The sequence below is a fragment of the Onychostruthus taczanowskii genome, unplaced genomic scaffold (assembly GCF_017590055.1).
Source record: "Onychostruthus taczanowskii isolate IOZ18803 unplaced genomic scaffold, ASM1759005v1 scaffold6, whole genome shotgun sequence".
In the NCBI taxonomy this organism is placed as follows: domain Eukaryota; kingdom Metazoa; phylum Chordata; class Aves; order Passeriformes; family Passeridae; genus Onychostruthus; species Onychostruthus taczanowskii.
This window is the reverse complement of record NW_024503679.1, coordinates 1735687-1858174: the sequence shown is the minus strand read 5'-3', so window position 1 is coordinate 1858174 and position 122488 is coordinate 1735687. Positions and strand designations below refer to the sequence as shown.

At 50.0% G+C, this 122488-nt stretch overlaps 6 protein-coding genes and 1 long non-coding RNA gene across 13 annotated transcripts in view; 5 read left to right on the top strand and 2 right to left on the bottom strand.

The window, feature by feature from the left end:
• The first annotated feature begins 5285 nt into the window (after positions 1–5285).
• On the top strand, positions 5286–27228 carry LOC121343637 (mucosa-associated lymphoid tissue lymphoma translocation protein 1 homolog). Its single transcript, XM_041418970.1, has 14 exons — positions 5286–5436; positions 5800–5918; positions 6100–6253; positions 6723–6901; positions 7832–7928; positions 9554–9583; positions 10327–10530; positions 14731–14908; positions 17634–17708; positions 18294–18421; positions 18672–18803; positions 18929–19080; positions 22827–22952; positions 24926–27228. Exons 1-14 carry the CDS (start codon positions 5427–5429, stop codon positions 25274–25276), a joined length of 1935 nt encoding a protein of 644 aa, XP_041274904.1. The 5' UTR covers positions 5286–5426; the 3' UTR covers positions 25277–27228.
• Positions 27229–33771: 6543 nt separating this feature from the next.
• LOC121343548 lies at positions 33772–36905 on the bottom strand. Its single transcript, XR_005953720.1, has 3 exons — positions 36751–36905; positions 34513–34635; positions 33772–33929 (listed from the first exon to the last, which is right to left on the bottom strand). It is a non-coding gene; the product is annotated as an uncharacterized LOC121343548 (long non-coding RNA).
• Positions 36906–42780: 5875 nt separating this feature from the next.
• Positions 42781–78036, top strand: ZNF592 (zinc finger protein 592). Of its 2 annotated transcripts, none has more exons than XM_041418306.1 (9): positions 42781–43497; positions 46178–48480; positions 61767–61945; positions 66507–66683; positions 67449–67608; positions 70218–70496; positions 71566–71678; positions 74951–75086; positions 76293–78036. In XM_041418306.1, the coding sequence occupies exons 2-9, from the start codon at positions 46186–46188 to the stop codon at positions 76791–76793; spliced, it is 3840 nt and encodes a 1279-aa protein (XP_041274240.1). In that variant the 5' UTR covers positions 42781–43497; positions 46178–46185; the 3' UTR covers positions 76794–78036. The 2 variants fall into 2 exon arrangements, with proteins under 2 accessions (XP_041274240.1, XP_041274239.1); XM_041418305.1 differs by having other exon boundaries at positions 74951–75119.
• Positions 78037–78588: 552 nt separating this feature from the next.
• SEC11A (SEC11 homolog A, signal peptidase complex subunit) lies at positions 78589–90308 on the top strand. 6 transcript variants are annotated; one of them, XM_041418309.1, is made up of 6 exons: positions 78589–78733; positions 78817–78926; positions 82673–82822; positions 86385–86504; positions 86928–86985; positions 89828–90308. In XM_041418309.1, exons 1-6 carry the CDS (start codon positions 78683–78685, stop codon positions 89921–89923), a joined length of 585 nt encoding a protein of 194 aa, XP_041274243.1. In that variant the 5' UTR covers positions 78589–78682; the 3' UTR covers positions 89924–90308. The 6 variants fall into 6 exon arrangements, with proteins under 6 accessions (XP_041274243.1, XP_041274247.1, XP_041274244.1 ...); XM_041418313.1 differs by lacking the exon at positions 89828–90308 and adding an exon at positions 87130–87600; XM_041418310.1 differs by lacking the exons at positions 78589–78733; positions 78817–78926 and adding exons at positions 80379–80711; positions 80955–81064 and having other exon boundaries at positions 89828–90283.
• Positions 90309–97174: 6866 nt separating this feature from the next.
• On the top strand, positions 97175–101015 carry NMB (neuromedin B). Its single transcript, XM_041418314.1, has 3 exons — positions 97175–97352; positions 97804–98006; positions 100741–101015. Exons 1-3 carry the CDS (start codon positions 97220–97222, stop codon positions 100786–100788), a joined length of 384 nt encoding a protein of 127 aa, XP_041274248.1. The 5' UTR covers positions 97175–97219; the 3' UTR covers positions 100789–101015.
• Positions 101016–112983: 11968 nt separating this feature from the next.
• On the top strand, positions 112984–118594 carry LOC121343544 (dual oxidase maturation factor 1-like). Its single transcript, XM_041418796.1, has 6 exons — positions 112984–113130; positions 114001–114058; positions 114597–114731; positions 114907–115120; positions 117580–117794; positions 118386–118594. The coding sequence occupies exons 1-6, from the start codon at positions 112984–112986 to the stop codon at positions 118592–118594; spliced, it is 978 nt and encodes a 325-aa protein (XP_041274730.1).
• Positions 118595–120818: 2224 nt separating this feature from the next.
• DUOXA2 (dual oxidase maturation factor 2) overlaps positions 120819–122488 on the bottom strand; it is a 4924-nt gene continuing 3254 nt past the window's right edge. Inside the window, exons 5-6 of the mRNA XM_041418798.1 lie at positions 121404–121618; positions 120819–121012 (exon numbers count right to left, since the gene is read on the bottom strand). Coding sequence (XP_041274732.1) covers positions 120819–121012; positions 121404–121618 — 409 coding nt within the window. The remainder of the gene's footprint in view (positions 121013–121403; positions 121619–122488) is intronic.

Genomic DNA, 122488 nt, shown 5'->3' with positions numbered 1-122488 from the left:
TTGTTGGGCTGTCCTGTGCGGGGCCAGAAGTTGGACTCTGTGGTCCTTGTGGGTCCCTTCCAGCTCAGGTTATTCCGTGATCTCTCAGGATCAACTCCAAATCCCCCACTTCCTTGCAGGCACAAGGCTCCCACCATGGCTGGCTGCACCACTCAGCATGGGCATGGCAGTCACATCCTCACATCACAGTCTCATGACTTGGCAGCCTGTTTTTTTACCCCAGAGTGCCCAAGAGAAGGTCTGTGATGGTATTTATTCAGTCTCTGTAAAAAAAGACAGCACAAAAGAGAGAAGTAAAAGGTGGATACATGTCACAAACAGTTACTAGCAGTGATTTAATACCAAATGAAAATATAATGAGTAATAAAATGGACTTATTTTCTTGTTCTACCTTTCTCTTGCCTGTCAAGTTGTTGCATCATGTGCTGCACACATGTCACTGGTGGCACCACATCCCTCCAGCAGTGGAATGATGGATGAAGCAGATTCACTGTGGATTAGCTGCCTGCCCATGGCTGCACAGCAGTGATTGCAGCAGGAGCAGGGAAATTACGGCAAATTGCTCCATTCCAGGAAATACAACATGATTAGAGCTGATCCTCCTGGGGCAGGAGAGGCAGCAGATGTGGCAGCAAGCAGCAGGACAGGTGATGGATCAGGTGGTGCAGGATGTCCCTGATTCCTTTCCCTCAGCAAATACTGTGATTTGGAATGTGACTTTGGATAGGGACTGGCACCAGGGTATGCACAGACACACAGAGTATGTGCACCACCTGTACAGGTGACACAACAGCGGCAGATGATCGCATTATCAGGCATGAAGATTGCAGGTTTTGTAATACCTGAGAGGATATTTGATCTTGGCAAATGCAAAGGAGATGGACCTGCTAAGACATTTGGATGTGGTCCTAGGAAATATGGAGAAGGGTGGTCCCAGAGGGCTGACTGAAGGCCTCACCTTCACCAGGCAGTGAAACAGCAGATGAAATTGCATAAAACAAATGGAACACGATCCATGGGGGAAACCACAATACTCATTTTCAATAGGCAGCAGTGAGCTCTATGTGAGCTAAATGTCACTTAGAAATAATTCATCTCAAACAGAAAATGGCAGACCCCAAAAAAACCCCAACAGAACTCAGAGAAGGGCAGCAAGGATGAGCCAAGGTCCAGGCTGGCTGCTGCATGAAGGGTAACTGTGTGGACTGGGACTCTTCAGCCTGGAAAAAGCTACTGAGGTGCCCATGACTGAAGAATACACAGCTGAGAGGGGCAAGGAGAAAAAGTCAAATTAGCAGGTGGCAAAATAAGTTAAAGGGAGATGCTTCCTCCCTCCCCTTGGCATTAGGCTACTCCCACACATGGCTGTGGCTGTTCAATGTCAACAGGGATTAATAAAATCCACAGGACAAATCTGTGGAAAGAAAATCTCCTGAGGTTTATGCAGTATGAAGATATTACCTTCAGTTCAAGAAATGTTTGAGCTGCATAAGAATATTCAGTGTGTGCATGCCCTGATCTCACACCCTTTGCTCTGCTCTGGCTGCTGCCCAAATGTGGGAGGCAGGATGCTGGGCTGGGAGGACCCAAGCTGGCATTCTCCTGATCCCATGCCTTTCTGTGGAAAGAGAAAGAGGATTTTCAGGTCCCACAACTTTAGGAAACCTGAAGTCCCAACATATGAATTACACATTATTTTAGCATGAGCCCAGTCTCTTGGCATATTGATCTGAGAGAACAGAGCCCAGACCGGCTAAGAAGGGTGTCCAGTACAGGTAGGTTTCTGCTTTGGGCCTGGAACCCTGTCTGGTTTCAGATTCCCAAATACAGGAAAGACACTAATATGATGGATCAAGTCCAGTGAAGGCCACCAAAAAGACTGACGTAGCTCAGACACCTAACATAGGAGAAGAGGATGAGAGAAACTGGGATTTAGGCTTTAGGGAAAGGCTAAATGGAGACCTCCTTGTTTTCTTCACTACCTCACAGGAGGGCACAGACTCAGAGGTGCAGAGTGATGGAATGAGAGGCCAAAATGCAAATGGCAAGGAGGAAAGTTCTGATAAGATATTAGGAAAATTATTTCCCTGTGAAGGGAATCAAGCAGTACCACAGAGACCCAAGAGACACACAATTCCCATTCTGTGAGACAGTTGTCTGTGGATGGGACAGGGTGCTGAGCAGCTGATTGACATCCTGCTCAGAGTGGGGGGCTGGACCAGAGGCCCCCCCAGAGCTCCCTTCCCACCCTGGTCATGTCATGGTTTGGTGCTGCACCCCGTCAGTGGAGAGAAGCCTGGATGGTGAGTGCAGGTTTAGCTCAGATGTGACAAGAAAGAGCCTGCTGTGGTGTTTGATCCTCCCCCCGACGTGCAGGGCTTATATTCCTTTTCTGCCCTTTCAAGCTCTGAATGTTTTTTGTGCCTGTTGCCTGCTGAGACAGCTTCCTCTCACAGCATCTGCTCTCCCGTCAGTCTGCTCAGAGAGTGACAGTGCCCTCTGCTCCTGGCTCCGGGGGAAACGCATTCAGCTGCTGGAGCCTGAGCCAGCCACAAACGAGGCTTCAGACCTCGTTAGCAAAGCTTTCTTCCTCTGCCTGCAAATCCAGCACCGACTCACACAGTCACAGATGTTTTCTCACTCCTCTTGCACAATTTATCCTTCCCTTTCCCATCCTGCACCCTTAAGTTCCTCCCTTTCTAAAATGACAGGCTTCTTCCTGCACTCCAACAATAAGCAATAAGCTCTCACATCTGGTTCTTCCCCAAATATTAACGGGTGGTGCCAGGGCAGGGCTCTGGCAGAGGATGAGCACAATGGGCTTACTGAGGAGGTATTTTGAGGAGGATTCTTTCTCTCAAGCCTGGAGAAACAGTCCACAGGGAACACAGCAACCTCTAGCTGTTTGAAGAGATTCTGCATCAGCCAGAAGTGTCATCTTTAGCTATGGGAGAGTGCTGGGGTTAATTTAATGATCACTTTTATTAGCTATGTGTGTCGCATAGATAATAACTCTGCAGGATAGATGTGCCACAGAGCTGCTGCCACATACTCAGCCAGAACCTTAATTTTCAATCTTTTATAGATATATTTCCAAATGCCTAGCTGGACCCTGGAGAAAATAGGAAAAAGAAGGGTCTGTGTGATCTCAGACAGCTGGGGAGATGAGCACAATTTATTAGCTATGTGTGTCGCATAGATAATAACTCTGCAGGATAGATGTGCCACAGAGCTGCTGCCACATACTCAGCCAGAACCTTAATTTTCAATCTTTTATAGATATATTTCCAAATGCCTAGCTGGACCCTGGAGAAAATAGGAAAAAGAAGGGTCTGTGTGATCTCAGACAGCTGGGGAGATGAGCAGCTGTCAGGAAGGTCCTATGCTATGCATCACCTTTTACTGTATCCATGGAAGGAGAGGACCAGTCCTTGTTGGAGCAGGGATTGCTCTGGGTCAGATTGAGTGGACAGGGTATAGCAGGTTTTCCTGCCTTTGCAGTGTAACTATCCCATTCTGCACAAAGGAAAGGACATGGAGGGAGAAAGTCTTTCCTCCATCCAGCAGTTGTGTTTGGTTTGGCTTTTTCCTACCACCTTCCTCCCCATCTGTTATAAAAAAAAGTAAAAAAAAAAGTATAAAAAAAGTAAAGCAGCAGTTAGAGGTGCATCCTTCAGCCTTGCTTAGTCCCTCTGGCCCAAAGGCACAGCTCAGCCCTGCCTTGGGCTCCATAGGGCATGGATCCATGAGCACTCAGCCACAACTGCCTCTCTCTGCCATCCTGATGCCCCTGTTTGTGCCCTTCCATGCTGCCTCCTGGGAAAGACGTCCCTGATGGCCTCGCTTTTCCTTGGTCAGCCCATAGCTACAGGATAGAGAAATTTCAGCAGCAGAGTGAGAGTCTCTCACAGCCTCTTCTCAACTGGTCCATGGTCCCCCTCATGCTGAGGTTCTGGTCCCCATCTGGCACCATGGGAGCCTGCTTCCTAGGACTATTAACACAGGGAGAAGCTAGACAGATGCAAATTTGTCTGCCCTGAGTTCATTCCTCCAAGCTTTGTGTCACACTCCCTTCCCAGTCACTTTGGAAGTGACTTTGGAAAGTTCTTTGGGAATGACAATCAGTCACTCCCTGGCCACCCTCTGTCCTCTCTAGCCACCACTTCCAGCTCATTTCCTTGTAGTTCTGATGCCTCTGGAAAGGTGATGAGTTTTGGATTAATGAGCCTGACCTTGCCCTAACCTTGCAAGCGCAAGTCTCGGCACAGCGCTGTGGAATCCTCCGTGCGTCCCTTTTTTCCCAGAGGGGCTTGTGCAACCTCCAGAGGGCTGGCCCAGCGCCACTTCCCCTGGGGCGCTGGTGATGCCCGGCCCAGCTGGCGGGGACTTCTCGGAGGAAGGGGGTTCCGCACACCCACCCTGGGAGTGCTGGCTCCACCATGAACCTTTCGGGCCGCGGTCCCCAGGAGAGACGTGAGTGTGGCCGGGGAGCCTGGGGGGTGAGGGCGGTGGGCATGGGGGGTGTGGGCAGGGGGCAAGAGTGGCTGAGGGGATGAGAGCGCGGGGGGATGGACAAGGCCACCTGTGGGGACACGGTGAGGACACCCTTGGGGATATGGGTGAGTATACCCAGCAGGGGGTGGAGGACATCTGAGAGGAGAGGGGCAAGTAGACCTGTATGGAGTGGAGGGGGGACTGTGGGGAGGAGGGAAGGACACTCCTGGTAAGTAGATGATGTCACCAGCCAGAATGGGGACAAGGACCCCTGTGGCGAAGGGGCAAGGACGACTGTGGGGATTGAGTGAGGTCACCAGTGGGAACGGGGGTAAAAACTCCCGTGGGGAAGGGGTGAGGATATTTGTGGGATGTGGACAAGTACGCCTGTAACGGGGGGAGTGGGCTGGTGGGGACGGGGACGGGACGATGACACACTGTAGGGAGGAGGGAAGGACACCCGTGTGAATGAGGGTGAGGTCACAGTGGCGGTGGGGAGACCACCTGTAAGGAGTGTGGGAGGGGGGCGAGGTCACCAGCGGGGGTGGGCGTGAGGACACCCCTGGGGAGGGGGAGAGGTCACTCGTGGGCATGCGGGCAGCCTCGGCATCCTGGTGAGGGGCGCGTCCTGCACCGTTCCCGTCGGAGCGGGCCAGACATGCGGAGCCGGTCCGTGCGGGTCCGGTCCATACGGAGCCGGTCCGGTCCGTGCCGGTCCGGTCCGTGCGGGGCCGGTCCGTGCGGTGTGGCCGCAGCCCCGGCGCGTGGCGGCGCCGCCCCCGGTGGCCGGCTGAGCGGCCCCTCGTCCGGGCCCGACCCGCCCCAGCGCCGCCGTCCCTCGCCGCAGGTGCCGCCGCCGCGTCCCGGGGAGAGGAACCGCCGCGGGGTCGGCCGGCGGCCGCCCAGGCCGGGGAGGAGCCGCCGGAGAAGCGATGCAGGAAGGTGAGTGACCGACCACGGGGCAGAGTGACCGTGCCAGCTCCCGGGCACTTGCGAGAATACCCAAAGAGCCCCATGTCATCCATCCACCCACCCATACTTCCATCCGCCCATCCCCTTGTCTCTCCACCTACACACCATCCATCCATCCATCCATCCATCCATCCATCCATCCATCCATCCATCCATCCATCCATCCATCTCTCCATTTTCTGGCCACAAGAGCATCCCTATTCTTCCAATCTTCCCTGCCTGCTGGGATGGGTGTCCCTCTTGAAGCCCACCATGCCTGGCCACTGGCTGAGAGTGGGATGCTGGGCTGTGACTGCAGTGTTGTTCCCACCTCCACCTGCTGTTTCTCCACAGCCATTACCATAACCGAGCAGCCAGTCTCTGTCTCTGTCCCGGTGGGATATTCCTTCACGCTGCGGTGCCGAGCCCAGGGACGTACCTCGCTGCAGTACCAGTGGTTTTGTCAGTACCAGGTAAGGATGGGGTGGCCCTGGGTATGGCACCCAGCTGGGTCCCTGCACACAGTGAGGGAGCTGAAGGAGGGGAGGAAATCAGGGTTTCCACTTCTGTTGCTCTTACAAGAGGCATCCTAGTGCCTTCTACTGCCAGCAGTGAGGAGGGAATTGCTGCCCACTGCCTATGTTTTCCCTTTAGTCTGACTGCCGCCTGATTCCTGGGGCAACCAACCAAGACCTGCCCATCATTGCAGAGCAGACCCAGCTCTACACCTGCAGAGTCAATGACCTCCACAGAAATGCTGTCTTCTCTGACTGGGTGAAGGTAGAGGTCCATCAGTGCGTTGCCAGAGGTACAAGCTTGTCTTTTACCTTCTTGATGTATTATGGAATCACAGAATGGTTTGGGTTGGAAGGGACCTTCAAGGTCACTGTGTTCTGCCCCTTGCTATGGTCAGAGACACCTCTTATTAGACCAGCTTGCTCCAAGCCCCGTCCAATGCACCTGCACCTCATGCTTGCCATGGGTTTCCCAGAGTTATTCTGGGTATTGGAACTGGAAGAACCCATCTGGCTACTTTAAAGTTGACCAAAAGTGGGGTGTGGTTTTCCTTAGAATGTTGACTTCACCTTTGTCAGGAAAGGGCGAGGATCAGGTTTGGGAAGCCAGAGGCAGGGCTTTGGTGTGGCATTTACTATCACAGGCATCGCTCCCAAGGCTTCCCTGCTCCCCAAGGAGAAAGGTGCAGTAGTGATGGTTGAAGATGGCGTTGTTTGCTGTCCCTGTGGAGGGAGGGCCAATTCTGTCTTGCTGCCTTGCAGGTCTGCCCCCTCGGCTGTGGCAAGGAGAGCCAGTCATTGTCCTCAACCCCCGGGAGCAGCGGGTGGAGGTGGGGCAGCCGCTGCAGCTGCAGTGTGCTGCCATGGGGGTCCCGGCCCCCAGCTACCAGTGGTACCGCAATGGGAACCTGCTGGAGCAGCAGAAGAGAAAAAAGCTCTGGGTAAGGTTTTCTGGGGATAGTACAGGAGCTTTGGGTGCTGGGAGAAGCTGATTGCAGGGTTGTGAGAAAGCCCTCCACGTATCACCCTGCTGCTCTGGCAGCTGGCTGGATGACTCTGTGTGAAGGGGGAATATGTTTTATGGATTTCTTCCAAAGCTGTGGATATTCCTCTCAGAGGTGAACAATCCATAGATGTGTCAAGGGCTCTCAGCACATCTCTTGTGCCCTTTTATGCAGACATGAGAACAGTTACTGTCTGTGTGTGAAGGGGACTGGGGACTGGGAGCTGTGGGAATCCTGTCTGCCTGCTGGAGACCTAGAAACAAATGTGCTTGGTCCTGACAGAAGAGAGTCAGGAAGGCAGTAGAGGGGCTGGCTTTATTCTGTGTCTCTGGCTAAGTGTAAATCAGTGCTGTGTTCTTGAATCAGGAAAGGAGATTTCCTCCCAGAGCATCATGTGAAAGGCACAAGGAGAAGACATCCAGTCTCTCCTCAGTAGTGGTCAATGGTGTTACAGACGGTCTTAGATGGTATTACATGGTGGCCTTACATTGCAATTCTGATGGGAAAGTGCAGTCTGGGCACTAAGAAGAGGTTGTTTTTGGAGGTGGTTGGTGCTGTGCTGGAACCAGAAAGGCAGCAATGTGCTTGGAGGTGTTCAGGGCTTAAATAGACAGAGCTGTGGCCACCCTGACTCAGTGGTGGCTTTAGTCCCTCTCTGAGCAGGATCCTGGGCTGGAGAACTGCAGTCCTCACCAGCTGGTACTGCTCTGGTTCTTGTCCCTGTCCTGATTCTTTGTGAGGTAAAATCTCTACAAACAGCAGGAAAAATACTTTTTATTCCATGAACACGAGTGCCTTCAGCAGGTCCTGGCATGGAGCTTCAGACTTTCACCATAAATAATGTAATTTAACTTTTGATCTGCCTAGATCACCCACACCAAGGTCAGTGACTCTGGCACGTACCTCTGCTGTGCCTCCAACAACCACGGAGAGCACTGGACCAACGCCGTGGACGTTCACGTCGGTGAGCAGAGCCACCCACATCACTTTGCTGCATGTCACCTGGTGTGAGACACAGTTAGAGGGGACAGAGGAATTTGGTGCTCTCTGGAGGTGAACAGGGACCATGATAAACGGGATTCCTTGACAGTGGGGCTCTGAGGGAAAGCCCCTAAATGCGGTGATGCGCTGTCCAGCAGGTGGGATCTCCTGGGCCTGTCGTGGGTCAGGCACCTGCTGTGTAAGGGCAGGCTCAGTGCTCTCAGCTGCTGCCTGCAGACCTGCCAAGACACCGTGCCAAGGTGCTGCTTTCACAGCTCCAGGCCAAATCACAGCAGGCTCCTGTGGCCATACTCATTTCCAGTCTTACTGACACTAAGGGATGTGTTTGGATACAGAGCTGGAGTGGATGGTGTTTATTTGGGAAGGTTCAGGCCCCTTGGGCTGGCAGCTCAGGGCTGGTGCTGTGTGAGTGATGGGTCCCAGGGAGAGGATGTGTTCCCAGAGCCTCAGGCATGCTCCACTTCTGGCTGCTTTGGCCTTCTGACTTACCTTATGTGCATCAGGAATGGCTCAGGCATAGCTTATAGTTCAGGCTGACTTTGCTGGCTCTTTACTCCACCTAGAGATTTTTCTATGCCATAAACTTCTTATCCTGCCTTTTATGCTGGCTTTAAAATTTCTCCAAAGTACAAATTGATCTTGTGTAGCCAAACAGCACTCTGCCTGCCTCCTCACAGCTGGCAAAACACATCCTGGGGGGACAGACAGTGAGAAAAGGACACGAGATTGGGTTGGGTTCAATGTGTTACTGCTGGGGAGCTTTCACATGCAACAGGTGCCTCTGTAGGAGATGGAAAAGAATGAGTGGTTTTTTTCTGCAGCTTTTCAGGCATCTCTTGTGTATCAGCAGCACTGGTTCAGGAACCAGAGGTCTTCAATACCCATGAGATTTATGCAATCTATTCTTAATTTCTTCTTTTAAAGCATTTAGGGTTCTAGAATTTTTTCCTGGGCTGGATTTTTAAATTTATTTCTGATTGAAATAGGAAAAGCTGGAGCTGTGAGGGTAATAATGATTTTAAAAGACTGGAAGTGCTCAGGCAGGAGAGCTTGTGGACCAAAGTGAGTGGCTTTTCTGAGCCAGAACTGCTAAAACAACAGGAAAAGGCAGAGCAGGGAGATGAAAAACTGGGAATATTGTTGCAATCAAAAGCAAACAGGGCAACTTCCTCTGCACTCCACATTTATGGGGAGAAACTCTTGTTTTGGAGCTTGTATTGACCTTGAGTAATTTTGTTTCCTTTGCTTTTGCTGCAGAGGTAGCAGGTGAGTCACATCAGGTATGAGTTCTCCATGTTGACCCTCCTTCCCTGGTGTGCCACTTCTCCAGGCTTTGCTTCCCAGCTGCTCAGGATGTCATAAATCAGTCTGGATTTCATAAATCCTCCTAGCATCAGACCAGTGTCTTTAAGGTTAGCAGTCAGGTCATGAAGGAGTTGTCTGAGGAACGTTGCTTGTGCAGATCCTCTGTGTGTTTGATCCAGCTGTGCAGTGTCAGGGCTATTGGAGCAGAATTCACACCTGGCACTGGGTGCTGGGCCCTGGCTTACTGAACCCAGGCTTATCATTTCCTTCTTTCTTTCCCAGGTACGTGTCCAGGCTCTGGAAAGTTTTTTGGTGAGTACTGTCATCTTTTCTTCCTGAGCAATTATTTCCTTAATTAAAAGCCAGGCTCCAGGGTGGATGGGAGGACAAGGAATGGGAGAGCTTTTCCTGCAAAGACTGCTTCAAGCCTTTATGACCACATTGCCATAGGCTCTGCACTTTTGGATTACAGCTGTACAGCATAAAATGAGTCCCATTCCCTGCCAAGCCCTGGTCTTTTTCAGCAAGTGGAGTAAGATTATTCCTAATGAGTAACTGAGTCTTAAGCTCTGTGCCTGCCAAATGATTTTAAAAAGTGTTGTTCAAATGACAACTTATCCCTACTTGAAATACCTCTTCAGAGCAGGGCAAAGTTCCTTACTCCCACCACCACCGAGCAACATAAATCCCTTTTCTTTACAGTAGGAGGTGTGATTAGAATCAAAGCAGGAGCCATGGGTTTCTCTCCTTCAGCCCTGGGAGGGAAAGGACCCCTCAGCCTGGCTCAGTGCATCCCCCTCCCATGCACACTGATGTGCCAGACCTGTGGTCACAGTAGGGCAGCTAGAGCAGAACCTCTGCATTCCTGGGATTTTGAATGTCAGCTGAAAACTTTTCAAGCCTTTCTGCCAAAATGATTATGTATTTTGTCAAAGTGTTCAGAAAGCCAAGGGCTGTCCTTGCTTAGATTGCCCATATCCTCACTGCAGCAGGAGGAGGTGAGATCTTGCCTCCTGCTGAGCATTTACAGCTTTTTCACTCGGTGTTTCTTTCAGCTACAGGCAAAATAGCACTTTTAGTGGGCAACAACCGTTACCAGCATCACCCCAATCTCATGGCTCCTGTGAGGGATGTGTTTGAGCTGAGACATCTTCTGGAGCATCTGGGCTTCCAGGTTGTCTCCCTGCTGGATCTGAACAAGGCTGAGATGGCGACAGCGGTCGCTCAGTTCCTGCAGCTCCTGGGCAAGGGAGTCTATGGTAAGGCCAAGCCAGCTCAGCCACCTGTGCTGGGTAGGGATTAGGCAATTTTCTGAACAGCTCTTGGATTAAAAGAGAAGAAATTGAATGTTACTGTCTCAAAGGAGACCAGGCTTGGCAGGAGCCTTTGCATAAGCGTGGTTTAGTTTTGGCAGATGTTTCTCCAACATGTAGCTCACCTCCAATCCCAACAGCATGGGCTCACACTGAGTTTTTGGGGAGCCAGTTCTTCCAATAGTGAATGGGAAAGTTTTGATTTTTCCTTGAATAAAAGAATTGAGGAGACTGGCTGATTGTGTCCCCCCCGACTCATGTGTGAGGTGGGGAGCTCCTTTTGGGCCCTGACTGCTGCATCTGGTCTTGATTTCCTTGTTTCTCTTTCCTGAAGGTCTAATTTGGGCCCCTGACAACCCTTTTGCAGAAGAGCATTTCCAGCTGCAGGTGGCTTTGAGGTTGTGCTTTGTGCTTAATTGTGCACTGTGCTCATTTAGGAAGTGTTCCTTAACCACAAACCCAACCAGCAGATCTTGTGGATCTTAAAGCAGGTGTTCAGATTTGGTGGTGAATGTAGCATCTTTGGGGTCCCTGAGATTCTCACAGTGGGACAGATACCCTGAAAACACCTTGCAGGTGTTTTTATTTTGCTTCCAAACCTCATTGTGAGGCTTACGTGGCAGCTGAGTGGCACCCAGGCAGTGAAAATCAGCGTGGGCTGATTCCAGGCTGGCATTCAGCGTGAGGTTTGGAGGTTGTGCAGTGGATGGGGACCTGGCCACGAGGTAAATGCTGCACAACCACCTTGTTCTGGGAAGCACTGACTCATCTGGGGAGCTGAGCTGGTGGGAAGGGCCACGCGCAGTCCTGGCACTCTGAGCAAATCACCTGTGACAGAATATTCCCATGACTTCCCTTGCAGCTTCCTTTTCTTGTTGCTCTCTGAAATCTCCTTGTATCCCAGGCTTTACCTCTTCCAGGCCAGAGTCATCCCAGCTGCCATTCTTACCCTCCATCCATGGCATGTGAGGACCAAAAGGCATTTTATCCATGGCCCTTCCTAAGCTCTAGAGAGAAAAAAAGGCTTGGAAACAGCAAACCTTTCATATTGTCATGCCTTATTTAAACTTCTAGAGCTTCTCTGCATTCGTGCTCTCTGATCCTTCGTGGCAAAATTGATTTTGTGTGCTGTCAGGAAAAACATCAACAGCTGAGTTGAGTGTTTGTGAGGCAATGCCTGCTTAGGTTGAGGTTTTCATAACAACTCTCCAGGCTGAGTATTGTGCTATTCTTTGAAGGCAGTGAACCCCAGTGTGGGCTGGATCCAGCAGTGATTGGGTTCAGGATTTTTGCCACATTTGCTGGAATCCTAACTGAATGGTGGGACACTGGGTCAGGCTGCCTGCTGAGTGCCCCAGCTGTGGTGAGAGAGCAGCTCAGGCAGCCTGGTAAAGACCCCAGAGGTGCCTGTGACAGCCAGTCCTGTACACCCCTGTGCATGTTGGACATGCTCCTGTGGCATCCCAGTGTTCTTGCTTGAGGAATCTGGAGGTGCCACCCCCTGTGTAGCAGCCAACAGAGCTGAAGTCAGGAGAGCACATACAGAGGGAGGAGAAGGCTGACTGGTGAACATGAAGCTCCATGGGTTGGTGCTCATTGCCCCTTGTTGTATGGTCTGTGCTGACGAGGACAGTTGGGCTTTTTGGTGTCTGTAACTGTCCCTCCAGGAACTGTAGGCTTTTGTGAGACTTCCTTCCACATCTCCAGACCATGCCAGCACAGCTCCCAGGCCTGGATCCTGAAGTGTTCAAAAACAAGTGGATGTGGCAGTGCATGATATGGTTTGGTGGGCATGGTGAGGTTCAGTCCAAGGTTGGACTTGATGATCTTGGAGGTCTTTTCCAGCCCTAGTAATCCTATGATCCAAAGGTTTGTCCAATTCATTGTATGGAGCTGGTGGATTATTGGGCTGCTTTTCCTCTAGATCTCATCTTAAAAAAGCTTCACAGGATTTTTGAAAGCTCCTGAAACATCCTGTAAGTGATCTAATTATTGCACCCTCAGGCAAGTGAGGAATCCCCGTGGATGTTATTTTAAGCATTCTAAAAAGTCCCAAATAAAAAAAAATTATGTTGGAAATGCAACGCAAGCAGAAAATCGTGCGTGGAATACTAGAAATATGGAGCCACACCTTTATTCAGCCTCATGCTGACATTTCCTGCATTATAAGCAGTGCTTGGAGCTTCCCCTTTTTAATTTGGTACTCAGAAGTTTTTCTGTGATGAGCAGTTCTGACTCATACAATGTGGGAAGAACTCAGAATGAAACATCCCTTTCTTTCTCTGGGAAAATTGTTGACTTTCCTGTTCAGAAGGAGAGATTCAGTCCAGAAGAGGTTGGAGAAGTTGCTCAGGTGATGTGAAACTCACCTATCTTGATTTGAACACAAGTCTTTGTGGTTTCTATGGCATGGTGAGCACTTGGTGGTACATTCAGGTACTGAACAAGACCTCAAAAGTTAGAAGATTTAAGGAGTGAATCATTCATTGTGGGCTTTCCTGTTACATTTCATTTTTTCCAAGCCTCAGTGATGCTGCCTGGTAACAGATGTCATCACTTCCCTTGCATGTACAGGCAGAAGGACAAAAGCCACCAGTGCTCAATGGCTCAAGGGGCCCAACCTGCATCTGATTTTTCTAGAAGGCTTCCTTTTTTGTACTCTTTTCTAGTCTCAGAGGAGGGTTCTGTGGCTTTGATTTGCAAGCTACGAAAGTTTAAAGCTTCTGCAAATCAGAGCCTGCTGTCTCTGGCTGCTGATCCACCAGAAGAGGAACCCAAATCTCATGGGCACCTGTGAGAATGGCCATTTGAGAAAGTTTCCATTGTCCCCTGAGAACAGAAACCAAAGGTGACTCGAGGTCTTTTTGACTATGAGATCATGTTTTCCATTCTCCACACAATGAGATCATGTTTTCAGCCCTTCAGCTCCTGCCGCTGTTACTGCATCCTTGCAGAATCACACCAAAGTGAGCCAAAGTGCCAAGTGCAGGGGCAGGAGCAGTGGAAGGAAAATAGAAGGGAGTTTACTCACTGAAGTGTGGGTTTTGGCAGTGAATTTGAGTGGAGAATTTCTCCTGCTGTTGCCTCTTAGCTGCTTTTTCCCATTTCTGACCTCTCACTCTTCACTGTCCCCCAGCTGTAGTGACACAACTCTCTGTGTCACCTCGTAGAGCTATTTTTAACCCATTTCAATTCCCCAGGTTTCACCAACCAGCATCCCCCAAGCTGTGGCATTGGTCCTGGGGAGGGGTAGCCAGCCATTCTCCTTTTGAGAAGCTCCAGCCTGTTTGGGGATCCCTGTGGCAGCCCTGCACTGAGCACAGGGTTGGAAAGGAGCCCCAGCTTAGGCCACGCCAAGTTCCCCAGTGCTGGCTTCCCACCTGGATGGCTATGTTGCCATCTCTTGGGAAGGCAGAAACCATTACTAAGTTTCATTGTGCCTAAGAGTAAAATGCAAAATTCTTGTTGGGTTTTGGGCTTCCCACTGGCATCTGTGTGAGTCTGAATCCTCCCCTGCCTAATGGGGCTGGTGCCTGCTTTGAGGTTGTTGAAGCACACAGTCCTGATGTTCTGGACTTCTGAAGAACTCATCTCTCTCTGTGTCTAATTTTTCACCAGTTTATAGGTGTGTGAATACAGGCAGACCTTTGAAATGGAGAATGTTTCCCATCACCTATTCAGTTGTTCGTCTCTTCTCCAAAGCTAGGAAACTGAGGAGCTTCTCATTTAAATGGCTGTTAATGTATTTTCCATCCTGGTAAAATCTTTTTCTGTTGCCTTATTCCTTCAGAGAGCTGAGGACTAACCAAAACGTGGTGCAAGGATGAAATTCAGCCTGGCAGGTGCTGAGCCTGGGTGTTGCAGCACAGAGGGTTTGGAAGTGTGTAAACGCAGGGCCTTCAGGAGACAAACAGTGCAGGAATCCACAAGCACAGGAGAGCCTCTTGGGGCTGCTTCCAACACTGATGAAGGGAATAAATTGGGAAAACGTTGAAATTGTGAGGTCAACGTTCACCAGTTCCATAGGTGCTACTGGTCTAGGTCTGCCCTGCACCTTTCAGGATGGGGTGGGATGTGGCCATGGGGAGCTGGTTACAGACCTGCAGGTTGGCATCCTGATTCATGCTGTCCTCTCCCTGTTCCCAGCTATATTCTACTATGCTGGGCATGGCTACGAACATCTGGGGAGGAACTACATGGTCCCTGTGGATGCTCCACAGCCCTATGCCCCTGAGAACTGCATCAGCGTGCAGAGGATCCTCCAGAAGATGCAGCAGCAGCAGACAGCCCTGAACATCATCCTGCTGGACACCTGCAGGAAATGGTAGAGGCCTCTTCCCCCTTCCTTACCTGGGATGGGCATTCTGAGGGCTGGGGGAGGGGAGCTATCCTCAGCTGTGGGTTTTGACAGCCCCCATGGTGCTGCTGAGCCCCTGCCAGAGGTTATTGATCTATGCCATAAAATCAATCACGCTGTCAGGTCCTGCAGGGTGTCCTGGGGATGGGTCAGTCATGTCTTAGTGCAGACCTTGTCTGAGATCTGCTGGCGAGAAGGAGCTGGAAACCCTCCCTTGGTTTTTTGAGGTGAAGAAGCCTGGCAAATACAGGCAGGTTGCCTCAAGCCTATGGAGGGGTGACTCTGCCTGGCATAAATTGTTGGCTGAAACTCAGCATGGGGTTTGTCTTTTGTGTTTCAAGCCTGACCCACCTGATCTGATCTTGCTGATTGTGTGCTTTCCTGGTCCATATTTCCCACGTGCTCAGGCTGGGAGCGTTCACTTCTCTTCTCCTGGCTCCATTTTTGTTAACGTCTGTGAGAAGAGTGCAACATGACAGGAAAATGTTTTAAGCCCTGCTACTTCATTTTTGCTGGGCTTAAATCCTTCTGAAGTGGTCATGTTGTGAAGCTGCTGCTGCTGAGGTCAGGGATCAGCGTTTTCCCACTTTCTGTGGAAAACCCATCATCCTCCCTTGGCCCGCAGACTTCTATCCTGATGCAGGAAATTACTACTTGTCCAATTTCAGCAGAGGTGGGTGGACTGTTGCAGCAGAAGATGTCATTAGTTCATTTGTTTCAGGCTCCTGAGGCAGATTTACAGGTCGGAGAGGACCTGGAGAGCAAATGTAGGAATATCTCTCTCTCTGTGCTGTGGTTCCTGTGCTAAGAATTGGAAAGAAAACAGAGCTTTTGGTACCCTGAGAGAACTGCCAGCCCCTGGAGAGATGATAAATTTTGGATGCCTTTTAGCTGCAGTGATGGGGCTGCTTGCTTTGTATAGCTTAAAGCTGTCTGTGCTGGGATTTGTCCCACAGCTCTGGAGCAGGAGCTTGATGTCCCCTAATGCTGGCCTAAACTCCCCAGAGTGGAGCATCCCCTTTGTCCCTTCCTGCTGGCTGCTGGGAGCAGTGTGTTGCTTCCCTGGTGCACCTGGCTCCCCTCCCCAGTATGATCAGAGGCAGGGGATGGCCTGCAGCAAAGCAGGAACACCTGGCTCTCATGGATACTCTGCTGGAGCTGGGCTGGTGCAGCTCTGGGCTGCTGGTGTGCCATCTGTGTGATGGGGAGGCAGTGTGGGGGCTGCACAGGCCCCACCAGTGCAAGTGTTAACAATCTGTAAAACAGCTTTTGAGATGCTGTCTGTCTCCCTTTGAGCTGCTGTCTCCTTCCCTGGCATTGCCACTGGTTCCTTTGCTCAATGGAGTCTCAGTGGTGCTCAGAGGATGCAGTGTGAGATCTGCTGTTATATTTAGGCAAACTTGTGCAGCTGGTTTTCTCCCTCCTTCCGTGAAGTTCACACCTCCCCTTTTCCACAGCAAGCACAGCACTTCATGCAGTGGGTGTTATCCCTGATCTTGGGGCAGGAGCTCTCTCTTGAGCTCATTTTTTTCAAGAAGTCACCATTTCAGCTCAGGAAAGCATCTGGATTTCATAGCTGTGTGTGTTTACACTGCTGTGTAAAGCAAGGCTCCCAGGGCCTCCTTTCCCAACACCCTCCTGGTCAGACTCATGCATGAAGCTGTGTCTGTGCTAAGAGGGAGCTCACCCAGAGTTTCTGCTCACCCCATGTGTTGGCATCAGAAATGCCAGGGTGGTGAGAAACACATCTCCCTGTGCCAAGTGGGAGCAGATGCTCAGCCTTAGCAGGGGAGGAATCAGAGCACAGAGCCTGTGTGTAGCCTCATACATTTATATACTGATTTTGGGTGGATGTGATTGCCTTTTCCAGGAATTCCCTGATTTATCCTAGGACCTGGAACCAAAGATTTCTGCATTACTTTAAGAGCAATTGAAGAGCAGATAAATCTCAATATTCAGATTTAGAAACATGTCTCCTTTCTCACGTTTGCTCTTCTGATCATCTTTAGGACAACTTACACAAGCCAGTTGAATTCTGCCATTGAACATCTCCAGACTGTGCCACCAGCAGTAGGTCACACACTGGCTGCTGGAAATACCCCTGTCCTTTCTGCTCTCCTTAGTGTGCCAGCTCCAGCCCCAGGAAACTGTGGTGGAATTGAATTACATGGACTTACACTGCCTCTGTCACTGTGTGACTGGGAACAGCTCCGAGTCACTGGTGTGAACTGGAGGCAGCCTGTCCCCACGCTGTCAGTCTGGCTGCAGTCAGATGGGCAAGGTTTAGCCATTCAGTGCAACTAAGATACCTTTTTTGTTGGAAGTCAGATCCTGTCACCGTGGATCTACCTGATTTTGGGAATAATAGGGGCTGTGCTCATTCAGCTGTGTCTAGACTGAAGTGCCAGGACCAGTTTTGGGCTTTGAGACTTGTGTGTGTGTCCTGATCCTGTCTCTCAGGGAGATCTGGGGGTGTATCACCCATAGCCTGTTTGGTTCCCTAAGGCAAAGGTGTGGGCATGGTCTGGAAGGGCCCGTGGGGTGTTCCAGACCCCCAGCAAAGACAGTTGAGCTGCCACCCCTAAGAGATGGACATGAGGAATGTGTAGGATTTGTCTCCTGACAAATGTCCTTGACATGTGAAGCTGACAGATGTCCTCAACACTGACTTGTGCCTTTGCCTCCTCTCCAGGTACAACCCAGGACGTGCCTTGTCCCAGGTGCAGCCCCTGGAGCCCTGGGGAAACACTGTCTATGGCTATTCCACGTGAGTGACTTCACCATTCCTACAGCCTCCCACAGGACCAGACTCTGGCACAGCCCTGTCTCCTCTCATCCTTTCATGCACAGAGGCTGGAGAGGTTTCATGTTCCCTCTGGTCTCACCCTCCATCTGCTGGGTGTGCTCTTCAGGCACTTCTGTCCTTCCTGCTGCCATCAGCCTGTGCTTCAGTTAAAAGTTGTGTGTGAAGGTCCTGTCACCTTCACACACAAGATCTTCAGCCTGGTTCCCCAGGTGGATGTCCCATGAGTAGCTCACCCAAAGCCTCCTGAGATGCTGGGCATTATTTACTGGTCCAGTGCAGTTCCACTGGCTTTTCATCTTTGTCACCCACCTGGGCTGGCAAAGGAGACTGTGCTGGCCTATCCCATTCCCTTCCCTGCTTTTTCCTGTCCTGTGGCCTGCCCATCCTCTCTGGGGCACAAACAAAGCACTTTGTGTTATTCCTTGAGCAGCTCACTCTGACCCAGCCAGTACAGTCTGGATGGAGTTGGCCACCCCAGACTGACCTTGAACTTCATGTCCAATGCAGAACTGCAGGGACTCTGAAGAAATACCCTTACTCTTGCAGGAGTGAAGATGCAGAAGCCTATGAATTGCAGGATGGGGAGTTCAGCTCTGGGATCTTCATGAAATACCTGAAGAAACACATTCTGCAAGAGAAAAAGGTTACACACATGCTGGAGGATGTGTTAGAAGGTAAGAGAAGCTAGAAAACACTTGTTTCAGTGGCAGGGGTGAGAAGAGACAGCAGTGGCTCCACATTGCCCTATCCCATCCCATCCCATCCCGCCCTCTGTTCTTCCCTAAGCTCCAAATCACAGGCCGTGGCCCATGGGAGCTTTCAGTAGCCTCCGAGCAGCATGGAGACATTCATGTAGGGCCTGAAAGGCAGGGAGATCAGTAAGGAGCCTGGAGTGATCCTTGTGCTCCCCACTCTTTCCCACAGACATTGGCCGTGATCCCCTGGTCACTGGGAAGCAGGTGATGGAGATCAAGCACACCCTGAAGGAAGCCCGGTCCCTGACGGACCCCATCTGTCCCTCGGGAGCAGCCGCCGAGCACTGGGGACACGGCCAAGGTGAGCCATGCAGGGCGTGGGGAGGAGGCAGCTGGGGGTGCCTGTGGCCCTCAGGGACGCTGCTGTGCAGGGAGGTGTTGACAGAAGCCTCAGAGGAGCTGATGGTGCTCGAATTTCCCTTCCAGAGCTGCCGAGCAGAACGGTGACCTTCCCGTGCGGGGCGCGGGTGGAGCTCCGCTTCCTGCGGCTCTTCTCCAACCTGATGTTCGTGTGTGCCAAGCCACAGCCCCCCCTGGCCCACATCACTGAGCCCCAGCTCCTGCTCCGCCAGCTCGCTGTGAGTGCTCTGCCTGTCCCCTTCCTGGGCTGCTTTCCCCGGGTCTGACGTGGGGAGGGTGGCTGGGCTGAGTCCTGAGGAGTGGGAGTGGCTGGTCCCAGGTGAGAAAGGATCCCCTCCTCTGCATGCACCTCTTTGAGGCTCCTTCCACATCTCAGTGGATTCCCTGCCTTGCTCCTCATGCGTCACAAAAAAAGATTTGGCAGCAGTTGGATGCCTTTAACCAGTCCTCAGATTGATTTCTGGCCTGCCTGATTAAATTATTGCATTTAATCTGATTGAGGCCAAGAGCTATTCTGTTTTCTGTGTTAGAAAGTAGGTCTGGCTTTTTAACTTCTTTAGCCTGCTGTGCTAATATATCTTAATGCAATAATATACTCCTCCCCAGCTGAGCTGTACCAGCTTTCTTGAACCCTTTCTCAAGCCTTTCCTCCCAGACCATGTGCCCAGTGTGGGCTTTACTGATGGTCTCCATGCCACTTGTAGAGATTTAATTTGCTGCTCCTTCCTGTAACTATCTCCCTTGTTTTCTGTAGTCCTCCTGAAGCATAGCTCATTTGTGGTGGATTTTTTGGCCCTTGTTTCTCGTGGAGGGACACTGCTCCTCAGCACACTGGGGTCACTGATGCAGCGTGGTGTATCCAGGAGGTTTGGAGCCTGATCCTGCCCATTCCTAAGCTGCAGCATCATTTCCCCTTGTGAGCATCATGCATGAAAATTGTGTCTTGTGTGTGTGAGCATGTATTTTTTGTGCTTTGCCCCACATCAGTGACAGGGGGGAAGAGGACCCAGCTGCCTGCTCCTGCCTCTGGAGCTGTCTCAAGAGGGATCAGGGGGACCAAAAGGGACCCCAGTACAGCCAGACCCCTCTTCTTGTCCTAGTGCATGGTGGAGCTGGCTCCCACTGAGCTCCAGTGCTGCCTGCAGAGGCAGCAGCATGTCCTTCCACGACTGTCACCTGCCCCACCTCCAACATCACAGCAGCCACCACCCCGCTGTGGGATCCCTGAGATGCCCACGGGGGACACTGGGCTCCCTCTAGTGAGGAAAAGCTGGGAGAGCTGGGGCTGTTCATCCTGTGGAAGGACAGGCTCAGGAAGAGCTCATCCAGGTTTGCAAACACCTTCAGGGAGGGTGCAAAGAGGAAGGAGCCAGGTTCTTCCCAGCAGTGCCCAGTGCCAGGACTGGAGGCCATGGGCACACACTGATGCACAGGAAATTCCACTTAAAACTAAGAGAAAACTCTCCTTGCAGGATGATTGAGTATGTTTGGGCTTTGTTGGAAAATCAGGGCTGTGGGATTGGTTTTTATTTTCACTGATGTGCTTATTAAATACGCAGATCCCATAGCACCAAGTGTCTCTGCAAGGTGCTACAAAGCAGATTTTTGAAGCATTTGGATAACTGAAGGTACAATTTGAGCCCAAGGCTGTTATTCAGTGGATGCAAGTTCCTGCATGTGAGCAAGAATAAAAAGTAGCATCAGCATGGGATGGGCAGTGAGTGTAGAACCAGTTCTGGTCAGAGCCCAAAACAGCTGAGGCCACAAAAACAGGGCACAAAACCGTGGCAAGGTTACAAACTAGAGCTCTGAGATTTGTGTGAGATCCTGTCTGGCTCTCCTGGCTGTTGCTGGAGCACTGGGTCCAGTTTTGGGTCTGTGCTTCATGGAAAAAAAGTGTGCCAACTAAAACACAGACAAAGTAATGAAAGGAAGGAGCAAGGCAATTGTAGTTTAGGCAAGAAAAGCAAAAATGTTGATTTGTTCAGGCCTTGAAATTTACAAAAAGTTGTTTCCAACATGGAAGTAAGTCATGGTTTGAATTGCGGGCAGGAAGTTCCACAGTGAAGATGACATTCTCCCTAATCTCTAAGCTACCCCTGCCCCTGCAGTGGGAAGCCATTCCCCTCTTGTCCTGTCACTCCAGGTTCTTATCCAAAGTCTCTTTCCAGCTCTCCTGGAGCCCCTTCAGGCCCTGGCAGGGGCTCTGAGCTCTCCCTGGAGCCTTCTCCTCTCCAGCTGAGCACCCCCAGCTCTCCCAGCCTGGCTCCAGAGCAGAGGGGCTCCACCCTCAGAGCCTCTCCATGGCCTCCTCTGGGCTCTCTCCAGCAGCTCCATGTCCTCCCTGTGCTGGGACCCAGGGCTGGAGCAGCTCTGCAGGTCAGAGCATGTGCTGGAGGATGGAGCTGCTGGACACGGCAGGGCTACACCCTCCTTTGTGCAGCCATGCTGCCAAAGCCCTGTGTCAGCAGCAGGCTGATCTGCTTCCTGCCTCTTGGTCTCCATTCACTGGCCTGATCTTCCCCAAGCTCCCTCCAGTTTGTCTTTCCTGTAATGAGCTGCCAAGTGCGGAGATGGATTTGGCTTTCTCCTGCACAGAGATAAATGGTGTTTCCTCAGCCTCCAGTGACCTCCTGTTCCACCATCCTTGCATGCAGGGGTGATCCTGATGCCTGCAGATTCCAGCCAGCATTTGGAATCCAGTCTTTTTCCTCATACCCTCCTGACCAGAACCAAATGGCTTTGGCTGCTTGCAGGCAGCAGTTCAGGGAGGGCCAGGAAGAGCTCCCAGGGTTTCTCCAACTTCTACCTCCCTAAATATCCCAACAGCCTCCTTCACCAGCATGCCCAGTGCAACTTCTCTTGCTAGGGATCACACTGGGAGGGTTGCCAGAGCTAGCTGGCAAGGGGAAGCCTTTTGGAAGGGGCTGGTAGACTGTGGTCTGTCACCCATTCTGGAGGGCTCAAATCCAAGGCAAGAAGGGCTTGGTCACAGCCAGAGCTGCCAGAGCTCCAGGAGCACTTGGACAATGCTCTCAGGCACAGGGTGGAATTGTTGGGTTGTCTGTGCAGGGCCAGGAGTTGAACTCAATGAGCCTTGTGGGTTTCTTCCAACTCAGGTTATTCCATGATCTGTGATTTCATAAGGCCTTTATTCCCTTGTCTCTTCCTGGGGTATTATTAGTGGCTCAGTTGGTACTGAGGAGGATCTCATAGACACGGTGATGTTTTGGTTAAATTTGAGCAACTCAGCAAGAATTGGCTGTTCTGTAGATGGTGGGGGGCTAAATCAGCACTCAGCACAACTGAGAGCTGCCAGCTGTGCCTTTGTAAAACTTGCTCTTTCCATGACACTGCTGGCCCTATGGTGGTTGTGATACCAGCTGGTGCTGCTTCCTGCTCTGCTGCAAATCCCACTGTACCCCGTTTTTCACAGTAAGATGTACTCAGGTGTAGGCACACAGTTTGTGGTAATTGGGAATGGGCACAGCTGTGAGCAGCAGGTGAGCAGCACTGACAGCAATGAGCCATGGAGTGCCCAGGGGCACTGACCAACCCCCAAAGGGAGCAGAGGCACACAGTTGCAGTGCATCAACATGGTGGGGATAAAAGGTTGGGCTAAAGAACAAAAAGGGCAGATGTTTGCAGCCTCCTGAAGTGCTGTGGTGTTACTCTGTATGGGGTGAAGCTTTCTGATCATGTATGGTGATATCTGTGTATCATTGCTGTCTCACCTGCAATATATGCTGAGACACTTGTGGTCTTCTCATTACATACAAGGCAAGTGTGTAAAAATCTCTGCATTCCTGTGGCTTTCTGTAGTACTTCCATTAGGAAACACAGCATTTCCACCAGGCAATGTATTCATCAAAGCCCTGAGCACATGTTTGATGGCCAGTTGTGCCTCAATGCTTCATGCTGATGCTGAATTTTCCTTGCATTTCCTCTTGTTTTCCTGACCCAGGAGGTGGATGATGTGGCCATCCAGAGGGAGAGCTGTCTGGACCACGTGGAGACTCTGCTGGCCTCTGTGTACAAGAGGGAGGAGCTGGACTGTGTCTTCCAGCTCTGTGCACTGCAGAAAATTCAGGTAGAGAGCAGCCAGGTGTAAATTTCCCCAGCTCTTCACTCTCATGGAACTGGTGTCCCCATCTGCATGGCTGGAGCTGGATCTGCCTCTCTGACCATGTGTCAGTGTCACATCCAGACCGAAGAGGAGCTGTTTATCTTCAAGGCATAAAAGCTACCCTCTTTTAGAGAATCACAGACTGGTTTGGGTTAGGGGAGGACCTTTAAAAGTCATCTTGTTCCATCCCCATCCATAGGCAGGTACACCTTCCACTATCCCAGGTTGCTCCAAGCCCTGTTCAGCCTGGTCTGGGACACTTCCAGGGATGGGGCAGCCACAGCTTCTCTGGGCAAGCTGTGCCAGAGCCTCACGGGGAAGAATTCCTTCCCATTATCCCATCTAACCCTGCCCTCTGGCAGTGGGTAGCCATTCCCCCTTGTCCTCTCCAGCTCTCCTGGAGCCCCTTTAGGCACTGGAAGGGGCTCTAAAGTTATCTTGGATCCTTTTCTTCTCCAGGTTGGACACCCCCAGCTCTCCCAGCTTGTTTCCATAGGAGAGCACTGTCCTTTCACCTCACCTTTTCCATCTCAGCAAAATCTTTCTGATTTATAATCAGGCTGCAGAACCCAGCTGTGGATGCTCTTTGCTTTTGTGTTGTCTCCTCTGCCTGACTTTGCCATCAAAGCTGACCCACAGCAGCCTCTGCTGAGAGCAGAGAGGCATCACTGGTCATGGATTGTTCTGTATTTCTCTGCTGCCTGGCCAGGAAGCTGCTCCCTGCCCCATCAACCACAGGGAGGTCAGAGCTGGCCAGTTATTTCAGGTGGAGGAATGTCTCACTAGGCTGTGTGCTTGCCTGAGAGATGAGTTCATGGGCTGGCCAGGATCTCCAGTCATCAGAGTAACACTGCCAAGCCTGATCCAAGCTGTGCCTCTTTGGCACACTCAAGACATCCTCAAACTATTTAAAGACTGTGAGAGAAGCAGAATTGCTTCCCCCCTGGCTTGTGTCACCTCACACAGCAGTATGTACCTTGTTTATACTTGGATTTTCCTTCCTCCCCTAACACAGCCAGTGGATCTTACACCAGGTGCTGCTCTCAAGCTGCTGCCTGGATCTGCCTGCAGCAAGTTCTGCTTGCTCTGTACGTGATGTGCTCCAGCATATGGCAGTGCTTTCAGTTCTTGCTTGTTCCTGGAGCTCTTTTCTGAACCTTTCCCTGTTTTTCTGCTTTGTTTTTAAGTGCAGACAGGAGACCTGGACCAGGTATTGCCTGCCAGAATTTTCTTGTTCCATTATACCTCTCCCTGCCCTTTACAGGTGTTTCAGGCACAGTGCTGTGCTGGGGGTCTGTTTTCAGGGGTTTGACTGCCACAAATGTGGTTATTCTGTTATTTCTTCATCATTTATAAAATTTTAAAATAGAGCTAGGCTGTGAGTAGGTCCCTGTAGAGCACTGCTGGTTAAAGCTGTTGGCTTTTACAGTGTGAGGTGTGTTTTAGTTCATAGAATCCCAGAATGGTTTGGGCTGGAAGGGATCTTAAACCTCATCAAGCAGGGATACTTTCCACTAGATCAGGGTGCTCTGGCCCCATCCAACCTGGCCTTGAGCACTGTAAGTGGTTCATGCTTTCCTCTCCCTTGTGCATTGCTCTTGGCCATGGTGCAGCTGCTCCTGCTCCCCCGTGCCCCCACCCCAGGGGTGATGCTGGCAGTGGCACTTCCCTGATGGAGCTGATGGGATCCCACATGGCCTGATTTCAGGAGAGGTCCTGAAATCCAAAATCCGTGGCTGAGGCCTGCAGGCATAGTGAGCTGTATGAGTAAGTACAGCTCATTTTCTCTGGCAGTAGTGTTGCTCCATCGTGCCACAGCATGGGGCTGTGAGCCTGCACAGCAGCCAGCCAAGGCTCCTGTGCCAGCAGCACTAGGAGAGCTCTGCTTCCAATCTAATTCCCCCATTCACTCGGTGTTCTTTGTTCTCCCCTTCCAGACAGATGTGGTCCTGCAGTTGGATCTGCAGTACACCCAGCCAAGCACAAACCAGAGGACTTGTGAAAGCCTGCAAACGACCCTGCAGAAATCCCTGCTGAGGCAGCTGTTCAGCCAGGGGAAGGACTCCCAGGCAGCTCCGGCCAGCACAGGCAGCGTGTGCCCACAGGATGCCCTGGGGCAGAGCACTGAGCCCAAGGGCCAGGGGTCCCTGAGCACAGGCTCTGGCCACAGCTTGCCCAGCAGCAACCCCTCCAACTTCAGCAGCGAGCCCGAGGAGAACGATGAGAGCGAGCTGGGCCAGCTCTGCTCGGCGCTGCCTCAGGCTGGCCCGGGGCAGGACAGGCCCTGAGCCTCGGCCTGGGGAGCTGCTCTTTTCACTGAGGCCTCCGTTTGAGTGCTAAATCTGTCGGAGTCCATCAGCTGCTTCCCAGCCTTGGCATAGCCCTGTCTGAATGAGGCCAAGGCTGCTTTTTTGGAAAGGTTTCTCCTATCTGTGCTCTGCGGGGTGCAGGGCCTCAGTTCCCACTGGGAATGTTCCCTGTCCCGTGGGAGCGTTGGGATCAGCAAGGAGTCATTGTGGTGTCTGGCAGGGGACACAGCCACCCACCAGTCATAACACTGCCAGGAAAAAATGGTGTTGCTGCAAGGCAAGGGCTCAGGCTGACGTTTTCTGCCTGGAAACAAAAGTTGCTGCATTGAGAAGCCCGCAAACACTACAGACCCCTCTGGCTCAAATCCCAGCCGTGACTGCTGGATCTCCCCAGCCTGTGCAAGGGACACGGGGCTGCACTGAGGGAACAGGTGAAACAGTGTGGGCTCTCCACGGGGTCCCAGTGTGGCTTCCTTGCCATGCCTGTGTCAAAGCAGGTGTTAAATTATGCATTTATATATTTCTGAAGCATGTATTTATAACGGGGCGGGGGGGAGGCAGTAGCTTGCCAGGAAAAGGAAGGTCAGATGTTCCATCCAGTGTGAGTTTACATTGGAGGCTGGTGTTGCACTGGGCCAGGAATAGTGTCCAGGCAGGTGCACTGACACCTGCCCCTTCCAGAGTGGTACAGGGGCACTGGGGGGTGTTCAGCCCTCTGCACTTCCCAGTTCATCTCAGGTGCAGAATATCCTACAGGACTGAGAAAGGATAACTTCAAAAAAGTTAGTATTAATGCAGATTGTTCTGGCTGTGTGCCTGTCTGTGCTGTGGGCAGCCTCAAGCACTAGATGGAGAACCAGCTGTCCAGGGAGAGCCCCAGGTGAGCAGGGCCCAAAGGACAGCCTGGGTGGGCACAGGCCCCTCCCTGATTGCTTCCCTAATAAATGTTTGATTGCTCAGTGACCCTAGGGAAGTGTGGGGCTCCATCCTTGGAGGAAAGTTCACTTTGGGCTGCAGAAGGTGCCAATGACGTGATCCAAGCTGGCTGAGGGCTGGACCAGAGACCACTGGAGATCCCTTCTGGCTGCTGTGGTCCTGTGGAAGAGAGAGGTTGGAGGGCAGAACTTCTTGAGATGTCAAGGGCAGCGGGGTGGGGAGAATGCCTGAGCTGTCTTGCTTTAAAGCAAGAGGTTGGAGGCAGAACTTTCTCAGTTTTGCTCTCCTTCAGCAGTGAAGATACATCCCTGTCTGTGGTGTCAGTTGCAGCGTAGAAAAATCTGAAATGTTGCTTCCAGATAAACCATTCTACAAGTGCTGGAAACCTGTCCAAAGAGAACAGAGGAGGTGTTTATTCTTCTCACAGTGAGTAGAGCCAAGGGAAAGAAGAGGGGCCCCAGCTGGCTGTGGACTAGAAAGTCTCCTAGCAAAAAAAAACTAAAGCTCAAAAAAAAAAAAAATCAGAGGATGTAGTTTAAATAACGTGGGCTGATAGAGAAGCTAAACCAGAAAAGAATAAATTAATTTCAGGATGGACCAAAGATCAGCTCAACAGCAGCAGCCACTGGGGACAGGTCAGTGGGAATGGCTCAGCAGGCATTTGGGAGGAGCTGGGGCTCTCTTGCCTCTGAGGATTATTCACACCCTCCTGTGCTGTTGAGGCACTGAGGCACAGCTTGTTCCTGGCTCACATTATCATGCCAGGTGTCATCTAACGTGAATGTTTATCTCATTCAAAGCAAGGCTGTTTATTTTTTTCTGAATAAAACACTATTGGTGTTTTTAATGCACAAAGCTTCGCATGGCTCTGAGTTAACTCTGTTTATTTTCCCTCTAATTGCCAGGATGTAACTTAATATTGATCTGCTGGGGTTTCATGCTTCCAGCCTGAGCTTCTAGGCTCTTCTGGGTGAGCATTGTTTCTTTTTTTAGGTAACTAAAAATACTGAAGTTTGGATTTAGAAGGCAGATCAAGTGACTAGATAGGATGATGTGATGTCAGGTGAAATGTGTAGACAAAAAACCGGTCCTCATTCATTGTGATTTGTCCATCTGCTTTGTAAGTGTGCCTCTTGGGTGGCTTAGGTGGTCTCCTGTCTTGGTGCCAACCACAGCACTTGTCCCTGTCATCAGTTCTGCTCCTCCAAGGAGACCCTGCAGCCAAGCCCAGGGGAGCCACCACATTCCCATGGTGGTTCATTCCCTGAGATCATGGTTTGTCATGTCTGGGAACTTGCTGAATTCCAAAGGTGGACTTGTGTCCTGGGCCTCAGGTGGAGTCATTGTAGGAGGGGATGGAGCTGTGGATCCTTCATCCCCCACTTTTACGTGTGAAATCCAAACTCCCTCACGGTGGTTAAACTATTTAGTGCCAGTAAATTTTCCTGGAAATCTCTGTTTCCATCTCCCAGCATCCAGGACAAACAATGCATCCCAAGACTTCCACGTGTCTTTCTGATCTATCTGCACCTTGGGCTCCAGGGCCAGCTGGAAGGTGGGAAGGGAGGAGGGCTCAGGCAGCAGCAAACAAAGCAGGATCAAGACATCAGCTCCAGTTTACCTCCCCTTTCTGCCTCCTTACCTTCCAAGCCCTTACCCTCCACTTCCTCTGTTTCTGGGCCAGTCTGTGCCCAGAGGCTACAAACAGCACCGTTTTTGTAGGTAATACAGGTGCTTTCCTTCCCCCAAGTCTTTAAAAAGCACCAAGTGAACTGAAGCTTTAAAACAATGTATGATGAAAATAGCAGCACCTAAATATTCAATACTTTTATTTTTAGATAGATGCCCTTCTTTTCCTCTCTGCTAATGCAGATGTGTTGAAGGAAAGGACCTTGGACAACAGCCTGATATGTTCTTCTGCTACAGAATTCATTTGGGATGCAGTTCTCTGTTTATTTGCTGAGGTTTGGCAGTTCTGACAAAACAAGGCAAGTGTACCCAAAAGGATTGAGAAAACAAGGCAGTGAAAATCAGAGGAATCAGGGAATCTTGGACATTTTAGTCTGTTACTGGAAAATCCTGGGCCCAAGTGCAGTCAGGAGCTGTGTTACACGTGCATGGCAGATCCACCCCAGCCTGGCACCCTTCTGCTGGCAGCACATTCCTGAAGGTTTCTTTTCAGTTGGCATTTTTTGTGATCAAGGGAAGGTAAAGGTGGATTTGTCTCATGTCAGCCACACTCCAGCCTCAACCAAAGAGAGAAAGAAACACAAGACAGGTCCTTCATTTCAGGAGGTGTTTCTAGGGGGAAAAAAATCAGTATGGGGCAATATTGAGTAATTTCATTTACCAGCTCACTTAACTCTTTCCATCTTTTTGGGACAAATCCTTCTCCCTCACAGATGTAAATCTGAATTTACTCTTCAGAAGCTGGTGGGTTCTCCTTACTTTCTGCAATAAGAGGTGTTTTCCATGGTGTACAGAACCTGCCAGATCATTTCTTACCCCACATTAGGGGCAGAGTGCTGTTGATGGAATGTGCTTGCAGTGTATTAAAACATGTAGAGTGACACACAGGGGAATTCCAAGATTCAACAACATGGTTTTAGTCTTCTTTCCCTGTTTTTTAGAAGTAGTTTCTCATACAGGCAGGAGAGATCCTGAAGGCATTCAGGAGCCATTCACTCCCAGGAAGGAAGGAGCTTCCCAAAGGACAGGTTCTCTAGAAGTTAATGCTGCCTTTCATGTGGACAAGGAGTGAAGAGGATGATCTTGTGAACTGATGGAATATGGCAATCACCTGTTTTCTGAAGTGCTGAGGGTTGCTTCTGGAACACCAGCTACTGGAAGTCAGCTTCCTCTGAGCACAACAGGACCATGCACAAGGCAGAAATGGGAGAGACAGGCTCGGTCTAGTGAGGAGGGAATCTTTAAACCCAGGTGCTGCTCTCACAGCCAGTGTGTCACACAGACTTTATCCATCATGTTTTCCACATGGAGACATCCACAGCTCTGCTCTCCTTTCCCAGTGCTGGCAACTGTCCTGCTTCCAACAGAAATTTGGAGTATTTCCCTCCCAACCAACGCTGTGGTTGTGCTACCAAAATATGCCCAGAAGAATGCATGTGTCCTAAGGGATTCTGAACACCAAACTGAGAGTTTCAAGATTCAGTTTCAGTGAAATATCCCTGCTCCCTGTCCAAAAAGCAAACAAGGACATTGGTTCAGCTTAGCTGGATTCAAAACTTATAAAACAAAACTCATGGCAGGGCAAGAAAATAAGGAAAAAGTGGTAAAAGAGTTCATTTGAAAATGTCACATTGTTCAGATTCAGTTCTTCCAGGCCTCCCCATCAGGTGGATGGTTCAGGAATGAAGCCAGGAGCACAGTTTGAAACAAAAGGGGTGAGTGAGTGAAGCCATCCACTGTCAAGCTGATAAACCTGGGGTGACTCATGAGGAGATTCACACTGCTGACCTTCATTCAGGCACCTCTGCAGAGACCTGGGCTCCTCCTGGGGAAGCAGGAGCAGGTCTGGTGTCACTGTGGAGCTTGCAGACCATGATTTTCTTATTAATGGTGAGAAATTACTGATAGCACAGACTTCTCATGCTGTCCCAGAGTTCTGTCCTCTATCACAGATTATTTCAATGACTGTTTTGCAATTGTTACTAATCTCTTGAAATTAGGTCTGTAACATCATGTGGCAGTGAAGAGAAAAACACATCAAAAAAAGGAGACTCCTTGAAGCACTTGAAATTGCTTCTTATCTTCACAGTTTGGATAACCTTTCACATAACAAGCAACAATTTCAAATATATTGGTCATATCACCCCCTCAAAGAGATAGAAGGCACACTTTGAAATTACAGACCAGACTTCATGTGCAGGAGAAGAGCTGACGTGGTGTCACACAGTAAGGAAGAGCTAATGTCTCTTTGATAAATCTGTCTTCACTGAGTTGAATTTTCTTGCCACAGTGTCAGGAATAGTTGACGAGACAGACGTGTTATTAAGTGGTAAAAATAAACAGATGGAAGAGAAAAGTGAGAGATTTCAGCTCTGACTTTTCCAGAATGTTTCAGCAGAGAATAACCTCCTCATTTCCATTCCCTACCAGAGATGAAAAACAGGCAATACTTACTCAAGGACTGCAGGGCTGAAGAAATGGGGCACTTTCCATTCCCTACCAGAGATGAAAAACAGGCAATACTCAAGGACTGCAGGGCGGGAGAAATGGGGCATCTGCTCCCCACCTGCCCCATGAGAGATGGGGCAGTCCCAGAGAGGGGTGCTGGTCCTGACCTGCTGCTCCCCCAGATTCAAAGTCACCACTGTGGAGAGCATTGGTGCCTGCCTTGGGTCCTCCTGGGAATTGGAACCTGTTTTTGAGACCAAACCCCTACACCTTCCCTCTTCTCTCACTCCTTCCCTCCATGGAGGATGGAGCAGTTTGGTCAAGGCTGTGTTCCTGACAAGGGAAAGGACAGAGGACAGGCAGGCTGGAGATACAGGCACTGCAAGAGAGCCTCACCCCAAGACTGACATGGAGGGGCTGGAGCGTGTCCAGAGCTGGGAAAGGGTCTGGAGCTGCTGGGGGGGCTCAGCCCAGAGAAAGGAGGCTCAGAGGGGGCCTTTTTGTGCTCCATGACTCCCTGACAGGAGGGTGCAGCCAGCTGGGGATTGAGCACTGCTCTCATGGAACAAGGGATAGGATGAGAGGAAACTGACTCAAGTTGTACCAGGGGAAAGTTTAGACTGGATTATGGGGAAAAGTCCTTCACAGAAAAAGTGATCAGGCATTGGCACAGGTTGCCCAGGGCAGTGGTGGCATCACCATCCCTGGAAGTGTTCAAAAAACGTGGATGTGGCACTTGGGGACATGGTCTAGTGGTGAACCTGGCAGCTGGACTCAATGATCTTACAGGGTTTCTCCAACCTTAATAATTCCGTGATCCTATGATTCTATAAAATGTTTCATCCCCTGGAATGTGATGGTAGAGCACCAGCTTCTGCAAATGTGACACTGCAATAGGGTCAAGTGGCAGTGTTGTAGGTGTGGGGGAGCTGACCTTGGCAGCTGGGGTCCTCACCACAGCAGGGCACAGCACAAAATCCACTTTTCTGAAGAGCTGGTGGTCAAGGGATGTTGTTCCCAAACCTGTCTCATGCCCAGGCCAATGGGCATTGCTGGAAGAGCAGAGAGTGGCTTCTGCTGTGTCACTGCAGCCACCTCTTGGCCTGCCTGCATTATTCTTCTGTGTCACTTAACATTAAATTATAAAATATTAAATCAGATAAATACCTTTAACCTTTATGGATGATAAGAAAAGATATTGTTCAGCCTCCTAAAATGCCTTGTATTCACTGGAAAATGCTAATGGGATTATATAAAGGTTATTTCAGCCTCCTTTCAAGTCTGGAGACATGGCAAAACAATCATGATGCCCTTTGTTTATGCCTTTTTAATGACTGCTTTTACCTTCAGGTGTTTGATGCTTCTGCATCTTTTCAGGTGATCCTCTGGGAAGTCCTTGGACTGCTTTTTTTGTGGAAGCTTCCCTAGGAATGTAAATGTGCCTGTGATTTTAGAGGTCTGGAGGAGAGCTGGGGTGTCGGAGTGCTCTGGGAGTCTGGCAAGGTTTGATGTGCATGTTTTATGCCCTTGTGTATTTTGCAGGTCAGGAGCTGCACCCACGGGTCCAACAAGCTCCTGAGCTGTGTGTGCAGCAGTGCTTGCACCCCTGGGGCACTGCTCGTGTCCTTCCCTGGAGGCCCCTGCCTGTGGGCTGTGCCAGGCTGCACAGAGAGGAGCTCAGGGTGTGGCACAGCCCCTTTGCAGCCTCCAGTCCAGAGGGACCTTTGCTGCCCTCTGTGCAGCAGTGAATTTCTGGGTAAGAAACCATTCATGGTGCAGAGAAATACAGAAATAATGTTCCACTCACTCTGTCCTCTGGGAAGGACCTCCCAAGCCCATGATTTCCTCTGCTTTTTTGTTGTTACTGGTCTTTTCTCCAGGTTTTGGGGTTTTTTTTGCTAAATCTTGTGTCCCAAACAGCTCCAATGTTGTGCAGGGAGCTTGTGGTGGCCTGATAACCTCCCTGCTTTCCAGAGCAAAGCAGAGCACCAATGTAGCCCAAGGCAGCCTGTCATCATTTCTAACAAGGGAAACATCAGCAAGAATTGGTTCTCAGCAGGGAACTCCAGCCGTGGCTCATCTAACTGGGCCTTGAGCACTTCCAGGGATGGGGCAGCCACAACTTCTCTGGGCAACCTGTGCCAGGGTCTCACCACTCTCACAAGGAAAAATCCTTCTTAGCCTAATTCTATTGTGTTAATAGATGGAGTAATTAGAGAGGAAGAAGAAATTGTTCCTGGAGAGCAGGGGGCAGGTTAGCTGAGCCAGCAGGTTTGCATCTTTCACAGCTGGAAAGAGAAGGTGGTTGTCACTGCCTGTGGAATACAAAAGCATTTAGCCAAGAGTAGAGGCAGAGAAGGTGGTGCCTCCCTTGTGTTTGGTGGAGATACAAATGGCACATTGCATTACTGAAAGTTGTAATTCTCTTTTTTGAGGTTATTTTGCAGGTGTCCCTGGAGGGTCATGCCTGGGAGGTCAGAGGCAGAGCAGAGCAGCTCCTCTGGGAGAACTGTGTTCTCCTGCCCATGGGGCTTTTTCATGCACGTTGGCTGTGCAAATTCAACAGCTGTTGAGTTTCTCACATCCTTTTAAAAACATCTCTCTGGCATCTGTGATAATTAGGGATTAAATGTGCAATTAAATCTGCAATTTAATCACTAGCACACCATTTCCAGTTTGGGGATAGCCTTTCTGAGTGCACTGCTGGTATAATGGAGCCCCTGGAGCCCCTCCTGAGCCTGCTGAGAGCTGTGCAGCCTCCTGGGTGCCCACCTGCACAGACCATCACACTGGCATCACTGCTGGGCTCCCCATGACACTGCCTGCCCCCAGTCTCCCTCTCCTGCAGGCCGTGGAGTCACTGTGCTGGCCAAAATGACAAGAAGAAGCAGAATGACCCTCAGCTGTAACCACAGACCAGGCTCCAGCTCCACTGTGGGCAGGGAGAAGCCCCAGCCTGCACTTGAATTTCCGTGAATCACAATCACAGACTGGTTTAGTTGGAAGGGACCTTCATGCTCATCTTGTTCCACCCCCTGCCATGGACAGAGACACCTTCACTATCCCAGGTTGCTCCAAGCTCTGTCCAACTTGACCTTGGACAATTCCAGGCATGGGGCAACCTGTGCCAGGGCCCTAATTCTGGATACACGCACTTCTTCAGCTCTTTTGTGCTATAGTCCTTGAATGAAACATTGGGCTTGTGAAATGGTAATGTCAAAGTTAATCACTTTGCATCAAAAGTGACATCTCAGCTGGAGGGTCCAGCCTTTGCACTGGCTTGGAACAGTTCTGCCAAGGATGTAATGGAGAACACCAAAAAACAGGCTGAAAATTGCAATCAGTCCGGGGTGGGGGGGGAATGGAAGGATTTTGGGCAGAAGAGAAGATTTATTGAAAGCATAAGATCAATCCTTCTAAGTGGTCTGCATGCCTGTGTTGTCAGGGTCTAGAGTTCCTTGGGTCTTGGATGTCTTTCACTCTGTTGTGGTTGAACACTGGCCAAACACCAGGCACCCACAAAAGTCATTCACTTCTCTTGTTACAGAGAGCTGGGCAGCTGAGAGGGAAAAAATTTAACAAAGGGCTCATGAGTTGAGATAAAGGCTATGAGAAAAAACACTAAGGGCAAAACGGGTTCAAATTTAAAGGTATTAAGTAAATTTATTATTAGCAATCAGAAGAGGATAATGTGAAGTAAAATAAGCTTTTGAAACACCTTTTTTCCACCCAGCCCTTTCCTGTTTCCCAGCAACAGCACAGGGAGACAAGGCCTGGGAGTTTTGGTCAGTTTGTCACTTGAGGTCTTTTGTTTGCTCAGGGACAGGAGTCTTGTCCCTGCTATGCCATGGGGTCCCTCCCACGGACAAACAGCGTTTCCAAAACTGCTGTGGTGTGGGTCACTCATCCATGGGGTGCACTCCCCTAGGGATAGGCTGCTCTAGTTTGGGAGCAAGGGCCCTCTCTCTCTCTGGAAGCAGAAGCCTTCTCTCTTCATTTGGGTTTCCCGCTGGATCCCAGCTTCCTCTGGCATCCACCCTCTCTGGTGTGAGCACTTTTCCCATGGGCTGTGAGTGGATCTCTGCATCCCCTGTGGACTTAATGCGTTACAGAGGGACAGTTTGTTTTAACACAGTCTTTACCACGGCCTGCAGAGGATTCTCAGCTCCAACACTCGAAGCTCCTCTTCCCCCTCCTTGTTTCCACTGCCTCAGTGCCACCATGTTGTTTTCCCTCTCATCTTCTCACTTCCTCTTCTTCTCTGACTAGAAGAAAAACTGTTGCTTGTAGGTACCATTGCCAACAAATTTCACTAATTAAAACAAATTCTTGCAGGATTTCACAGCATCGAAAGGTTGATCTTGTCTAGGTTCACACTGGGGAGTCACTCACCATGTTTTTGCTGCCGGCCATAGGACCCTGAGACAAAGTAAGTCCCTATTTAATGCTCATCCATTGCCATGGTTTGGCATCAGCCCAGCTCAACTCCTCCCACAGGACATTCAGAAACACATCACAGCCCTCCAGCACACCAGCAAACTCCAGTGGCTTCCTTCAGGCCATTTCAGTGGTGGGAACAAAGACACGTGGTCCCTGTCTCATGGGCAGAAGTGCAGAAGCTCTTTCTGAGGTCCTGGTGTGATGCACATCCTTCTTGAGGAATGTGACATACAGCAGTAGGACCAGAGCAAATGGCCTCAAGTTGCAGCAGGGGAGGTTTGGGTTGGATATCAGGAGAGATTTCTTCACTGGGTACTCTATGACATGGAAAGGTGCTCCAGGAGAAGATGACATATACCTCCCAAAGAGGCCAGTTCCTTTATTACCTGTTTCCTTCCTACCTCAACCTACTTACCTACCTGGAGGTTATAATTTTCCTGTATACCTCATTGTAATTTTATTCTCTGGCTTCATCAATGCTTTAACAAGCCCTGCTTAGCCCTTTCATAGGAAGAGGTTTTATGATCCACAATGCAATGAGGCTGCTTATTCATTCCTGGCTCCTCTCCACTGTTTTCCCTCACAGGAAATGCTGCTGATTCCCGGTAGGCTGGGATGAGAGTGCCGAGTGCATTTCTCTGCTACAGTGGCATGAGTCAATACGAGTTCAACCTTTGGAAAATTGTTTCTTGAAGACCAGAGACATTTGTTTCTCCTACAGTTAAACATCTTTTGCTGACACATCAGAGCCACCACAGCCCATTGCTCATTGTCCTGAGTGACAGCCCAGCTTAACTGAGGCCCCATGGATGCCTAACAGGATAAAAAAAGGACGTGAAATGCTCTAATGTCTGCAGTTAATGGGGTCAAAGGAGGCCCACAATGGAAAACTTCATTTTCAGATGACTTTTGACTGTGCCATTACAGTGCTTTCTCAGCATCGTCTGTCATGTTTTTAAGGCATAAAAAGAATTTTCTTCTTAACAAATCTTATAATTTTTTTTTTCATTCCTGAAAAGCCCATTTGTCACACCCCCTTGTAGTTTCCTATCTTTTTTCTTTTCTCTCAAAGCTTGATTTGAACAAAAAGTATTCAGAACCCTGCACTTCTTACGATACCCTGTGCACTGATGGGGCTTGGAGCAACCTGGTCTAGTGGAAGGTGTCCCTGCCCCCCACAGCAGGTGGAGCAGAATGAGCTTTAAGGTCCTTCCAACCCAAACCATTCTGGGATTCTATGACTTTCTAACGTTTAGGAACTTGATATTGCATCTAATACTGCTTCTCAGGAGCTGCAGCCCCACAACATGTGGCTGACAACTGTGACCTCTCCAGGGGAGTAATTCCTGCTGATTGATTCCAGCCAGTCTCAGAAGGTCTTTCCCAGGGGCATGGAACTGTGTCCTGTGTGGTACCAGTACGGGCTGCCCCATTGGGCAGAGGGGCAGAACTAAAGGTGAACAGGGGCCAAAGGCAAGGCAGGAATGAGAGGCAACACAGCAGGGAGAGAAGATGCAGGAGGCACAGGAAATGCAGGAGGAAGAGGAGGTGCAGGTGCAATAAGTAGAGGCAGAGGTGATGCAGGAGGCACAGGACATGTAGGAGGCTGAAGCTGCACTGACTTTTCTTTTTTATCCCCCTGCAGTAGGTACGGGGGGCTCTGCCCTCATATGTGAAACAGTGCAAGACACAAAGTAGAAGCCAAGACATTTGTGTTAACAAAATCGAAACCAAATTGAAAATTTAGCAGTTTTTCCAAGGTGCTGGTCTTTCCCTTGGCTGAGAGCTTGGTGGAAGGATTACCCAGGGAGTGAGAGCAGCAGAGTGCCCTGATTTCCTCAGGGTGGATCCCAGTTCCTGATCCAAATGCATTAGTATGCCATTAGTATGACATTAATAAGTCAAATGCAAGACAAACACAGAGGATTTTTTTGCCTCACCTGTGGGATTCCTAGAAACTTGAAGGTTTGGAGAGCAAGAAGAAAAATCCTCTGGTTCCTAGTTATCCTCTTGTCCCTAGTTATGAAGAAAAGCCTCTGCCCCAGACTGGGAACAGTTTAAAATCCAGCTCCTCAGCACAACTTGTGGAATAAAGCCTGAGAATGTGCTGCCCTGCCTGGGGTTGGACCCACCCCACTCACACCCAGCTCCATAGAAAATTGCTCAGATGCTTCCCAGTCCCCCATGACCTTTTAACTACACCATGGGCAGGATCAGCAGGGCTCCTTGTGAGCACCTGGGAAAGTGCCAGAGGTCATTTCAACAACCAGAAGCATGAAGAAGGGTATTTAAGTATGCAAGTGCTAGGGAAGGAGTGGCACAGGTTGGGGGGGTGAGGGGAAGGGCCTGTGCACCAGAACCCCTAATTTCTGAGCTATTTTATCCTTATTCTAGTAGTGGAATTAGCTTCTGTACATTAGCCCCTTGTTTTGGGGCTATGTTGCCCTTAATCCTTGTTTAACATCTGGAAATATATTGATATGTTCTGATAAATACCTCTCCTAGCTCTGTGTGATAATTTGAAGCAGACGAATTTAATCTACTGACCTCTTCTTTCCCACCTTACCTTAAACATGGTCATGCTGCCTGCCTGTTCCTCCTGTTGGGAAAAACATTCCATTCACCCCTCAGCTACACCTGTGCCGTGTACTGACTTGTGCCAATCCCATTCCTCTTTTTGTGAGAGTGCAAAGCAATTTCTCGAGCTTTCTTGGGGAAGTTTTTCAAGATACAACTGCACTGATACTGTTTGAAGTGAGCCACTGGCAGTTTAAGACAGACACCCTTATGGAATTATTTTTCCTGCAATTTTCTCAAGCTTTTGTTTAAATTTTTTACCAAAGTTTGGGAGAATTTCCAGGAGCAATGTGGGCTGTGGTTCCTCTACCCAAGCAGCTGTCCCTCCAGCTGGGTCCCACCTGGGAGTCAAGTACCTCAGTCTTTGTTTTTGCCCAAACAACCACTTGTAAGACTAAGTGTAAACTGAACTTGAATCCTGGGAGCAGTTCTGGGTCCCTCATGACAAAATATTGAGGGCCTGGAGCACGTCTAGAGAAGGGAATGGAGCTGGGGAAGGGTCTGCAGCAGCAGGTGCAGCTGAGGGAGCTGGGGGGGCTCAGCTGGAGAAAAGGAGGCTCAGGAGGGACCTTCTGGCTCTGCACAACTCCTGACAGGAGGGGACAGGGGCTTGGGCTCTGCTCCCAGGATGACAAGAGGAAATGGCTTCTAGTTGTATTAGGGAAGGTTTAGGTTGGATATTAAGGAAATGTTATTCATTGGAAGGATGTTCAGGCACTGACTCAGCTGCCCAGGGCAGTGGTGGAGTCCCCACCCCTGGAAGGATTTAAACATAAGTGGATGTGGCACCTGGGGACATGGTTCAGTGGTGAACATGGCAGTGCTGCATTAATGGTTGGACTCAATGATCTTAGAGGGCCTTTCCAGCCAAAATGAGTCCATGATTCTATGATGAGGGATGATTCAAAGTCTAATTTCTTCCCTGAAGAGCTTTACCAGCCTGGATCAGTTCTCTCTGCTTCACAGAGCCATCCCACTGCCATCACATGGGGCAAGTGGAGGCACAAAGGCAAGAACAGCTCAAGCCCTTGTCACCCTGGGAAATGTATGGGGAAATCATGGTGCTCCCCAGCCACTGGAGACATTGCTTCATCAGGAGAGGGAATGGACACTGCAGCCACTGGAGACATTGCTTCATCAGGAGAGGGAATGGACACTGCAGACCCAGGAGACATTGCTTCATCAGGAGAGGGAATGGGCACTGCAGCCACTGGAGACATTGCTTCATCAGGAGAGGGAATGGACACTGCAGCCACTGGAGACATTGCTTCATTAGGAGAGGGAATGGGCACTGCAGCCACTGGAGACATTGCTTCATTAGGAGAGGGTCTTGAGAAGGCTCTCTTGCCATAGGCTGGAGAGTGGGAGTGACTCTGTTCAGAGGCAGCTGGAGAAGGAGAGGGGTCACTGTGAATCCCACTCATGTTCAGCAGCCATGAGGAGCCCCTTAAGTGCTCATGTCAGCTCTTCTTGGGCAGAGCCACACAAAGCCCGGGGCTCTGCTGTCAGCTCAGAGGATTGCACAGAGGGTCCTTGCTTGCCCAGGCCTTGGAGCATGTCCATATTGTCTGGAGCCTGCAGTTCCCATGGTGAAGAAAACTGGCTGTCTGGAAGTTATTCTGCTGGTCTCCTGGTCGAGTAGTAGAATGGGTCTGGTATTGCACCAGATAAAGCTGATATGGGCAACGTGCATCTTGGCATTTCAGCAGGGATTGACTGCAATCTCCCTGCAAGAAATCTCATCATGTCTCCAACTGGGAATCCACCAAATTCCAACAAATGGGATTCAGAAGCATGTTAAGTCATGAAACAGTCCTTCTCTCTTGGGATCTTGCCACATTATGGTACTTATTCCTGTTCCCAAACTCGCTGGGATACCTGGCTTTGTTGTCTTAGATTTGACTCAGGAATTTAAGGTCAGGGCTCCATCACTGCAAGGGCGTATCACAACCACTACAAGTAGTGCTGAGTGAGGATGGATGTGAGGTAGAGGCAGGTTTTCCTGTGTTTGTGTTGGATCAGTGGTTGTACAGAGGGATCTTCAGTGAAGACATGCACCAGCTCATCAATATTTGTATCAATAAGGAAAAAGACAGAAAAAAACAGTTTGGGACAATGAAGAGGGCAGGGAGTGAGGGAGACCAAAAAGCCAAAGTGATAGCTGTAAATGGTTTTAATTGTATACAGAAGACATCTGTGTAATTAATTACCCTGGTTTAAGTTACACCACTTTTTGTGTGTGTGTCGGTAACACCAAGGGCTACGGTGTTATCTTAGAGGAATGTTTGTGTCTGGGGATTCATACTCACCCTGCCAATAACAAATCTTCCCCCGAGTTTCTGAAACATTAATTACAGTTTTGTAACAGGCAAGTTTTGCAACCAGCTCAAGGTAATTTACTACAACATAGACGTCTGGCAGAAACAAATGAATCGCTGATGTGAAAACTGACAGTTGCTTAGACATGAATGCTCAAGACTTTGTAATGTTTGTTATTAAAAATAAAATGGGTCTCACTGTCCCTGCCAACCTGCCTGCCTCCATACGCTTTTCAACACATCGGCACCTGGGAAGAACCATTTCCCCCAGCTAAAAAGCAAGAACCAACTACCCCAAGCAGGTTAAGAATTAAAAGTTAAGGTCTCACATGTAGCTAGATGTAGCTTGAGGGTGTTTCATCCAGGGGTTTCCCTCTCTGAGGTGCCACCAGTGGGTCCCACCAATGTTGCTCTCCATGCAGGCCTCAGCACCTCCCAGGTGCAGAGGGCTGCTCTGTACCTTGTCTCCTTAGATCAACAGCTTTTGTCTTTTCCACATTACATCACAGAATCCCAGACTGGTTTGGGTTGGAAAGGACCTTAAAGCTCATCCCATTCCGCACCCCTGTCATGGACAGGGACACCTTCTGCTAGATCAGGGTGCTCCAAGACCTGTCCAGCCTTGGATACTTCCAGGGGTGGGGATTCCACAACCTTTACAAAACAAGCCTAAAGGGACAACCTTAAATTTTAAAAGAAAAACAAAGAGGAGGAAGATGTTTTGCTTCCAGATTTGTCAAATCACCACACTGGACTACAAATAAGAAAAGGAAGGTGGTTTTTAGGTCATGCTGAAAGACAGAGACTTTCCTTAGAGCATTTTGTGTATCTGCTGTCTTGAGGAAGGGACCCCGGCCACTCCAAGGCTGTCTCTCCTCCTGGGCCATCTGAGGGATGGAGATAAATTCCCATTGGCATTACATTTCTTAATTATCACAATCCTTCAAATTACCACAGCTTTCCGACAAGCTACAACTTGTTCAGGACTGTGACAGCTCTTAGTGAATTGTGTAACAAATGTCAGCTCTCTTACTAGATACAATTTAGAGGTTTTCATAGACATGTGCTAAAATTAGAGGTAACAGTTGCAATTTTGAAAATGTTTTCTGTTTGTGACTCCTTTTGTCCTTTTGCTCGTTTTTGGAAACTGGCTATCGCCTCCAAAAGAAGAAAAGTGATGACACTGATTTGGAAATCAAAGATGTGATGCTATGTGTGTCAGCTAGAAAAAAGACTTTCTTTGCCCATGATGACAAAGAAAAAAATAATTATTTAACTAGATGAGAAACAAATGTAGTATGAGCAATGCTGTATGCCTGGTGCTGGGGGTAGATGGTTAAAATGTCAGTTCATAGGAAGACAACCTCAAGAAATACTGTTTATTTATTATGATAGAAGTGTGCATATCTACACCTCGATACAAAATGCTTCACAGCATCTCAGAATCTTGAAGGTGAAAAAAAACTCCTGATGTTGTCTGGTCCAGCCTCGAGCTGGGGCAGCTAATGCTGGCTGCTCAGAAAATCCCAACTGCTTTTGAACACCTCCAAGGTTGGAGACTCCACAGCCACGCTGGGCAACCTGAGCCAGCCCGTGGTTACCATCACAGGGAAAAGGTATTTCCTGATGTGGATCAGTGTGTGCCCATGGCCTCTGCTCCTGGCACTGGGCACCACTGGGAAGAACCTGGCTCCTTCTTCTTTGCACCCTCCCTGCAGGTGTTTGCAGACCTGGACGAGCCCTCCCCAACTCTGCTGTTCCATAGGATGAACAGCCCCAACTCTCTCAGCCTTTCCTTACAGGGGAGGTGCTTCAACCACTCCATCATCTCCATGGCACCTCGCTGGACTCTCTCCAGTATGTCCATGTCTCTCTTGTGCTGAGGAGCCCAGAACTGCACATGGGTGGAGAACAAACAATATCCATGACCCTCTCCTCATCCTCTGAACCTGCCATAGAATGGAAAGGGCCCTAAAGTCCATCCTGTTCCAGACCCTGCCATGGGCAGGGACATCTTCCACAAGCCCAGGGTGCTCCAAGCGCCATCCAGCCTGGCCTGGGACACTTCCAGGGATGGGGCAGCCACAGCTGCTCTGGGCAACCAAGAAGGCCTCACCACGGCCTCTGCTCCTGGCACTGGGCACCACTGGGAAGAACCTGGCTCCTTCTTCTTTGCACCCTCCCTGCAGGTGTTTGCAGACCTGGACGAGCCCTCCCCAACTCTGCTGTTCCATAGGATGAACAGCCCCAACTCTCTCAGCCTTTCCTTACAGGGGAGGTGCTTCAACCACTCCATCATCTCCATGGCACCTCGCTGGACTCTCTCCAGTATGTCCATGTCTCTCTTGTGCTGAGGAGCCCAGAACTGCACATGGGTGGAGAACAAACAATATCCATGACCCTCTCCTCATCCTCTGAACCTGCCATAGAATGGAAAGGGCCCTAAAGTCCATCCTGTTCCAGACCCTGCCATGGGCAGGGACATCTTCCACAAGCCCAGGGTGCTCCAAGCGCCATCCAGCCTGGCCTGGGACACTTCCAGGGATGGGGCAGCCACAGCTGCCCTGGGCAACCAAGAAGGCCTCACCACCCCCACGGGGAAGAATGTCTCCCTAACCTCTAATCTAAATCTACCGTTCTAGTAATTTCCATGCAGAAGGCATCAGGGATGGAAGCCCTTTGCAACCTGTGCTGACAGATCCCAGACATCTCCTTGTCGTCGCTGTGTTTGCAAACGGCTCCAGGGGTTACTGGCTCCGCCGCCTTCCCAGGGATCGGGGCGAGGCTCCCCAGCCTGGAGCTCCGCACATCTTCGCCCTCGCCTTTATGAGAGATTAGCGGGTCGATCGGTGTAACTGTGAGCAAACCGCAGCTGCGCGAGTGTGGGACACGGCGAGGAAGGAGCTGGAGACACGGAGCGGGGACTGCAGCGGGAGCCGCTCCCGGGGCAGGTGTTGGTGCGGAAACCTTAGAACAGCGGGAGCGCGGGGCCTCGGCGGCGTGAGGGGGCGGCGGGACCGGGCCGGGCCCGTGGACACCTCTGTCAGGAGCCTCCCCGAGGGAGAGCGGGGCTGTCAGCGCGGGGGGCGGCGGGGCCGGCCTTTGTCTCGGGTGGGGACGGCGTGGGATGGGGGCGGTGTGTGTGTGCATGTGTGCGGGGGCGTGCGTCTCTGTGTGTGTGGGAGTGCCACGGGCCGGACGAGTCCCCAGCCCAGCGGCCCCGTTCGCACCGAGAGCCGCTCCGGGCTTATGAAACTTTCACGGGTGTTGCAGCCCCGGGTCCCGCCTGCCGCTGAGCCGCCCTCCGGTTTAGCCCTCGCCAGCTGCCGCTGCCCCGTGCCTCCCCCGCAGCCTGACACGGCCTCTTCCCCCATGCCCTGCTTTCCCCGCGCTTCCCGGCTATCCCTGCCATCCCTGCCTTCCCGTGGGATTCCAGTGTCATGCAGTCTCTGCATCCCCTCCCGGAGACGCCAGCCGGGCTTGAGCGGCCCTTGGCAGATGTCTTCCCTTCTACGCTGTTGTTTTGCAGAATTACCAATATTTAGTAATGGCAATGTACATGATAAATAATCCCGTACAGCAGGGGATTGAACCCTTAGAACAGCGGGATGTCTAGATGGTCATCAAGGCCCCTTCCAACCCAAGCCATTCTCTGGTTAATTTCCTTGGTGTAACTGGGGTTTCATGCTTCGCTATTAAGTGGCAATCTCAAACCTCCTCCCTAGTCTGAAAGCTGCAGAGCATCTACTCCCAGTCTCGAGAAGTCCCTGGGAATAGCACCGCTAGCAAAAGGTTTGTAAGGAGTGAGTGGAGGAAGTGGCTCCTGTGGTGCCTCTCCTTGACTTTGAAGCTTATCCACAGCACACGGCCCTGGGATTTGACATCCTTCCCCAGGGCTTCTTTGGGTGCTTGGAGCCTTCCAGGTTTGCTGATTCCTGCAGAAATGTGCTATAGTGAGGTTGAGTTTGCACACTGAAATACACTCTTTACTCTATAAGTCCTTCTCCTTTGCTCACTTTTTTCACCTCTTCTACTGCTTTGGAAGTCTCAACCTCCATGTTTTCATTGGATCCCAAGCTTGGGTGTGCAGTCCTTTGCACAAGAATGATGGAATAAGGACAATGGTCTTTATTTTCAGCTTTCCTCACAGGCTAGTTTACATAATTTCCTTCAATATCCTTTTTTTGTTATCTATGATCAGAAGTATACAGTGTTAAGTCAAAAGTTTAAATTTATGTTATTTAAAAATCACTTTGGTCGATAACATACTTATTCTCCAGAATCTGGGTCAAAACTTGCTTTATTCTGGGAAAGTGTAGCTTTGTGTATGACGAGTTTAAGATGCAGTTCTGTGGAGAAAGACTTGGGTAGAGACTTGTGTCCTCATGATTTGCAAAGCCAGTAAAACAGTGTTTTATAAGACTCAAAGATGAACACGAATCCTTCTGAAAAAGCAGGGTTTCATCCTAGTAAAGGATATTTTGAGATGCTGCAGATAGATGGGATTTGTCTTTCATTTTAAAACAGATGCAGAGAGGTGTTCCAGAGTAGGAAGGGGAAGGTCAAGAGTGATTGGCAGGCTCATTTTTCTCTGTGCAAAACTCAGTCATGCCAGGTTATGGAACGAAGTGTCTTCCTTGCAGAAGGATTTGTGTGCCAGAAATTTTAGGAGCTGCGTGGTGCCTAGCTCTCTCCCAGCTGGTACAACTTTTCCCACCCAAAGGAATGGGAAGTTTCAGGTCCATGCCTTTGCCAACTGCTGTAATCTGTGTTGTTTCCAAAGTCCTTATCAAGTGCTGGGGATGTGGAGTGTGTGGATAATGTGGGCTTCCAGGGATTTCATGTCCAGCTGTGATTCCTTGAGAGACATGGTTGCAAATTATTGCATAGCCCTCTGTGGACCTTCATATTTGTGGTTTAATTTAAGAACGAGTTTAAGTTCAGCCACAGCAAGCCACTTTTAAGCCAAGTAAATCTCTGCAGAGTGTTTTGCAGTAGATTAACCAAAGCAGCACCTCTGGGACTTGTCTGGAGGAACGGCTGAGCTAAAGCTCAAAGACCACTGTGTCCCTGTGTTCCACTCCAAGTGATTTCTCCTGGCCCAGGAGTTGTTCCCCATTCCAGCAGCCTGGCCAGAAGGGTTGAGCTTTGTTTGATTTGAACGTGATGCTTGACAGACTTGTAAACTGGATTGTTGACAGCAACAGCAGCCTTAAATCAGGCCCCTTTTGGGAAGGCATCAGATGGCTTTTCTCTCTCCCTCTGCCTTGTCCCATGGTCCTGCTCTCTGCCTGCACCTCTGCTCTCAGTTCTTCCCCATTGTCCTGGAATCCTGCCACCCCCTCAGTCTCCCTGGCTTGCTGCTAGCTTTGGCAGCATTGTTGCAGCCCAAGTCGAGTGTGGCAGGACTCACCTTGCCTGTGGATGCTCCTTGCCAAGCAGGAACTGGTGCCCTGCTAGTTCTGTTGACACATTTTGTTTTTTTTCCCCTCCCTTGTGTACAACATGCACCAGTTCACATAAATTTGGGGCTTAAATAAAATATATTACGAGAATGACTCATTAAGTGTTTGTGAAGTCTCTGTATTGTAGCAACTCAAAAATATTTTGGTTTAACAGTGTAAATCCAGTATCCCTGACAGTAGTGAACACAAACGTTCTAGTAATTCTGTGCTGTCAGTTTTCATGTACCTCACCAGAGCGTGATTATTGCTGTTGTAGGTTTCTGTGTTGAGTGCTCCAAGTCCCCACTTCCTTTCTGAAGAGCTTAGAAAGAAAGTGCTGGCTGGGAACACAATTTCATCTTACAGTTTGGATATAGTTCTTTATTCTGTCTTTGGGCGGTTTTTGGTTCCCATCATAATTAAGGATTGCCCCTGTTTCAAATAATCCTTGGAACTGTTGTATCGAAATATTTACTGAAGACTTCTATTATTTAAATTGGTCAGGGCAGGGAGACATCTCACTTTTCAGGTCTGCGTCTCTCGGGCCACCTGTTTGCCTCTGCCTTTCTTCCTCGAGAAAAGACTGAGTTCTTCAAATGTGATAATCTGTTGAGAAATCAGCAGCGATTGCTGCCTATTACCTCTACAAAAACCCCACCCAAACAAAAACAAAACAAAAACCTCTGCTAAAGTACTTCAGAACCTTCTGTTGAGGCTCACATGATGATGGCTGGCTTTGGATTAGTGGTGCACCTGACAGGTTGAAAAGATGTCCCCTGCATGAGCTGGGTGTGGTTTCAAAGGTCATGCCTTGTACCAGCTCTGTTCTTGGGGATCCTGGGAAAAGGGCATGCTTGCTGTCTCTCATTGTGCTGCTTGAAGCACCTCTGAGGAGCAGCTCTGCCCACATCCCAAGCTTTGGGCAGCTGTGATTTTTGTCACAGAAGATGTTGATGCACATGAGTCTTACAAAGTTTGTCCATGGGGAAAGTATATTAACAAAGTATTTTTTGTACTTTTGATTGTAGCTTTCATCATGGGGGACATGAAAACCCCTGACTTTGATGACCTCTTGGCTGCTTTTGACATCCCTGATCCAACTAGTCTGGATGCTAAGGAGACCATTCCATCAGCTGGGGAGGAGAGTGAGAATCACCTGAAGTCGTCGGGAATGTGCATCGATGAGAATGTGTCCTTATCCCACTCTCTGCCTCCCTCTGACGCACCTGTTGTCAGTGTGATAGTGAAGAACACAAGTCGCCAGGAGTCCTTTGAGGCAGAAAAGGAGGGGAATCACCTTGGAACTGGTCTGTTACACAATGGGTTTCGTGGCTCTGATCTGCCAGCTGAGGCTCATGCTTTAGTCCACAATTATGGCAAGTTTGAGTCAACTTTTATTAATGGTGACAGCTCTAGAGGTTACTCTGATAAACTGGATGAGTCCAAGTCAGAGCCTTTGCCAACATTTAGTCAGTTTAGCCCCATATCCAGCCCTGAACCGGAGGATACATTCAAAGAGAACAGTATTGGGGATAAACCCAAACATGCCCAAACTCCCTATTTTCCACCACCTTCAATATATGTACCAACAGGGGCTTCAGTCCTAGATCATCTTAGGAAGGTGCCAGAGCCCGAATTAAGCATGTTTGATCAATACTGTAAAAAGGAACAGAAGACAGAAATCCACTGCCAGCCAGAGAATAGGCTGGAAATGAGCAGGAGAGAGCAAGATAGAGCAGTGGAGAGGTTTGCAGAGTCAAGCAAGGACTTGTTAGATACCAACAGCTTTCTTGGGGAAGGCTTGGTGTTTGGAGACCTCCCTCACAACAATTTAGGAGATGGCAAAGGGTCTGTGCCCGAGCTGAACATGTCTTCATCCATACCACCTCGGCAGAGGCTAAAGCCAACTCATTCCAAGCTGTCATCCTGTGTGGCAGCTTTAGTAGCTCTTCAGGCCAAAAAGGTTGTGTGTATTCCAAAAAGCGATCAGCCAAATTTTACCAAGGAACCTGGTCCTTTTAAAGATGGGACGAAGGGAAGTCCAAAAATGCCCAAGTCGCCAAAGAGTCCCCGAAGCCCCTTGGAGGTGGTGAGGAAGGCTGGCAAGCAGCCTGAGAGTCCTCGGAGTGTGTGCAGCGACAGCAGTGGGAAAGGCTCTCCTTCCATGGCAGCTGGCTCTCCGCCAGCTATTCCCAAAGTTAGAATAAAGACTATCAAGACATCTTCCGGTGAAATTAAAAGGACTGTAACTAGAATTTTGCCAGAAAATGATGAGTTGGGCAAATCTTCAGAAGAGTCACCTGCAGAAACCTCATCTGCCGAAGAGTTTATCAAATCTTTCCCATCCCCTGACACTAGTGCAGTTACGGAAGGGGAGGCTGGCAGGAATTCAACCAAAAACGGGGCTGCTGTGGCTATCCAGCTGTCAAATGTCATGAGTCCTTACTCAGACAGTATGAAAATGGATATTGCGAACAGCACTTGCACTGTGTCTTTATCTCCACTGCCAAACTGCGGCGGCGGTGCCATAAAAGTGGGGGTCAAGAGGCAGCAGCCATCCAACACGGCCACCTCCAGCCTCCTTCCCAAAGCTGTGCACTTGGCAAATCTCAACTTGGTCCCCCACAGTGTTGCTGCTTCTGTTACAGCGAAGACATCGGCACAGAGGCGAAACCAGCCTCAAGTGACACAGATGTCCGTGCCCCTGGTGCACCAAGTCAAGAAAGCTGCTCCCGTTGTCATGGAGGCATTCCACAAAGTGCTACACAGTGCCAATCCAGTGCCGATATATACTCCAAACCTTAGCCCCCCTCCTGACACTAGTATTAATTTACCTGCCTCTGGGTATTGTTGCCTGGAATGTGGGGACTCATTTGCCTTAGAGAAAAGCCTGACTCAACACTATAGTAGGCGAAGCGTTCACATTGAAGTCATGTGCACTCAGTGTTCAACTATGCTCCTTTTTTTTAATAAGTGTAGCTTGCTTAAACATGCACGAGATCATAAGAGCAAAGGATTTATCATGCAGTGTTCTCAGCTGCTCATGAAACCAATTTCCATAGACCAAATGTTTTCACCTTCTCCTACAAGCTCTTCAGCCTCTCCAGCTCCTCAGACTTTTCTCTCGTCCTCTCCTCCACCTAAGTCCAGTGCTGCTTCAGGAGGCGGGGTAGGGATTTCTGCGAGCTCTCAGCCAGCCTTGCCTCTCTACACAGACCCACAGAGGCTAATCCGTCATGGACTTAAGTGTTTGGAGTGTAACAAGCAGGAGCAGGATTACACTTCTTTAGCAGCTCATTACCAGAGAACCTCAGAAGATAATGAGAGACTGGTAAGTCATCATTTTAATGTTATTAGTTAAATCTCTCTGAGTTTAAAGAGATTGTCCTCAAGGGGAAAAGTAGGCATCGTGGTGGCAAATGAGTTGCTTTGCCTAAAAAAGTGCTTATGGGGAGAATTTGGAATGCACATGAGCCCAGACGCGTGCGTGTGAAGAGATATTTAGTGTTGCTTGCTTGCCTTGTTTCTACCCTCTGCCAATAAAAAGAGCATAGTAAGGAGACTGTGGAGATCCCTGAGTGTCAAAGAAAGGTGATGGAGATGAAAGATCGCTTGGATGAGGCGTGCAAAAAGCTGTAGGGGAGGATCAGTGGAGCGTTACCTGGAACAGGTTTTTGTGCTGTAAGCGTGGCTGGAGGAGATCTGGCACAGTTGAATGTTGCCTTTCCTGCAGCTGGTGCCAGAACCTTGTGTGTGATGCATTGCACATGGGGTGTTACTGTTGCTGTTTGTGTGGTCAGCTGTGTATTGGACAGGCCTGCTGTGGTTTGGGGTGGAGAAGGCTGCTTCTGGCTGCTTCTGGCTGCTTTTGCCCTTTGGGTGGTACAGGGCAAGTGGGTGCATAGCAGAGTTCAAGAGCCTTGTTAGTGGCTTCCTCCTGTGCTGCCCTGCTCAGGTCTCCACCACCTTTATGGACCTGTTTGGAATCCCCTTAAATTAAACTCCAGCTTAGGTTTCCCCTGATGAAGAGAAGATGATTATTGTTGTGTACCAGGACCATACACTTTGTTTATGGCTTTTATTTTGGAAGACAGTGGTCAGTCTTGTTTAAGTGTTAACCAGCCTGCAGTTGAAGAGGAAGAGTACACCCTTCTCCTTATCTCTTTGGATGAGGTGAAAGCTTTCCAGGTTGGTGTGCCTGCCAGCAGAGCTGGCTCCCAGTGCAAGGGCTGCAAAAAACCAGGACTCCATGCCAGCATTTGGCAGGATGACCACATCTCTGCCGAGGCTGTCAGAACACCTGCACTCTCCAGAGCCTCCTTGCACTGCTTGAATGGCTTGCAGGAGTATTGAGGTTGCTGTGGTCCCATTTAGATAGTTTGTTATCTTAAATTCATCAGCCACCAAAAAAATAGATTATGGCTGAATGGTTTTGATGTCATAAAAAATGGTGAGGCCAAAAGGGATCAGTGTGGCCACATAATCAGGTTTCCTGCCTGAGGCAGGTCAGTGAGCACAGTGCTCTGTCAACACACCAACTTATTTTTCAACTATAATGCTTTTTTATGAAATGTCAGCAGTCTGGCATTAAAACTTCCAGGAGAAGGGATACAGTGAATGCTCCAAAGTGATCTAAAATGTTAATCACTGGCATTAAAAATGTATTTCCTTATTTCTATTGTGGGATTATCAATTCAAGAGCTCCTTAAAGAGGAAAAGAATGTGTGATAGTAAGTATTTTTAGGTTGCAATCAAATAATTTATTCTGTAACTTAACCAAGAATAGAGTTTACGCCTCTCATGTCAAGTAGTTCTGCTAGATATGAGATTATTTTTGTGGTATTTCTCTGAAGAGAAGCACTGGAAAAAGAGGCTACTTTTGAGCTCCTGAAACTAGTTCCTCCCTGTAAGATCTTCCTGTGCTTACGCTCCACAGGATGCATGCTCTGCTCTGGGAGTCCTTTTCCACTGTATATTTGCTGTCCTCAAGGCTGCCCGGTGGTGCTCCATGCTGTTCCCAGAACATCTGTTTCAATAAACTTGTTACATCTCTAAAGGAAATAAGAGTTTGTGCCCCATGCCTGTAATGGTGTGTCTGGATTTAGCAGTAGCTGATGGAAACCATCCCACTGCCTTTTACCAGAGCCCTAGTGTTTGATGTCACTGGGCTGAGAGCTTAAAGGATGGTGAAATTCAGTGTCTCACAGGGATCCCTGATTCTCTGAGCTGTCCAAGGGAAAAGGTGTGGGTGACCTTCACATCATGTGTCCCACGTGGATAACACAGTGTAGCTCCCAGCAATATCAAGGTCTGAGAAGCTGAAGGTTTTGCATATAGGGTATTAATGAATGCAATACTATTAGTCATGGTGTGAGAAGGTTGTGGGTGAAGCTGTTGGAATGTGTGTCATAAATTCCTGGAATAGTAGAACATGGCCACCACTTTCTGAAAGATACCCTGACTCTGCATTAGGGTAATTCCTTGGGTTGTTCTTTCTATTTTGGTCAGAAAAAAAGAGAAGTGCTGGTGTAAGCAGGAGGGGATCAAGTGACTGATTTTGCAAACACTTTCTTACATGGTAGAGGTGGTTAAAAACTCTGGTTTCCATCTGCAGAGTTGGGCCAGGACACTTGTTTTTTGGTGCAGTGGTAGAAATTGGGTGTAGAGAAATTCTTCCCTGTGATGGGGTGAGGCTCTGGTGTAGGTTGCCTGGAGAAGCTGTGGCTGCTCCATCCCCATAAATGTTGAAGGTAAGGTTGGATGGGGCTTGGAGCAACCTGGTCTAGTGGGAGGTGTCCCTGCCCATGGCAGGGGGTGGAACAAGATGGTCTTCAAGGTCCCTTCCAACCCAACCCAAACCACTCTGGGGTTCTCTGATCCTCTGAAACTGGGGTGCTGAGGAAGGCATTGATGTAACACCTGTAGTGAACATATTTTAGTGCCCTGGTAATGGTTCAAAACCACTATGTCCACAGGGCAGAAGATATTGATATACATATTGGTACATCTAATTAAAACCACAGTTCACAGCAGTTGTCGTGCTTGATCCACAGCAAGCTGTAATGGTGGGACAATCTGTCAGGATGCAGAAATAGTATTAATTGTTGTGGGCAAGCTTGGCTATGAACCACATCCCTAGATCTCAAGAGACTTAATTATCTAGAGTTTTAGCATAATTTTATGCATTTTGAACAGAAACTTCCTCTATACTTGATGTCTATCTCACTGTGTTGAAATGCTGGTTTAGAAGTGGTGGTATGGGCTGTGATTGTCATAGTTTCTTAATGACAGCAAAAAACTGCACTCTGATAGAAAATACAGAAAAATTTCCAAATTAATTTCTTATTCAATTTCAGAACTCGGGCACAAACTCTTTGCCATGCCTTACTGAAAAACTAGGAAGTACTGATGCTTTCCACATAAAGACATGGTTTGATTTATGCTTTCTAAGGAGCCTCAAGAAGTAGCAGGGCAGGTCCTCTTTGTATTATGGCCAAAAGCTTTTAATCTGTGACTATTCAGATGTTTGGTACCAGATTGTCCCAAAAAAATGAGGGTGCTTGGAAAGGGTAGATGAATGTATAATGGAAAGAGCAACTTCAGCTGAAAGGAAAGGGTAAAAGCAATTTATTCACAGCACCTGGGTTCGTACTAGAAAGTGGAGACCTGTGGAAAATAAGCCAGGTGATTTTTGATCCGTGTTCTTGAAAGCTTTTCTGTTAAATGACAGCAAATCTGGATGCACATCCAGTGTGACTGTAACTTGTGAAACCAAGAAGGCTTTGAATTGCTCAGTTATGGTGCTTTTAACTCAAAAACTGTTTTGACATGGCTTTGGTGTGGCACCTTGCTAAGAAGGAAGGCTGATCCAATGGGGTTGATGGAGAAAAGAAATAGCAGGAAAGAGACTTATTTTTCAGTATGATGTTTTCAGTTACCCAGAAGCTGGAGGATGAGCACCCTGTGATAAGAGGCAGGAATGATTGGATTGGAGAGGGGGAAGAGCCAAAGCTCTCTCTGCTTCATGAGAAAACTTAGCCTCTGCTGATACTGAAGACTTTTCACTTTAATTGGAATTTCTTACCATGACTTTGTGAATTACTCTGACATTTTCAGGTTTCCCAGAGCTGCTTGAAAGGAGATTGTTGTTTTTTCTCTTTCTTCCAGATGATGGCTTGGGAAATACCTGGTGTTACACTCCTACATGGCTGTGGGTAAATCCTGCATAAATAGGATGGGTAACTGTAAATTACTTTCCTAGGTGTGGCTAAAATGTGAATGACATGGCTGGGTCACAGTTCTATTGCAGGAAGGAAGAAAGATAGTGTTGTGGTCTAGACAGCAGGGAAAGGAGGAGATTTGGAGCAAGTGGGAGGAGGAGAGGGGGATGATGATGTGGTTGAGAAGGTGCTGTGGTTTTCTAAAGGAAAGACCTTTAAAAAAATGATGGAGAGCTTGACCTTAATGTTGTATTTTTAAACATGTACATGATTGCAGTTGCTGAGAGCACAGCAGGGTTTATTTTGGTACAGAATATGTGTAGGATGAAGGCAGTTCCTCCCAGCTGAATACCGTGGTGGGATGGGATCTCCATGGCTTGCAGGGAGGGTACAAGCTTGAATAATCCACTTCAGAAACATAAAGAACTGCATTTATTAAATGCATGTTTTGAATGGATCATCTTAATGGATCTTTGCCTTTTTTGGCAACTAGTGAGGCCAATTCTGCAATTTTTTCAAGCTTGTGAATCAAGTTGCTCAGTGGGGCCTGTGTGCTGCTTTTCCATCACTGAACTGCAAGAAGGAAGCGCTGTGGGAATTTGAATAGCTGGCAGGTTGCATTTGTTCAAACCAGGAGTTGTGCTTTGTGTAGGCATTACACTTGACAGATGTTGAAGAGGTGGTACCAGATGTTCCGTGTAACTTCAGGTCTGTTTGGTCTGATACAGTGGTGTGTTCTGGAGCAAGATTTTTGAGGGTTGAAGGGGGGAAGGATATTTAAGTAGGTGTAGTTTATGCCAAATTAATCTTTATTTTTGGAACAGAGAAATGAGTTTATCCTCATCTCCTTGATGTTCAATGAGAGGTTGTTAGAGTACTGCATGAAGAATGCATATATTGGAGGAGTTGGATTGTGAGGTTGGAGCAGAATCAGGTAAACTCCTGGAAATAATTGCAGCTGGGATCAGGTTTTGAGGTGATCTCCTGAGGGATGGTTTTGAGTATCTGTGGAGTTAATATTTGTGTTAAGGAGACCTTGGAGGGTGACTGTGTTAAAAAATTTGCTGAACCAAAATAACAAAGTAAGAAGTCATGGCAAATGGGGAGTATTTTACAGGAGGTTCTAGACGATCTTGAAGACTGAGTAGGAATGGTATGAAAAGCAACCAAAGGCAGGATTTTTGTTCTTGAGAACTCTTTGAATGACTGAGGTGACACAACTGTGCGGGAGACATGTCAATCTGCAGCACCAGTCAGAGCTGTGGTAATGCTCCCTCATGCTAGAAATAACTGACTTGGAGAGGAGTGTATTGTTTTGTTTATCGGGATAGATTGGAGTAACTGAGGGAAGAATGACCAGAAATGGAAATATGACCTCTTAAGAGGAAATTAAAATCCCTTTATGAGTTCAGCTTGGCAAAGACCTGGTAAATGAGGGTGGGTCTCCTTCAGCACTGAAGCAGACAAAGGATTAAGGTGAGTATGGTGGCACTTTTTTCCACCACCAGAAAATAAATCTGCCCTCAAGAAGTACTTCCTGTACTCACAGGAATTGCTCTGGGCAAGCTATCAGCATCAGTTTTCAGGGCTTAAATTACAGGGGAGGAACAAAGCCCATGCAGCTCCTGGTGCCTGCATTTAGGATGTGCTTTTCATTACACTATGTTCTCTGTATCCACTCTCACCCTGTACCTGGTGCGATCTTTGTAGAAAGGAGCTTTTTAATTTAGGGGCAATAATAATGCAAAAACAGATTGAAATAGATTTACTTAGAAAATCAGAGGACAGTCTGTAATCATCACAGGAATGAATTCTGGAAGAGCTTTGCAGCAGAAGTAACAGAACAAAGGACACAAACTAGTTTTGAGGCAGAGCTTATTTGTTTTCTTGGCAAGGAGAGACCAGTGCACAATAACATGTGCAAGAATTAAAAGTACTTCCTGACCCTCTCGGGCATAATTGTCTATCTACTGGTAACCAGAGATGTTTAATCCTTTTTTCTTTTCCTTTCTTATTTGACTTGACCACCGCAAATCCACCAAGGTAGCTAGCAACTCGAGTAAAGTACAAAACATAAACTCGGGACCGCTGCATTTTCTTGAACCTTTTGTTCTCCTTGCTTTTTTTCTTCTTTTCACTTTTTTTTTCCCCAATAACAATTTTTCAATGAATTGTGGTGTGTCCTGTTTATATACCACCTACACAAGTAATTTAAAAGCAATTTTATTGCTGCCTTTTCTTTTTCTTCTTCCTTCCCCATCTTAAGTCAATGCTTTATAATTTATTGGATAAAACTTGCCAGGAGCTAGTAGAACCACATGCTGCCCTGATAATTTCCCAGCAGCAAAAAAAAAAAAGAAAGGCAGCAGCTGTATTTTTTCCTATTTTTCTCTTCCTTCTCCCCTTCAAGTTCATGTTTTAATTTAGAAAACAAGAGGGTTGAAAATCAGCAAAAAAATTCCCTTGGCCCCATAAAGTGCTATTTTCTCCCTGTCCCAAACCAAGAGTGATTAATGCAGTCCTTGGGTACTAACGAGGATGGATTTTGGTTTTTATGGAAATGTTCCATGTGGATTTTGTAGAAGCAAAGGGATGGAAGATGTTATGATGAAAGCATGTTGGGGAAATAGAGCTGCTGGGGGTGAAGACGAAGTGGCAGGATAGCAGAGCCTGCACCCAAGGCCACACCAGAGCATCAGGATGAGGAGGAGAGGCTGGTGAGGAAGAAAAGCCAGGGTGTGGCTCCATGGTCTGCTTAAATCAGTTTGTGATCTGTTGCCATGAGGCAACAATCCCACCCTCTCCTCCTTCCCCACCCATGCCTGGCCCTGGTGGTCCTGCAGGCCCTGGAGGATTGAGAAAAGCTGGAGGGAAGAGGATAAGGAGCAGGACTGTGAACTGGAGGCCAGGACATGGCTGAGAGTGAGGACGAGAGGATAGCTGAAGACAGGGGGATTGTCCTGGGTAGGATGGAAATGGGGCTGGAAGCTGGTGTCTGCTGGCACTAAAAGAGTCTTGCTCCTGCATTCTTCTTCCAGCTGGGCACTTATGATGCTGCCCCAGGCAACCTGGAGTTGTGACTGGAGGGCTCTGTGGGTGACAGGAAGGGGAATGAGAGTCCAGGTAGTGGTGATGGTCTGCTCTGTCCTCCTGTGAGAAGGTGCTCACTGAAGTGTCTAATGCTGCTGCAAACACCATGGGCAATAAACACAATCTCCAACCCAGAGAAACCGTGGCTGCTGCATCCCTGAAAGTGTTCAAGGCCAGATTGGACGGGGCTTGGAGCAACCTGGTCTAGTGGAGAGTGTCCCTGCAAGGTGGGCAGGAAGGGCAGCCCTGCAGGGTGGAGGAAAGAGCAGAGGCCTTTAACATCACCACTGTAAGAAAAGAGAGGGATTGTGTCCTATGTAGCATATGGGGTCACACTGGTGACTTGAAAGTGTGGATGTGAAAAGTAATGATCACTACGTGATCATTTTAGTGAGTGGGAGTTCAGATTTCTAGTTGGAGCTAATTGCCCACCCAGCCTCCCTCCTCACACTCTTCCGTGCTCCGTCATGGAGTCCTTCCCTCGGGAGACAGTCTGTCATGAGCAGCTTTGTCATGAGTCCTTTCCTTGGGCTGCAGTTCTTGAGGATCTTTTCTAGGATCAGTACTTTCTGTGGGTCCTTCAGGAACAGGCTGGAAGAGCATGGGCCTCCCATGGGGTCAGAGGTCCTGCCAGAAAACCTGCTCCAGCAAGGGCTCTCTCCATGGGCTGCAGTGTCCTTCAGAGCACATCCACTCTGGTGGTCCTCCATGGATCAGAGGGGGACAGCCTGTGTCACCATGGATTCCTGACCGTGTGCAGGGGAGCCTGCTCTGGCATCTGGGCTCTTACTCTCTCATCTTCTCCCTCCCCTCTCCCAGCTGCTGCACAGCATCTTTTACCTTTTCCTAATCTGTTATCCCAGAGGTGCTGCTCAAGGGCTCGCTCTTGGACCACTGACAGGTCCATCACAGAGCTCGGTCTGACATGAGGGCAGCTTCTGGTGTCTTCTCAGAGGTCACCCCTGCAGCCACTCCCAACCAAAACCTTGCCACATCAACCTGATACAGTGGGTCAAAAGAAAATATGTCAAAACTGCAATTCTTGATATTACAGCTGAGATCATAAAGAGAAAAGACCTACAGAATTTGCAAATTCAGAAGTAAGCTGATTTGATGCAATATTGTGTAAGATCTGTGATTCTAGTGGATTTTTCCATTGCAATTCCACTTTGTTTCTCTAAGCTGTCGAGTTTCTAGATTTACACCGATGCTTTAACCAGGGATTTTTCCATGTATAAAAAAATTGCATTTTGTGTTTATTTAATGGCCTTAGTTTCCAGAGATAAGTTTTTATTGGAGTGCCTTACTGAAGGTTAAGCATCCTGGTGTGTTGGGATGATTGAGATGTGTGTGTAGGAGTTGGTCTTGGTGCAGGTCTGAGGAGGACACTGGATTGGGGAGTGTTGAAGAGTTGGTGAGGTTCAAGGATATAAATACAAAAGGTCAGTGGGAGGAGGAGGGATGCAACAATGAGGCTGAGGATGAATTGATGTGAGTTGGGAGTGAGCTGAAGGTCAGGCAGGCTCCCTCAGTGGCACTGGCTCCTTAGGCTGACAAAATAGGCAGCTATAATCTAAGGAAATAACAATAGCTGTTGTGCTATGGTTAATTAGAACAAAATCTCTACATTAGGGTTCTGGGTTTTTCTTCTTCAAATGAATAATCTTGAGTTTCTGTTGAAGGGGTATTTTTCATCCATGAATTGAACATGTTAATGCAATGATGTGTGTTCATTTAGAGAGAACCTGAGCAGGAGTAAGTTCAGTTGTCACAGGGAGAGCAGATTCAGTTCTCTGCCTGCTGCTTCTCCACAGATTGGTAAAGTGTTGTGTAGCAGTGCTGTCACCTGGATGGTTGTAATAAATCAAAAATAGCTTTCCAGGCAGCTGGAGTGTAGCAGCAGGCAGCTTGACTGTAGTGTGGCCCACAACCAGTCCCGGAGGGATGTGGGAAGGGGAGCACAGGGGGCAGAGATGAAGGTGTGCCAGCTCATGGCGCCGCCGCAGTGCAGGCACCCCTGCTGAGGGTACAGGTGCTGGCATTGATCCCAGCCAGGCAGGAAGGGACACCTACTGAGAGGTTAACCTTTAACTTGAACTAGTAATTGGTCACTATTTTTTTTTATTTTAATAGCAAGAGGATCCTGCTAATCTCTGTGATTCCTTTGCTGCCCCAGCAGCTCTGCCTGAAGCAGAAAAATTATAGCTTGCAAAAGGCTGGGTTTGGGAAGAACTGGGGCTTTAGGGCACCACTGGTAGGGGATTTTTGGTTTGAATATGTTAGGGGCAAGCATTTTGTGAAACATTAACAGTCTGCAAATGCAGTTTCTGTTCCTCTGACTGTTTAACTTTGAGTCTTTAGTAATTTCTTTTTTTTTTTAGAGCTAATTTGGCTTGTGCATCTTTTTCCTAGCCCTGGTTCCATGCCACAGGGTTGCTGCCTAAGTGTTTTTAACTGAAGCTCCATGATGATCATGTCAAGATGAACCCTTGTAGTCTGGGGGCAGCTCTTAAGTAGATGTGGACTCCATCACCATCACATAACTCTGGAACAGCAAAGAGACTAAAACAGCTGGAATGTTTCTTTGCTCATGCCAGTTCTTTTCCACAGGCACTGTCTGGGGCAAAACTGTGTGCTACTATAAATGCCCTGATTTGCAAACACCTCTGTGGCCACAGGGTTGGGTTTAACAGACAAACTTTTTTTTAGTATATATTTTTTTCAATCTGCACTGCGTCTCAGTGAATATTTCATTTTTTTCCCCTTTTAAAGAAGCTAATAAGTAAAAATGGGAATCAGCTCAAGTATTCCAAAACGGCTGAGCTTCTGAGCATTTGTCTGTGTGTGAATGTGACTTGTGGAAGAAAAGCCCAAATGAAATGTGGCAGGCAAACCAGAATTAAAGAAAATTTGTAATAAATAACTCTTGATTAAAGCGTGGGCCATAGGAGTATGAAAAACACAGACATTACACAACTGAATCCCGTCCTGGTAAAATGTTTTAGAAATAACTGACTAATGAATGTCTCAAATTGCTGCCAGACTTCTTTGAAAAGTCATGGAAAACTAGGAGAGAGATAAAAATGTGACATCTGGAACCAAGTTACGATTTCTCATACGAAGCAGAAGAGTTGCAAAAGGAAGAACCACTCCATGTCCCAGCCTGGGTGTTTGGTGGGGAGCCCAGCATGGCTGCACACTGGCTCCTGACAAGTGCAGCAGCTCCTGGTGCAAAGGGATGAGCAGAACCTCCTGTAACTCTCCTGGCAGGATGTCTGGTCTCCTGTTTTCTGCAGGTGTTGAGAAGAGGATGAGTGTGAGCAGGAAAACACCAGTTAGGGTTTTTTTTCTCTTACTGGAACCTTCCTCAGCTCTAGTATGCTCCTTGCTTGGTTCATTTTATTATACTCAGCCCTACACATTCTTTTTGCAGCCAGCCCTCGTGGTCAGCCCTTATCTAAAACATGCTGAGTTACTGGGTTGTGATCATCAATCTTTGCTGTTTAACTTTCCCAGATACTTTGAGGTTATTTTGTAGAGACAAAATGCCAGCACAACTTCCTGGGCACCTTTCTCTGTCTTACTCTGTCTTTTCTTCTAACCACTTACTTATCCAAGCAAACTCCTCTAATGTGGTGGTACCTCAATTTCCTCAAAATCCTGTAGTGAAGGATGTTGCAAAGCTGTTTGGAAAATCCAGGTGGCCTGACCCATTGCAGCTCAGATCTTCCTTACCCATGTGGTTGTGGACTCCTCTGGAGGGCCTGGATTGTTCCTTGGGGCCAGAAGGGAGAAGCTGCATTGACTTTTCCCAAGTCCAGAACTAATGCTGCTGGAGGATGAGATTTTCCTTATTCTTACTCATTTATCCTTGTGTCTCATCTCTCTTCTTTGTCTATTTACTGCCCAATGTCTTGGCTCTTCTGCAAGACAATCTGAATTTGGAGGCTGGGGCTGGTTTACGTCCCCCTGTGCTCTGTGGTGTCAGTGTGGGAATCCTTCTAGCTCCTTCCCTGGTGCCTGCAGGAGCAATGGATTAATTTAGCCTTATCCTCACTGAGTCTTGCTTTTTATTCCTGTATCATGTGTCTACATTTTCTGACAGGCCTAAAGTCGGTAACCACAATTTTGGTGCCTCTTACTCACAGTCCCCAAACTTTTCTGGCCTGAGTTGGCATGGTTTTGGTCCCTGTGGAGCCTTTCACATAACCCAGGAGGTGATGGGAGCTGGCTGCTCCTCTGACATCCCCAGGCAGCAGTGCCCAGGCGTGGAGCTCATCAAATACTGAGTGGTTTTGGCATATTTTAGATCCAGCACAAGAGCACACAGGGTGCTGAAAATTCAGGTTCTCAACATGTGCTGATTGATTTTGGGAGCAGTGGGTATGACATGCGGGGGAGGAAGAGGTGAGCCTCAAACTGACTTAAAATCAAAACTAAATTGGCTTTGACAAGGCAGGATCTGGAAAGAGTGTTTCTCACTGAGTTACTAGGGCAAAGGTGCTTTCAGCTTGTCGTTGTGGTGGCTCTGCCTTACATACTAGTTGAGATCACAGCAAGAAGTCCCATTTTAACAATGCCAGGGAGATAAATTCTCCATTCTTAAGCCAGTTAGAAAAAGATATCTTAAACACAATAAAACTGCTTCTACTTATTACTTACTTATTACTTACTGTTCTTATTTACTATTAATTTATTGCTTGTTACTTACTTTTGTATCTCTTACTTGGGGATTTGAGAGTGCATTGGAGAATTAAAGGTCCCACTCAGCTCCTTGCAGAGAGATCCTGGGGGATTTTCTGTTTCTCATTTTCCCATTCACATGGCTCTTTTGCACTGTTTTTCTTTGCTGAAATTAGGGGACTTCTGCAGCATTTGAAAGGCTCTTGAGCTTCCTTTAATTGCCTATGGGTGTGTACATGGGAGTCTTACCATGTGGTTTTTCCACTAATTTCTCTCCTTCCTGGAGAAACAGTTTCTCCTATAAATTTGAGTTGTGACATACCTCAGATCACATCTGAAGTTTTTCATGTATTTGGCAATTTCTGCAGTTTTCACTTTTGACTGCCTAATTTTTTATTCCCTTCCACCCCATGACCCTTTCAGGTTTGTCACAGCTTTGCATTTTATTGTAAGTGATACTTTCTCTTACCTGCAGGGGTTTTGACATTTCCCTGATGGGTGTTATGTAGTGGAGCATCACAGAGGTGCTGCATGAAATAGCAATGATACAGAAAAGGGAATTGGCCATTAATTTAATTCTATTTTTGTCAGATTTAGGGGCTTCTGTCTCATGTTTCTACCCTGCCTGCCAGCAGTGAAACCCATGGAAATTATTTTGTTAAATTACTTGATTTGATAATCCATAATTAGCTGCATGCTGTTGTTCATTCTTAAGTTAGAGGAGTGATTTTGCATGGGATGATAAATGTTGGAAGACAGTTTTTGCTCCTGGAGGGCTCAGAGTGGGCTGGGATCTGCTCCAGCTCTACTCCTGCTCAGGCATCCTGCAATGTGCTTCCTGCACAGGAGGAGTAGCTGCTCCCGGGCTTTGCAGGAGTACAGAGAGTTGAGACACCTGTGGAAGGGAGCAGAGGTTGATGGCTGTTGAAAATGGGATGATACATCCACATAAAAACTCTACATGTCAAATAAATTATGCTTCTGCAAAGAGGTTTTGATAGTAAGCATGTGTGTAAAAATGGATTTCATTAAGGATGAAACAGGGAGAGAAAGGGGCTTTGTATTATTTCTGGTCATCAGGAAGTTTCTGTAAGGGAAACACAGTTTGTGGTCTTGGAAGTTCAAATTTCATATGATACAAAGAAATTTTGCAAGAGACACAGCAGCTGTTTTGATGGGGAAGGTGCACATCAGGACTGCACTGCCTTCAGCATCAGGTGTTTGGAGTCAGGCTGTAATTTTCCTCCTTTATTGTTGTGTTTTGGTGTGTGGTGAGCACTTGTTGAGAAAAGTGCTCTCCTCAAGTCAGGAAATGAAAGTGCTGAGCATTCACAATATCATGAGAGCTAAGAGGTGAAAGAATTTGCTTTCTTTTTTTATGGGGAAAAAAGGAAATAAAGCATAGAAGATGTGGTTTAAATATAGAACTTCTATTTGGGAATGGTTAGCTGTGGAAGATGTAGGAAAAAGATGATAGACTAGTTAAAGAGCTTTGTGGAGTTGATGCTGCTGTTAGAGGAGTATGCCTGTTCTTCCTTTAAACCTGGAAGTTTTCTAGGGTGAATTTGGGGGAGAAAAACCCCAAGCAGAGAATAACTAACGAATGTAACCTTCCTTCCATCAGACGTGTCAAGTGTGCCAGATGATGCTGCCCAACCAGTGCAGTTACTGTGCCCACCAGAGGATCCACGCCCACAAGTCCCCGTACTGCTGCCCCGAGTGCGGAGCCGTGTGCCGCTCCGCCTACTTCCAGACCCACGTCAAGGAGAACTGCCTGCACTACTCCCGCAAAGTTGGCTTCAGGTGCGTGCAGCTCAGGCTCCCTGAGAGGCTGGGATTTACACTTCTGCAGTTTGGTTGTGCCTGTCCCTGTCCTGCCTGTGTTCCTTCCCAGTATGTGTGTCTTCTTGCTTGCAGAGCAGGAGGCACACACACACACACCAAAAAAAAAAAAAGTCCTTGACTTAGGATAAACATAACTCAGCAAAAACCAAAACATCAGTGTGTTATCAGTGTTGTTCTCATTCTGAATCCAAAACAGCACTGTAGCAGCTACTGAGAAGAAATTAACTCTGTTCCATCTGTAACTAGGACATCCATCTCTGGAAGTGTTCAAGGCCAGGTTGAACAGGGCTTGGAGCCACCTGGTGTAATGGAAGGTGTCCCTGCCCATAGCAGGGAATGGATGGGATGAGTTTAAAAGTCCTTTTCAACCCAAATCATTCTGAGACTGTGAACTGTGTCTTACTTACAGCAGAAATGAAAGTGGATGTAGCTGGAGCCTGGCATGGTTTTCTGCATGACAGAACACATTTGAAATGGGAAATAATTACTAACTGGATTTAAGGGAGGTTTCTGAGAGCAGACATTATTTTGTGGCATCTTTGAGCTGAAAAGCTCTTGTATTGAATTCATGTTGCAGCTGGATGTCTCAGGATTGATACTTACAGCAAAAAGATTGCAGATCTTAATCCTGTAAATCTCCTTAAGGCTTGAATTTATATTTATGTCAGTTGTAATGGGCTGAGGATGTGTGCCTTTGTGAGAAGGGCACAGATTATTTCCTTCTATGCCCCTGCAAATCTCCAAGCATTTCTCATGAGCTGAGACAGGTGGAGAAGGCTCCCAAGGCTCTGGATGTGGTACAATATCTTTTCTCCCACCAAACTGCTTGCTGTAATAAGATGTTACTTTTCCCTACGAGCCTTCCCTCCTTGGCATGTTTAGATCACCTGAGCTGCATGCAGCACAGTTCTTAACAAGTGATGATTTGCTTGGGAGATGAGACTGGGTGATCTTTTGAGTTTCCTTCAAGTTCTGTTTTTTCTCTTGGTTGCCATTAAATACTCTGAGAATTCAAACAAACAGGGCAATTTCTGCTCTTGGAGATGTTCTTTTAAGATGTCTGCAACTTCAGGAAGCTCTGCTGTGTGGTTTGGTCTGAATCACACTGAGGTTTTCAAGGCCTTTTTCTTTTCAACCGTGAAGACAAGAGGCACATAACAAACTAATTCTGAGTTTAATTATATACAGATAAGGTTTTTTTAATGTGGGAATCTGATTTGAGGAGACCCAGCCCACAACAAAGAATTAATTCCATCACATATTAAATGGCTGTGACACTGGGGCTGTTTGAAAATGAGTTAATCTGGGAAGGAGGAAAAAATGTTTTCCTTGAGATGGAAAAAGGGCTATGGAGGAGACATCAAAAAATTAACTTGGGTTTGGTGCAGTTCTTGGGACTTCCGTGGCACCTGGGAATCCAGCAAGGAGCTTCCATCTACCTGCAGATGTCTTTAGCAGATACCTACTCTCTGTTCCAGGGACATTAACAAAACTCTAAACAAAGGCAAAGCTCACAAATTATGCTTAAGGATTTTTTAGCTTTACCCAGCTTCTCTAAAAGCTGAATTTCTTTAACTTCTCCTCTAATTCACATCTACTGAAGCTCGTCTGTGAAAGATGAGTCCACCAGGCAGGTCAGTGTCTGGCTATGCCATCCTTGTTATCCTGCCTGTCTCTGCTGCAGGGCTGATGTCACTGACATTGTTGAAAACAGAAGAGATAAATGCTGGTTGCAGAACCATATCTAGATAATCTGTGGCATCTGCCCTGTAGTCACTGCCCTGGAGTGACTTCATTCTTTTCTTTCACATTTCTTACTTGCAGAGCTGAAAAGCTGAGGAATTCTTTAAATCCCTCCCAGGATCAGCTTGACTTTAACTGCTTCTCTTTATGTCCCTATTTTTCTTGAATTTCTGGAGCACAGGTTTGGTTTAAGTCCTTATTCTGTCTCCTTTTCTGCTCATAACCCTGTGCTTTCAATTAAATTTGGGGTATGGTTGTTTTATTTGGAGTTGAGTCATGGCTAGTGATTGCACTGAAAATGAGAATGGTCTTGTACAGTTAAAAATGAAACTCAACAAGATTGTCCCTAATGGTCCTTTCTTCTTGGCTGCAAGTGTCACCTTCTCCACTTTTTCCAAGCCCCTTCCAGCTGTCCCCACCAATTTGGGACTCATTTTTCTGCTTGGTACCATTTGGAGAATTGAGGGGCTGGAAGGTGATGGCATAGGAAGCGTTCAGAGGGTTAAGACAACATCTTGTAGCTGTTATCTCCTCTCGCAGGAAGCTTTCCAAGACTTCCAGCCAACCCTCCTTGCCCTGAGGGATCCAACAGCACTGGGGATGATAGCAGGATTTGCAATTTGCAGGAATTACATGGCAAGCCCCTTGACATCCTCCATCCACTTTGTTCAGCTAATTAGTTTATGAGACCTTGTCCTTCTGGCACCGGGATTCTTAATTACAACGTGGCTGTTGTTTAGACTTCCATTTAGTGTAAATTAAATTAACCTGTGATCGTTTGACCCTGAGTTAGTGCTTGTTTCATTCCTCCTTCTTAATGAAGCACTTCCCAAAATCAAGCATCAGGCAGAACCATCTCTTTAATTCAGGGAGTATTTATGGAGGAAGCCCCTTGGATATTCCTGGATGTACCAGGTATTCCTTACTGCCAGGATTAGTATTTGTTCTTCCATTTATACTTGGGGAATTCATTCTTCCATAATAACCTGGTTCCTGGTGTTACTGTGTTAGAAAATCTCTCTCCCCCTGTCTCATGGTTGAGGATCAGGCTTGAAGGCAGAACTACCCCAGCAGAATGTCTTCATGCTTCCCCAAAGGTCACACCAGCTTCTGTCACTGCTTCCCTCTTGAAATTTAAGAAAACAGCAATTCTGTGTTTTCTTAAAAGTGTGGGGGAGAGGGTTTGGCTCCTTCAGGCTGGCTTCTGCCTAATGATCTTTTGAAGTGCAACTTCAAAGCCTGGGCTTGTTTCCTAAACGCTGCTGGGAGGCTGGTTCGGAGGGAAGGATATTCCAGCAGCTTGTTTGTTTATGATACGGGCTTGGAGCAGTTCCAGTGCACCATAGCTGGGGTCCATCTGTGCCAGCAGTGCTGAGCACACATCCCCCCTCTGCTGTGGGCAGACAGCCCTCAGGGAAAGCAGGGAAATGAAGGGAAAACCTGTTTGTAAGGTGAGGAGGTTATCCCTTGTGCATCTCTCACATCCCACCAATGCAAGGTTGGCCCTTGCATTACCAGGCTGGAGTTCCCTGCTCTAGTATCTCTACCTGCAGTGCTGGCTTAAGCAGAGTTCCACTGGTGCCATTTTGATGGGATATCCTTAGGAGAGGCTGTTCTGGTCCCAGAGCAGCAGAGGTGCACCTATGGGATGGCAGACCCTGTGGCTGGTGTGCTGGAGGCAGGTGAGGACAGGTGGCTGCATCCTCACGTGCTCTTGTAAGTTGGAGTGTGGCATCTCTCAGAGCACAGCAGGCAGATCTGGGGAGTGTTAAAGTTAAATGAGGTGAGGCTGCTGATTGTTGCCATCTTGTGGGAATAATAGGCAGGACCTGTCACAGGTATGTGTCTGGAGGAGAGGCAAGGTGGGAACAGCAGGGTGGGTGGCCCTGCTCTCCTCTTGGCCTTGTTTTCAGCTGCTGAGAAGAATCCTTTTCTGCTCCTCTCTCTCTCTTCCCTTAGCACCCAGACAGTCCTTCCAGACAAGCAGTTTCTAGGCAGCACCTGTATCTTAATAATTTTAATGAGCTTTATCAGTTCCTTGGGTGTTTCTATTGCTGTTCTCAGTATCTTTTCTCTTGCTGTTGTGATTTTTCTGGAGCTCAGTGGAGTAGCAATTGCTGAAGATTTCCAACTGGGTATTCTTTCTCTTTATTTTGTACTGGGGTCTAACTTGTATTTGTGCTGCTTTTTCACAGAATCACTGAATAATGATGTTGGAAGAGACCTCTAATATCATCAAGTCCAACCTATGCCCTAACACCTCAACTAGACTATAGCACCAAGTGCCATGTCCATTCTTTTTTTCAACACATCCAGCGATGGTGATTCTACCACCTCTTTGAAAGAGCATTCCAGTATTTTATTATTCTTTTGGTGAAAATATTTTTTCCTAATATCCAGCCTATACCTTCCTGATGTAGCTTGAGACTGTGTCTCTCTTTTTGCCACAGGGAAGTCTCATCAGGTACTTTAGTCATTCACTTGTGCCTTGTGCTGGAATTGACTTTCACAGGTACAGGACTGGCATTCTGTTGAACCACATCTTCATTCTTTTTTAGGTTGTTTTAGTCGCTGAAGGTTGGTAACATAGATCTTGTTGGTAACACTTAGCTGTGAGTTCTGCTCAGAATTCCTCCTTGACTCTTCCACATTAGTATGGTTGAACGGATTGAATCAAGGACCCACCACAGCCTGGTCCTTCCATCTGTGCCGTTCCATGGCTGTGATGGGAGTGGTGCTGTGGCTGTAACTCAGCTCTTTGTCATGCCTCCCCCAGGTGCATCCACTGTGGAGTTGTCTTCATGACCCTCGCCATGCTCAAAGTGCACATCCACGAGAAACACTGCGAAGTCTTCCACAAGTGTTCTTTTTGCCCGAAGGCCTTCAAGTCTGCTGACACCACCATGGCTCACGTGGCCAGCCAGCACCCAGCAGAGCCTCACAAGACTACTCAGTAAGTGTTTTGGCTTTATCTCTCCTCCTTTGCTGGATGGTTCCAGGATTCCCCCTTTCCCTCACAGTTTGTTTTTTCTTATTTTTGGTTTCTGTCCTTGTATAAGATGATCTGCTGCTTTGTCTGCCAGCAGGGGTCTGTTCCAAACCAGAGCAAGCCTTGGTACAAACACAGTCTCCTGTGTAGGAGGAGAGGGCTTTGGTCAGGCAAGAGCTAAACATCCATAAAAGGAACTTAATTGTCACCTCTTTGTCCAGCAGGACCCTCAGTGGCACCTCTTGGTAGATGGCTCCAGGGCATCTGGCACTTGAAGGGAAGAGGAGTTATCCCAGGCTGTTGCCCCCAAAAATCACTAGAGAGAAGCCTCCTGATTTTTCTACCCTGTAGCTGTTCCCTCCAAGGCTTGAGCTAGTGCCAAAAATCTGTGCTTTAAGTGAGGAACTATGGAAAGGTGGGATTGAAAGCAGTGTGTAGCTGGCTGGTATGCTTTGAGTTTGCTCCCATCTGTCTGTGCTCATACACACAGGGCTATGCATATGCATACAAGTAAACTTATTTTTAGCAAGCTGTGGTATGTGCCTGAGGCATTTTGATGTTCTTCCCAGTTGAGTTACTGGTTCAGTTGCCCACGTGGGTGTGTGTTGACAATACATGGAGAGCACAGCCCTCTCCAGAAGTCCACCCCTTTGTGGAGTTGCTGAGATAACTTTTTACATTGTCTTCTTGAGGCAGAGAGACTGAATTTACTTTCTTTAATTGTTTAAGGGTGATCTACAAATGCTCTTGCGAGATGGTCTTTAACAAGAAGAAGCTGCTCCAAGAGCACTTCCAGCAGAACACCAGCAAGTTGTTAGTGGGAGTGTTTAAGTGCCCACAGTGTCAGCTGGTGTATATGCAGAAGCAGCAGCTAATGCAGCATGTCAAGGTAGGTAACTCTCTCCCTTACTGGTGCAAGATCTTATTTTTTGAGTTCACAGAGAATTTACATCAATCATGTGAGGCAAGTGGTTCAAGAAGTGGAAGATTGCTGAGGAATATATTAGTGGAAAATATAGACTACAGTGATGTACAGGATCTGGAAATGTCAGTGGAGTGGTTTGTGTTAGTTGGTCTTAATGCTGGCAGTTCTTCTCATCTAGGTGCATTTTAGCTGTATGACAAAACTTGTTTATACAGGTAAATCTCTTTGATTTTTAACTCTTCCGATTTCATAGAAGCACAGAATCACAGACTGGTTTGGGTTGGAAGGGACCTTAAAGCCCATCTCATTCTACCCCCTGCAGGGACATCTTCCACTATCCCAGGTTGCTCTGGGTGCTGTCCAATGTGTCCTTGGACGCTTCCAGGGATGGGGAGTCCCCACCCTCTTAAACTCAAGGAAAATAATTAAATTAATGTGGCAGCTTCTTCAGTTGGGAGACAGGAACAATTATTCTCTGCCCACAGTGTTACTGAATTTATATAGTGAAAGCTGAATCTGCCATTTTGGGTGCTCCCCTGGAGAGCTTTGGCCCCTTTGCAGCTGCCTCAGAGGGAGGTTATGTGGCATTTAAGAGCCTGATTCCCTGCTGCTCTGAACGACACCAGGCTGCAAGAGGGGACTGAGAGAGGCAGAAGTGATTGCCCTGGAAGTACCAGCCTTACAGGTCTCATTATCCCATAAATGTAAAGGAACTACATTTTTCTGTTATCTTACTCAGGATGTTTTTATGTTCAGTGCCTAACAACACTCCACAAAAATCATCTCAGAAGATTTCTTAGTGGCATTCTGAAGAAAGAGCTTGTCCTTTGATGAGGGAAAAAAAGGACTTTTTTTTTTTTAATCAGTGACTTTATTTTGTTTACACTAACACTGAGAAAGCCAGAAGATTTTTTTTAGCTCATTCCTGAAAGCAAGACCCATTCAACACTCCTTCCTTGCTCTCTCCCCCATGTTTTTAACTTGCAAATCTGGAAGTGCTTTGCATGCAGTAATGAATTACAATTTGAAGCCCTCCTGTGAAGTTGATGATTGCTAATCTTGGTGCATTATAGCTAGGAAAATAGAGTTGAGATTAAGGCTAGAATCTTCAAAGAGATGTTCATTCCAGTGCTAAAAAACTGGGGCTGAGATACTCACCTTGTGGTTCATTGTCAGATCCCAGCCCAGGGACCTGCCTGCAGCAGTTTGTGCGTCAGCATCCCGAGATCTTCACCACAAAACTTTGTCTCTTAACCTCTGAGGTAACCAAAGGCATTTTGGCTGTGGCAGGGGAGTAATTTTACTCCCCCATCTCCTCTGAGATCACCTTCATGTGGTAGAGTTTTTAGGAGGTGCTGTCTAGTGTGTGCCTACCTGCAAAATAAAGAATCCATGTGCCTCCTCATCTTCCTGAGGTTTAGAGCGTCGCAGAGCAGGAGTTAGCTCTGCCTCCTGGTATTGATCCTGCAGAGAAATCACTTCATTTTCCCATGTTCCTCATTTGTTTTGCCCCAGTGGTGTAACAGTGGAGTAATGGGCACTCCAGAGATTTTCAGATGGGGAGAAAGGTGATGTGTGTGGGTTCTTGAGGAGCTGGCAGTGCTGTGGCTTCTGTGGTCATCAGCTGGGCCAGGTGCAAAGTACACAGACTTCTCAGCTGAGACCTTGTGTTTGGAGGTTTGTTTGGTGTCTAACCCACAGAAAGGCTTCCAAATGCCTGGGGCTTTCATGTGTTGAAACTTTACCCATTATTAATTACTGTGCACAATTAAACCTCTAAATTAGCCTTTTGTGTGGATGAACTGTTGTTGTTCCTGGGGGAGTTTCTTGAGGTTTCTTTCGTATGTTGCTCTTTTACTTGCTTTTGCTTTCCCACAGCTCTTCATTTTTAGATTATTTTCCTTATGTTCAATTTTCTTTGTTAAAATAACTTTTTGGGGGACTTTTGGATTTTGGCCTGTTGAATAACCAAAGAGCCTAAAGGCATATTCCTTATAAGGCTGGTTCCTGGCTCTATGCTTGGTTTTATATGTCAGAAGTGAAGTTTTGAACCATGAAAAATGTAAATATCAATAGATGGGGTGGAATTGAAGGAAATAGACTTGGAGAATCTAAACATTTTCTCTTCCCATCCCTTGAGCAAAAATGAAGCAGCTTTAGAGCCTCCAGGATACCAGCAAACATTTCATTCAGAGCTTACCAAAGCTCTGTGTTTTTAGAGCTTAGGCTCTTGAAATAATGACAATTGAAATTTCTCTTCCATTACATCTTCCCTGTTTAACCAGAGTTCCCAGGGCTCATCCAAAATGCTAAACAGGCAGCACCAAGGAGTGCCTGTTGTCATGCAGGAAACAGAAATAGAAGTTTCATGTTTCTTGGGAAGATCTCTTGTCAGGGAAAGCACTGCAGCAGCTTCTAGGAGAAATGGGAAACCATACAGGAGCAAGACAACAACACGACATTATTTGGCCAGTGGGGATTTAAATAATGTATTTAAATAGTAAATGGTATTTATTTATAAATAAAGGTGTGAAATATGAATTACATGCATTTCCATTATTACTGTTACACAGGGTGTTCATGGAGTCCCCCGTAATCCTGAAGAGCTCTCAAACTTTCGACAAAAATCTGAGAAGGCTTCAAGGAACCAGGTTCATACCTCACCAAAGGAGCTTTTGGTAGCCAATGGGACTTCCCCCTCTCCTCTGACGAGGAAAGACATGAGGGTGGAAGGACATAATCCTGAATCCAAGTCTAGACTGAGAAGAACTGGTTGGACTTGCAAGGAATGTTCACAGTGGATCCCTGATCGGGAAACCTATGTGTCCCACATGAAGAGAAATCATGGAAGGGTAAGGACTGGGATGAAATACTTGAGCTAGTGAGCTGGGGAGGAGCACCAGTCTCCTGCATTCCAGGCCCCTTTGCAGGGCTGTCATTAGAAGAACTGCAAATCTCAATTTTTTGTGTGTTTCATCCAGCTCAAGCTTTGCGTTGCCTTGACCTACTTTTGTCAAGCTAATCCTTGTTGCTGGCAGAACATGGGCCAAGATGCTGTGTGCAGCCAGATTTCTCAGTACTTAGGCATCAGGACTTCTTTCTTGTTTGATATCCTGAGTCACCCAGACATGAATGGGAATCTGGATCATGGTGTTTTGAGTCCTTCTAGCTTGATTTGGAGAGGGCTGGGTTGTCCCATTTGATGATGGCCTCACTTCAAGAGAAGAAGATGAGGGCAGGCTGAGTGCTGGATTTTCCCATTTGAATGTCACAGAAGTAGGAAATTGGACAAATATTTCAGTTTAATACATATATGCATTCATTAAACAAGTCTAAGAAGATTTTAACTGGAATGTACATGCATGGTTATATAAAGGGCTGTAGAAAAATTTGCAGGAGGCTGGTTAGAGGACAGACCTGAGGGGGATGTGGATATCATACATGGATAACAGAAGGGCCCATGTGATGCTTTGTAGCATCTTGCCCTTTTCTTGTGCTGAATTATGAGGAGCTAGAAGGGTAAAGTGGACTTGTACTTAACTGGGGTCCTGCTGCCTTCTCAGGCTAAAGGGACCTTCCACTGAGGGAATTCTGCATGGGGTCCAATAGTGATACGAACCACAGGAAAAGCATATATGTAATTCCTAATAAAAACATCAATAAAATCAAGCATGTGCTTTAAGTAGTCCTGGTTTTATAAGATCAGTGCTGCTATTACCCAACTGTAGGGCTGAATCTAAGTGGAATCTCAAAGTCTTAGTGATCTCTATCAGTAGAATTACATATTCTATAAGGGATTTTTTTTGCTTCTGAGAGGTAATGTCCAGGTGAAGAGCAGGTGAATTAGAATCCAGTCAGTGCTGCATTCATGGAATCCTTCCACGTCCGTGCTGTTGAAAGCTGTTTCTCTTTCCCTGGCAGTCCATGAAGAGATATCCCTGTCGGCAGTGCGAGCGCTCGTTCAACGCCTCCAACAGCCTGCGCAGACACATCCGCAACAACCACGACACAGCAAAGAAGGTCTACACCTGCTGGTACGTACCCAGTGCCACTCTGCAGGCTGCTCTTCAGCAGCAGCATAACCCTCTGAGCTTGGAAGTTGTAATAACTCATGTCTGCTGCTCCTGTCTACTCCAGACTGTGAGTTACTGAAAGAAAGTGAGGAGAAGAATGTGTTAGAAACACAAGAGACTTGGTGGCTAAAAAAGAGTGTTAAAGAATGTGTTAAACACAAGAGACTTAGTGGCTTTTTGACTGCACAGTCAATGTCTTTTGGAAACTTAAGGGAAGGTGTGGTTTGATATCTACAGGTGGTAAATGAGATTAATGTTTTGCTTTGTTGTGAAACAGCTAATAAAATATTGGGTCAGTCTTTCACTGCTTTGTGGTTGGTGTGGTCATGCATCACTCTTGTGCCTTCTCCTTGGGTGCAGAAGGTGTGTAAAATCCTAATAATGAACCAGATCTTGCCACTGCTTAGAAGGGCAGAACTGACTGCACAGGCTGCAGGGCAATAGAGAATTAATCTTGCTGGAATTGCTTGGGAAGTCACACCTCAAAGTTGGAAAATGGATCTGCAGACTTTAGACAAGTTATGGAAATCAGTGGTAAATGAAAACCATTGCTGGTCAACATATTTTAACTGTGGATACAATCTCAGTTAGGAAAAAGCCCAGTGCTTACAAATCTGCCTTTATAACTGCTGCAGATAAAGTTGTTTGCTGAGTGACCTTAAAATTCCTTCCTGTCTCATTCCAAGACATGGTTTCTAAATAGGATGAAAGCACATTTGGGTTGGAAAATAAGTTGGCAGTGATGTAGGCTGGGGGAATTTTTCTAATTTATCTAAAATTTTGGTTTAATGCAAGCATTTCTGACGTGTGTTGTCATCACTTCACTGCACTCAAGTTGCTAAAACCTCATCTGAAGGGTACAAGCACATTCCTCAAGTACTGTGTTTCTTTGAACTATCTAGTGAGCCACAACAGCTTTTAGTAAATTGATACAGCATTGGCATTACCACTGGGAATACATTCCTGAGATATTTTTTCATCTAGAACTTCTAAACTTTCCATTTCTTGTAACTGCTCTGACTTGGAACCTCCGAGGAGATGAAATGTTGGCTCCTATTGTGTTTCATTCATCTTTAAGTTTGTGGGTGATGGTCTTGGGTGTTACCCTCACCTGATCTGTGTAAATCTGTTATCTCTGCATCAGTTGTTTTTAAAGTGGAATGTTTCAGGATCAAAATGAGCATAAGATGTTACTGGGAAGAAGGATTTGTGTGGAAATTCCTGACAGCCTGGGATATGCCAGCCTGCTGTGTGTTACCTTGTTACTTTTCAGAACAACACACAGCTGTGGATCCGCTGGTTCACCCAAGGGGCAGTGATCATGCCAGCAGAGAAAACACAGCTGGCAATCCAAGAGAATTGTGGTTGCATTTAATTCTGCAACTTGTGGTTGCTCCGTCTCAAAATCTGTTGATGAACTTTTAATTGGACTGCAGTTTTGCTCTCTTCAGTCATAGTAGGGCAGACTCACTGAAATCACAGCACTCTGCAGATGAAGCCTCTTCCTTGAAATACTCTCCCAGCATCTCCAAGAGCTGCTCCTTGCCTGGATGTGAGATTTCTTGTCCTGTCTTCCATTTGATCCCTCTTAGCTTGTAGAGCATTGCTCTAAAAATCTTACCCTGCAGTCTCTGCATTCCTCCTTGACTCTTTTCAGCACTTTTTGAGGCATCACATGTCCACTGCTCCTCCTTTCTTCTGGATCTGGTGTCTCTTCCTTCTTCCTGTTTGGCATTTTGTATCACTCTCACCTGTTACTCTTGAGGGGTTTTGATGCCTTGACTTCATGTCACCCTCTTCTCCTGGGTTTCCATGTGAAATATGAATAAAATCTGTCATGGATCTGATTATTGACAATTTTTGTGACTCCAGCATGCTTGCTTGTAGGTGACCTTCCTCTGGCTTTCAACATTCCCAGCAGTGATTTTCCCTTTCTCCCCTTGCCCTGCTTGGTCTCTGGCTTTGGATAAATTTGTAGGGAGCAACCAGTGATGGAGGACTTAGTTGAACACCCTCCTGTCGTGCTTGTCACAGAGTTATTCAGGTTAGGCAAACATCTTTCCCTGCTCACATGAAAAGAATTCTAAATTAGGGCAAATTGCAAAATACTGTGTTGTGTATTTTCTTTCATAATTCACTTGGTTATTGTTTTCTTACTCTTCTTTTCCAAGTCTTAAGTACAAAGTGTCTGAAACACTTGATTTTCAACATGTTTATTTTTGATAAATACCACTTAATAACCTCTCAGCTCTCCTCCACGAAGAAGAAAAATTCCATCATCATTAAATATTGATTTAGCCTCTGAGCAATTCCTGTTAAAACCCAGAAGTATTCAATGAGCATGTCTGCATTTTCACATCATTTAATTTCCCCCTAGTTACTGGAAGATCAGTAGGAATCTTCTTCTGTCCTTTTAGAAGATGTCTTTGTAACCCAGAGACGCTTCAGCTCCTCTCTGTTGCCCTTAATCCTGTCTCAGATGCAATTAGGGCACTTCAGGGGACTCTGGTGTCACTTGTCCTTGCTCAGGTCTGTGTGTGATGGACCTTCATTGTGTTGTGCTGGCAAGAACAGCACAGATACTCAATTTTGGCTTTCCCAGTTGCTAACAGAGCCCTCTGCCCACTTGAGGGGGCCTGTCTTATGTCTGCAGGGCCTGGCACTTATTCCAGGAGATCTCAGTCATCCAGGAGCAAAGGTGCAGACAGCACATCCCCTTCACAGCTCCTTTTGGAGATGTCAGCCAGCTCTGGAGCAGCTCTGGAGTGCTGCCAGCTTCAAGCATGAGTTACATATAAGTGACATGTTTATGAGTGATTCTGCCTAGATTGTTGGTACAAAAGTTGGAATTTCAACAGTTTGGTAAGAATTTTAACTGTGTTGTGGTACAGCCTGGTGGAGTCCGTGTTTGTTGTTCTCCCATGTGTTTTCCATCTTGATCATTTATCCTCTTTGGCACTTGTCACAGGGTGCCTGACCCCCACTAGTCCCTGTATTTGTTTAGCACTGTAAAGAAGACGTGCCCTACTCCCATTCATGAGCACTGTGGCAAGCTCCAAACCATTCTAGATTTCTCTCAGGGTAATGTTTTATTATTAATATGATGCTTTGCTGTGTATTTTGGTAACCTGATGGTACATTACTCACCAGAGCCTGTCTCTAATTCCACCTCTTGGTTTGGCACATAACAAAGAGCATATCCTCTAATAAATTGTCTTTTTTTTATTTCCAAGGTACTGCACAGATGAAAATCAGACATTTCCTCAGCCATTCATGCTGGAGAACCACATCAGCCTCATGCACGGCATCAAAAACCCAGACTTATCCCAGATGGCCAAAGCGAAAGCTCCAGAGAGAAACAGAGCAGAAGTAACTGATCCCTATTTTCATGGAAAATTAAATGTACAATTAAATGTACTTGGCGAGTAGCTGTTCATTCGGGGTGTTACGTCGAGCTGTGGCCTTGTGCCAGTCAAACCCTCCAGCCACAGGGCAGATCTCCTTCCCTCACTCCATTCCATCCAGCCTGGTTCCCTCTGGCAGGGTCAGGGTCAGCAGTGTGAGTGCAGCTGAGCTGCACCAGCACCAGGACAACATGCATTTGCATCTTGCATTTCTCAGGATTTTCTCTGGCATTTATTCAATCCATTTTGTAATTTAAGTTTGTTATTACCCTCGTTTTCCCCTGGTACCCTGTTCACTAGCATGGCACATTTTTCTTCTTTCTCACTCATTTTTTCTGCTACTTATAAAAGATTTATTTTCTGTTAAAATACTTGCTAGATCCATTACCTATGAGAACTGCATTTTTCTTAAGTAGGAATGTGTAATTTTGTATAGCAGCTGTAACTGTTCTACTGATTTTTGTTTTGGATTGGAGTGGAGGGTTGGCTGCTTGGGCTTCTTTGCTCCATTTATTTTAAAAATACACATTTTGCATATCACTGCAGGGATATATATATAAGCAAGTCATCCTCATGGGGGAAGATTTTAAGATAGAGGGGATGAGTTACTGAGAGATGCCACTAGGACAAAATTGAGTGGAGGGCAGAATGTTCAGAGTTTAATCTGAGAAGTGTTGTCTGGGCTGTCGACCACCCCTGTGTGCCTCAGCTGTTCCTCTTCTGTGGGCTCCTCCTTCCCACACCAAACTGAATTTTTACCCACAGAGGTCATGGCTGCCCCATCCCTGGAAGTGTCCAAGGCCAGGCTGGGCAGGGCTTGGAGCAACCTGGGATAGTGGAAGATGTCCCTGCCCATGAGAGAGGAGAACTGGATGGGCTTTAAAGTCTCTTCCAACCCAAACAATTTCATGATTCCTTGATTCTAAACTATTTCCCCATCATGTTTCTGGCCAGCCAGCCTCTCCCAGTGTTCCTGTCTCACATCACAGGACAGCAGCTGAAATCCTGTGCACTGGGTGAGGTGTTTGGGTGTGGGGAGGGAAGGGAATGCCCCAGGAATCCCTAGGCATGACTTCACCCTCAGGCATCTTCAGACACGCGTGTGGATTTTAGCACTTAATCTTCCACGGGTTCAAATGATGAAGTAACTTTTTAATCTTATTTTTTGAAGGCAAAATCTCCAAAGAGGATGGCACTGGATGAGCTGGGTCGGGCAGAGAGCGCTGCGGGTTTGGACGCGCCGCCAGCCAAAAAACTGAAAGCGCCTTGGAAATGCGCGAAGTGCGGCTTTGCGACAGACGTCCAGACTGAGTTCCAGGAACACATCCCTCGGCACAAGACAGACAGCTCCACCTTCCAGTGCTTGTTCTGCGGCCTCTGCTACACCTCCCACATCTCTCTGAACAGACACCTCTTCATCGTTCATAAAGTCAAAGATGAGGAGGAGGAGGAGGATGAGGAGGAGGAAGATGAAAGGCAGAAGTTACAAATAGAGATGGGTAAGAATGGACACGAGGACTACAATGGCGAGTTGAACACTACAGTGGAAGAGGAAAACAAATACAAAGAGTGCAAAAGGGACTCAGCTCTTTGTGAGCACAGTCAGACGTGTGGAGCAGAAGGACCCAACAGCACCTCACAGAACAATCATTCAAAGTCTCTTAAGACTTAAAAGCAAAAAAAAAAAAAAAGCCCTTTTGGTTGATTAGGGGTTTTTTGTTGGGGGGTTTCTACTCAAAATACAGGGTGGGGACGGGGCAAATCTTTGAAATATTCTGTTGATTTCTTGGGATGGACGTTGCAACTCCTATTTGTAAGGGAAATTTAAAACGGAAAAAAACAAAACCAACCCTGCCATTGCATCCTAAGCACTAACTCTCTGCCAGCCCAGAGAGGTGAAAAGGGAAAGCAGGGCCAGAACCCTCAGTGGGGTTTGGCCAGCTCCTGAGGATCCAGGGATCCAGGAGCACTCTGCAGCTGCAGTTTCCTTCAGATGAGCTCTCCTCCTCTGAGTGTGCACCGCCTCAGCCTCCGCCCAGAGCCCCAGCCTCACCTTCCCAATCTCCCTTTCTTTCTCCTTCTATTTATGGCTTCTTTTTTCTCTCCCCATCCTGCCTTTGTGTTACTCATTTTAACTCATAACGCTGGCTCAGCCAAACGCGCTTGTCAGGACCGTGTTGGCCGATCTGGGATCTGCGTTACACGGCATGGGTTCGAGCTGTAAGTTGTGCTGGTTATTCTTTAGTTATGCCCAAATAACAACATTCTTTTCCAAAACGCAGTTTAATGAAATGTCTTGGACCTGAATCATCCTTAAAAGAGGATTTTGTAGCCCCAGTGCTCCTCGGTGAGTATGGCGTTGAGGAGGGCCAGGTCCCTTTGGGGCCATGTTGGCTGTGTGTCTGTGGAGCTGTGCTGCTGGAAGCCATCCTGGGCTGGGCATTGCCAGGAGTTGTGCTGCTGGAAGCCATCCTGGGCTGGGCATTGCCAGGTCTCATCCCAGTGGGGAGCTCAGACTGGCACCATCGCCAGAAGGGGATAAATCCCGCATCAGTGGTCAGCTGGAGTGAAGCTATTCCAGAGCTCCCGATGTGTCAGTGCCAGGGCTCCCTGACAGCTCATTTTGAGGGGAGAGGAGCAGAGCTCAGCTCACAGAGGTGTTGGAGCCGCGGGAGCCACCATGGTGCGGCACGGCAGGGGCTCCATAACTGCTGTCCTGCTGTGGCTCCGCACGACCCATCCTTCAGGAGATGTTTCTTTCCATGTAGTCACATTGACTCTCTTTCCTCCCTCATTCCATGTCACACCCATGCTTTGTGTAATACAATTACCTTCTATACCATTATTTTTTTTCATTCTGTTGAGCCAGAACTCCGCTTGTTATTGTTTACTCTGACAATGTTTAAATAATTTAAGAACTATTTATCTCCTTGCTTGGGCTGATCACCATCTGGTCTCGCCATGCTTGGGTACAGCTGGAGCTGTCTGGGTGTTGAGCGGCGTGTGGGTTGGATGAGCAAAGGCTGGATTGGGGTGTTGGTTGGATGTGGGGTGTCTGTAGGATGGGGTGGTGGGGAGCGGTTGGCCGAATGGCGTGAGAAGCGCAAGGGGTGCCGGGCGTTGGTGAATAGCGTTTGGATCGGGGTGTGTTCCGCGGAGGGAGCGACTGGAAGAGGCGGATGGAGCTGAGCGGGGCACGGCTGGATGTGCGTTTGGCAGGCTGGCTGCTGTGTCGGCCGCGGGGCGCTGAGCTGGGTGCGGGTGCGGGTGCGGGTGCGCGGCGCTCTCGGCTGCGGGCAAGGCCCGGCTCCGCTCCCGCTGCTGAGCGGGGCACGGCTGGATGTGCGTTTGGCAGGCTGGCTGCTGTGTCGGCCGCGGGGCGCTGAGCTGGGTGCGGGTGCGGGTGCGGGTGCGCGGCGCTCTCGGCTGCGGGCAAGGCCCGGCCCCGCTCCCGCTCCGGTGCCGGGGCCTCGCCCGCGCGCGGCGGAAGCGGCGGTGACGTGGCCGCGCGGGCGGAAGCGGAAGCGGGGCCGTGCGGGCGCGGCGGCGGTGGCGGCGGCGATGCTGTCGCTGGACTTTCTGGACGATGTGCGGCGCATGAACAAGCGGCAGGTGCCGGAGGGGCCGCGGGAAGGGGGGGAAAGCCGGGCGGGCGGACGGGCGGGCGGGGCCTGACCGACCCCCTTCCTCCCCAGCTGTACTACCAGGTGTTGAACTTCGGCATGATCGTGTCCTCCGCCCTCATGATCTGGAAGGGGCTCATGGTGGTGACGGGCAGCGAGAGTCCCATCGTGGTGGTGCTGAGGTCAGTCCCGCGATGCGGGGATTAAACTCCCAGGGTTTAGGCGGGCCGAGGGGATCCCCAGGATGGCCCAGGCGGAGCCACAGCGGGCGAGGAGCTCCCTGGGAATCCAGGCTGGGAATGGCGAGGGAGTGGGTGGAAAGAGCATCTCACCCCGCTCTGTCAGCCGGCTGGTAAGAAAGAGAGAGGGACTTTATACCCGGGCAGGCAGTGACGGGACACTGGGCCGTGACCGTGACAGCGCTGCCAGAGGGCAGGGTTAGAGGAGAGAGTGTGAGGAAATCCTTCCCTCTGAGGGCAGCGAGGCCGGGCTCAGGCTGCCCAGAGACGCTGTGGCTGCCCCATCCCTGGAGGTGTTCCAGGCCAGGTTGAACTCGGCTTGGAGCAATCTGGGATAATGAGAGATGTCCCTGCCCCTGGCAGGGATGGAACGGCATGATCTTTAAGGTCCCTTCCAGCCCATCTGTGATAATTCAATGACTGTCCACTACAGAGGTGCTCCTGAGCTAAAGGGTTGTCACTCTGTCACTGTATGTTTTGGGTGTCACACGTTGTCCTTACAGCAGTGCCCTGCAGTGGGTACCAGCAGTGTTACTCCCACCTTCCTGCTGCCTGGGACAAATTCCCTGGGCTGCCATTGGGTGCTGGCATGGATATTGCTCCTGCCCTGTGCATGGATATTGCACCTGCCCTGTGCATGGATATTGCACCTGCCCTGTGGCCACACTGCCCTTTTCTTTGTGTTTCTGTGTCAGTGTTCATGATGCAGAAATGCTGTTGTGCTGCTGGAAGCCATCCTGGGCTGGGCATTGCCAGGTCTCATCCCAGTGGGGAGCTCAGACTGGCACCATCGCCAGAAGGGGATAAATCCCGCATCAGTGGTCAGCTGGAGTGAAGCTATTCCAGAGCTCCCGATGTGTCAGTGCCAGGGCTCCCTGACAGCTCATTTTGAGGGGAGAGGAGCAGAGCTCAGCTCACAGAGGTGTTGGAGCCGCGGGAGCCACCATGGTGCGGCACGGCAGGGGCTCCATAACTGCTGTCCTGCTGTGGCTCCGCACGACCCATCCTTCAGGAGATGTTTCTTTCCATGTAGTCACATTGACTCTCTTTCCTCCCTCATTCCATGTCACACCCATGCTTTGTGTAATACAATTACCTTCTATACCATTATTTTTTTTCATTCTGTTGAGCCAGAACTCCGCTTGTTATTGTTTACTCTGACAATGTTTAAATAATTTAAGAACTATTTATCTCCTTGCTTGGGCTCATCACCATCTGGTCTCGCCATGCTTGGGTACAGCTGGAGCTGTCTGGGTGTTGAGCGGCGTGTGGGTTGGATGAGCAAAGGCTGGATTGGGGTGTTGGTTGGATGTGGGGTGTCTGTAGGATGGGGTGGTGGGGAGCGGTTGGCCGAATGGCGTGAGAAGCGCAAGGGGTGCCGGGCGTTGGTGAATAGCGTTTGGATCGGGGTGTGTTCCCCGGAGGGAGCGGCTGGAAGAGGTGGATGGAGCTGAGCGGGGCAGGGCTGGATGTGCGTTTGGCAGGCTGGCTGCTGTGTCGGCCGCGGGGCGCTGAGCTGGGTGCGGGTGCGGTGCGCGGCGCTCTCGGCTGCGGGCAAGGCCCGGCTCCGCTCCCGCTCCGGGGCCTCGCCCGCGCGCGGCGGAAGCGGCGGTGACGTGGCCGCGCGGGCGGAAGCGGAAGCGGGGCCGTGCGGGCGCGGCGGCGGTGGCGGCGGCGATGCTGTCGCTGGACTTTCTGGACGATGTGCGGCGCATGAACAAGCGGCAGGTGCCGGAGTCCGGGGCCTCGCCCGCGCGCGGCGGAAGCGGCGGTGACGTGGCCGCGCGGGCGGAAGCGGAAGCGGGGCCGTGCGGGCGCGGCGGCGGTGGCGGCGGCGATGCTGTCGCTGGACTTTCTGGACGATGTGCGGCGCATGAACAAGCGGCAGGTGCCGGAGGGGCCGCGGGAAGGGGGGGAAAGCCGGGCGGGCGGACGGGCGGGCGGGGCCTGACCGACCCCCTTCCTCCCCAGCTGTACTACCAGGTGTTGAACTTCGGCATGATCGTGTCCTCCGCCCTCATGATCTGGAAGGGGCTCATGGTGGTGACGGGCAGCGAGAGTCCCATCGTGGTGGTGCTGAGGTCAGTCCCGCGATGCGGGGATTAAACTCCCAGGGTTTAGGCGGGCCGAGGGGATCCCCAGGATGGCCCAGGCGGAGCCACAGCGGGCGAGGAGCTCCCTGGGAATCCAGGCTGGGAATGGCGAGGGAGTGGGTGGAAAGAGCATCTCACCCCGCTCTGTCAGCCGGCTGGTAAGAAAGAGAGAGGGACTTTATACCCGGGCAGGCAGTGACGGGACACTGGGCCGTGACCGTGACAGCGCTGCCAGAGGGCAGGGTTAGAGGAGAGAGTGTGAGGAAATCCTTCCCTCTGAGGGCAGCGAGGCCGGGCTCAGGCTGCCCAGAGACGCTGTGGCTGCCCCATCCCTGGAGGTGTTCCAGGCCAGGTTGAACTCGGCTTGGAGCAATCTGGGATAATGAGAGATGTCCCTGCCCCTGGCAGGGATGGAACGGCATGATCTTTAAGGTCCCTTCCAGCCCATCTGTGATAATTCAATGACTGTCCACTACAGAGGTGCTCCTGAGCTAAAGGGTTGTCACTCTGTCACTGTATGTTTTGGGTGTCACACGTTGTCCTTACAGCAGTGCCCTGCAGTGGGTACCAGCAGTGTTACTCCCACCTTCCTGCTGCCTGGGATAAATTCCCTGGGCTGCCATTGGGTGCTGGCATGGATATTGCACCTGCCCTGTGCATGGATATTGCACCTGCCCTGTGGCCACACTGCCCTTTTCTTTGTGTTTCTGTGTCAGTGTTCATGATGCAGAAATGCTGTCATGCCAGGACCAAGTGCTGCTTTCCAAAACCCCCTCCTGATGAGGTGCAGGGCAGATGTTTGCCCCCGCTCCTCCCAGTGAGTAAGACAGGGTGGTGAGGTCACATCCCCTCTCCAGTGATTGATCTGCTGTTCTGACCTGCATCTGCTGTGCTCTGTGAAGATAAAATTCAAATGCACGCAGTACTTAAAGTTCATTGTTCTGCTTTGCATTATTTATGTGGAATTAGGAAGGATAAGTAGTTGGTAACAATTGCCATTTACAAGACAGAAGAAAAATAACTTGAGTCGTGGTGCCTGAAATGAGATAATTAAACAAAGCAATGAATCACAGTAGCAAATTTTTGGCAAGTCCCTTTGTCTGTTTCAGATGGGAATGCTTTCAGTGCTTTGTTTCTGAGGATAATCTGTCTATCTCTAAAAAATAAATTAAATTTAAAAAAAGCTTCCCATCATTACAGAGTTGCCAGCATTGCCCTGCCAGTGGTGAGCTCAGAAATCAAAAGATAGTGTTCATCATCAGCTTTTTGCTTATTAAAAAAGCTTTTCCCTTTGGATGTGCTTGTAACACCGGGTACTGGCAGTGCTCTTTTCCCAACAAATCCAAGCTGCTGGCAGTGTGATGATTGAAAACCTGCTTGCAGTAGAGGTTACACGGTTGCCCAGTCTCTAGGGTGGTTTTCTCAGAAGCTCTTCATCAAGGTTTCAGCCTGGTCTGGAACACTTCCAGGAATGGGGTATCCACAGCTTCTCTTTCTCATGAGGTTCTTGGGAGATTTTTCTTGAAGAGCCACGAACTCCAAAACCTGGTACTGAGTGTTTAAGTGTTGTTCAGTTGTTCCCCTCCTCTTTTTCAGTGGGAGTATGGAGCCTGCTTTCCACAGAGGAGATCTCCTGTTCCTCACCAACCGAATTGAAGATCCAATCAGAGTGGGAGAAATAGTCGTCTTCAGGATAGAAGGAAGGGAAATTCCTATAGTCCATCGTGTCCTGAAAATCCATGAGAAGTATGTGAAGAGTCTGGGGGTTCTGCTGCTGATGTTTCCCTAACTGGTGTCCTTCATCTGCTTGGGTAAACAAGGGCGGGGGAGGATGTCAGTCATGGAAATCCAGGTGCTCTAGGAAGTAACACAGGAGTTTCAGACAGAAAAAATCTCTCCTGCTTTGTTTACTTGTAAAGATCATCCAGCAGAAGGCACAAGCTGAGATCCTGTGCCAAACAAATCCTACACTCCAAACTGTAGAATCATGGAATTGTTAGGGTTGGAAGGGACCTTAAAGCCAGTCTCATTCCACCCTGTGCCATGGGCAGGGACACCTTCCACTGTCCCAGAGTGGCCTTGGACACTTCCAGGGATCCAGGGACAGGCACAGCTGCTCTGGGCACCCTGTGCCAGGGCCTGCCCACCCTCACAGGGAGGAATTTAATCCTTACATCCCATCTAACCCTGGCAGTGGGAAGCCATTTCCCTGTTACTTTAGGGCTCTTGTTTGCAGTCTCGGTCCATCTCTCTTGGAGCCCCTTTAGGCACTGGAAGTGACTCCACTGCCTGTCTCCTGTGCCATCCTCTCTGTCCCGAGCTGCTGTGCTGTCTGCTGCAGCATGGCTGTGTTTGTGTGTGAAGTGAGTCTTGTTTGTGGGGCACAGCTGTGGCAGAAGGTGTTTTGTGTGTAGGGTGTGTTATTTTGGAGCTTGTCTCTATGTCCTGGTCTTTGCTGTCTGGCACACCCAGGGCCTTTTGTCTCTCTGGAAGGTTGTGGTGCTGCCCTCAGAGTCTTTGTGTGCTGTTCACTCTCAGCACTGGGGAGGTTGTGTCTGAAGGAATGGAACAGGCATTGGTTTCATGGCTGATCAAGGCTTAGTTTTCCAGCCAAGGCTTCCACTGCAGTCATGAGCTTTCCTGTTTTGCTGGATGGAACTGTGGCCTCTCCAGGCCAGTGTGTGGTGATACAAGCCAGCTCTGTGAGTTGAGTGAAAACTGAATCTAGAACTGAATCCCTGATTCTTCAAGACATCTTGGAGAGGCAACAGCTGGTTGGGGTCCCAGCATCTGTTTCTGCTGAGTGAATGTTTTCTGAATGGTGTGAGCTGGAGCTGAGCCAGGTGGCATCTGGGGATTCCTCTGGTTGGGACGTGGATGGGATGGAGAGGGTCCCTTTCCCAAAGCTGTTGGAATATCCACACAATTTTCTGCACCAACTGAAGGATGACCAGCCTTGTGCATGTAAATATACAGCTGGAATCCTGGCTCTGAGGCAGTGAAACAATGCCTCTCCCAGCAGGCAAAGCACATTCTTTGCTGTTCAGATTTATTCTGTACTCGGAATTTTGAACAGTGTCAGTTTGCAAAGTGCTGGTCTTTGATACCACTGATTTAAAAATAACTTCAGTTTATGGGCTGAATTTGACATCTGATGTTGCACGAGCGTTTTTTGTGATGTTGTGGAAACTCTTTCAAGTGAAATGCAGTTTTCCTTCTCCCCTGTTCTGTGCAGCATTTTCTCTTCAGATGTTGCCCACCCTTCTTTTTTGCCTGCCTCCATCTCTAGATATTAGGTTACCAAAGACTATTTTTTGTTTAAATGTAACAGTGCCAGTCCTGGAAGGGTGAAACCATTCTGCAGTATTTTAGGTTTCATTTAACTGAAACAACCAAACACAAACCTAATCTTTTTATTAGGAGAGATAAACTGAAAAATCCATATTGCAACCTGAACCTGGGAGCTGAAGGCAGGATTTGGGTGTTAGTTGCTTCTTTCACTACTTAAAGAATAATTTTCTAGTGCCAGTTTGGAAGAGAAAAGTCTCTGCAGAAGCTGACAGGAGTGTCAAAATGCATGAAGACAGAAACAGCATTTTCTGTGATTTTGGGGCAGCTCAGGCCCCAGTTCACATCAATATTGTGTCAGTGAGAAAAAGTCTGTTACTTGCTGGCCTTTTCTTCTTGTTTCAGCCCAAAATTGAATTCATTCTTTATTACTAACACAGAGTCTGCATTCCAAATTTACTTAGTGGTTTTGGAGCGGGGTCACTCACCTCAGACAGCAGAGAAGTGCACCAAGGGCTTCTCATGCTGCATTGTGGCAGAGCCTTGACTCAGCTCAATAAGGTGCTGCACTCCTGCACCATCACTCTTCAGAGCTAAACTGCATTATCTGCACCTCTGGGGATCTTTATCTTTTCCCAGACAGTGTTTGTTGTTCCCACATAACAAACCAGATGTGCTTTGGAGAAAGAGCTGTGGGTTTTTTCCCTTTTTCCTTTCCAAACTTCTCCTGTCAAGGAGCTTTTTGGTGTTCAGGCATGATGAAAACAGCCTGAGCTCCAAAGAACTGCCTGCTTTGCTGCTTGCATTCCATCTGTCATGTCTGTGAGAGCTGAGATTCAAGCACTGAGGATGCTCCTGCTCAGCACCTGCCTGCAGGTGCCACAGGAAGGTGACAGTGGCAAATCCCTGAGTAGTGCCATGGGCTGCTCTCCAGCATCTGAATGGGAATGGCTGGGAAAGAATCTATACACCTTTTTCCTGGTCAAAGAAAAGATTCATCTGCTCCATGATCCCGATTCTGGCAAGCTAATTAATCTGAAAATTAATTAAAGACTGGAGAGAGCATATTGTGGTAATTTCCCTGCTTTTTGCAGGTTACAGTTTCAAGCACAAAGTCCTAGTTCTTTATGAATAGCCTAATTCGTCTTTTACGTGGAGTATCAGGTCAGTTTTTCAGCCAGTATAATTTTTTGCCAACCAAAATACCTTTGCAGAGAGTCTGGTTTAGTTTGCACTGTGGCTATTTCTGCATGGCACCTTCTCTGCCTGGTTTTAACCCATTACTTCTCTTTTTGGTACCTTCTGGCTCTTGCATTGGAAGAGACAGTGAAAAGCTATTTGATTATTGCTGTCATTTGAAGTCGACTGTGTCATATCTCCCATCAGTTCTGTCTTTTCCAGGCTGGAGAGTCCTGGTCTGTAGTTCTTGTATGGAAGTGGTTCCAGACCTTGTTAAGCATTTGTCAGCCTTTGCCAGTTCTTCTCTCCGTTGCAGGAAAGGATCTGGGGGGCTCAGCACTGCCCAGAGCATTCCAGATGTAGGCACATTGTGAGTTCATGCAGCATCATTGTGGTATTATTTGGATTTTTTTCTGTCCCCCTTTCCTAATGAGTTCTAATTTTCAGCTTGCTTCTGCCCATTGCTGAGCAGAGCTCTGTGCTTCAATCCCAACCTCTCCTTTCGTGTGGTAGTAGGGAGACCAGAATCCAACATTTGTGTGAAGCAAGAGAAGCATCAACACAAGATGGGTCAAAAGCCAAGAGGCAGTAGCTGCACCTCCACTAGAAACTGTTCTGAAACTGCTGGAGATCTTTGCTGGGGCCAGAATTCATTCTTCCCATGGCAGTTTTTTCCAAACCATTGCTTTCTGCTGCACTTGACAGTTTCCCTGTTTTATCCTCCTTGAATTGTAGGACACAGGTGCTTCTAGTGCCCTTGTGTTGATCTCTCCATCCTTGTTGCAGAACAGCTTTTAACAACTTTCTGTCCTGCCTTACCTGGCTGTCTTGTCTTTACCAGGCAAAATGGAGACATCAAATTTCTGACAAAGGGGGACAACAATGCTGTGGATGACAGAGGGCTCTACAAGCAGGGGCAGCACTGGCTGGAGAAAAAGGATGTAGTGGGACGAGCAAGAGGGTGAGTCAAGTTGAAAATGGTGGGGCTTTTCACACTGCTGTCCCCAAAAGCCATCTGGTAAATCCCCCCTTGTGCTGGCTGTCCCTGCTGGGTTTGTAACCTGCCTGAGAGTGTGGAGAGTTCAGTTCTTAGTTTGGCTGTGAGCTGTGTCCTGAGTTGTTGATGCTGGATGGACACAGGTGTAAGGGCTCAGACTTGATCAGAATTGTCATCAGGTTTGTCCTGGGAGGCTCAGTGTTTGCAGGCAAGTGAAATCTGAGCCAGGCATAGGCTGAAACACCCTCTGGGCTGGTTGTCACCCAGGCCCACTGCCATGGGAGGGAGAAGTCACCACCCATTGACTGCAGCCCTTGGGATGCTTGAATGACTCTCCCTCTGCACCCTGGAATAGTGTTTCTTTTAACAAAACCTTTATTCTTGTAGATTTGTGCCCTACATTGGAATAGTGACTATCTTAATGAACGATTATCCAAAATTTAAGGTAAGAGCTCTTCTATTTCCTGCCTGCTTTTCCCACCCCAGCTATAATTCCTTCATGAGAACACGGGCAGAACCCTGTGCCCTGCATGTTTGCTGCTGTAGATGTCAGTGTGCACTCCTGTGTCTCCTCTGCTCTCTCTTCCAGTATGCAGTCCTCTTTTTACTGGGTTTATTTGTGCTGGTCCATCGAGAGTAGTCCCTTGCACTGAACTACGAGATGAAGGTGCCATGGAATTTTTTAGATGAACCTTTAAAGTAGCTGATGGTCCAGTGTACCAGGAGAAAGAAGAAAGCATGCATTTCAAAGCTTCGTGCCAGTTTGGGTTTGTTTTGGTTTTTACTGCGTAAGGGCGAATGTTTGTCACAGTATTTCCAATGGTTTGTCACATTTTAGCCTTTTTAGTGAATTTTTATATTAAAAATTTGAGCCAAAGTGTTTAGTGCTTGTACTTTGAAGCTGAGCTTCCTCTCCAAGTGCCTCTGGGACCGTGTCCTCAGTCTGTGCCTGGCCGGGCCAGGTGCCCTCTCCCTTGTGCTCACTGAGCTGTCCACTGGTGAGTTGTGGCCATGACAGTTTTTTTCCAATTCAGAACTGGAATAAAGATTTTGCCTCTTGCCACGTTTTTTGTTATTGCCCTCATGAGAGCAGCCTCCTTGCCCAGGTTCTGGGGGATATCTGGGCTTTGCTGTTACACACTCACTCCCAGAGCCATCATCTGACTTGTTCTCTCTCCAGAGAGCAGTAGCAGCTGCTCCTCTCACCTCTTTTTGGGGAATTATCTGTCCTGAGCTGTAGAGCATTCAATATTTCTGTTTCTTTAAATCACACTGAAATAATCTGCCAAAACACTGCAAAGTGTTTGGGGTAGAAGATGGCAAAGGATTACTTTGTGCATTGTGGCAATAGGTAGCAGAAGGATAAAGATGGAAAATACCCACAGCTCTTTGACAGGGATGATTTAGCAGGATGCAATAATAAAAATTGCTTAGTTTTGCAAAAGGGTTTCAGGTGTGAGCTGGCCACGTCTCACAGCTCACCTGAAAGCTACAGGCTGCCCTGGGGTCTGAAATAAAAAACCCACTTGTCACCACTGTCTTTTTCTGAGCTTCTCATTCAGGCTTGTGATCCTGCTGGTGGAGGTGTTGTCAGAAAGAGCCCAGGGAGGAGGTGCAGGGCAGTGATGCTGCAGTTTATCAGCTCTTCTCCATGACTGCTCCAGGATTCCAGAGCAACAGGAATCATTGCAGATGGTCACTGCACCCACACACACAGCTTGTATAAAGCAAAAGCAGTCAGGAAAAGCAAGGACAAAACCCATTGGGGTGTTTATGGCTGTTTGCAGTTTGTTGCATATGTCTCTCATTGGGTTTGTCAGGCCTCTCCCATCTCTGGAGGTGAATTGTACCATTTTGCTGGTTTTGATGTTACCAGGTGCTTTGTTCCCTGTGTAGGACAAAGCAAACATCACCTGTAGGGCACTGCAAAGAGTCTACAAACAGGTACAACCCCCAGCACTGAGCCTTGAGCCTGTAGCTCTGAGTAATCAAAACTTCGTAATAAAAATGGTAATAAAATCTGTATCTCTTGCCCCCAGTGTTAGAGCCCTTGGGAGGAAAATGTGGATAAAGCTTCTCTTTAATTCTTGAGTTAAGGATGGGATGTTCTGTCAAAAGTCAAGTGCAGGCAGCAGTGAGAGAGCAGAGAATCTCTGAGAGCTGCTCTCACTATAGAGTGCCTTCCTGAGGCATTTCTGCCTTTGCAGCTCATGTGGAGCCTGAGTCTGTCCCTGCTTTGCCTTGAGCCTCAACAGCTTTTGTGCATAAACGAGTTTTACACACAAAGGGCTGAGCTGAGCTTGTCTGAAAGCTGCTAACCAACACCTCCCCATAAACACTTGCTGTGGGTGCTGCTGCTGCTGCTCTCCAAGTCCTTTCAGACCTTCTCCAAAATTCTAAGCGTGTGAAAGCAGTTGTATTCCTGTCACTGAGTTAATTTAACCCAAAAAAGAAAGCTGAAACACAAAGGATTGTGGAGCAAGGTTTAGCTCTCAAAGTGCTAAGCCTGCAGTTCTTCAGGAGGCTGATGTGTCCAGAGGGTGGCAGCTGCTGTCAGGAGTCCCTGGGCTGGGGGCACAGGGCACAGTGAGCTCTTGCAGGAGGCTGTGCCCTGCTCTCACCTGGTGCTGTGTGAAGGAATTGAACAAGAAGTGCTTCAAAAATGCAGGGTGGGTGGGGTGAGGAGCCCCTGCTGCAGCCCAGCTTCAGAGGCTTCCCTCCAGGGTCTGCAGGCACTTGAAGAACAGGAACAATTGCCCTAAACCAGGGGCTGCTATGTGGCACTTGGGAATTCATCTCTGCAAGCCCTGTTCTGCCTGTTTTCAGCTCTGTGCAGCTGGGAATGTGGTTCTGTTTCCTGCAGCTGTGAAATGGGGAGTTGACTCCAGTTAGGCAAAGAATAATTTGGCAGTCAACCCCATCACAGCTCTGGCACCCACCACCTCCTGTGCCACCTCCCATGCCAGCTCCCACATCGCCTCCTGCCTTCCAGCAGCACCTTTCTGCCACAGTGGGATGAGGGAGTGTTGGGGATGAGCCTGCACAGGCTGGAAACTGGGGATATGGGGGCAGGGTGACACAGAGCCGTTGCTAGCTCCATCCCCACCAGATTTATTCTGCTTTGCTGAGCAGAAAAGCCACGGAGTGAGTAGGATATCTGGCTGGCTGGGTGCTGATGCTGAGGTGTTTGGGAGCACTGCTGAGCTCCCACAGAGCCAGAGTGGTTGGTGATAGAACTTGATGTGTTTATGTTTTATGTCAGTTTTATGCTACTTTGTTTTTTTAAGGTGAAACTGGGCAGCTCCAGCAGAGCCAGTGACACTGGAGGCTCTGGAAATGGATGGAGATCTTCATGTCACCACAGGAATGGGATTGGCTTGTAAAGTACGTGGGTGTTGAAAGGTCTGGTTTATAAAAGAGAAAAAAATGAAGGAAAAAATCTGCCAGGGCTCATTGCTCCTGTGTCTGTTGTGGTTGGTTACAGCCAAACAGGGCAGGTTTTCTGTGAGCAATTCCAGTGCTTAATTACAGTTCAGTCACATCCGCAGTTCAGGCACAGATTCCTTCACGGGCAGGAGCTGTTCCATGAAGCAAAGCCATGCTGGGCTGTGTCTGAGGGCTGCTGGAATTCTAGTGGGTGATAATTTTTTGTATCAAAGCTAAATGCATAAGCAAGAGCGTGATGGTTGGGAAGTGAGCTGTGAGGGGTGATGTGCTGCAAGCTGGAGCTCTGTGAGACAGAGGCTGTTCTGTGTATTTATGGTGCTTTAGTGCACGGTTGTTGGTTGAACAGCAGTGGGCATCACGGTGCTTCATCCAGATCTGTTGCTGCTTATTGCTTTGCAGGGGTTCACAGGGCTCAGGTTTTGTCAGATGGTCGGTTCCCCACTGTCTTTAATGAGATTGGGTAATTTCATGGTGGTTTTCCTGCCCTTAAAATCGAACAGATCAACTGTGTTTTTTTCCAAGATAAAACCTGGTCTACACTGTCTTTAATGAGATTGGGTAATTTCATGGTGGTTTTCCTGCCCTTAAAATCAGAACAGATCAACTGTGGTTTTTTCCGAGATAAAACCTGGTTTCTGCATGAAGACCACTCTTTGCTGGAGAAATGCACAACACAAAGTGTGCAGCTCCCAGGACAGCCCAAAAGTTGGCCAGGAGAAGAGACAGAGAAGGAAGAGAAGAGGTGCTTAGAGCACATGCCTTGGGGATGGCTCCTGTGCCAGAGCAGGGGCAGTGCAGAGCAGCTGCTTGTGTGACCCACACGGTGCCAGTGACTCAGTGGCTGAATCAGATGAGGAATGTCCTGGTTCCATCCCCCAGGAAGGTGCACTGGGGTGACGCCAGAAGGGCCCAGCCTGTGCCATTCCCACACTGTCAGCAGCTCAGGGTGGGAGTTGATGTGTGATGGGTGACTGATCTGAGACTCATCTCTGAGAGAAGAGAAGCAGCACCCACACTGTGCTTTCAGCCAGCTGAACAGCCTCCTGCCCCTTTAAGCTCTCCCCAGCCTCGTAACACTTTGGTCTCTTTGTCATCTGCACCCAGATTCTCACCTGTCAGGAGCCACAGGTCTCTGCCAGAGTAGATCCACCAGCCCAAGCATGTTGGATTCATATGGGACACAGGAGCTTTCCTGAGAAATCTGCCTTGGTGGCTCTATTTTGCCCTAATTGGGTGGCTTTGCTGTGGGTTCCTAATCTGCCTAGCTCTGAGAGTCCTTCTTCACATTTGCTTATCCCTCAGTTTCTGTGAAAATCCAGCAGCTCCATCACACACAATCCTGCTTCCCCTTGGAGCAGGACCTGATTTTGTGTGCTGGCCTGCTGGTTGAGCACATAGTGTGTCAAACCTACTCCAGCTCGTGGAGAAATCCATACACTTGTTCAATTCTAGCAGGTCCTGGGAATGCCTGATCCAGGAGGTTCCCTAAACCTCAGGGGAAATAAACATCTTCACAGAGAACAGTCTAAACAGTGATGGACTAGAAATTCAACCTTTGTGATTCAGAACCTCTATGATCCAGGATGGAGCAGATGCTCTCAGTCTCTTGCTCCTTCTGCCCAGCTCCTCATCTTTTGACTATTTGTGCTCCTTCTGTTTAACAATTCAAAAACCCTTCCTGCATCTCTCTCTGCTCAATATCTTGGTATCGCCTTTGTTTTCCAACCTCCCCTTTCCCCATAGAAACAGTCCTGAAGGAAAAATAATGTGGAGGAAATTAACTTCTCTGAGCCTTGATTCACTCAAACTGGCATGTCAGATTTCTGCTGTATAATTCTGGCTGGGACACTTCTGAGCTGGGCCTGGGTTTGCCTGGAAGAAAACACGATTTTCTTCTCTAAGTCTTCTTGCAGAGCAGTTATTTGTATTTGTCCAGCAGTGTGGAGTGAAAGGGAGACCTCAGGGAAAACCACAGCTCATTTACAGCTTAAATGAAAATTGAAAATGAGTTGAAAACAAGATGTGCAAGATTTCAAATTTTATCTTTTAAAAACAACAGCTATTGCCTGTGGATGAATGGATGTAACAGAGGGATTTAATCTTTGTAAACAAGAGAAAAATGCATCCAAATAGACCCTCAGGCATGTGGCAGGACCTGGCTTTGGAAAATGGTGAAGAAAAGGCTGAAGCAACCTAACTGCTACTAAGAGTTTTATTGGCACAGGAGCTCTGTGAAGGAGACAAATAGGGACATTCAAGGCCTTAGCTCTTTGTATTGGTTTTTTATTAGAGCCATCAGTTTGAGCACGTTTGCCTGCCCAGGTGGGTATTTGCAGTGCCTGGGAAGCCTCAGCTCCACAGCATGGAGTGTCTCCCTTGCCTGCCTGGCCACCTCTCTCATGGTAGAGTCAGCGCCAAAGGAACTAAAACATGGAATCTCAGAATGAGTTGGGCTGGAAGGGACCCTAAAGCCCAGGCAGTCCCACCTCCTACTGTGGGCAGGGACACCTTCCACTATCCCAGGTTGGTCCAAGCCATGTCCAACCTGGCCTTGGACGTTTCCTGGGATGGAGCAGCTGCAGCTGCTCTGGGCACTCTGTGCCAGGACCTCACCACCCTCACAGGGAAGAGTATCTTCCCAATATCCCATCTATCCCTGCCCTCTGGCTGTGGGAAGATATTTCCCCTTGTCCTGTCCCTCCATCCCTTGTCCCTCTCCAGCTCTCCTGGAGACCCTTCAGGCCCTGGCAGGGGCTCTGAGCTCTCCCAGACCCTTCTCCTCTCCAGGTGAGCACCCCCAGCTCTCCCAGCCTGGCTCCAGAGCAGAGGGGCTCCACCCTCAGAGCATCTCCATGGCCTCCTCTGGACTTGCTCCAACTGGTCCATGTCTTGTGCTGAGGACTCCAGACTTGGATGCAAAGCAGAGAAAAAACAAATTGGGCCTTGCTTGAAAGCCCTTGAACCAGGGTATTTTCAGGTTGGTCTGTTACATTTGTTAGTGAGGCCCTTTTGGCTGTGCAGTTTTTACATCCATTCATTTTGCCTAGTTATGGTTTCCTTTCTTTACCTGGTGAAATCCTGTTTTAGCTTTAGGTGCATTTAGAGGATTTGCTCCTAGTGCCTGTTTCACAGGTCTGTTATTGCTCATCCTATCCCTACTTGGACAGGAGTTTGGTAAGGAACAGAACACCCTAAGAGAGTAGACTTGGAACTTGTGGAAGGAATTTGGAGCCTTATGGGTAAGGTGAACCCACAGGCATCATCTACCTGGATTTCCCAAAGGTATTTGGCAAGGTCCCTCAGCAAAGGCTCCTGAAGGAACGAAGCAGTCCTGGAACAGGTGGTGAGATCCTTATAGGAGAGATTGTTTGCTGAAAGGTAAAGAACAAAAGGGAGAAGGGAAGAGGGAAGAGACTGGGTAATAAAGGAGATGAAGTTTAAATGTACATAAATATAAAACGGTGCACAGGGAGAAAAACCAATTTTAACTCTATTTATGAAACAACGGGTTCCAAGTTAAGTGTTGCCATCTGAAACATCGGGGTTGTTACAGATTGTGCTGTGAAAATGTCAATTCTGTGGTCAGCAGCCATCCAGAGTAAACTGTGTGTGTCAATTGCTGGGGAAAACAGAACAAAACAACCCCTGCTCCCTCTGGCTGCAGGGATCTGGGGAAGCTGAGGATTCCTGGAGCTTTGAGGTGTTTTGGGTGGGAAGGGACATTCCTGGAGAGTGTGGGACTGTGCAGGGCTGCTCTCAGCCAGCCCCAGAGGGTAAATCCTACAGAGAGGGGAGGGGAGCTCTGTGCAGACCCTCCTCTGCCTCAGGGATATAGCCATTGGCAGCTGCCATTTTCCAGAGTCACCTTTGGGGCTGCCAACAGCCCCATCTCCTGCATCACCTGGGAAAGTCGGTGTGCCTACCTCTGCCAGCAAAACTGATTTATAAAGTAGAATTTCTACAGCTTTTTTTTTAATATATATAATAAGATTCCCTTGGAGACTGGTAGCTGTTGGGACGTGAATCTCTGCTGAGCTGGAGAGAGCAAGTGGCAGAGAAGCACTGCAGTGTCAATTCCTGCCTGGAATGCTGGAAGTCCCAGCAGGCTCCAGGCTGGGTGTCTTGCTCTGACCCACCAAAGTGGACAAAGAGAGAGGCAAAAATCTACCACAAACCCCACCAGGCTGGTGACCCGGTTCTGGAGCTCAGGTCCTGGTACCCTTCCCAAGCAGGTCCTGGGTGCCAGTTATTTTCCCTAAAATTAGGAGCAACTTCTTTGTGAAGGCTGGAAAATCCTGAAAAAAAATCAGGTCTTTCTGTTGGTGTCTGGGGCTGGTATTTACCAAGGCTGCTGTGGAGGAAGGAATTGCTGTTCTTGCCTGGACCACAGCACTGCTGCTGCTGCTCAGTGAGTGCTGAACCCTTTTACCAGCTGTTTCCCAATAAAGCCCCACTGGCTGCCCTGAACTGTGCTCCCACTTGCAGCCTCCAAAACATCTCTGAGTAGCTGTTCTGGTGCTCTTTCCAGACTTGAAATCAGGGTTATGGGCTCACATCTCCCACACACACATCATGAGGTCAAGCCTTGGTGCTCAGCAATTGATCTGACATCCCCTCAGGTTTTGAGGGTTTACAGTGGCACTGCAAAAGGGCAGGAGGTCCCCGATTTCCTTTTCCCAGCCTTCCCAAGCTTCCTTAGCAGTGCCACTGGGATGGAAAACACCTGTTGTTCTGCTCCCACCCTGGCTGAGGTAACACCAGCTGAAAAAGAAGGAACATCTGGGTGCATTTGGTTGTGCATCTAATTAGAGCAGTGCATAAGCCTTCATCCTGTTTGAAACCCTGCAGCTTCCCACTGCTCATCCCTTGTCTCTGGGGCTGCCTGTAGGAGCTACTAAAGGAATGGGACTTAACCCTGCCACGCTTCAGTTGGTGCCATAATTGCCCAGGGCTCTTTCATCTGCCCTCTGTAATTGGGATCACTTTATCCCTGCCTTCATTCTCCCTAATCCTACAGGTAACCCTTCAGCTTGCTGTTCTCCACAGTGGAGGATTCTGCTCAGCTTTCCCAAAAACACCCCTTCCCCAGGGAAAGGAGGAGACAGATTCAGCTATGCCAGTGCTGGGCAGCACCAGCATCTTCCTTCACATTAAGCACCTTCTCTGGACCTCCCATCCTCCTCCTCCTCCTCCTGCCCTTCCTACATCCCCCACCTTCTCCAGACACCATGAGTGAATTTAAAACTTTTGAAGAAAAGGCTCGGGATAATGTCCATCCATTTCAAGCTGTTTTGTCAGTGCAATGGCAGTGCAGGACACTGGGGGAGGGACACAGGCTGAGAGAGGAAATGGAGAAGGGACAGGGGTGTTTCTGTCTGTCCAGGTGCAGCACTGGGAGAGGACAGCAGAGCCCAAGCAGTTGGGGACACTCACACACTTACTGGGACCAGGGGCCCCAGGTCTCCTGTCCCTGCTGCCTCAGTGGGGACACGAGGCTGCTGTGATGTGGATGTGAGAGCTGGGGTGCTGTGAGTGCCACATCTGGGGGGAGCACTGCACTCACGGCCCCCTGGCCCCCTAAAGGGTCACCTTCTCGAGTGTCAAGTCCAGCTCTGCCTGCTCAGCCCTTGTCCTGCTGAACACAGGGAAGGAGCACAGTGAGAGAGCGGAGTGAAATCCCCCTCTGGAGCCCAGGAGCTCCAGCACACAAGCTGGAGCTCCTGGACAAGGATGGCAGAGGTGTCACACCTGAGAAGGCCATGTCCATCACCGTGGCACATCTCTGGAACAGTGAGGGAGCCCATGCTGATCTGGCCACCCAAGGGGACACTCACACACTTTGAGAGGATGCCTGGTAACACAGGAACACTTCGGTTTTTTTCTTTCTTTCTTTCCTGTAAGCTTAGAGCTGAGTTTGCAGTTGGAACTCTGACCCCCTGCTGCTGAAGGGGAACGTGTCACCTCCAGCCCTGCTCTCCTGAACAGCAGCACGTGCTGAGAATGGCATTGCTAATGAATTCCCTCTGCCATTTCCCAGGAGAACTGGGTCATCTCATCCCCACCCACCAGCACCTCCTTGCAAAGTTATGGAACTGTAAATCCAGCAGAAGCTGTCAGCGCCTTTAGAACACTGATGGGCTGCACCTGGTATGGACTTCTATCCACATGGACCCAGGCACCACGTGAGCTCAGCCCTGCAGTGTGTCATTGATCTGTGCTGGGGGAGCTCAGCAGTGCCTGAGTGAGCGGCCTGACCTGGCCCCAGGCCCTCCTCCTCACCATGGACCTGCCAGGATTATGTCTGACCCTGGGTACCCGCCCAGACTCACCCCAGCCCAGACCCTGAGGGTATCCCTGTGTAAATATGGAACCTGGAGGAATCCCTATTGGCTGCAGGCAAGGACGAGAAGAAACAGAGCACAACCTGTGCCTTGGAGCCCTCTGATCAAACGCTTCCAGTTTCACCAGGAATGCACTTCATTTGAGCCCTGGGCACACACAGTCCATGCCCCAGGCCCCACTGTCTGTGTCCCTGGCATGGCTGGGCACAGCCCCATCCCTTTAATGGAAAAGGGGGAGCTCATGGGGAACATGATTATCCATGGAAGGTTTGGGTGTAGCAATCAGGAAATAGTAGTCTGCAAAATCTCAAAGGGAGTGGGAAAGGTGAGAAGTGGTACACAGGCTCTGGCTCATGCTCTGCAGCGTGTGGGATCCTCTGGGAGGCTGCTCTGGGAAATGCAGGAGCTGGGCAGAGCTGGCAGGTCCTTAAGGACAGGATCCCGGATTACCCATCCCGATAATCAGGCACATCTACTGGGAGAAGGCTTTGAGCTAAACTGGGCTGAGCTCCAGTGCAAAAAGGGCAGCATGGAGAAGGTGGAAGCACGGACATGGAGAGATCTGGGGACCGGGGTCGGACTCAGCGGTGAGTCCATCACTGCCCCCCTCAGCGCTGCCTCTGTCACGTCTCCCGCTCCGCCGGGGCGCTGGGATAGCACAGCACGGCCACGGCCAGGCTCGGAGCGCGTCGGCCGGGGCGGGGCCGGGCCGTGTGGCGGGGCCGGGCCGGGCTGTGTGGAGGGGCCGGGCTGTGTGAAAGGCCGGGCCGTGTGGCGGGGCTGTGTGGAGGGGCCGGTCGGGCGGGGCCGTGTGGCGGGGCCGGGCTGGGCGGTGTGGAGGGGCCGCGCGGCTTTAAGCGGGCGGCGGCGGGCGCGGGTCCCGCGGCGGCGATGGCGCTGCGCTGCCTGCTGCTGCTGCTCTGCGGAGCCGCGCTGGGACCCGCCGTGCACCTCGACTTCGCCGAGCACCGCAGCCAGGCCGCCAAGATCAAGGTCAACCCCCGCGGCAACCTCTGGGCCACAGGTACCGGGCGGGGGCACAGGGACCCCTGTGCGGGAGGTGCGGGCGCGGCGACATCCCGCGCTGTCCTGTGGCTGCCTGTGCGGAGCCCCCTGCTCCCCGCGCGACGGGGATGCTGGCAGTGCCGCGATGGGCAGGGGCGAAGTCACCTCCACCTGCATCCCTGGGCAGCAGGTCCGACATCCCCGACAGACTGAGCAGTCTGGCATCCCTGGATATGCACTTCAGCATCCCTGGGTGGCATCTCTGTAGCCGCAGAGATCTTGTCAGCGGGAACAGAGAGGGAAGTTTCCCAAAAATCCCACGCGGAGTGTGGAGCTGTTTCTGGGTTTCTCTTGACTCAGCTGGTTTGGGCATTAGGTGCTCCCCGTTGGTTCGTGCCGGTGCAGGGTGGCTGGTGCCAGCTCAGCTGGAGCCCTCTGTCCCCCCAGACACCCCGGGTGTGCTGTTGCAGGTCACTTCATGGGGAAGAAGAGCGTCACAGGCTCCCAACACCTGGAGACTGCCGAGGAGCCTGCAGTGCCAGTGGTCTTCGGTCCCTCTCTCCGAGCCCTGCTGGAGGACATGATGGAACTGCTGACCCGGGAGCTCCTGAAAATCCTCTTGCAAGAAAGGCTACTGGATGAGAACCAAGGGAAATATGACCTCACTGGCCAGGTGAACATTTACGTAGCTAGAGGGAGATTCTCAGAGCAGAAAGGTGGAGCAGCTCTGCTGGAGAGGGGAGCACCTGCACAGCTGCTGGAGGTGCACTCCCCTCTTTACCCTCCTTTTAGCCCTCCTTAAGCCACTTCCTAAGACAAACCATAAAGGGAGAGAGAAGTGTCCTGAGACTTGTGTCTAGCTGGGCACTGACAAATAGTCCCAGGTGCTTGGGAAGGGTGTGAGGATGAGCAAGTAACTCTGCAATGGAGCTGTGACAGCGGTGGTGTCCAGGGGTTGTTAATAAGTTTCCTCAGCCAGATGCAGAAGAGTATGGTGTCCCCCTTTTCCAAGGACAAGGAAATCCCTTCTCCCTCTTATTTCCACAGCAGGAGACCAAGAGGGGACACAGTATGTGAAGGGAAAGGCATCTGTCAAGCAAAGAGCTTTGGCTCTGTGTCACTGTGGTTGGGATCCCTCGATGCTGAGGGCACAGAGCCTTGCAGGGAGTTTGTGTGCATTGGTTCTGCTGCTGCAGAGTGGGTTTTGGGGAGCAGGGAGAGGGCAGGAGCTCTGCTGGTGCCACTGTGAATCAGCAGACCCTCACTGTGCTTTTTACCTTGGAGCTTGCTCAGCTCCTAGTGTAAAACCTGCCCCTGGGAGCAATGCATGGGCACAGATCCTCAGGCAGGATGTACAGATCGAATTGCTCAGTCCAGAGATGGAATTTCTGCATCCATAAATGGAATTAGTCTGTGTGGTCTGCTTGTCTGTTGCCTCCTGCACACCTCCCTGGTGTCTCACCCTTTCCAGTCACTGCAGGAAGTAACTGGGAGTCTAAAAAGGATGAAATCCTCTTAGGTCAGTCCCACCTATGCTGTCCCACTGAGCCAGATGCCTGAGGAGCTATCCAGTAGCACTGCATGCAGGTGAAGCTATTTCTGCTGTGCAGGGTTGGGCAGGGCTTGCTCCTCTTTGGCACAGGTGGAGCAGAGTTGCAGGACTGGGAGCCTGAGAGCCACTGATTGCTCAAGCCCCTTTTGGACTCGCTGCCAGCACATTAAGGTAAACTGGTGCATCCCAGAGAGCTGTTCCCAGAGGGCTTTCCACAGTGAAGATACAGCTGGGCATGGTGAAGGTACCAGCCCACCCCACTCCCTGTGCAGTGTGCTGTGCTGGGCTGCTGCAATGTTGGCACTTCAGATGCATCTGGAGAGGAGATGAGGGCTGTGGAGGTTCTGGACCCTTCCTCATCCCCCTCAAGGAACCTTTGAGCAGGAGGGCACTTGTTGGGAAGATGGGAGAGCTTGCAGATGTGCTGCCCTGCCTCCTTTCTGAGTGTGGTGTGAATTTGGTAGAGCTGGAGCTCTCCCCTGCATGGGAGGACTGCTCCTCACTGCTCACGTTGCAGATGTGCCTGTGCAAAGGCTGCCTGGAGTGCTGGTGCTGTGCCCCTGGTTCCAGCTGAGGGCCAGAGTCCTGCCAGCCCTGCCAGTGCTCATTCCCAGAGCTCAGGGTGGGTACAGGTTGGCACTGGCTGCCAAAGCCCTGCTGCTGGAGGTGATTTGTCTGCAGCCATGCAGGTGCTGGCCAGTGCCCGCCTCGGTGCCCGCTGCCTCTCTAGGGCAAGGTGGGCTGGTGTGCCCACACGTGGCATCACAGCTGAGCTGCTTGATGTGCAGCTGGCTCCTGCTCCTCACTTTCTCTTCCCAAAGCCTGAAGCCTCTCTCTGTCAGTGCCCTGCTCCCCTTGGTCACCTTGCTGGGTGCTCTTTCTGGTTTTGCTCCTTGGGCACCTCTGAGCACTTCCCCAACTCCTGCCCCTCCTGCTCCTTTCTCCCCCCATCCCCATGGCATCCTCACATCTGTGCTGTTGTGGGTATTACAGAACTGCTTCTCCCCTTTGCCTCTGAGTGCTGTCCGCATTATGCTGTTCTGTATGACCTTGTTTTTTCTTGCTCTTGTAGTTGTCACAGTGCCAGTCCAAATTCCTGCCACCCTGACAGCTTTCCCCTTCAGCGTGATTGTTGTTGGACCCCAGGTGTCAGCACCCAGCCTGAACTCATCTGTGTGCTGTGTTCCCACCTTCCTCACAGCCTTTTTCACTGCTCTGCCCTGTGAAACTCCTGTGCCATGCCCTGCTCAGGATCTGTTGCTTCCATCTCAAGCCATGTGTGGCAGACAGGGTTTGGCTCTCAGTGTGCTGGGGCTTCACAGAGCTGCCACGTTGCTCTGTGTGACAAAGACTGGGCTGGCAGAGGAGGATCCTTCCCATCCTTTGGCATGTCCTTGGGTGTGTGGCACTGATTCCCCAGGATGCAGAGACCATGAGTGTGGAAGGGAACTCTTCCAGGGTTTGGGGAGAGCCCTTCTGCTGAGGGCAGCTGCTGCCCTGTGTAGCTCTGGGACCTGTGGTCAGTGCCAATCCCACAAACTCCTCTGTGACTCTTCCCTGCTGTGTTTTCTCTCTCTTTTTGCCTTCTGCTGAATGAGGCTCTCCCCTGAAGCTCAACCCAGTGGCTGCTGCCTCACTGGGATGAAGTTTCCCTCGGATGTCTGAGTTGTGCTTCAGCTGTTGGAGCACAGATGGAAGCTTCTGGCTCTGTCCTTCTCATGTGCCATGCCAAGCCACCCCTGCAGTGCTCCAGCATGGGATGTTTGTCTGATCTGCCCCACAGTGGTGGTTGTGTGCACGATGGTGGTGGTTGTGTGCACAGCCCCATGTCTCACTGTTGTGTCTTGTTTTGTAGGAGGCAGGGCTTTTAACAAAGGTGCTGGAGAAGTACTTTTCAAACTGAAGAGGTGGGGAGGATGAGGTCTGCAAGGTCAGCTGTGCCTGGTGAACAGAGGAGAGCATCGTCCTTGTGGGTTTCTACAGCAGCATCACTTTTATTTATTCTCTCTGAAATATTGTTAATAATGATGTTGTGTGTGAAGGTGGAGCCTCCCTGTATAGTTCCTGTATGTTTTGTGTTTCCTTGACATCTGATGTGTGCCTGTGTGAATAAAACTGGTTCTTTGCACAGACTCTTCTGTGGGGGGTAGGAAGGCAGACACCCAGGGCTTGTGAAGGGGGAGTGGGGGCACCTTGGGGCAGGGTGAAGGGAAGCTCTCAACTCAGAGGGGTTGGATTCAGTCCCTGCAGCTCTGCTCACTGAAGGAGACCCTGACAAACAGCACACCTGGGTGAGCTGATCACACCACTCATACTGGAGCATTTGTGACCCTCTTTGCTGGCAATGTTCCCAGCAAAATCTTGTCCTGGCAGTGGTGGGATTCTGGCTCAGAGTCCTGGCCTTGTGGCACCTCAAGATTAACTACAGGCTCCTTGGCCACCAAACAGTCAGTCTGGCTAAGAGGCTGCTTTGTGACGGTGGCTCAGTGCTCCCTCACCTCGTGCATGCAGTCAGACACTCACAGGGCCAGAGGGACAGCCCTGGGCCCTTGGCTGTGCAGGATGGCAGGAGAAGGGAGCTGGGGCCTGGCTGAGATGGCAGGAACAGTCCCATGAGCAGACTCTGGGTCTATACCTTCTGAAAGTGCAGCTCTCAGAGGCACCCTATGGCTGCCAGCCACTTGTGGGGGTCATAGAATGGGTTGGGTTAGAAGGCACACCTTGTGGCCACATTCCAGGGGCAGGGACACCTTCTGCTCTCCCAGGTTGTTCTAAGCCCTGTCCAGCCTGGCCTTGGGCATTTCCAGGGATGGGCCAGCCACAGCTGCTGTGCCAGGGCCTCACCGCCCTCTCAGGGAGGAATTCCTTCCCAATATCCCATCTAACCCTGCCCTCTGGCTGTGGGAAGCCATTTCCCCTTGTCTTGTCACTCCAAGCCCTTGTCCCCAGTCCCTCTCCAGCTCTCCTGGAGTCCCTTTAGGCACTGGCAGAGGCTCTGAGGTCTCTTCTGAGCCTGCTGTTCTCCAGGTGAGCAGTTGCCACTGTATCAGCCTTTCCTCAGAGCATCTCCATGGCCCTGGAGATGTCTCCAGGAAGAGCAAAGCCTGGTAGCAGAGCCCAGAGTGATGCCATAAATGAAACCATAACCTTTCACACTCTGCTCCCCACAATTCTGGTGCTAAATTCAGCCTGATTCTTTCATCCCACAGGGGGAGAGCCCTTTGCCCAAGAACAGGAACCTCAGAGCCACCTCACACCAAGCCAAGGGATGATCCAGCATCTGAAGATACTGATAATTAGTAGAGGGATCAAAGCCATGGTAGGAGACCTTCCCACCATGCTCCCTATTCTTCCAAGTTCAGATCCTGTGAAGCCTCCTGTTCTCACTGGAGCAGCTGCTTGGCTGCAGCCTCTGGGAAGAGCAGCCCCTTGAGCCTCCCAGGTTCCACATGCTGCTGGTGAACAGCCCACCTGCAGCTGTTCCCTTTGTGAGTCCTTCATGGTCTCCTGCCCACCAGCTTTGCTCAAGAGGGTTTCCACTGTGCTACAGCCATTCATGCAGGAATCCTCCCCCTAACATCTACTTTTGTTGCCAAGACTTGCTGCTGTGTTCTGGGATGTGGGTGACCCCCAGCTCACCTTTTCATTAGATGGAGTAAAGCTTTGACTTAAAACTAATTATTAACAAGAAAAATAATGACACTGTGGATTGTGTTTGACATCTGGAGGAAGCCAGATGCCCCTCAGCCAGCAGTGTGAGGGACTGACAGCCCTCACAGTAATGGGGTTCCTGCCTTGATGTGTCATGGGACCACCCTGACAAGCTCACTGGAGGGGGAGCAGGTTCCTGGCCATGAGGCACACAGATGAGATCCTCATTCTCCCTCTCACCCAGCCAGAACCTGTCCAGCTGCCTCTCTGTCTGCCTGTCCCCAGCCCCCCATCACTCTCCTCTGGGTTAAGATAAAGAAGAGTGAGGTCACTTGTCAACTGCTGCCATGGGCAGAACTGGCTCGCCTTGGGAATATAAATTAATTTATTGTCAATTAATTTAAGTATTTGATTCAGGTTTTGGGAATAAACACCTCCCCCTCCCAAGCATTTCCACATCTGGGGAAGGCACCTCCCCTCCCCTTTCCCAAGCTCACCTCCAGCACCTCTCCTGCTCCTGCTGTCCCTGCAGGTGACACTCAGTGCCCTTGTGGAGGCAGCAGCTGAAGCAGGAGGGACGTACCTGCTCTTCCGAGGGTGAGGCTTGCACAGGCAGTGCCCGGCACGGCAGTGATCGCTCCAGGAGTGCATGTTCCTCTCTGCATCCTCCTCTCTGAGCTGCAGCAACGCTGCCCCCGAGCCCCGAGTGCCCCGTGCCTGCCTTGGACACCACCCTGCGAGCACAGGGGGACTCAGGCTGGGGCAATCTCTGCAGATCTTGGTTCAGCCACCTGCCCAAGCAGCATGAGCCCTGAGCTCGGACTGGGTTACTCAGGGCTTGAAAACCGCTGTGTATGAAGGCTGGCTCCACTGCTCAGCTGCTTCAAAGTTTCTATTTATCCCTCACAGGCAAACAAATACTCAAGCCCTAAATCACTATTCCCTCTTGAGTTTAGATTACAAACTGAGAGGATCAGGAAAGCTTTTGAGGAAGCTCATAATGTTTTGGCAGTTTTCTGGCTCTGTCCTGTCATCCGCCTTTCTGACATTTACCTGCTGGCCCACAGCGTGCACAGGCTCAGCACAATGTCCTATCACTCACCAGGTCATGTCCTTAGGAAAGTAGCAGGACCAAAGCTTTGTGCCCAAGCTTAGAAAATGAGTAAATTCTTCACTTTGGGATTTTTCCCAGCTCTGATGTGTTTCCCTTGCTGCTCTGTTTTGAGGCTAACCCTCCATGCTGCTGCTGGGGCTCATGTCCTTGCTCACAGCTGTTTGTGCACACTGCAAGCAGAGATGCAACGAGGCCCCTCAGGGTCACTGGGATGACTTTCCTGGGGTGTTCACACCTGGAATATGTTTCCTTGGAGGCCTGAGAGCTCATGGGCTCTGTGACCTTTGCTGTTCCTGGGCTTCCCCCACAACCTAAGGCTGTGGCATGGCCCCAGGGGTGGGAAAATAACATGAGGGGACATAAATAGATATAAATCACCTTCACAACTGGCATTTGTGTCTTTGGCTGTGGGACTGACTCAGAGCAGGAGCTGTCTCAGAAGGATGTCAGTGAAATCCACTGCCACCACTTGGTGTCATTGCTGTCCCAGGCTTGGGGCAGGGCTCACTGACAGAGGACACCCTCCTGCTGAGCCCTTGCAAAGACAGCAGGCCCCAGGTTGGGTTGTTCCCTCCTCTGAGGTGCTTGGAGACCTCTCTTCCAGAGGAGACAACAAGCCAGGCAGTGAGGAAGGGAGGGAAGGAAGCAGAAAGTGAAGCAGGAAGGGAAGCAGGCTGCCGTCAGGAAGCAAAACAGTGAAATTCCATTGCCACCCCCATGCTCCTCCAGGGAAAGCTCTTCACATCCTGGTATGAACATCCAACCCTGCCCTGACCGAGGTAAATGCAGCCAGGACAGGGGCTGGGACAACCCGAGGAAGGGAGTTTCCAGAGCTTGGCACTGTATCCAGATGATTTCAGGGAGCAGGGCATGCTGCTGCAGAGCAGGAGAGGTTAAATGCAGTGTTCTCAAACCACAGGGATTCTAGGTGGCCAAAAAGGCCAACAGCAGCTGGCTTGTAGCAAAACCAGAGTGGCCACAGCCCAGGGTAGTGCCTGTGCTGGCACTGCTGGAGCACCTCCAGCCCTGGGCCCCTCACCCCAAAAAGGACTTGAGGGGCTGGAGCGTGTCCAGGGAAGGGAACAGAGCTGGGGAAGGGGCTGCAGCGCCAGGAGCAGCTGAGGGGGCTCAGCCTGGAGAAAAGGAGGCTCGGGGGGACCTTCTTTCTACAACTCCCTGACAGAAGGGGGCAGCCAGGTGGGGTCGGGCTCTGCTCCCAGGAACAGGGACAGGAGGAGAGGAAATGGCCTCAGGCTGTGTCAGATGGTGCTCAGGCTGGACACCAGGAGAAATTTTTTCATGGAGAGGGTGGTCAGGTGTTTGTTGAAAGGGGCTGCTCAGCAGAGGGAGTCTCCATCCCTGGAGGCATTCAAGGAATGATTTCATGTGGCATTCAGTGCTCTGGTCTTGTTGGCAAAGTGGGAATTGGTCACACACTGGGCTCAATGGTCTTGGAGGTCTTTTCCAACCTCAGTGATCCTGTGATTCTGTAATAAGGCACACAGAGGCCTTTTCCTTATGATATGACCCACCAGCTCACTTTTGCCTGTCACTCACCAGCCTCTGGAAAAATCAGACTGGTAAAGATGGCACTGAGAGGGTGATGGGGCCTTCAGACATTGGGGTGTGCATTTAACAAAGGCCAGCTGCTCCTCAGTCAGCCCCAGGGATCTGCCTGTTGGGCTGGCCCTGCCCAGCCCAAACCTTCAGGTACAGCAGAGTGGGATGAAGCTCCTGCAGTGCACATAAAGAACATGCTGCAGAAAACAACCTGGGTTATTCCTGCCTCAGGCAAAGCCAAACCCATTGTGGGATTCCTTCTACTCAAGGACCTGAGTGCACTTTGTGGGTGAAGCTGGAGGATGGGAAAGGGCAATGTGTGCCTCAAGGTGATTTAATTTAGGGTGAGAACAGCTAATAAATTCAATTGTGTGAAGTTAGTGGATACACAATGCTGTGTATTATCACTTCTAGATGCTCCTCATGCCACCAGGCACCTCCCAGCACTGTCTGGATTTGGGGATCTGAACATGACACCCCTCTGATCATCAATTAACAAAGGATGAACCTTGATGAAACTGGACAAATGCAGTGGTGATGGAACAAGAACCGGCTTTAACAAGGAACAACCTTTTGCTGCCCTGAAAGACAGCTGGAACGCAATGCCATGGTCAAAACGAGCTCAGTGGACTTTCACAGGCACAGTCCATCCATGAGGGAATGATCTGTGTGTGAGTGCATCCAGCAGAGCACAGGAAAGGTGTCAGGGTCTGGCCAGTGTGGAACCTGGCACCACCAGTGATATGGGTAGGGGATGGCTGCTGCCCTAGTTTTACTGGGATAGAGTTAACTTTTTTCTCAGTAGCTGGCCCAGTGCTGTGGTTTGGATTCAGGACAAGAATAATGTTGACAACACAGGGATGTTTTGGCTGTTGCTGAGCTTACTCTAAGTCAAGGACTTTGCAGTGTCCCACGTTCTGCTGGTGAGGGGAAGGGAGCTGCCCAGGAAGCTGAGGGAAGCATGGCCAGGACAGCTGAGGGATATTCCACACTACAGAACAGGATATTCAGGATATAAACTGGGAGGGATCTATATAAGGAGTAAATAGGAGTATGTAAACTGGCCAGGAGCCTCTGATTTTGCTCTCAGGGCAGCCTGGGCATTGGTCAGCAGAGGGTGAGCATGAACTGTGCACCCCTTGTTTCTCTTGGGTGTTCCTTTAATATTTTTTTCTTAAATTGCAGCTATTATCATTAGTAGTAGTAGTATGTATCACAAGTATTATTAGTATTTTTATATTTTTGTGATCTTTCAGTCATCAAACTTATATCAACCCACAGAATCTTTTTTCTTTTTCTTGTGATGCAGACTTTCATTGCACCAGGTCCTTGGGTCTTGGCTGAGGCCTCAAGAGGAGATTCAGCTAAAGATGAGCAGAGAATGTGCAGTGGTGGACAGCCAGAGGCTTGCCAGAGACCTGGTACCTCTGTGGGAGCCCCAGAGTTCAGAATCCATTTCACACTGGAGCAACAGTTCTCCAGTTTCACCTGGAAATGAGCAAGGGCCAAACTCCCTGGACACCAGCCTGCTCGCTGGTCTTTAGAGGAAACCCTTCTCCTTTTCTTTCTGAGCCCAGGGGAAATCCCAGCCTTCTGGGATATGAAGTGACTCCAAGTGCTGCTGGTCCCAAGCCAATCTCCCCCCAAGGGCTGAGCTCACCGTGGCCCCACGGAAATGTCTCACTCAGACTGATGGGCTGTGCTTCAGCAGCTGCAGCATGGGCATCACTGAACACGGAGCCCTCAAATCCTGACTGTTCTCCTGCTGTGAGAAACCCAGGAAAGAGGCACAGGTGCTTGGCACAATCCCAGTTCCCTGCCTGCCCAGGCTGGGAGGTCTCAGGGCTGTGTCTGACCCCAGGCCCTCTGCATGGCCCTGCTCAGGAGAGGTTCTCACAGAGTGTGTGCACCCAGAGCTGCTCCTTGGAGCAAGAGACAGGGGCCAGCCCAGGACACACCCACAAATTCTTCTTTTATGGGCTTTTCTATGGGATGAAAACAGCTCTAGACAGCAGGGACAAAGCCAGCTGTGGGGCTGGATGAGAGCCCTTCTGCCACAGGACCCTCCCCACAGGACTCCCAAAACCCCCAGGGTGCTGGAGTGCAGTGAGAGAAGGTCCAGCACAATCCAACATTTTCTTTTCATTTCTATTCATTTTAACCTCCATGCAGGGCTGAGGAGAAGCCAAGGACTCCAGTGGGAAAGAGGGATTCATGCATTTTTTGGTTCTTCAGGCTGGTGGAGTCCAAAATGCAGTGAGCAGGACACACCTGGCAGAGCACTGGGCAATTGCAGCTCCTGGTGCTCGTGGTCCTGCTGTGCTGCAGGGAGGTGCCACAAACACCTCCTGCCTCGTCCCCCACCAACCTTTGCACTCCTGCTACAATGCTGAGGCCATGCCAGGAGCTGCAGAGCTGCAGGATTGCCGTGGGATTGATGGATTTTGTAAAATATGCACGGCTCAGTACCAACACAGAGGTGTTTTCCTGCTGTGGGAAGACCAGCCAAGCTGTAATTCAGGCAAACCTCCTTCCCAAAGGAGGAGGCAGAGGTGGATGCAGTAAGCCCCAGGCAGGAAATGCAGAGAGTGAACTTAGGGCACTCCTGTGGTTCTGTTTCCTGCTCTCACAGTTCCCACAGCCTTGTTGACATCTCCCAGCCTCCCTGTGCCAGGGAACACCTCTGCCTTCAGGAGTGAATCTGTGCCTGTTCCAAGTGTTTTCAAGCCAAAACCAGCAAAAACTGTCCCAGGGTGGTGGCACTGACAAGGGAGGCACAGCCTCCAGCACGGCTCAAGGAGCAGCTCCAGCCTGGTCACGGTGCTGGTGTGGGAGGCAGCAACCTGCTCCAGAACCTGGATCCAGGTGCCATGGAAGGATAAGAGAGCTCCAGGCAGGGCAGGAGGACTTGTGGGAATTCTTACCTGGGACTTGGTGAAAGAGGGGCTCGGTTTTTCGTGCTTGGGAACATTTGTGTGGCAGGCCTAGACCTTCAAAGACCCCGTCCTTTCATGAAGGGCCAGCCTCCCTTTCCCTGGGAGGATGGGGGACACCTCCCCACCAGAACCAGCTCTGCTGGGAGAGCTGTGAGACTATGGTGGCAGGAACAGGGTCGTCAGCCTCATGTAAGTTCTGGTGGGTGGCTGCTGGAGGCCTCTGGCTCACCCCCTGACCCACAGCAGGATTCACCAGCTGCAGGACGCCAGCCCAGGCTGAGTTTGGTAGGACAGGACCTCTGGGAGGGAGCAGCTCTGGGCATCATTGTCTTGGGGTGATTTTGTAATGGTGTTTTACTCCCTAATTGTCTGCTTTACGCACAGAAAATGGCTGCTGTAGATTTAAGATGGGCCTGGGGGCTGGGCTGGGGAGCTTTGGGCTCCTGCCTGATTTTGGTTCAATCTCTCTCCAGGCTGGACTGGGGACACTGCATTGCTTTTTTTTGTGGGATTGGTTTTTAGCTAGCTTCAAGCCAGAAGGTTTTTTTCCCCTTCCCTTCCCTTCCCTTCCCTTCCCTTCCCTTCCCTTCCCTTCCCTTCCCCTCTCAGCCTTTTTTTTTCCTCCCCCTCTTGAAATGTTTTTGGCTTTTCTTATTTTTCCTTTCTGGGGAGGCAGTGGGGACCTTGGAGGAGCTGAACCAACATGAGAAAGGGCATTAAAATCCACCAGCTTTGGCTGCTTTGAGGAGAGATCCCACACCAGAAATCCAACAGGTTCCCAGCTGCTGTGTGAATTCTTTTCTCCCCCTCCCAAAGATCAGCCACCACCCTCACCTCTCAGCCACACAATGAGGTGGAGTTGGGGTGTAAGGTTCAATTTTATTTCTTTTTCCTGTGCTTTGCAGCTATCTTGCTTTGATAATGAACAGTTTTAATTTTTTTTTTCCACTTTCATCCCCCAGTATCCATTTCTCTCTTTGGCAGAAGAAAGAAGAGTTACTGAAGCCCCTTCTCCTTAGAGGAAACACTCATTCCAGGGCATTTCCTTCTGAATTTTGTCTCCAGAGCTGAGACCATCATCCATGAAAGCTTTTGTGACACCCAGAGCTGGTAGAGAACACGCACAGGAGACCTGGCCAACCCCAAATCTGCCTTGGATATCTTCCACCACAAAGTTCACTCTGCTGATCTGAGATCTGGTGTGAAGGGATTCCCAGGCTGGCAGGGAGATAGAAGACAGAGGAGTTTCCATGGAAAAATGTTTGTTGCTTAAAACTGGCCTCTAATGCCAGGGATTACAAGAGAAAGCTCTCTGAGCTGCAGCCAAGGATGAAAGTGATAATTAGCACGCAGTGCATCACCAACAAGCCCCAGCAAAGCTGGGAACAGTTCAACTCCCTGATGGCTCCATTAAACTGGCAGGAAGGGCTGTGCTCTGTGGGGACAAGGCTGCCAGGCTGGGGCAGTAAAATCCCTGATAAATGCATCCCACAGCTCATGCCCCTCCTGAGACCCACCCCGGGGCAGAGGAGCTCTGTCAGAGCAGGGAGATGCTCTGGGATGAGCCTGGAGGGGCACTTTGGGAGCTGATGGAGAGGAAACACCTGTAAGAGATGCAGGATGGGAAGTGAGGTTCTTCCCCTCTCCTCCCCGCTCCCAGGGATCAGTTTAGGTCCTCTTGGGATCCCTGCCCACATCCCTGCTGCAGAGCTGGGACCGGGATGGTGTGTGGCTCCTGCTGGGCTCTGCCTCCATCTCCTGGCCGTCCTTTCACTGACCCTGAGCTGCCTCCAGCAGGAAATATGAAACACACTGCTCAGGGGAGTGGGTGGCAACAGCTTCTCCTTCTCTCAAAACGTGTAACCCCCAAGCAGAGCTGGGCCTCCATCATGTCCCAAAGATTCCTGGGCTTCATCCCAGCAGATCCCCAGTTGCAGCTTTGTCCCTGGCAGGGTGAGGACAGAGGGCTGATGGGGACAGCTGTGTGGCAGGGTGACTCCCGGAGATGAGCACCACATCCATCATTCTGGCTCCAATGGGCCAGGCAGAAATCCTCCCTGTCCATCCCCAGAATCACCTCCCTGCCCAGGCATGTACCCACTCTTTCCTCACTTCCCAGCCCTGAGAGGGGTGGCTGATCCAGCACTCCACATCCGCTTGCACAAGAGGTGATGGGTGCTCCCCCTGCCCCCCTCCCTGGGTGACCTGGTTCCAGTGACTCATCTCTAATCTGGGCATCCATCTCTCCAGAGGGAGTGAAGCAGAAGCTTCCCAAGCAAGAGGGCTGCCCCAGCAAGGGCAGGGTGCTGACACTGGGAGAAGAAACTCCCTGGAAAATGTGTAGTGTTCCCTGGAAACTGTGTGATGGAATGCACACCTTTACTATCTGCAGAAATACTCAGAAAATTTAAAATATAAAAAGGAGGAAAACACAAACAACCAGTTGTAATAATTGCCTTTTCCTATATGTAGCATGCTGGGTGATGGGTAAATCAAGCAGTTTTCTCAGGATAGGACCTCATCAGCACTCCAGGGAAGGGGAGCATCCCACTGCCACAATCATTCCCCATGTCCATCCCTGCTGGGGACAGATGATAGAACCAGAGCATTTCTGGGAGCTCCCTCCATGTCCTTGCACACAAACCTTGTGGTGCTGGTTACCTTTAGAGAAGAAGGGGAGCTCCCTCCCCCTTGTTTGCACTTTTGGGAATAGGATATCTCCCCAGTGGATGAGTTTGTGATGCTTGTCTGAGCAGCCCCAAACCCTCGAAGGCAAACCCCACACATTGGTTTATCCAAGCCAGTGCAGGGCTCATCCTCTGCTGCCTCTCCCAGCTCCAGGGAGTGCAGTGGGGGATGCTTTAGACCCTAATCCCACATTTCACATGGTTGCATCTTCCCCCTCTTGATTAATTTCATCCTGCCAGTTACCAGCCACTCCTTCAGTTATCCTCTCCCACACTGGAGGGAGAGAGAGGTGGTTCCACCTTTCCAACAGGTCCAAAGCCCCACGGGTGTCCCTGTGATCACCCCGAAGGATTTGCTGTGAGATCCATGTCTCCATCTGCTTTGCAGAGTCTGTCAGAGCTGGAGCTGGTGCCCTGTCCCCAGCAGACAGCTCCTCAGCACATCTGCACACACATTCCCAGCCACAGCACCTTTCCCACCCTTTCATTTTTGTAAACCACTCCAGGGGAGGGATACAGTTCAGACTGGATCAGACCAATTGGGGATTTGAAGGGAAATGGCAAAATCTTTGCCAAAAAAATGCCTTTATTTCCTGTTGTGCATGAGTGAAAACTCATTTTTACCTCCCTCTGCCAAGGGGGTGGTACACAGCCAGCCCATTCACTGGGATGCAAAAAAGAAATATCCAGGGAATGGCTGTGCCAGTTTCAGAGGGAATACCCCAGACATGGGTCAGGAGAGTGTTTCTGCCATGCTGGTCCTTCTCAGTATCAATACAACCTTCTTCAGCCAACTGAAATGCCAAAGTGGAGGAGCAAACCCAAAGGCTTGAATTTCCATGATCTCCATGCTATGGCCAGGTTACAAACCTGAGCATCTTCTGCACAGTGGGGCTGGGAGCGCCCCTGGAGACCTTGCCAGGACCTTCTAAGGGAAACTCCCCGAGGGATGGAGCCAGGGCCATCAGGAGGCCAGGCAGGCACAGCCCGTGCTCGATGATCCCAGCTGGGAATTCCACCAGGCAGGGCTTTGGAGACCTCTAGTCCCACTAGGATCCGGAGGGGCCTGGCAGCTCCAGGGTCTACATGCCATGTGGAGCTGGACTTTTTTACTGTTCTCCAAGAAAAGCCAAGGAGATGAAGCCGACCCTTCCCGGGGCTGTGCCCTGCCCTTTGTGCCCTGAGCAGGAGCGCGGGAGCGGCCGGGGCGCTCCGGGTTAGGCTGGATGATCCAAGCGCCTCTGGAGGCGGGCACTCCAAAAACCTCCGGCAGCAGCACAGCCGTGACTCCACGCCGGGCTGGCTGCTGGCCCGCAGCTTTGGCAGGAGGAGCGGGCGGGCAGGCGGCATCCCGACGCTTCACGGAGCGTCCCGGTGCTTTCCGGAGCATCCCGGCGCACGCCGCGGCTCCCAGCCCGGCAGCGGCTGCAGCGCAGGTAGGCTGGCGTGGGGAAGGGCTGTGGGTGCTGCTGCTGCTGCTGCAGGGATATTCCCCATTCCCGGGGGATGCTGAGCAGCCCTTTCCCAGCAGGAAAGGGAGCTGTGAAGTGCTGCGGTAAAAGCAGCGCTTGGTGTCCCGAGCAGCGTCCCAGCGCCGTCCCCAGCTGGCTCCTGGGGGGCTGGCACACGGCTGCGGGGACGGGCAGTGCCGCTGTCCCCTCGGGTCATTCCCGTCTCCCCGGACGGTGAGGAGTGAGCTCCGGGGCTCGGTCGGGGTCTGCGCCGCGATCCGCCCGAGCCCCAGCACCGCGGGGAAAGCACTGCTGGAAAAGAGCTGGACAGCGAGGCCGGGAGCTCAGGGAGCATTCTGGGGATGGAGAACGGAGGAGGAGAGCGAGCTGTCCAGCGGTGTTTGCAGGTCTTGAGTTTTGCACCTGAGCACTGCAGCGATGCCCCGGCGGCTCCCAGGCAGCTCTGCTGCGGGCTGAACACCGGGAGGATGAAGGGACATCCCTGAGTGCACGGCCAGAGTGGAATGCAGTGTCCGGGGACGCTGGGATGCACACACAGCCGTGCCAGGGACAGGCAGAGCGCTGCCCAGGGGGCAGGGGATGTTTCTGTGGGGAATGCTGCATGGAGTGGATGTGTGGAGATGATTTTCTCACCACTGTCTCTCTGGGGGCCAGTTTCGGATCCTTCCAGGCAGCAAGATGACTCTGTGGAATGGCTCCTACCCCTTCTACCCTGGAGCCAATGCCTGCTTCCCCTTTGACACCACCCGGGCTGTCATTGTCACCGTATTCCTCTCCATGCTGGCCACGTTCATCATCATCCTGCCGGGGATCCCGGGCAGGGGGGTAAGTGGAGGGGCAGGGGCCGTTCACACCTCTGGTCCCTGCCTGTGCATCCCACATTTCTCCTCTTTCCCAGCCTCGGGAACAGATTTGGCAAGCAGATCTGCCCGCGGGCTATGGCCAGAGCTCTGGGATCTCTGGAATTCCATGGGGCTGAGTGAGCTCCAGCCCATCCCAGCATGAGCACCAAACTCCACCACCCCAGATTTCTGAGGCAGCTAGGGCTGATCTTGGCTGGATTTCTCTATGAACAAGCCGAAATTCTTTCACCAGAGTGGAATAGCAGGGTGAGGCTCAAAGCTCTCACCCCACCTTCCCAGAAAGCTCAATGAAAGAGGGAGGTGTGTACCGGGCATGTCCCAGCACTGCTCAGCGGGCTCTGCGTGGCCAACAGACCCTGCTGGGCGCCACACCAGGGCTGGTTGTGTGCCTGGCTTTGCAGCAGGGCTGGCTCAGGGGCTTCTGTCCCCCAGGGGACACTCTACAAATGCCTGGTCACTCCTTTTTGCTACAGCTGTGGCCAGCTGTCAACACATCCAAACACATGAGGTTTGGATAAGTGTGGAAATTGCAGCTGAAGACTGGTGGGGGGAATGTTTCCACCCTCCTTCTCCAAAAAGGGCTGTCACAGCTTTCTCCGGCGTGTTCTTTTTGTGATCTTCTTCCTCTGCCTGGATCTCCCTGCTGCCTCCCCCACTCCAGCAGGGATGCACGGGATACCCCATGCCAGCCACCCACAAAGCACACGGGGTGACTCCCCAGGGAGGGACAGGTCTGCTTCTCACCATTTCACCTTTCTGAATGATGTGCTTGGTGCTGAGGTGCCAAAAATCTGGCTGACCCCTGTGCCTCCACTCTGCTCCCCCCTTACAGAGACTCTTCTGGTTCCTGCGCTTGGTACTGGGGCTCTTCATGGGAGCAGTGATCCTCAGTGAGTGCTGGGGCCCTGGGGGAGCTCGTGGATGCCCAAGAAATGGAGGGGAGAGGTGGGGGAGGGTGAATAGATCAGTCAAGGGCCAAGTCCAGCCCATAGGATGAGCTCATGGGAAGATGGACACGTGTCTTGTGTCTGGGAGGTGGCTCCAGCAATTGGTGGAAGGCACCCATCTGCTCTGAAGACTGGTGGCCGTAACCAGGGCAGTCAGTAAAAGCTCACCACCAACTTCCAAGGAATTCAGGCACGCTGGCAGGGGCTTAGGGGAGAAGCAGTGCCCAGACAGTGCCACACATCAGCCCCACTGCCACCAGGGCTAGGATCTGTGCTGGGGCTGGGAAGAAACCAACCCAAGTGGGGCTTTCAGGGTCATGGGCTGATCTTGAGGAAGGACACACAGGATTTCTGCCCCTCGGGGCTAACAGCCCAGTCCTGGACTTGGGATGAGGAAAGTGATGCTCAGAGCACGGCGACCATCCTGGCAGCACCAGGCATCTTGCTGCCAGGCTGTAACTAACCCCTGAGGTCTTCACAGACGTCCAGTTCACCAGGGACTGGGAGAGTGGCTGGGTGCAGGCAAACACCTCCTACAAGTCCTTCAGCCCTGCCCAGGTGAACGCGGACATCGGGCTGCACATCGGCCTGGCCGGGGTGAACGTCACGCTCAGGGGTGAGTCTGCCGTGCCCATCTGCAGCTCTGGAGTGGCCGCGGCCCCAGCAGGCCTGCAGCTGCCCTGCGGGGCCCTCGCTGTGTCTGCAGGCTGCTGGGACCCCGCGGTGCCCGGCTGCAGGCTGGCAGTGCCCGGCTGCTGGCACAGCGGGAGCTCAGCCGCTGCCTCCCGCAGGAAACCCGGTGCAGCAGATCAACGAGACCATCGACTACAACGAGCACTTTCCCTGGAGCTTTGGGGCGGATTACGACCGCAGCTACAGCCAGGGGCTGCACAAGGGGCTGCCCAGCCCCATCCTGTACGTGGCAGAGAAGTTCAGCTCGCAGAGCCCCTGCGCTGTGCACAGGCAGTACCGCATCGCCGGCCACTACGCCTCAGCCATGCTCTGGTGAGCCACAGCCAGGCTCAGCCTGCCCTGGGAGCTGGGAAGGACCAGGGAGAGCACAGAGAGCTCTGTGGAGCGCCCCTTGGCTCCTTTGGCCGTGCCAAAGCCTTGGCTCTCTGCAGGATCTGGGGTTCTCATGGTTCCTGGCCTGTCATGGATTCATAGAATTGTGGAATCATGGAGTGATTTGGGTTGGATGGGATCTTAAAGCTTGTTGTTGCTCTAACCCCCCACCACAGACAGGGACACTTTCACTATCCCAGATTGCTGCAAGTCCCATCCAGCCTGGCCTGGAACACTTCCAAGGATCACTTCCCTAAATGTCTCCCATGTAAAACCAGGACAGGCAGCCACAGCTTCTCTGGGCACCCTGTGCCAGGGCCTCGTCACCCTCACAGGGAGGAATTCCTTCCCAATATCCCATCTAACCGTGCCTTCTGGCAGTGGGAAGTTATTCATCCTCATCCTGTCCCTACAGGCCCCTGTTCAAAGTCCCTCCCCAGCTCTCTGGAGCCCCTCCAGGCACTGGAAGGGGCTCTGGGGTCTCCCCAGAGCCTTCTCTCCTCCCCTCAACACCCCCAGCTCTCCCAGCCTGGTTCCAGGGCAGAGGGGCTGCAGCCCTTGGAGCATCTTTTGTCCATGTCCCCAGACTCCTCTTATGAGTCCTCTGCCTTGATGTACAAAACTGCAGTCAGAAAATCTCACTGGAGGGAAAACAGCCGTGGGCTCGTGGGTCGAGATCTCTGCCAGGACCAGGATAAAGAGTCCAAGCTGAGATCCACTCTGAAGGGTCTGTGCAAGTGGGCACAGACCTGCCTGAGGGGAGCAGGAGGGACCATCTCAAGAGGGAGCTCATGGAACTCAGAGCCCCCGTGTGTGCTGTGATTGTGGAGTCCCAGGGCACCCCCACGAGTCTCAGAGTTTTGGGAAAGGCACCCCCACGAGTCTCAGAGTTTAGGGAAGAGAGAGCCTTGTAATTCCCCCATGAATGTAGGCTCCAGGTTCCTGTACCCATCTCCTCTCTCACTTTCAGGAAAAATAATTACCCTCACCCAAACATTCCTGTATTTCAAAGCAGAAATGTTCACGAAAATTTTTTTTTGTTGTTTGTTTTTTTCTTGGAATCAGAAAAATTTCTTAGCTGGCATTTGCAGGGAGCTAAATGCAAGCCCCAAGCACAGGGCAGGGCTGGCAGCTGGGTGCACTCCAGGTGCTGAATCAGGTGTGGGCATGGCTAATGGTGCAGTTCTCCAAACAAAGGTGTCCCTTGATGCCATTGTCCCTCTGAAGACGTGGGAACTGCCCGGGGGTGACCAGTTGTGGACAATCACAAGAATCAGGAAAGAAGTTACTTTGGTGGGACTGTTACAATCTGATTATTAGAGACATCCTCTGGCCAAATTAGGGTGCAGATGAGGCAGTATGCTGAAGTCAATACTATGGATTTTATGTCACAGGAAATGTGATGTAGACAAAGATAGAAAGAAATAGGAAAGGAGAGGAGAGAAAGTGAGAGAGAGACAGATTAGGTAAGAAGATATGACCACCCATGGACCCAGACAGAGCCCCTCTGATGCTCCTCTTCTGGTCCTCTCAGAGGTGAGGGTCCCAGGGAGCTCAGAGCCCAGTGCTGGTTCAGGTTTAGGTGAGAACACCCAGGCACCTCCCTGCAGAGGGGAATTTTACACTTTGCAGTGCTGTGGATCAGGGGTATTGCTCTGTGGAAGGGTCTCGGGCAGCTTTTGGGGTGTTCCATGGTTTGTGACCCCTTCTAAGGCATGACCCTGGCTCTCACACCGGTGTTGAACCATTTCTGCCCCCTCGGAAGGGGTGAAAACCCCCAGGCCGAGGTGTGAACAGAAACAATGTCCCGTGTGAATGGATGCTTCCCGGGAAGGGAGGGGAGCGTTCCAGCCGAGCCTCTTGTGTAAGGGACGACATTGGCATGACAACAAACATCACCTGCCTCTCTCTGCTGCTGCTCATCAGCCCTTCCCTCATCTGCCTCAAACCCCCTCCTGCCCCACTCCTAGGGGCCCAGCAAAGCACCTCTGCCTCTGCAAGTGGCCAAACCTTTGAGCTGTTGAACACCAATATTTCAGTCTCTTACAGGAACCTCCAGAGATTTCTGCTCCAGGCCTACACCCAGAGCAGGGCTGGTGCCAAAGCTGTACCAAGGTGCTTGGGGGCATCAGGAAATTCAATGCTGAACATTCCCTGCTGTAGAGATTCCTCTCTGCTGCTGCAGGATCTGTCCCACAGCTCCACCACCCATGCCATTACACAGCTTGGGTTGTAAGGGACTCTCTAGATCAGGCTGTCCAGCTATCTGCGGAAGCAAGGCCAGCTGGATCAGGTTGCCCAGGGCTTTATCCCTCCACTGGGATATGGAGAGGAGAGGAGAGCCTGAGTAGATACTCCAAGCCTGATGTTTTGTGCTCAGTTTTGTGGTCCTTTTGCAGGCTGGCCTTTTGCACATGGCTCATTTCCATCCTGCTCTTCTCCATGTCCATCCTGCTCTATGGTGGCCAGATGCTCCTGCTCACTGGCACTCTGATCCTCTCCTCGCTGCTCCTCTTCTCCACTGCGAGGAACACCCTGGAGTGCCCCATCCAGTTCGGCCCAGCTGCCTTGAGAACAGACTATGGTGAATCCTTTTGGCTGGCATTAGCAACAGGTGAGTGCTCAGCTTGCTTCTGGGGCTTTCCTTCTCCATCCCTGCAGAGGCGATGGCCCAACAGCACCTCATCCCTTCTTTCCCCATGGCTGGTCACAGAAAATTATAATTTTAGGTTAGAAGATTTTAGATTAGGATTATCAAAGTTGGGGAGAGAAAGAGATGAGCATTCCAGATATTTGAAAATTTGAAGCTGCCTGCTGGATAGAGATGCCCTCTGCCTTTCAGGACCTGCTCCTCTTCCAAGCAGCAATTGTTTCCTTTGATCAAACCAGAATTTTCCATGTTACATCACCTCCAGGGAGACCAGCCCTTTCCCTGTAGCAGGTGGTAACTAATTCCCCCTGGGTGCTTCAGGCTAAGCAAGCCCAGGTTCTCCAGCCTTTCCCTGGCCTGGTGGGCTCCAGCCCCAACTCTCTGCCCCCGTTCACTGACCTCTCTTTTGTGCTGGGGAGCCCACAGTGATGCCAGAATCGCCGTGGGGAAAGAGAAACCAGCCCCTCTGCCTGCCTGCTGGGTGATGCCACACGTCCCTGGTGTGCAGCTGGGACCCAGCAGAGCTCCTGCAGAGGTGCCACTGTGTGTTTGCAGGGCTGCTGTGCCTGCTCCTGGGGCTGGGCATCATCATCCTCAACTCCGTGCAGCCAGAGAAGCTGAAGCTCATCTTTAGCCTGAGCAAGAGCAGCCAAGAGGAGCTGTGGGACAAGTCCTGCCTGCCAGCCCAGCCCAGCTGCTCTGCACAGGGTGGGTTCATGGTCCCCCTCGGGGAGCTGTGCCACGGGACAGCCACCCAGCTCTGAGGCACAGGGCAGGCAGGGCAAGGCCTGCAGCTGCTGCTCCTGAATTCACCAAATCCATCAGGAGCCCAGGTGGGAAGAGACATGTCAAGAACCAAGTGATGAGAATATCAGATTTGGAAAAGTGCCTCAAATACAACAGTTTTTGTTCGGTTTGGGGTGTTTTTTGTTTCTGTTTTACTGTCCCTCCCCTTGGTCCATCCCAACAAACCCTGAGTCCTCCTCAGGATACAGAGATTAAATCAGAACAAACCGGGGAGAAAGCAAGTAACTGCAGACTCACAGTTATGAGCCAAAGGAGAAGCAGAGCCCACAAGAGCCCCCTCACCCTGAAGACCCTCAGAAATTCCCCCTGCCCTTGGATGCTCTTCCCATCAGCAGCCAGGAAGCACAGATGGAGCTGTGCTCCAGGGCACCCTGCGCCCAACACCTCCTCAGTGTGAGGAGCAGGATGGCAGAGAGGAACACAATCCAGGAGGAACCAGACCAGGAGGGAGGGAGGGGGAGGAGGAATTGGGAAAGGAGGTGCAACAGTGCCTTGGAGAACAGCTATAACCAATTAGGTGAGCAGCCCCTCCAGTCTGGGTTACTCATGACAAAGATTCCTTAGTGGGTGACCTTGAAATGTGCCAAGGAGGCATTTGTCCCCATGGGAAGGATCTTGCTGCTGGGGGCTTGCCAAAAGTGCCTTTCAGATGTGCCCCATGGCCCCTTCTTAAGAAACCAGCCCCCTAAAAGTCCACAGTGTTTCAAAGGAGAGGGTTTTTTTGTAAAGTTTTATTGAAAATAATTCCTGTGCAGAACAAAACACGTTAGTGACACACAAGTATCATCTGACAGAAACAAGTAACTTACCAGCAAGGATCTCAGAAAGAAAAGTAAAAATACTGAAATTATGTACTTTACAATTAATTGGAATGAAGGTGCCCAGGTTTCCAGCATTCAGATACAGAATCCCAGAATAGTTTGGGTTGGAAGGGACCTTAAAGCTCAGCTTGTTCCACCCCCTGCCATGGGCAGCAACACCCTCCACTATCCCAGGTTGGTCCAAGCCTCATCCAACCTGGCCTGGAACACTTCCAGGAATGCAGGGGCAGCCACAGCTTCTCTAGGCAACCTGTGCCAGGGCCTCAAGACTCTCACAGGGATGAATTCCTTCCCAATATCCCATTCATCCCTGCCCCCTGGCAGTGGGAAGTTATTCCTCGTCATCCTGTCCCTCCATCCCTTGTCCCCAGTCCCTCTCCAGCTCTCCTGGAGCCCCTTCAGGCCCTGGCAGGGGCTCTGAGCTCTCCCTGGATCCTGCTCCTCTCCAGGTGAGCACCCCCAGCTCTGCCAGCCTGGCTCCAGAGCAGAGGGGCTCCACCCTCAGAGCATCTCCATGGCCTCCTCTGGGCTCTCCAGCAGCTCCAGGTCCTTCTCTGGAGGAGCTCTGCAGGTGGGGTCTCACCTGAGTGAGGCAGAGGGGCAGATTCCCCTCCCTCCCCTGCTGCCCAGCCAGTCTGAGTGTGCTCCAGCTGGACAGGGATAACTTCATTCCTCACTCTCCTTCCTTTCCTATGGCCTCTTTTTGGCCCACACCAGGCTACAAGTTTGGTCTAATAAAGGCCAAATTTGAAGGTGGAAAGAATCACATCAGCACATCCCCCACACCAAAATCCATGGTACATTTACTTGGTCCTTGTTTCTGGAGCAGTTTTTTTATTCCAGCTCCTGCAGCATCCAGCCTGCAGAAGTTGGATCCATACCTGGCTTTCCTGGATACACCTAAACCAAAAAATGTCATGTTTGGGGAAAAAATGAGCAGGTTCAATGCCAGGCTTTTGGAGTGGCAGGTGCTCCAGGCAGAAATGTGACCCATGAGCTGTTTCTCAGTTTCAGTGGGAACAGATCATTGGAGAATCCATGCACTGCCAGGGGCAGGGCATGGAGCAGGAGGGGCATGGAGCAGGGAGGGAATTCCTCCTGGGACAGGGGTCCCCAGGTGAGTGTGCAGCCCAAAGTCTCAGCAGCTGTGAGCTGCTCTGATGGCAGCCTGCCAGCACAGCCTGCCCCTTCCAGAGGGAGTCACAGGGAGACACAGTCTGGGAAGGCACTTCCCAGCAGGGACCCATCCCAGTGTGGACTTCTAAGGCAGCTGGGTGGGGAAATGCGTCTCTGGGGACATCAAGAAGAATTTGTTCTGCCCTCTTGGGTCCATCTTCAGGGAAAGAGTGAGGACTTTCTTCTAGATGCTGTTGATTTCAGTGGGCTCAGAAGGAGACAGGCCATTGCTCACGAAGTGAGGGTTGATGAACACCTCAGGCATTTCCTGGTGCTCCTCTGCTTTGTCCTCACGGAGATCAAAGAAAGTTTTCAGCAGGTCCAAACTGAGGTGGTGCATTGCCACGATGGTGATCCCAACCACCAAACAGAGCAGGCCTGGAAACAAACATGCACTCTGGTGGGTTCCTGTCACCCCAGCAGTGTCCCCACCCCACAGCCCTCCTTGGATTGTCCCCTGCCAGAGGACAATGCCTTTGCTTATGGACATTGCCTTCTATTGTATCAGCTGTTCTGAGCATCCTTAAAGCCCAGACACAGGTCTGAAAACCCAGATGAGCGATCCCAATGTCTTTGCACCTCAGGAGCTACAAATGCCTGTATCTCCTCGAGATGAGGACGGTGCTTCCCCTTTTCCCACCCCTCTCCACGGCTCTGCCAGGATCTGCTTTGCCAAGGCCCAGGCTGGGGCTCTGGGGAGCTGCCCTTCCCACCTGGGGGGAAGCCCTGGGACACAGTGATGTTTCCTGGGGCACCCCAGTGCTCTCACCAGTTGCTAGCATCAGCCAGAAGGATCCCCCATAGGCTACATGCAGGGTCCTGGTCCCAATCTGGATCAGGCACATCGGGGAGTTCCTCACGGTGGAGAAGGAGAGCAGAGAGAAGATCATGAAGGCCCCCGTGGCCAGGAGCATGTATCCTCCATAAACCAGGACAGGCATGGAGAAGAGAATGTTGGAGATGACCCACGTGCAAAAGGCTGCCCTGGAGACAGGAGGAGACCAAGAGATGAGTGGCGTGAGTGCCATGGATTAGGATGCTCTGTGTGAGGATTTCCATGTGATGCCATGGATTAGGATGCTCTGTGTGAGGATTTCCATGTGGTAGGAGCAATCTGGGCTCCAAGTGCTCTGTAGGAGGTGGAGAAGCTCTGTGGGCAGGCAGGAATGATCCCTAATCCCCATGCTGAGCAGGTACACGTGCAAGGCTCACACTGCTACATCCAGAAGGCAGAAACACAGATCTCCTCCTCCCATTGCTCAGCCCACAGACAGCACCAGCCTCGGGGAGGCTCTGGCAGCCCCTCAGTGTACCTGGACCACCCCAGGTGCCTGCCCTTCCACATGTGGGGCAGTGTGGACCCTGAGAGCAGCACCCAGGACTGAGATAAGTGCAGAAGCAGGCAAAGGTCATTTGCAGTAGCTCTGCACTTGCTGAGGAGTTGGGCTACAGAGGAAGGCCTCAGCTATGGACCAGGAGCTCTTGTTCCATGGCATTGCCAGGCTTCTTCCCTAGTGCCTGTGTCCCTGCTGTCAAGCACCAAGCAGGGAGAACAGCACTGCAGTGGTTCCTGATGGCCAGCACGTGGTGGAAGGGACCATCCCCTGCCAGCTGGGGACCAGCCCTCCCCCAGCCCAAGTGGGCACTGACATATCTCTGACCTTGCAAAAGAATCAAAATCTACTCCACAATAACAGCAGCAGCATCTTTTCCTCACCTGATCCCAATCTTTGATACAAAATCCACTCACAGGTAGGGTTGGGAGAGTTCTTCATGTGTCCATGGGCCTCTCTGGGCCACCAAGGACAGCAGCTTCAACTCCATCCATGGGGATGGACTTCTGCCACCACCACC

Excerpts from the sequence above, each read along its gene's own strand:
- LOC121343637 (XM_041418970.1), top strand. Across the intron at positions 18,804-18,928 it reads GCACTGGGGACACGGCCAAG|AGCTGCCGAGCAGAACGGTG; the intron begins GTGAGCCATGCA and ends TTTCCCTTCCAG. Across the intron at positions 19,081-22,826 it reads TCCTGCTCCGCCAGCTCGCT|GAGGTGGATGATGTGGCCAT; the intron begins GTGAGTGCTCTG and ends TTCCTGACCCAG.
- ZNF592 (XM_041418305.1), top strand. The coding sequence starts at position 46,186 with ATGGGGGACATGAAAACCCCTGACTTTGATGACCTCTTGGCTGCTTTT. Across the intron at positions 71,679-74,950 it reads AAGAAGGTCTACACCTGCTG|GTACTGCACAGATGAAAATC; the intron begins GTACGTACCCAG and ends TTTATTTCCAAG. Across the intron at positions 75,120-76,292 it reads ATTTTCATGGAAAATTAAAT|GCAAAATCTCCAAAGAGGAT; the intron begins GTACAATTAAAT and ends TATTTTTTGAAG.
- SEC11A (XM_041418307.1), top strand. The coding sequence starts at position 80,821 with ATGCTGTCGCTGGACTTTCTGGACGATGTGCGGCGCATGAACAAGCGG. Across the intron at positions 80,872-80,954 it reads GGCGCATGAACAAGCGGCAG|CTGTACTACCAGGTGTTGAA; the intron begins GTGCCGGAGGGG and ends CTTCCTCCCCAG. Across the intron at positions 86,505-86,927 it reads GTAGTGGGACGAGCAAGAGG|ATTTGTGCCCTACATTGGAA; the intron begins GTGAGTCAAGTT and ends TTATTCTTGTAG.
- NMB (XM_041418314.1), top strand. The coding sequence starts at position 97,220 with ATGGCGCTGCGCTGCCTGCTGCTGCTGCTCTGCGGAGCCGCGCTGGGA. Across the intron at positions 97,353-97,803 it reads CGGCAACCTCTGGGCCACAG|GTCACTTCATGGGGAAGAAG; the intron begins GTACCGGGCGGG and ends GTGCTGTTGCAG. Across the intron at positions 98,007-100,740 it reads AATATGACCTCACTGGCCAG|GAGGCAGGGCTTTTAACAAA; the intron begins GTGAACATTTAC and ends CTTGTTTTGTAG.
- LOC121343544 (XM_041418796.1), top strand. The coding sequence starts at position 112,984 with ATGACTCTGTGGAATGGCTCCTACCCCTTCTACCCTGGAGCCAATGCC. Across the intron at positions 114,059-114,596 it reads CATGGGAGCAGTGATCCTCA|ACGTCCAGTTCACCAGGGAC; the intron begins GTGAGTGCTGGG and ends AGGTCTTCACAG. Across the intron at positions 114,732-114,906 it reads GGTGAACGTCACGCTCAGGG|GAAACCCGGTGCAGCAGATC; the intron begins GTGAGTCTGCCG and ends TGCCTCCCGCAG.